Source organism: Ictalurus punctatus, chromosome 7 (assembly GCF_001660625.3).
Source record: "Ictalurus punctatus breed USDA103 chromosome 7, Coco_2.0, whole genome shotgun sequence".
Classification (NCBI taxonomy): Eukaryota; Metazoa; Chordata; class Actinopteri; order Siluriformes; family Ictaluridae; genus Ictalurus; species Ictalurus punctatus.
The window spans coordinates 6102316-6242499 of NC_030422.2; the positions used below are offsets into that span (position 1 = coordinate 6102316).

The 140184-nt window shown below is 40.7% G+C and overlaps 9 protein-coding genes across 20 annotated transcripts; 5 read left to right on the plus strand and 4 right to left on the minus strand.

Annotated features, from left to right (window-relative positions):
* Positions 1 to 1004: 1004 nt before the first annotated feature.
* Positions 1005 to 10966, minus strand: stard3nl (STARD3 N-terminal like). The gene is made up of 8 exons (XM_017473161.3): positions 10716 to 10966; positions 4983 to 5263; positions 4616 to 4693; positions 4140 to 4217; positions 3797 to 3850; positions 3325 to 3442; positions 3111 to 3209; positions 1005 to 2129 (listed from the first exon to the last, which is right to left on the minus strand). Exons 2-8 carry the CDS (start codon positions 5181 to 5183, stop codon positions 2077 to 2079), a joined length of 681 nt encoding a protein of 226 aa, XP_017328650.1. The 5' UTR covers positions 5184 to 5263; positions 10716 to 10966; the 3' UTR covers positions 1005 to 2076.
* Positions 10967 to 13195: 2229 nt separating this feature from the next.
* Positions 13196 to 18218, minus strand: epdr1 (ependymin related 1). The gene is made up of 3 exons (XM_017471157.3): positions 17840 to 18218; positions 15364 to 15572; positions 13196 to 14947 (listed from the first exon to the last, which is right to left on the minus strand). The coding sequence occupies exons 1-3, from the start codon at positions 18073 to 18075 to the stop codon at positions 14757 to 14759; spliced, it is 636 nt and encodes a 211-aa protein (XP_017326646.1). The 5' UTR covers positions 18076 to 18218; the 3' UTR covers positions 13196 to 14756.
* Positions 18219 to 20188: 1970 nt separating this feature from the next.
* Positions 20189 to 28332, plus strand: nol7 (nucleolar protein 7). The gene is made up of 8 exons (XM_017472324.3): positions 20189 to 20386; positions 21430 to 21490; positions 21607 to 21662; positions 21779 to 21801; positions 21916 to 21973; positions 24161 to 24282; positions 25109 to 25186; positions 26223 to 28332. Exons 1-8 carry the CDS (start codon positions 20223 to 20225, stop codon positions 26294 to 26296), a joined length of 636 nt encoding a protein of 211 aa, XP_017327813.1. The 5' UTR covers positions 20189 to 20222; the 3' UTR covers positions 26297 to 28332.
* ranbp9 (RAN binding protein 9) lies at positions 27678 to 48283 on the minus strand. 2 transcript variants are annotated; one of them, XM_017472323.3, is made up of 14 exons: positions 47636 to 48283; positions 42115 to 42226; positions 41938 to 41990; positions 38111 to 38278; positions 35674 to 35696; positions 34865 to 35049; positions 33177 to 33289; positions 31655 to 31763; positions 31413 to 31567; positions 31137 to 31278; positions 30592 to 30713; positions 30293 to 30441; positions 29984 to 30095; positions 27678 to 28971 (listed from the first exon to the last, which is right to left on the minus strand). In XM_017472323.3, exons 1-14 carry the CDS (start codon positions 47850 to 47852, stop codon positions 28841 to 28843), a joined length of 1791 nt encoding a protein of 596 aa, XP_017327812.1. In that variant the 5' UTR covers positions 47853 to 48283; the 3' UTR covers positions 27678 to 28840. The 2 variants fall into 2 exon arrangements, with proteins under 2 accessions (XP_017327812.1, XP_017327811.1); XM_017472322.3 differs by having other exon boundaries at positions 30293 to 30444; positions 47636 to 48282.
* Positions 48284 to 52716: 4433 nt separating this feature from the next.
* On the minus strand, positions 52717 to 53491 carry rnf182 (ring finger protein 182). Its single transcript, XM_017471504.3, has one exon. It carries the CDS (start codon positions 53489 to 53491, stop codon positions 52763 to 52765), a length of 729 nt encoding a protein of 242 aa, XP_017326993.1. The 3' UTR covers positions 52717 to 52762.
* A 2789-nt stretch (positions 53492 to 56280) lies between these two features.
* Positions 56281 to 69498, plus strand: retreg1 (reticulophagy regulator 1). 3 transcript variants are annotated; one of them, XM_017471000.3, is made up of 9 exons: positions 56281 to 56476; positions 57408 to 57514; positions 57968 to 57998; positions 66597 to 66723; positions 66936 to 67020; positions 67455 to 67577; positions 67693 to 67763; positions 67849 to 67972; positions 68759 to 69498. In XM_017471000.3, the coding sequence occupies exons 1-9, from the start codon at positions 56328 to 56330 to the stop codon at positions 69190 to 69192; spliced, it is 1251 nt and encodes a 416-aa protein (XP_017326489.1). In that variant the 5' UTR covers positions 56281 to 56327; the 3' UTR covers positions 69193 to 69498. The 3 variants fall into 3 exon arrangements, with proteins under 3 accessions (XP_017326489.1, XP_017326492.1, XP_017326491.1); XM_017471003.3 differs by lacking the exon at positions 57408 to 57514 and having other exon boundaries at positions 56362 to 56476; XM_017471002.3 differs by lacking the exons at positions 56281 to 56476; positions 57408 to 57514; positions 57968 to 57998 and adding an exon at positions 62408 to 62608.
* A 9379-nt stretch (positions 69499 to 78877) lies between these two features.
* and2 (actinodin2) lies at positions 78878 to 83411 on the plus strand. Its single transcript, XM_017471458.2, has 5 exons — positions 78878 to 78993; positions 80108 to 80181; positions 80757 to 80801; positions 81016 to 81161; positions 81279 to 83411. The coding sequence occupies exons 2-5, from the start codon at positions 80118 to 80120 to the stop codon at positions 82434 to 82436; spliced, it is 1413 nt and encodes a 470-aa protein (XP_017326947.1). The 5' UTR covers positions 78878 to 78993; positions 80108 to 80117; the 3' UTR covers positions 82437 to 83411.
* A 1820-nt stretch (positions 83412 to 85231) lies between these two features.
* lrrcc1 (leucine rich repeat and coiled-coil centrosomal protein 1) lies at positions 85232 to 100138 on the plus strand. 9 transcript variants are annotated; one of them, XM_017472824.3, is made up of 20 exons: positions 85232 to 85282; positions 86784 to 86864; positions 87055 to 87260; positions 87356 to 87421; positions 87524 to 87691; positions 88484 to 88653; positions 89321 to 89521; positions 89600 to 89787; positions 90984 to 91149; positions 91253 to 91401; positions 91942 to 92146; positions 92511 to 92650; positions 92995 to 93196; positions 93804 to 93989; positions 95200 to 95374; positions 95603 to 95766; positions 95864 to 96072; positions 96993 to 97130; positions 97221 to 97356; positions 98664 to 100138. In XM_017472824.3, the coding sequence occupies exons 2-20, from the start codon at positions 86821 to 86823 to the stop codon at positions 98772 to 98774; spliced, it is 3024 nt and encodes a 1007-aa protein (XP_017328313.1). In that variant the 5' UTR covers positions 85232 to 85282; positions 86784 to 86820; the 3' UTR covers positions 98775 to 100138. The 9 variants fall into 9 exon arrangements, with proteins under 9 accessions (XP_017328313.1, XP_017328316.1, XP_017328308.1 ...); XM_017472827.2 differs by having other exon boundaries at positions 85264 to 85282; positions 86807 to 86864; XM_017472819.3 differs by lacking the exon at positions 85232 to 85282 and adding an exon at positions 85320 to 85909.
* A 523-nt stretch (positions 100139 to 100661) lies between these two features.
* e2f5 (E2F transcription factor 5) lies at positions 100662 to 105987 on the plus strand. The gene is made up of 9 exons (XM_017472817.3): positions 100662 to 100719; positions 100810 to 100978; positions 101757 to 101866; positions 102022 to 102183; positions 103300 to 103408; positions 103811 to 104087; positions 104441 to 104617; positions 104724 to 104762; positions 105048 to 105987. Exons 2-9 carry the CDS (start codon positions 100838 to 100840, stop codon positions 105155 to 105157), a joined length of 1125 nt encoding a protein of 374 aa, XP_017328306.1. The 5' UTR covers positions 100662 to 100719; positions 100810 to 100837; the 3' UTR covers positions 105158 to 105987.
* The last annotated feature ends 34197 nt before the right edge of the window (positions 105988 to 140184 follow it).

Below are 140184 nucleotides of genomic sequence, written 5' to 3' on the forward strand. Positions count from 1 at the left end.
TTTCCCCCCCATACACTGCAACTGAGAGTGTTTACTGGAAATAAAACACCTGCAGCATCTTCACCACATTTTGCTGAGCTAATAAGTTATTAGCTGCTGTAGGACGCGAGTGTGTGTGTGAGAGAGAATATTTATTGGTGCAATGTTTTCACACAGCAGGCTTCAAATACAGCTCAAAGTGCAAATATCTATGATGCCTTGCCCACACCCCTGTCCACCATTTGAATCTTGAGAGAGAGATATAGATCGATCTCTCTCTCTCTCTCTCTCTCTCTCTCTCTCTCTCTCTCTCTCTCTCTCTCTCTCTATATATATATATATATATATATATATATATATATATATATATATATATATATATATATATATATATATATATATATATATATATATATATATATATATATATATATATATATATATATAGAGAGAGAGAGAGAGAGAGAGAGAGAGAGAGAGATCGATCTATATCTCTCTCTCTCTCTCTCTCTCTCTCTCTCTCTCTCTCTCTCTATATATATATATATATATATATATATATATATATATATATATATATATATATATATATATATATATATATATATAGAGAGAGAGAGAGAGAGAGAGAGAGAGAGAGAGAGAGAGATCGATCTATATCTCTCTCTCTCTCTCTCTCTCTATATATATATATATATATATATATATATATATATATATATATATATATATATATATATATATATAGAGAGAGAGAGAGAGAGAGAGAGAGAGAGAGAGAGAGAGAGAGAGATATAGATCGATCTCTCTCTCTCTCTCTCTCTCTCTATATATATATATATATATATATATATATATATATATATATATATATATATATATATATATATATATATAATTTAATTAGTTAGTTAAGTTTGTGTGTGGCTTTGTAGCTACCCAAGAAGAATATTCCATGAATATACTGGGCTCATTATATTATTAAAGATTTTTTCTTAAAACAAAGAACATGACTCAAAGTAATCTGAAATAAAACAGAAACTTTAATTAAAACAAATGATTTTACATTTACCATGAAATAAAATTGAATGACAAAAAATGATTTTTCAAATCTCAAAGGCTGAGACACAACACCCCCACCCCACATACCCTTGCCTAAAGTATTAACTCAAAAATCAAACAAGTAAAAAGTCTCTCGTGAATGAAAGCACACATGGTATACGCTAATGTCTACTGACAGACAACATGCATATATTACTGTGAACAAATGAGCGTTCTACACAAGTGTAGTAAACAGTTTATGATCATGCAGGATCAAGTGAGCCCTTTATGATGCATGTTATACTGCGGGTAAGCAAACGGTCCCAATCATGTTACAAGTAAAACATAACTGCCCATCATATGTGAAGGTCTATTTTATCCATTTTATATACAAGGACTGAGAGCAAACATGTTAAAATGTTGATTGAATAAAACGGTATAAAGAATCATGTAAATAAACGTGAATAATCTGTGGTTGTGCAACTGTAACTCAAATGAACGGGCATCTACATGTTTTGGATTTATGACTGATCTAAATATAATACAGACAGAAAAAGCATCAGCGGCCCTTGTTACGCAAGACACCTATTGGAGCCATTTGCTACTGTGAAGCCATAAACAATATCAAATATCAAAGTGCAGCACATGTCGAAAAGCCAAAGTGAACAGTCGTTCATTTTTAACCTTGATACTTGTTCATGAGCAAATCAAAAAACAACTTTGTGTCTGGTATAGTATTAATACAATATTAAAATAGCGGAACATGATTCCGATTGGTTTGTTTTATGCACCTGGATTACAGCTGAAGGTCCTGGAGTGAGAATAAGAATCAGGCTGATGAACATAATGTTGGCACTGGTGGAACTAGAGTGGCTTTCAAAATCATTTGGATGATGAATCACAAACTAAAATGCAGCTCAAGGCAGGGTCACACACGCCAAGACCTTAGTGCTGGCACAGTACTGATTACTCCTGAGCAACCCAGAGACACTCACACAAACCCTTTACATAAAGCTATATTGGATATTCCAATATATGTGCACCTTGGAACACCTGCTAGACGATGGGTTTCTCAAGGTCATGCTTGTCATCAAGATCTTCTTCAGAATCTGCAACATCCAAACAGATTTATGTGATTAATATTGTCCCTGTGTTTTTTTTTTCTTCCCCCAATCGCTTTCAGACATCTTATTCTGAATTGAGAATTTTGTAATGCACCTTTTGTGTTTACGCCACAGTGCTGCTAAATTCTTGAACGTGATTGGTCAGAAGCAGGATTGTTATGGCGTCACAGTTAAATGAGGTGATCGATTGGTTACCCACTGACGTTTTCAAAATACAGATTTAACTGCGTTTACCCAATGATACTCATTTCAGTGCTCCTCATCCCTTTTATGTCTGTCTGCAAAAAAATCACAAACCCCCTCCCTCTGGATTCCCTTAAATCATACAGTACAGTAGCCATTGTTGATATGTAAAGCTTTCTATTAACATTCATGGAAGAAGGCTTTGTAACACTCTTAGTATAATCAAGACATATAAAATATAATGCATAACAGTGATAACAGAAAATAACCAACTTGTTTTGTAGATGTTTCACAACATTAAATGTAACTATGAATCATTAAAAAGCACTATGTGCTGTTCATTAATAAATTTAAATATTAAAGTCAGCAAGTTGCTGTGGAATAAGAGGAATGTACAGTTACTGGAAAAAATAAACCGTTTCCTATAACAGCACACCATATCATGTTTTTATTCCTTACTTAATAACATATACTGAGGTTGATACACACTGACAACGCTGAGGTTTTATTCTGAAGAATCACTTGGTTTCATTTGGTTTCATTTGGTGAAGTGTATCTGAATAAATGATGGTGCACCTGGGCTCATGCGGTATTATTTTCCAAGAAACGGTTGCTGTGGTTCAACAGTCACTCAATAATACCATGTGTACGTGCTCACAAATAACATTATCTTAAAGCCTTCAATGGCACTGTCTAATTCTTATATAACAACCGCAGAATGTCTGCCTTATTATAGGTTTACCATAATCACATTGCTCTTTCTGGTAGGTAATGATCTCTTACCTGCGACAGACTCCGGTGGTGAGTAAAACTGTCCGTCTGAGAGAGGGCCTGGCAGCAAGAGAGGAGCTCTGTCTGAGACACTCTGTATTGTTAGATACCCTGTCGCATAAATGTGAAATTGTTAGTGTGTTTTGTCGAAGAAAGGAAAAAATAAAATCAATCAACAAAATATAAGAAGAACACTGTTTAACAAAATTAACAACAGTAGTCTCACTGTTTTCGGCAATGGCTTCCTGTGGCAGAACTTTGAAGTCTAGGAGCCACGTCTCTAGCCACACCAGTATAAATGAGGTGATGGGTAGCAGGTAACCGAATGCCCCCTGAGACAGCAGCTGGACAAGGACAAGGAGTATTAACAGCCTGCGTTTAAGACGTGTATGCTTGGTTTTACAGTTTGTGATGCACTTCATATTTCAACCAGTCATAGCCATTACACAGACTGTCAAAATCTACAGCTGACTATTAAGCAAAGAGCAAACAAATGTGACAAATGAGGGAGTGACTGAGTGACCCACTGACATCCTGTATAATATATGTACTGGATGGTGTTATAAATGCTTTTTCAGATATTACTGTGCAAGACATTTTAGTGTGAGCAGTGTTGTGCGATAGCTTTAGGTTTACACCGTGCTGCTCTTAACTTTATAAGGAGAGTATGGTTTATCCAGTGAAAAGAGAAAATATACCTTTGATATAATAACTTTTGCAATTAAGAAACCACTGGTGATTGCCGTTGTTATCTGTAAGGATAGATAAATAAATAAATAAATAAATAAATAAGGCAAAGGTTCATGAAAAGCACTGTTTTAAATGACAGGTCTATTGTCTGCAATTCATTAGTTATTTTGTTTTGTATTATATCCTGAATAAATCTTCAGGTTTCAGATTCATTACATGAGTGCTGAAAATCTTGTGACTCTTATTACAAAACTTTTAAGCTGTGCAGAAACATGAAAAAAGACTGACACAGACCACTAATACCCCCTGGTGTCAATAAGTGGAAAATAAGCCCTGTGGAAATGGACGTACCGCAATGGCCCACCAGTGGCGCAGTCTACATACTGCATAGGCCAGGATCAAGGCTGCAAATCGGAACACAGCCAATAACTAAAGACGGAGAACAGAGACAACGTTTTTGTAAAGCAATATACAATATATAAAGTATACACTGTGTGTGATTGTTCCCTTAAAGGAATAATTTTTAAAAAATAAAAATTTTGCAATCTAAATTATTAACTAGTTATTGAAGTTTGATTGTCTTATAAAAACAATAAGATAGGGAGCATGCAAGAGGATACTGATCACTAGCTGTCTCAAATGTCAAAAAGCACTTGATATAATCTTAATAGGGATTAGCCTATTAGCAAATTCTGTCTAAACCAGTTTCACTCTAAATATGCCAACACGTACAAAGAGAAAATATGAAATTTCAATACTGCATCACAAAGTAAATATAGATGCAATTCAGATGAAAAAAAGAAGAAGAAAAACTGGTTAAGACTTACAAAAATGTCAAAAAAGGAGTTGTGGTAGTCATATTGTAAAATCTCCTTTTTCAGCTGTTCCTCTATTCCTCCATTGACCTGAAGCACAGAACACAAAGAGGAAAATACACACGTTAATGCAAAGTAATATAAAGACGCTGTTATTTATGTTGTTTTACAATACAATACTAAAATACACAGCGTGTACAATTCTCTGACATAACAGGCTTTAAAGTTTTCATCTCAGATTTTTCTAAACAGTAATGAAGCACCTAATTGGTGCAGCGCTATCTATATAAACTCATCAAGAAGCCCTTTGTTAATGAATTTTAGTCTTATGGTGGCTCTGGCCCTGCATTAGGCTTTGATGTGAAACATGCAAACCTACATTTAACTCAATGATCCAGAGCAGAGTGATGAAGAGAAGGTCGAAGGTCACAAACAGACAGAAGGTCCTTCGGAGGTCAGAGATGCACTTCTTTTCCACACCTTCATAGGAATCGATTCGGGCAGATACAGGGGTGGAGTTGATGGACCCCACACCCCTTGCTGTGGCTCTCGAGTCCATGCTGCTGCACTGACTGGCCATGACCTGTCACTCACACCAGGCCACACCCACTTTCTCTCACCAGCCAAGAAAGCTGCACCCAACAGCCATGTCTGGTCAAGCTAAACCACAAAGCAACACAAAGCAAAAACATTTCACACCACTGCAGCTGGCCTGTTTCAGGAAATAGCCAGGAGCATATGCAACTCTTCCTGAGTTAGAGGCAAGACATGCATGATAGAGGACGTCTTGCTTGCTGTTGTATTTTTTAGTTTAAAAAATAAATAAATAAAAATAAAAAATTAGCAAAAGGGCCCAGTTTACATGAATATAAACACATAAATATAATCTAATTACAGTTACATAAATACACTGGCTCTGACCTTTAATGAACACTGGCTTTAAGTTGGAACACTGAAAAATGTGACTGAATAGTAGTATGGTATAGGTAAATCATTTCTATTTACGAGTTCTTATCATTATGTGATATTTCATCAAAGCCTCAATGACATCCCTAAATAATGGTACTGACTTCACTTATATTAAAGACTGCAGAGAGGCTGATACTGGCTCATCTCTAACCCCTGGTCAAAACTGCACAAGACCTGGTTCAGTTTGCATGAGAGGATCAAACTAGACTGGATGACCTGCTTAGCACAGACTCTGCTTATATGGGGAAAAACAAACAAGACTGTAAGAATGAAGTTTCTTTCCACTTCTCTAGTGTATTTAATACCACAAAGCCTGAATGTTTCGGGGAAAGACACATCTATGATGAATGCACATCCATATTCTGGATACTGAACAATGAACAATGCTGGCTCCCTTCCTGTTTCCCTGTACACCTCAGACTGCATAACGCGGAAAACACATCATCTGCAGAAATACTCTCATCACATGGGCTGTGGTGGGATCCATCAGGCATATGCATGAGGAAAAATACAGGGCCTTGATGAATACCTTTGCTGTACGGTGCAAAGTGAATCCCATCTAAACTCAATATCTGTAAAACAATAGAGATGATTGTGGATTTCAGGAACCTCATAACCAACTGCCAATCAGTGAAATGGAAATGAGCATGACAAACATCTCAAACTTAAACATACCAGCATCAGCCAGACTCACAGAGTGATTGGAGCTGCAGTAGTCAGGAAGTAACTTAATTCATAACAGTTTTACACAACTAGTATAGCTTGGTGTTTTGTTTTATTTTATTATTGTAATAGGTATATATTGTAAGGAAATTGTAAGTATAAAGTCAAGTTTGATTATTTGCATTAGTTTATTTATAGCTATTTAGCTGTCAGTACTTTCTTTAGTGAAATTGAACTAGTTAGCTGGACAGTACTAATTTTGTTAACCTGGTTTTGTTTTTTGATCATTTATGTTGAAAGACTGACAAGTAGAGGCCAGACCAATTGATGAAACAGATATATACACTGCTGTGAAAAAGTATTTGTCCCATCCTAATTTCTTCCATTTTTGTGTAGATCTCATACTAAACTGTTTCAGAAATTAAAACAAAATCTAAGATAAAACAAAGGCAACCTGAGTAAATGCAAAATACAGTTTTTAAATGATAATGTTATTTATTGAAGCAAAAAGTTCTCCATTACCAACTGGGCCTGTGTGAAAATGTATTTGCCCCCGTAGTTAATAAATCTATGAAAGTGCATTGATAACGGGGTTCAGCTGGATTAGACACAACCAGGCCTGATTACTACAAACCCTGTTCAATCACATCTATACTTAAAGAGAACTTTTTCAACAGCATGAAGTTGGTTAAAAGATCTTACCCATTAACACACTATGGCAAAATTGAAAGAAATTCCAGAAATGATGATGAAGAAGGTGATTGAAATACATCAGTCTGGGAAGGGTTACAAAGCTATTTCAAAGACTCTGGGACTCCAAACAACCACAGCGAGAGTCATTATCTCCAAATGGAAAAACTCGGCACAATAGTGAACCTCCCGAGAAGTGGCTGACCTTGCAAAATTCCTCCAAGAGCACAGCAACTACTCATCCAGGAAGTCACAAAAGAACCAAGGACAACATCAAAAGGAACTACAGACCTCTCTTGCATCAATAAAGGTCACTGTTCATGACTCCACTATCAGAAAGACACTGGGCAAAAATGGCATCCATGGAAGAGTGGTGAGGAGAAAACCACTGCTAACCCAGAACATCATTAAGGCTCATCTGAATTTTGCCAGAACACACCCTGATGATCCTCAAACCTTTTGGGAGAATGTTCTGTGGATTGACGAGTCGAAAGTGGAACTGTGTGGAAGACAGGAGTCCTGTTACATCTGACGTAAACCAAACACTGAATTCCACAAAAAGAAATTATACCTACGCTCAAGCATGGTGGTGGAAGTGTGATGTGGGGATGCTTTGCTGCTTCAGGGCCTGGACAACTTGCAATAATTGAGAGAAACATAAATTCTGCTCTCTACCAGAAAATCCACAAGGAGAATATCTAATCTTCAGTCCGTAAATTGAGACCCATGTAAACTGGATTATGCAGCAAGACAATGACTACCTTTACATGGACAGCAGTAATCTAATTATTGACCTTATTCTGAATAAGACAATACTGTGATTAAGGCGTTTACATGAGTCGCTTTTAGAATATTCCTTTCATGTTCCCGTTTTACATGTAATTGAACATAGTTCAATTAACAGCACACGTCATTACATCACCGCGCCACGCCGTCCAATGTTCCCCCCAGATTTTCACGTATCGACATACAGTTCGTCTTTGTTATGGTACCGTATACAGTTTTGAGTTTTTTATTTTACATTTTTACGAACGCTTCAACTGTGGTTAATTATTTGTCATGCTATACATGCTAATAGACTGCTTGAAGCCGTGGGCCGCGTCCGAAACTGCATACTTACCTACTATATAGTACCCGAGATACATGTATTTCGCCTACTATAGGCCTATAGTAGGTAAGTATGCGGTTTGGGATGCAGCCTGCTCTCTTGTTTGCCGTAAAATGGTTGAGCGCTGCCGTGCGTGATCGTGTCCTGTCGCAAAATGCGGTGAAAACTCCCACACGACGTTAATAGTGTGATTAAGGTGAGTACATGTCTGTAACGCACATCGATAATGTGACTAAAACAAGAATACTCCACACGTCTTAATTCCATTTGTGTTTACTTCGAGTGTGACCTTAATCGGATTAAGGTAATTAAAAATTGCTGTTTACATCCTAGTTTCTTAATCAGAGTATTGACTTAATTGGGTTAATATTGGATTAGTGTTATCCATGTAAACGTACTGAATGATCCAAAGCATAGGAGTAAGTCCTAGTCCTAGAAGTCAGTGAAAGACTGATCTCCAGTTATAAGAAGCATTTGTTTGCAGTTATTGCTGCTAAAGGTGGCAAACAGATTTTAAGGGGGCAATTAGTTATTCACATGGGTGATAATTGTTTGATAATTATTTTTTTGCTATAATGAAAAATAAAATAAAAAATGTAGTGTGTGTTTATGTAGGTTGCCTTTGTTTTATGTTGTATTTTGTTTGAAGATCAAAAACTATTTAGTATGAGATGTACACAAAAACAGAAGAAATCAAGAGAATACTTTTTCACTGTAGATACACTGTAGAGCCAAAGGTCTGTGGACACCTGACTATCACACAAATACATGGTTCTTCCCCAAGATGTTGCCACAAAGATGTAAGCACACAACTGTCACACAATAGGATGTTTTTGTATGCTGTAACATTACAATTTCCCTTGTACCAAGGGGCCCAGACCTGTTCAATCATGACAATTCCCCTGAGCACAAAGCAAATTCCATAAAGACATGGTTTACTGAGGTTGATGCAGAAGAACTCAAGTGGCCTGCACAGAGCCTTGACTTCAACCCCACTGAACACTGAGATGAATCAGAATGCTGACTGGCCCCAGGCCTCCTCACCCGACATCAGTGCCTGACCTCAAATCCCCACAGCCATGCTCCAAAATCTAGTGGAAAGCCTTCCCAGAAGAGTGGAGGATATTAGAACAACAAAAGGGGACCAAATCTGGAATGGGATGTTCAAAACTTCCCATTCCAGGGATGGTCTGGTGTCTGCAAACCTTTGGCCATATAGTGTATATACACTTCAATAACAGACACCTAAAAAGCCCAATTCATGACATTTCAATTTAGTGAAATTATCCTTGGGATCGACCGGCTTCCCATCAAGGGTGTTTTTCCGCTTCACATCCAAGGTTACTGGGATTGACTCCAGTTCCACCTCAATCCTGACCAGGATAAAGCGTTTACTAAAGATGAACACAAGAATGAATCTGGGACATTTGTAAATAACATCCACCTGCATAAAGTAACTTACTTGAAATACCTCAAACCCAGATAATTTATACACAAATAATTCACACACATGAGCATTTAATTATTTGAGAAATAATTTGTAATTTGGTAAACTGCCTATAAACTCTGTAACATATGCCAAACTTCTGTTTCTTATTGGAATCCTGTAGTACTTCCTCGGCCATTTCAGTGGTCTGTTTGCACCATTTAATGCAATCCTCTTTAAAAAGCTGACCACACAAAAGCCAAAAGAATCAGATAAGATTGACTAATCCTTAAAAAGCACAACACTTCCTTCATCAGCCAGAGAGCTGAGAGAAGTATGATCTGTGATGTAAATAATTTACATACAGCTCAGACCTAGAGGAATGCAAGGCTGCACTTCCTCGCCATAAAACGAGCACAGCAAGAACATCAGCATGGAAGAACTAAAACCAGTCTGCTTGCATGACACAAAGTGAAGTGACACATTCTATACTGTTGGCCGACTATTTAGTACGTTACAAGAAACTGTTCAGAAGATGTAATGGTTTCTTTGCAAAGTTGCAGAAGATTCTTTTAAACCTATACTTTCATGTGTGATCTTGTCAAGTTGTCACACCTATCAAGGCGTCCCACCAAGGGGTTCTGCGCATGCGCACTTCATATTTACAAAACCGTGGATTCGTATTTTAATGCTGGAGGCATTTTCTAAGCACAAGACACTACTATAAAAATGCGCAACCTATATGTTCATGGAGGAAGCATTTTTTCTGACAAGTTAACAGTAATAAAGCAGCCAGTGTTATATTTATTAGCAGACACTAGGGGAGTTTTATAAGATTAGACAATTACCAAAACTGACAGTTTTGTAATGAGGGGTAAATTGAGCTCAGAGTCAATTGTATCAGTGTACAACAAGTAAATAAATAAACAGTGTTTTCAGTTCTTCTGCTTTTGGTGCATTTGAAGCGTAATGCATGTCGTCAATAACAAATATGTTCTCAGAAGCATATATTATATATTCACTGACTAGCATGCAAACTCGGATGAAGAGTTTGCTTTAGCTGAGTGATCTGTTTGTGAAGAGCGTAACTAATTCACATCACTACAAATACAGCTAATTAAGCTTGGGGGAGAGAAAAAAAACAACATGCAAAATAACGAGCCAAGTCTGGCAGGAGTTCATCTATTTGCTATCTCGCTAATCCTCGCCATATCGGTATGTGTTTTGTATTGATACGAGCTGCGATGTTTACTTACCTTACAATTCTGAGAAACTCTTAAACTAGCTCAGACTCCGGACTTCTTCCAGATAAACTGGCTAGTGAACGACTTAGCGTTAACGCTAATATAATAATGCTAACATAATAATGTTCATATTATTGCAAGTGGACGCTGGGCCGTGAGTCACGCCGTCTGCTCGCAGATGCGCTTTTATGCTGATCTCAGGTCAGTTCTTAAGTCTTTAATACAATGACTAAACGCAGGTTTCAGCTACAAACCACCGTTCCGCAGTCAGCACGAAATTGAAACTTCTTTCGTGCGCGTCGATAACGTGACATGACCGGAACTTACGTAAACGTATTTTGAAATGGGAATTGTGGGACGTGTAGTTCCTTGTCCCTGGCGGTCTTATTTATTCGCATGGAGTACATTTTTGAAGTTTAGTTATTTAACCTATTAGGGATAATTACCCTTAAGAACATAAATATAAGTTACTTTCTAGTTTTAAGTCGGTTGGGTTAAACAGGGTTTGTACAGACGCTTCCTAAAGAACTCCCAGGACTATTCAAGGACATTTTTTATTTGTTTTCAATGACTACACAAGATATACATTCAAACATATTCTTTATTTCTTAATAATAATAATAATAATAATAATAATAAATATAGCTGCAAGCTATATAGATTATAGGCACCATGAGCAGCAAAGGAGCTTTGTGACATGTTTTTGGTTGTCCAATGTTTTTGAGTCTAATGAACAATGTATAAGGAGTTTGAAAATGTAAACTTTAAATCATAAAATAACTAAAAATAGCTGCTACTTAAAATTTTCGTCCAGTATTTGGCGCTGTTCTTAAACTGCTCAGGTAGCATCTGGGCATGATTGTTATCATGCATGGCTTTCAAGTATTAGAAGCCAAAAAAAGTCATTTTTGCCATCTCCTGACCAGTAGGGGGCAGTGTTCCAAAACGATGCATATAACCTCAGGGCCTAATGGTGATTACCAAGCGTTGTGACCATCCCTGAGATACAGCCTCAAGTTTAATTTTGCACGTTCTTCAAATTCTATAATAATAATAATAATAAAAACACAACCAATTTTATTTTATGGTTAAGTTTAGCAAGCGGAATTTTCCTACATTCATCTATTATGTATTTCTTCAGTTTCGCAACTGTACAGGGCCTTCATAATGTGCCACACGTTCTCATGCTAGCATCCTCAATCTCTGTTTACACAACCTTGAGCTTGTAATCCGGGCAGAATGTGGTTTGGCATTGTCCTGCTCTGGATGGCAGAATATGTTGCTCCAAAATGTGAACATATCTTTCTGAATTAGTGCTGCCCTCACAGATGTGCAAGTTACCCATGCCATGTGCACTGGCACGCCCCCATACCATGACAGACGCTGGCTTTTGGACCTGATGCTGATAACAGTTTGGTTGGTCCTTTTCCTCTTTGGCCCGGAGAACACAACGGCTGTTTTGTCCAAAAAGTACTTGAAATGTCGACTCGTCAAACCACAAAACACGATTCCACTGTGCTACTGACCATCTCAGATGAGACCGAACCCAGAGAAATCGGTGGAGCTTCTGGACAGTGTTGATGTACGGCTTCTGCTTTGCATAGTAAAGCCGTAACTTGCATCTGTGGATGCAGCAGTGAATGGTGTTGACTGACAATGGTTTAGCGAAGGATTCCCGAGCCCATGTCAGGATCTCCATTATAGACTCATGACTGTTTTTAAGACAGTGCTGTCTGAGGGATCAGAGATCACGCTTTCAGAAGTGGTTTTTGGCCTTGCCCTTTACACACCGAGATTTGACCAGATTCCTTGAATCTTTTAATTATATCGTGCACTGTAGACGGTGAAATGGCAAAAATCCTACTGATTTGTCTTTGAGGAATTTTCTTCTCAAAGTGTTGGATTATTCTCTGAAGCATTTGTTGGCAGATTGGCGAGCCTCGACCTATCCTTGCTCTTGAAGGACTAGGCCTTTTTTAGAGGCCTTATATACTATGATTATACGATTGCCTCACCTGTTTCACTTCACCTTCTTATTTCAACTTGTTACATGGCTATTTGTCCCAAATTGCCCCGTCTCAACTTTTTCGCAAAAAAAACCAACGTTTTCCTTCAAAAAACTCTGCAATAGATTAAGTAAAACACCAACTACCTTGTCTTTATATGTTGGTTGTTTTTTTTTTGCATAAATACAACTCAAAGTACATTTAAAATCACTCCTCTTTGATTTTATCAGCATTTTCCATATTGTCCCAACTTTCTCAGAATTGGAGCTGTACTTTGAATTTCAAGGAAGATCATTCGAAACAATTTAAATACAGATATTTAGTTTTAGAAAGTAATATATTTCTATTCTTTTAATTCAGTGGTGTTTGACTTCAATTGTTCATTATTCAATCAATGGCTTTTAACATTCATATCTTTATGCCTCTTTTTTGTTTCCATAATTATGCTGCATATTTTCATTTAAAGGAAAATATACAGAATGTATAATTCCTTTGGTAACAGTGTTTTATTATTGTCTTGTGTCATGGATTTATAGCATGGATTAATCACCATTAAAGCAGCCATATTACATAAGTTACATGAACCAAAGCAAATCAGTAATAGGTTTCAGTTGAACAAATTCTCAAAAAAAAAATATAGATTTAAGAGAACCATTTGCATCACATGTATTAGGTTTAATGCACATGATTAATTTTGTGCAACTCATAAAATACAGTCCAGGCCATAAGTATTTGGACAGAGCAAAATCCTGCCTCTTTACATAATTAAAATTGATTTTAAATGAACCAATCAGGATGTGATTGAAGTGAAGACTTAAAACTTTAATTCAAGAGGTTTCACAGAAATATTGCATTAACCTTTTAAATCACTGGTAACACTCAAGAACAGAAAGGCCAGATTAGACTTTGGTAGAAAACATCTAAAAAAGCCTGCCCAGTTCTGCAACAAGATTCTTTAGATGGATGACCAAGAATACCTTGTAGCAGAATGATGGGAAGAGAAGGAAAGGAAGGGCTCATGATCCAAAGCATACCACGTCATCTGTTAAACATGGCAGGAGGAAGTGTTATGGCATGGGACTATACGGCTGCCAACTGAACTGGGTCACTGGTGTTTATTGAGGATGTGACTGCTGATAGAAATAGGAGGATGAATTCTGAAGCGTAAAGAGCTATAGGTTCTGCTCAGATTCAGTCAAATGCACTTCACAGTACAGATGAATAATGAATGTTCTTAAATGGCCACGTCAGTCACCTGACCTCGAACCAATTGAGCATACTTTTCTGAAAACCGAAGGCCGAAAAACACAAACAAGCAGCAACTGAAGGCAACTGAAGTAAAGGCCTGGCAAAGCCTCTTAAGGGAAGAAACTCAGCATTTGGTTATGTAAATGGGTTCCAGACTTCACACAGTCACTGACTGCAAAGGATTTGCATCCAAGTATTAAAAATAATCATTATATTTATAATTATGTTCGTTTGTCCAATTACTTTTGGGCCTGTGATAATGGAGGGATAAAAAATTGCTGTAATTCCTAAATGGTTAATGCAGTATTTTTTGTTAAACCCCTTGAATTAAAGCTGAAAATCTACACTTCAATCACATCTTGATTGCCTCATTTGAAATCCATTGTGGTGGTGTACAGAGGCAAAATTATGAAAATCGTATCACTGTCCAAATACTTATGAACTTGGCTGTATATGTAAGTTGAGATAACAATTAGAACAAATGTTGGGGCACAATGCAGAAATAAGCTTAGGTTACTTTACATGTTTTTCATTTTGTTTAGAATGAATTCCTGTTTAAATCTGAGGCATATTAATCAAATTCAATAAAAGGTGGGGAACTACAAATGACATGTACCATATTACTGAATCTTAAATATGAGGTCCTTGGTCCATAAAGGTACAGTTGTGCATTCCTGGTAGTTAAGCCTACACTTCATTCAACAGCAGTTATCCACCTTAAATAAAACCTATTGTGTATGTTAAGCCATTCTTCCATCTGTGCAGATTGCAGAAAAGTGATAGACTAAGAATAAAAGGTTCAGCAGTCAGAGTCCATATGTTCAGGCAGAGCCGACATGCAGGTGCTGGGTGGGATGAACACTTCAGGGTCACTGATGCCTAGTTCCAGGTCAAAGAAGCGAGTGGTGGTGGTCACGCTGCTGTTCTTGGTGTATGTCTCATGCACGGGGTAGCAGTCTTTCAAGGTGTAAACTCCCACCCAGGTTTCATCTGTGAGGTAATCACAAATGTATGCATTAGTAGTAATACTTTATTCCTTGTGTGAGCTATTCCTTGTGTGAGCTATTATATGTGTGAGATATTCCTTGTGTGACCCTTCTGTGTCAATATCAGTCGGCACCAAAAAAACGATTAATGCACCAGTGGCACTCAGAAGAAAGACGTTATCCTTTAACAAGTTGGCTACTGCTGCCAACAAGCCTAGTCCTTTTGTTACTAATGTGTATTCTTCAAGGTAAAGCCTCCTTAAATTATACATCAATCAGAAAGAAGGCTCTTGAAGAAAAACCATTTCAGACATTTGACCTTGCTGTGACTTTGACCCTGTTTGGATCAATTCCAAAATCTAATCAAATGGATGAAAAAAACATAAAAATAAGAAATACCTTTCAGTACGCTAGACTAACCTTTGCGAGCTTGCTTTCGATCAGACCACTCTTGAACCTCAATCATATCTCCGGGCCCACCAATGAAATACTGATCCTCATATGTGGAGTTCATTGGGATGTCATACGGGTCCCAGGCATCAGTCAAATTAAGCTTAGCACATGCCTTGGTGACTTGTTCAATCTGGAAATACACGCCACTCGTAAACAAGTAGATGTATTCGAAGAACCTATGGAAAGAGTGACAATGTTAGGCATATCATTCAGGAACAGGCTTATGTTAACTACAAGTTCTGTACGGACAGACGTACTGTACTGGGTGTCCCAAAAGTCTGAATATTCAGGGGGAATTAACACGTTTTACCAAAATGTCATACAAAATTTTTAATACTTAGTTTATATATTTCTTTCAAATAGCCTTTAAGAAGGAATTTGACAAAAGAAGAAATCATTCTCGTGGCAGGATCGGGAAGCTGTCGTAAGGTTGCGATGGACTTTAACAGGAAACATGGCGAGCACATCACACGCGACACTCTCGCCAAACTTATTAACAAATTCGAAAAGACTGGAAGCGGACATCCACGAACACCCACTAACGAAGGCACAATCGACATGATGCTGGAAAACATAACGGACTATGTATGGAGACTTTTGGGTCATCCTGTAGTGTCTATTTTGGTACAGTTATGACGGTTATTATGGAGAAGATTCAGGTAGAAAAGCAATCGCACGTGAGGAAAATGTGAACTACAGTAGACAGACAGTATTGCTTTTCATTTGTGATGTAGGGACAACATGCCACACTGAAAAGCAAAACATTCACTGCATTGCAGTTATGTCACTATATGTCTTCTGTGAAAAATAAAAAAAACAATGCTGACTTCATGGCTGAAGTAAATGTAATTCACAATTGCACTGCAGTTCAATTTTTTTTTTGCAGTGGTGCCAGACTGAAATACAATCCTTGTTCAATTACAGTCCTAAGCCGTACCCAAGGGTGTGGTCGTAACGAGAGAAGGGGAGAACATCCTGAAAGCATCATTTTCGGTCAGCGTTACCGTCCACATCAAGGAACGTCCTTTATAGTTTATTACTTGTTTCTGCATTCTTACTACATTGACACCTACATTTTTTCACAATAATTACTACAACATAATAAGTGTTAATGTGACTAAAAATACTTACAGCTCTTAGCAGGGCCTTGGAGTTATGCTATTAAAAGGAATCCTACTTCACCTTCTAATTAAGAAAATAGCCTTAATTTACACAGTTAATGTTATTGCACTTGCTGTGTCTGTAAGTCATTTAGAACATTTATCCTGATAAATGATAGCCTCCTTTAATACCTGACTACATCTTCAACACGCACCACAGCTCGGATCCTCCCTGTCATCCTGCTTCATACACGCAGCTAAGAGTCTAACACACTATTCACATTCACGCTCACAAACAGCTCAGATGATCAGATGTAAAGAGTTAACGTGGAAGTATTTTGATTAGCCTTCTACTGCATAAATTATTTCATTTACATAAAAAATGTGGATTTTTATTACTTGAATTAGTTTATGTAATTTTTTTTTAAAATTATTATTAAATTTTTTAAGGGGGGGGTGTAGTTGGTAAATATGCAATGGTGGAAAGTATAGTCATATAGTATATATAGCTAGTCAAACAGTATAGCTTATAGTGAAAAATGTATGAGATGACACTTTTTTTAAATTAAAGTTAAAGCCCCCCTTTTTCCAGTAACAGGAAAATAGTTTTGTTTTATTGCCATAAAATATATAAATTGCTGCCATATGTCAACACCATGCAGTAAAGAACTAAGTTAGACTGTAGCTCTAACGGCATTACTTATATCTACAAAACTATATATAATTTTTAAAAAAATTATTAATTAAAAAAACACCTCATATATGCGAGTCGAATCTCAAGCTTCGGTTCATCTAAAAGAGCCGAGTCAAAGAGCCGACTCGTTCTCGAATGACCCATTACAAAATAGTTGTGTATTATTGCCTATCAGAAAATACATGAATTGTTGCCATATGTCAACATTATGCAGTAAAGGTTTAAGTTGGATTGTAGCTCCAACTGTATTACTTATATCTACAAATATATATATATATATATATATATATATATATATATATATATATATATATATATATAATTAAGAAATTACTATTAAAAAAACCGCCTCATATATGCGAGTCGAATCTCAAGGTTCGGTTCATCTAAAAGAGCCGAGTCAAAGAGCCGACTCGTTCCAAATTAAATTACGCCTCTTCTAGCCTTCGTTTTATGGATAACCTTCTGATTAACTGACATTTCAAAGATTATACATTATATCCGGTTTATATTATACATCGCAAACTAGGCAACTATTAGAAGAATTGTGCTATTACATTTTTATTACAGTTGATGAGATTATTAATATATAACGTAAACAATACGCTTAAAGTTCTAACGATAAAAAAGGTGAAATTCGGCTACGTACTTCTTGCACGGTGTATGTCCTGTCTTCTGCTCTAACACTCTCACGCGTTGGTTTTGTGCATCATAGGACACAGCGGCGCGTGTGTTTCTCCCGGTGCTGTGGTCGTACACGACGGTCCGGCCCTCCCACTGTAACGGGGCGACACACGGTTCCTCCGGGCGCGCGAGCGAGCTTGCCCTTACCGCCCACACACACACTACAAACACATGCACTAAACTAGTCTGCATTCTGCTCATGCAAAGCAAAACCGAGCAATAAAATGTCTGATATTATAGACTACAGGGCGAGTCGGACAGCGTCTGCGCAGGTGCAGGACAGGCGCGAGCGCTCTAACGGCCCAAGACCAACAACAGGCGCTCACTCCCGAGCAGCGCGTGCTAGAGGAAAAGCGACATCTGATTGGTCAAATAAAATGCATTCATCACGAGATACCCCATAACAGCATTATTTATTTATTTATTTATTTTTAAAAAAAAAAATTTGGGCGACACATAATCGCTGAATCACAGCAGGCATATATTGAGCATATAATGTCCAAGGTGAATAAAGACTACAGGGAAAGAAAATTAAAAGTTAAAAGATAAATAAATAAATAAATGAAAAATCAAGCAAATAAATAAATCCATCCCTCCATCCATTTTCTGTTCTGCTTATCCCACACAGGGCCGCAGGGAGCCTGGAACCGATCACAGGGAACTCTGGGCACAAGGAACACCCTGGACCGGGCACAAGTGTACACATCGCAGTGTATCATCGCAGGGCACAAGTGTACACATATTCATACACTATGGACAATTTAGAAGTGCCATTCAGCCTACAGTGCATGTCTTGGGACTGGGGGAGGAAACTGGAGTACCTGGAGAAAATCCCTGAAGCACAGGGAGAACTTGCAAACATCACATGCACACAGAGGGCAGAAGTAGGATTCGGACCCCCAACCCCGAAGGTGTGAGGTAAAAGTGTTAACCACTAAGCCACTGTGCTCCCACAAACAAATAGATAGACAGACAGACAGACAGACCGAGTAAATATAAAATGCCTACACACCCCTGTTAAAATAGCTTCTTTTTTTTTGTGACCAAGATAAACAATGTCAGATCTTTTTCAACAATTAATGTGATACAGCACTGAAAAATCTGGGAAACGTTTTAGGGGAAAAAAAACTTAATTAAAGACCATTTTACCTTTTGCTTGTAAAACAGCACCCAGGCTTTTTGGGGGTTGATAGAAGAGGTCATGCTGGCAAAAGAGAAGGTCAGTCCAGACTTCCCTATCCCCAGCCACAGAATCCAGCTCCTCCTGGGGGATCTATAGACATTCCCAGATCAACTGTGAGATCTAATCTCTCCAGATGGTCTTGGGTCTGCCTTGGTGTCTCTGTCCAGTGCTCTTCATCCTGCCTGTCTCACCAGCAACCCTGCAGAGGAGCCTCATTTCCACTGCCTATACTATACTGTAAATAAATATTTTTTTTAAACACATGGTGGTGCAGTGGGTGCCGTTGCCATCTCACAACTCTGGGGTTCCCGTTCCAATACTGTTCTGTGCTTATTCTCCCCATGTCCATATGGGTTTCCCTTTGGTTCGCCGGTCTCCTCCCACCTCCCCAAAAGACACCAGTAGCTGGATTGGCTGTGCTAAATTGCCCTTAGTTGTAAATGTTTATGAACAGTGTATGAAAGTTGTAACTATAGATGAATGAATGGATGAATGAAAGACATTGCATATAAACCATCAGCAAGCACATATTTGTATCTCTATTTAACAATAAATCTCTATCTATCTATCCATCCATCCATCCACAACCAGAATCCATCCATCTATCTATTTTATGTACTGCGTATCCTACACATGGTAACAGGAGAGCCTGTAGCCTATCCTAGGGTACTCTGGGCATGAGGTGGGGTAGAATCTGGATGGGGTGGGTTGTGTGTGGGGGGTGGGGGGGTCATTGCAGGGAACAATCGCAAACACATTCATACAATACGGACAGTTTGGTTAATGACAATCAGCCTACAACACATATCTTTGGACTAGGGGAAGAAACCGGAGTACCTGGAGGGAACACCTGAAGCAAATGGAAGTCACCATGGCCCCCTGCTACAACCAGAATGTTGTAGCTATTGTTTTATTGTAATAAATATGAAACTTTTATGTTTAATAATTACACCAATTTTTAATAATAAGCAAATAAATATATTGTTTTCAGAGTTGTATATACGTTGCATACTATACCTGCACACAAAAATAATTTCGCATTGCACTTTGTTTACAAGTTAAATCGAAATCCCACTCCACACCGCTAGGGGGCGACGTTTTGTGCTCCACCTGCTCCGGCGTGTTGTAGTTTGTTCGTCTTTAATTAAAAGTTGTCGACTATAATATGGCGAAACTTCAACGTGTGGTCTCAGAGTCCGAATCAGAAAAAGAGTTAATAGAGAAAATGTCTGATTTGAGCGACGATGAAGGACCGGAGGAAGTCACATTTGACGACTCGAAAGTAGTCGCGTTAAAGAGCGTTAAAGACGCGCGGGATGCAGTTAAAAGGTACTCAAGTCTGGGGCTGTTAGCCTTCCCGCTAGCACGTTAGCCTGGGTTAAATCTCAAATCAGTCCTGAAGGGTAATATAGTGCACTATTCAGCACATGGAAACTGCTAAATGTAGGAAGTAGGGATGATAGATTTCAGGTCTACTGTGCAACGTTAGTGTGTTAGTTTAAGAAGTAAACCATCAGGCGTTTATGTTTAATGTACATGTGTGTGCGTTTTGGTTTAAGCTTTAACGAGATATATATTTATTGTTTTTAAATTCTATACTAATAAATTTAAATTCACGCGACATATAATTACCGGAGTAAGTTGTTTACCTGCAGTTATCGTATCTTAGATTTACTTATCTATATAAAACATGGTCTGGGAGTCGAGTCCAAAAACAGAGTCGACTCGCCGTTTCCTTAGAAACGAGTGTCGACTCCCAAACTGTAAAGCATCAGAACGACAGATTATTAATACCATGTGTTTCTGAACCGGGGTTCCGTGGCCCCCTAGTGGTCTTTGGCGTAATTGCAGGGGTCCGTGGGAAAGTTTTTAAAAATGTTATATATATATATATATATATATATATATATATATATATATATATATATATATATATATATATATATAGTGTGTGTATGTATGTATGTATGTATATGTACATATATGTGTGTGTATAAATATTATGTATATTAAATGTATCAAAATATATTCAAATATATGTCCATCAAATGTACGGACAATTTGCGATGCGTTTTAAAATCGAGAAAAGCGTATTGATGCTAGACACTTTTTCTACTCAGTTGTTCAGAAAAGTGTTGTAGGTTTGGTCATGGGGATTATGTACAACTGGCATTTCGCAATCTAGCTGCAGATTTCTTTCTTTCTTTTTCTTTTAATGCTGTGGTCAGTTCTGTTGTTTACCTCAGTCATAGAGCCACTTTCCTGTATCAGAGTGTCATTGGTATTACATGCCAGTTACATGAAGTATTATTAATATCTACACGATGAACATGTTTCAGCTGTTTTAGTAATCAGACTAAATGTTTTATCAGGGGGAAAGAGCTGGTGAAGGAGAAGAGGCGAAAAAGACAGCTGCTTTTCCTAGAACAAAAGGTAAGCAACGCTAGTGGTTTAAACAGTTTTTTTTTTTTTTTTTTTGTAATGATTTAATGTTTTTTTTTTTTTGTGATAAGTTCTGATTATTAATATAATGTCTTAACGCTTTGAAGAAAAGCAGACTTTTACCAGAAGCTCTTTTGGAAGAATTTGACACAGTGGCCCAGACGTAAGTGATGTTTTTTTATTTATTTATAATAACTATAGACACACACGTATTCCTTTATTTATGTATTTATACTCCCGTTAATCATTGGGGTTTCCTGTTGTTTTTGTTTCTTCTAGACCACCAAAGTTGTCAGATAAAGGTGATATTTCAACATTTTTCTAGTAGTTTCCCAACTCTGATCAGATCGTGCGTTATAGACTGTAATTTGGTCGTAAGTTTACTTTGACTTATTGGAGGCGGTTATCTTCTGCAGGTGAGCAGCAGCACGAGGAGAAGGACAAAAAAAAGAAGAAGAAGAAAGTGTCTAAAAGGTAGGCTGGAAGCTCTTGAGTACGATTTGAACTAGAATTTCATTCGCAGCTTGGGGGAAAAAAAAAAAAGGCGCACGAACTCTCAGCCAACTTCGTCTACAAATGTACGTAGTTTGTTATCGTTGGTGTAGCTCGCAAATGATTATTTATGTTTGCGATTTTGACCTTTATTTGATGTTCTGTATAAGGTTTGTTTGAGTCTAATAACTTGTGTGTTTTGATTTTTAAAAATCCACTACAGTCAGGGGAAAAAAGTATTTGATCCCCTGCTGATTTTGTACGTTTGCCCACTGACAAAGAAATGATCATTCTATAATTTTAATGGTAGATTTATTTGAACAGTGAGAGACAGAATAACAACAAGAAAATACAGAAAAACGCATGTCAAAAATGTTATAAATTGATTTGCATTTTAATGAGGGAAATATGTATTTGACCCCTCTGCAAAACATGACTTGTAGTTGGCCACCAGGTTTGCACACATCTCAGGAGGGATTTTGTCCCACTCCTATTTGCAGATCTTCTCCAAGTCATTAAGGTTTCGAGGCTGACGTTTGGCAACTCGAACCTTCAGCTCCCTCCACAGATTTTGTATGGGATTAAGGTCTGGAGACTGGCTAGGCCACTCCAGGACCTTAATGTGCTTCTTCGTGAGCCACTCCTTTGTTGCTTTGGCCGTGTGTTTTGGGTCATTGTCATGCTGGAATACCCATCCACGACCCATTTTCAATGCCCTGTCTGAGGGAAGGAGGTTCTCACCCAAGATTTGACGGTACATGGCCCCGTCCATCGTCCCTTTGATGCGGTGAAGTTGTCCTGTCCCCTTAGCAGAAAAACACCCCCAAAGCATAATGTTTCCATCTCCATGTTTGCCGGTTGGGATGGTGTTCTTGGGGTCATAGGCAGCATTCCTCCTCCTCCAAACACGGCGAGTTGAGTTGATGCCAAAGAGCTCCATTTTGATCTCATCTGACCACAACACTTTCACCCAGTTGTCCTCTGAATCATTCAGATGTTCATTGGCAAACTTCAGACGGGCATGTATATGTGCTTTCTTGAGCAGGGGGACCTTGTGGGCGCTGCAGGTTTTCAGTCCTTCACGGTGTAGTGTTTTACCAATTGTTTTCTTGGTGACTATGCTCCCAGCTGCCTTGAGATCATTGACAAGGTCCTCCCGTGTAGTTCTGGGCTGATTCCTCACTGTTCTCATGATCACTGCAACTCCACGAGGTGAGATCTTGCATGGAGCCCCAGGCCGAGGGAGATTGACAGTTCTTTTGTGTTTCTTCCATTTGCGAATAATCGCACCAACTGTTGTCACCTTCTCACCAAGCTGCTTGGCACTGGTCTTGTAGCCCATTCCAGACTTGTAGGTCTACAATCTTGTCCCTGACATCCTTGGAGAGCTCTGTGGTCTTGGCCATGGTGGAGAGTTTGGAATCTGATTGATTACTTCTGTGGACAGGTGTCTTTTATACAGGTAACAAGCTGAGATTAGGAGCACTCCCTTTAAGAGTGTGCTCCTAATCTCAGCTCGTTACCTGTATAAAAGACACCTGGGAGCCAGAAATCTTTCTGATTTGAGAGGGCGTCAAATACTTATTTCCCTCATTAAAATGCAAATCAATTTATAACATTTTTGACATGTTTATCGGGATTTTCTTGTTGTTATTCTGTCTCACTGTTCAAATAAATCTACCATTAAAATTATAGACTGATCATTTCTGTCAGTGGGCAAACGTACAAAATGAGCAGGGGATCAAATACTTCTTTCCCTCACTGTATCTAGCTTACAATCCTGCTTGATGTACCATGACAGAAATGCTAACAAATTTATGACGTATAATGTAATAAGGTGACGTTTTACAACACGAGTATGTAGTCATGTCTCCGGAAGCTGAGTCGTCGGTGTCCCAGCGTGTACTGAGCCGAGGTTTCACGACTTGGGGCGCTAGAGAGCTGATCGAGACGCACTCCATGACATAAACAGCATTGCAACATGAAGCACATCGTGTCAGTAGTCCGTTGTCTTAAAGTACTGATTCACAGCACAAATAATAATCGAACCCCGCCGCCATAGAGCTTTGTTCAATCAACGTACCCTTTATCACTTGTTTCTGAAATGAACAAACACCATTATTTTCTGCACAAGGAGCAAGGGGAAGATCTCATCACGGCTTGCTTTAGTTTGCAGGACAGCTGCAAGGTGGTGCGGGTGAAGGACCGGTCTGCCAATACCTCAATGCAGAAATCAGCCATGGCTTTCATCCAAGCACGTCTGTATGGCCCAGGAAGCCGGAGAACAACCAGTAAGGAAACGCAACAAGACAGTGTATACGTGTTTTTAAAAAGAAAACTAGACCCCAAGACACATTAAATAGGTTTATATTGAAATTTTTTATTTTATTTATTTATTTTTAAATCAAAAGTCGACTCTATCATTACAGTCATTCTTGGATGCCATTGAAGATGACTTTTTAAATATAAAGCTTAATACTGAAGTTGTTTAGGATGGTCTTTTCCATTAATGTGTATTATTGTTTACTCAACGTTTACTGACATTAAGAGGTGACAACTTCCTGTGTGCGGCTTTATGTATGTATTTTTCGCAGTTCTGATCTAGTCGTACCCAAAACATTTAGGATATCTCTCATTTCTTTTGCGTTTGTCGCCTAAAATAATAAAATTCAACATTTACTGTCCAGTAAAGTGCATACCCACTTCACATACTTGATCCTGAGCGATAAGATCATTAAACACAGGGAATATAGTGAATGATATTTTGAGCAGAGATGTTCTACATTGCTCTTAGCTCTTTCTAGTTTTAGCAATAAGTACAAATAAGAACCGTAAGTACTGAGAGCAGAGGACGTATACGTTAAACTAAACGTGCTCTGTGGTTCGTCTGAGGAATTTACTAGAGCATTTGGACTGCAGCAGTAAAGCAGCGTGGCTTATTTACAGTTCGTTATGTTGCTGTTATGAGGTCGGAATTTGTAGGAAACCGACCGGTCATGGGGCAGTTGTATTTGCTTGTGTGAATGTAAGCTCCGGGGTTGTTTTATACCAACAAACAAGAGGCTTTACTGTTGCTGGTGAAGAGGAGTTCTCCTGACCGTTGAGTGTCTCTTTCAGACGCTGAACTTCTCTCTCTAGAGAAGAAACGCGGACTCAATCAAGGAGCTGCAGTGCAGTTTGCGAGTAAGAATTGGGGTGAGTTTGAGCTCTGAATGTTCATCTCTGGCAAATTATAGGTACAAATCGAGCAAAGGTTTTTTCTCAAACATACTCACCGTCCACTTTAATAGGAACACTTGTACATCTGTGTGATTCTCCATCACCAAATGGGCTGGTTTGAGTATTTCAGAAACTGCTGATCTGGGATTTTCACACACACACACAAGTCTCTAGAGTTTACACAGAAAAGTGTGGAAAAACACAAAATGAGTGAGCGATGGTTCTGTGGGTGGAAACGAATTGCTAATAAGCGAGGTCAGAGGAAAATGTCCAGATTGGATTGAGCTGCGAGGAAGGATATACAGTATTAACTCTTATAATCACTCTTTACAATCATGGTGAGTAGGAAAGCATCTCAACAGGTTCACCCTTTCAACTGGACAAATAATCACCTGGGCTTTTTCCTGTCTTCATCCGTCCAGTTTGGGTGAGTCTGTGCTTGTGCGGTCTCAGATCCAGGGGAACCCGATGTGGTGTTCTGCTGTTGTAGCCCATCCACCTCAACGTTTGATGTGTTGTGCATGCTGAGATGCTTTTCTTCTCACCACGGATGAAAAGAGTGATTTGAGTTACTATGGCCGACCTGTCTGGTCATTCTCTTCTGATCTCTCTCAACAAGGTGTTTCAACCCACAGACCCTCTGCTCACCATTCTGTGTAAACTCCAGAGACTCGTGTGAGAGTGTGTGTACATCACACCGGAGCGCAACAGTTTCTGACAAACTCAAATCATGCCACAATTAAAGTAATAGATGTTCGATGTGAACCTCACCAGACGCTCTTGACCTGTATCTGGATGATTTTTTTTTTTTTTTGCACTGTGCTGCTGCCACATGATTGCGTGATTTAAATAACCTCACACATGTACAGGTACTCCTAATAAAGTGGATAGTGTGTGTAGGACCACATACTTAACAGTAATGGTAAAAGGCTATGCAACATTAGCACTCTGAAACACTTACGTTTCATAATATGAAAGCACGTCTTAATTCAGCGTTAAACTGTCCTTACAGGAGCAGACGAGAAGGCCAAGGCGGAAAAGTACAACAAGAGGTTTATTCAGAAACAGAAGTTAATCTCCAGCTGAGACGTTTTCCGAGGACGTGTTTGCACGCGACAGCAGAACGAAGACTTCCTGCTCGGATTTCAGCTGTAGACCAAAAGTCACACCGCTGTATTGATTTGTGACTGGAAGCAGCTCAGCTCAGTGCTAAATTAACTATTAAGCATCGAATCCACAAATCTGGGACAAATTGTTTCTGTAAGCATTTTATGAAGTATTCTCAAAGTTAGGCTTTAAAGGTGGGGCAAACCATGAACAAATTGCATATTTACATTTAACACATGATCAATAACGTCCAAGATTTACTTTGTATTGAAAATGAGCTGAAGTTGAAATGGCTTTTATCCACATGTTGGTATATGTAATATCACTTTGGTTAATGGTTTCCTCCATTACCCATAATGCCGTTTGACCGCCTGAAAAACATTCTGTGCCAGTGGGAATTAGCCCTTGCTTCAAGTAAAGAGAGCGATGCAGCGGCGCTTTTAATTTAATCTGAAAATTCTGCTCAAACAGATCAGGTTCTGAAGCGTCGGTTTTTGTGTTAATCCCACCGTTTACACCGTTGGGCTTACCTCGGTAATGTTTAACTAGCTGAGCAGAGTCTCTGCCAAAATTCAACGCATCTGCATTTTCAGGACTTTCCAGTTTGTCGTCTCCACTATTTTTACTTTAGAAAAATGGTGAAGGGGAAAAGAATCTCTTGCTCTTTTATTTCTGCGAAAGCTGAACAGCGAAAGCTGAACGTTATCAATTTACATTATAGAACTGTTTTTTTTCTCTCGTTAATTACCATTAAACCCGATTAGGAATGTCGTCCTATGACGCAAGCCCAGCTGCCCAAGTACAAAAATCGCTATAAACACGTCAAACATTTCAGTTGTGAACATATTTCGTATTTAAATGCTTCTTTAGAGTTCAGTTTCAGGACTTTTTTTTTCTTTTTCCTTTAAAGACATGTGAATATGTAAAGGAAAGGTCTTTACATTCTTCTGGGTTTTTTTTATAGCAAGTCAAGGTCAGGTCAAATGCTTTCTGTCTGAGGCTGAATGTACAGTTTTTTTTGTTTGTTTTTTTCTTCCTCCTTATAAAAAATAAAACTAACCCCAAAGCAACGTTTCTACAAAAGTGCCATGATGAATATCGTGAGACGACTGGATCGATTAGGTTTGAACAGCTGTGTCAGTCACAGTTTTAATATGCGTAGTCTGTAATGGTATTTACAACATGGGGTCTTGATGTCCAGTGGAGACGTTACCGTAGTAACTGTGCTGTTACACAATTTTCCACTACAGCTGACGACGACGTATGCGTCCACGTTAAAAATCGTCCAGAGATGTGCATCGGATTACTACAAGCACGACTACCTTCTATAAGCTGGAAGAACACAGTCTGTACACGCATCTTGTCCACCTGGGTATTTGTATTTTATTACTGAAAATGATAAGACAGTGCTGTTGACAATACTGTATCATTCTCCTTGCTTTTGTAACGTAGTGATGGTCATAAGGGCTGGCTGGTGAAACACAGGAGAAAACCAGGAACAGGCTTTCCTCTTCTCAGCCAGGGCTTGTATATATCAAGCAATATAGAATAACAGTTCGGACAGATTTTTACCTTTTTATGTTTTTGTTACTATGCACAAGGGAGGTTTATTCAAAACTCAGGGATGATCGATATATACAAGCCTAGGCGCATTTCAGAGAGCTGCACTGTACAGAAACGTGAGAGTGGTGAGCGTCAGCCTGGGTGAGAACAGTTCGGAGACGGACTCAGGACAGCCGTAGACATCCACGAGGTTACAAGTCCAAGTGTCCAAACGTTTGCATCAAACCTGCTGTGCAGATCTGGCAGAGGGAGGGCACGCTTGCACAAAGAAGGGCTTAAACTCAAAATACAGCTCACACTAACTCTCTATACTAAATACCACCACTAAAGGAGGAGTCCAGCTTCGTTGGACTGCTTTTTAATTTTTTTTTTCTTCTTCTTTAGATAACTAAAATATTCCACTCTGCATGTTAATATAGCTTTCAAAAAAAAGGGGGGGGGGGGGGGGGGGGGGTTGTAACAAATACACAAGCAGACACCTTAAAAACAGCAGGGTGGGGGGCCTTCGTGCTCACTTTAGCCAGCTTTCAATCGAGAACAAATATAATCTTATATGCAAGTTTAATTATAACATTAATTAGAATCAGAATAAATTCGTCTCATGCCTCAAACTAGAAAACGAACAATCGGAGCCTGAAACACACACACACACACACACACACACACACACACACCCCTCCCTCTCCCAAATTAAAAAGAAAATCAAAAAAGGTGTAATGGTTCAGGAATTTGTTTGGCTTGAGGGATCCTTCTAAATGTGTCTTTAGATTCAGGATGGCCTGTGTGAAAAGGATCCAGTCTCTTGGAGACTCTCGCGAGAGTCAAGATTTGGAATGGGTCCGGCTTATGAGGCGCTCCAGGTCATGATTAGAGACAGGCCGGATGTTCGAGAGGCCTGGTTGAGTCGGGGTGATGCAGAACGTGCTGCATGACCATTTTAAAGGGACACTTCTCTAAGGGCTAGTGCAGATAATCGTCCACGGAGGCGAAAGCGCACGAGCCGATGCCTGTACGGGCCATAAGTGCCAGGCACTGAGTCGCCTGACCCACGGCCTGAGCCAGAGGGGGCTGCTTGGGCAGGTTATGAGTCTCTGCAACACATACATTCAGGAGACAGACATCAGACCAGTGAAACTCTTCATTGCATATAGTATGTTACCATGTGTTTTTTTTTTGTTTGTTTGTTTGTTTGTTTTTAAATGAGTATAAATTACACTACAGAGGCTGCCAACTAATAATTTACTCAAATTATCCTACTGGTGCAAGGAGGACACTGCCTGGACATCGGTATAGTCGGCCACAGTGGTTTCCTGCATTCTGCGTTTATGCTCCAGGCAGATGACTCATAATTTATTCTCAGTTTTCCAGGAGATATGTACTGCTGACAAACTGGACCAAGAAGGCTATTTCGAATCCAATCGTTGAGGCACATCTTAAGTGGAAAAAGCCTTCAAGGTTGCTCGCTCTGGAGTGCCTTTCAGTGTTGGTTTTCCATCATGCACAGACCTTAGTCTTGTGCTTTGGCTCCAGATTAAACTACTCACCGAGCTCAGGGTATACCAATACAAAGGGTAATGAATAATTAAGCATCTATTTACTTAACTTGGGCAGGGATCCCAGGCTTTTTGAAAATTGGTAGACTCTCAAAATCAAGGCCAGGTTTTACATTATTTGAAATTATTTCATTTTATAATCGTTATGTTTATTAACTGGATGAGCTGTAAACATCTTTAAAAACTTAGAGAATCTAAGGGTATATGCATGTACATAGTCTAAAAAACTAGTGACACTCCAATGTCTATAGGTACTCACCTTTCAATGTAAAAGTGGATAGACATAATGCTAGGATGCAGAAGCTTTCCCTTTGCCAGTCCCTCCCACATATTTATTGAAACCCACTTTTCCCCACTTGAAATGGTCTTTGCAAGATAACTTATTTTACTGCAGTTGACCTGTGTACGTGGCTCATCTAGTAGCGGGAACATTATACATTTTTGTAAGAGTACCATAGTAGGCTGGATTTCTGTGCAGTATTTCTCACTTAGTTCATTTCTAAATTCTAAAAAGCCACTTAAAAAAAAAAAAAAATTCATGCTGTCTTACCTAATATTGCACTGTTGAGTGTGGAGCAGACCGGCTCTCTCTGGATGGAGTCCAGCTGGTAGCCCACGGGACTGCTCCAAGGATCTGAGTACGCCAACAAACTAAAAGCATCCTGCATGCGCAGACACAAAGTAAGAGCAATGAGGGTAATCCACAAAACCCAAACCAGCAGAGAATTCAATTCATTTAATGCTTTTAATTTGGACTGGAATACCGTTTTGTGACTTTAAAACCAAGCAAAGTTGTACTTAATTGTTGCACTAATCATGCTTTACATTTAGAATTCTAATACGTAGCTGGTGCTGCTACCTTGAGCATCTTCTTGTTGGTGGAGTTTTTGCCACGTTCACGGCGAAGGTGTTCGCTCATGCTTTGCAGCTCTCGGCCAAAATGGATCATCCTCTCGATGGCGGCCTGGCTGCCCCCGCAGAGCTGCCTCTTAGACTGAGCCGACTCTACTTCTGTGTGCAAGGCAACGACGTGAGGAACCAAAGATAGTCATGGAGTTTGTCCCTTAATTTCACTTTATGATTTCGTTTCCTTATGCTTGCAGTGGATCGGTCTGAAAAAAAAAATGTTACTACAGAAATGATTATTAGTGGTCTCACCCATCTCTGCCTCGCAGTCCTCGATGTCTGGTGCGTGTGTGGCGCTCCCATTCAAGAAGCCGTTTGAGGAGGACTCGGACACTCCGTTAGAGATGTGATCCACCTCCATATCTACATCACTGCTGCATTAAGCCAAGCATTTACAACACAGGAGGTCTTATTAATGCTTATGTTCTATCTATGTTCTAATATAATATAGATCATGGGATATCGTGGCAATGTAATACCGCGTTTAGACGATAATATCGTTATATCACACAAGCCTCGAGTAAACAAAACAGCACTACACACTGAACACATACTGTAACGTGTTAAACGGTGATATACACCTATACGAGGATCCCCAAACATGTAAAGAGGTTCCCTCAATATCGATTACATTGCTAATAATTGAGATATTTTATATTTAAGAGATCAATTTTACAAGTGCAAAATGAAAAGGGTTCACAAAACTTTCAAAAAGTTGTCATTTTTATAGTTATGCTTCAAAGGTAAACGATTAGAAGAGTATCCGTTCGACTGGGTGTGGCATTATTGATGAATACCTTATGCTGGACTGCTGTGTGTGGCTGCCGTTCAGAACCCCCAGCTCACCACTGCCCGTGGGTACGGGGCACGGTTTGTGGCTATGTGCTGAGGAGTGAGCTTTACTGGATGAAACTCCATTACAGCAGTTACTATCAAAACCTGGAGATGGAGAACATCATAAAAGACATTTAGCCAAATCGTAGGAGGATACGTATTCAGTGCGTCATTGCAAACTTCAAGCATAGTCATGCTGGGAATACGAGAATGTTACAAAGGCTTTGAGTAATACGGACCTGATGGGTAGGCCTGAGAGCCAGTGGCTTTGTGGGTGGGGCTACTGAAAAGGCGGGGAGAACCAGGGTAGCTATCCTGGGACTTAGGGCTGCGTCCACCGAGACAGCGTACCTCACTGTCAGTGCCATTCACCATTTCAATGAACTGTCTCACTCTATGTGCAGAAAAAAAAAAAAAAGTAGGAGTCATGCTTATTCATTCATACTACATTAACCCAACAGTGTTATTTGGCAACACTTACTTTAACATGAATAATAGGTCGGGGTTCCTTTCGAGCAGACTGGGGTAAAGTTGCTGAGTGGTCTCTATGGCTTCCCCCATTCGGCCGGACAGAACCAGCTTCTGGATTTCTGAGAGAATACAGGTGCGTTGGTAAAGAACATACATAGCTAGCCCAAGAAAAGTAAGAAAACGCTCCAGGGTACTGCCCAGTCCTATCTTTCAAAATGTCCAGAAATCTCTGAATTCACAGAGACAATATTTCACGTGTGACTCAAAATGATGTACACAGTCCCTTCCCAAAGTATTGGAACGACAAGGCTAAATCTTTTGATTTTTTTCCGATATGTCGAAGACAACTGGGTTCGAAAAGATGAAGAAAACAGAATTTCAGCTTTCATTGTCCTAATATTTACATCTAGAGGTGCTAAACAACTTAGAACCTGGCATCTTTTATTTAAACCCACCCATGTTTCCAAGTGATCAAAAATATTGTAATATTGTGACCGACAGGTGTTTCTTGTTGCCCAGGTGTATCCTGTTAGATAGATTGTTTAAATGATGAATAGCTTTGACCGGTGTTTCTCTTGTGCAGACTGCATTTGTTGTTACAAACAATAAACCAGAGAGCTGTCTATGGGAGAAAAGCAAGCCCTTTTGAAGCTGAGAAAAGAAGGGAAATTTTTTTTTTTTTTTTTTTTTTTTTTTAAATCATCGATTAGCACCATTGCACAAAACATTGGCCACAGCCAATACAACAATCTGGAATGTCCTGAAAAAGAAAGAGACCACTGGTGTACTGGCAACCAGACCCCGAACAGGTCAGCCAAGGAAAACAACAGCAGCTGATGACAAACACTGTGAGATCACCAACCTCCACAGGGCAGGGCTGAAGGTATCACAATCCACCATTTGAAGAAGACTTCAAGAGCAGAAATAGGAGAAGCCATACCACAAGATGGAGACTACTAATCAGCAGTAAGAACATCATCAAGCGGCAAGACAATGACCCAAAACACACTGCCAACACAACAAAGGACTTCATCAGGGAGGAAATAAGTCAAAGGTTTTAGACTGACCGAGTCAATCACCAGACCTTAACCCAGCTGAGCATGTGTTTCACCTCCTGAAGACGAGAAACCCCTCAAAACAAACAACAACTGAAAGCTGCTGCGGTACAAGCCTGTTAAAGCACCATAAAAAATAAATAAATAAATAAACCCATGCAACAGTTTGGTGATGTCAGACGGTCTCCGGCTTGATGCAAGGGATATACGACCAAATATTAAGTGCTAGTCACGTTAATATTGTCCGTTCCAATACTTTTGCTCACCGACAAATTGGGTGGTCTACCACCATGTTCTTAGCTGTTGAACACTATGAGGAAATTAAAGCTAAAATTCTGATGATTCATTTTTTGATCTCAAACAAATGTCTTTGGCGTATAGTAAAAACCAAAAGAACAGGCCTCGCTGTTCCGATCGTTTCAGAAGGACTGGATAAGTGACTGGTATTTTTGATCATACTGATGTGTGCAGACTCACTCTGTCGGTTTTTGATTGAAGCGAGCTCCTCGTGCACGGCCTGGTCAGTGGACTTGGCAAAGGCTTCAGCCGTGGCACAGTAACTATGATGGACCAAGTAGGAGGCCACCATCCTGTCAACACAGAGAAGAGCTCAACATCCACGTCAATGCAAAACTGCAACCCAAGTACCCTGTGCTACTATAATCATTATTCCATTACTGGTGTTGATTAGACTTTTCCCTTTTTCCGTTCTTACGCATTTATAATCATGAATTATACAAAAAAAAGTCACATTAACGATAAGATTTACTTTCTAAATCTGTTTTATTATTATTTGTCTTGGATTAGGTTGAGTGTCTGCTGTACAAGTCCCTGTCTATAAGCTGTTACTATAGAAACAGCAACATATTAGAACAAGTGCATTAATATTAATGTTCGTGTTCGAGCCGGAACTACCTGAACCACTGTTATAGGGAAAACCTTCAGAGGTATAATATACTTTCAAATACAGTTTTTCATCAGAAGATGCTTTTCCATTAGGTTTCCCCAAGAGGTGGTGGCGGAGGAATTTTGTTACCATAGCAACAACACAAACAACCCAAGCTGCAAACATGACTGCCATTAAAAATATGATCTGTAAGAAAATCAATATCAGTTATCTGTGGAAAAGACAACCCCTTGGAAGTAAGTGAATATACTGCTACTACAAGTTACCAAAACCACCTTTCAGCGACCGCACGTTCTATATATATATATATATATATATATATATATATATATATATATATATATATATATATATATATATATATATATATATATATATATATATATATATATTAACAAATCAATCAAAGCATGCATGTGCCGTTTTGTCCCAAAAAGTGTGCGACAAAAGATGTTGTCACAGTCTGATATGAAGAACTTAAAAGAACCAGGACTGCTCTTTAAAAGTATCGCCATATCAGCACAAATTCTGACACGGTCTTGATGGAAAAGGGGTGTGGGGTAACATGAAACAGATCAATAAACAAGGGACTGGTTCTCAGAATGACCTCACGTGGGCTCACGTATGATTTTTTACCAACCATTATTATTATGCTTGTTCTCATGTTAGTTACGATTCAAAAAGTTCATAACGAAGCACAGGTGTGACTTGACCTTGCTTGCGCTGGTACCATTTGCTAGCATTCATTTTTGTCAAGCAAGCTTCAGTGCCCTTGTAGGCATGAACTCCAAGTACTTATCAAAATTGAATGCAACAGCCAAGATGAGATGTCCATCATACTTTCATACATCAGCTGACTTCAATACGCTGCACTGCGACCCACAAGCCCAGTCCAACCATTAGATACAGCGGGGAACAAAGTGCCTATTATTGTGGGCACTCTCTTACTCAGAGACCTCATTAACTATGTTTAAACAACAACAAAAAAAACAACAGTGAAACAGACTTTCCCTCTTTTACACATTGATTTGTTAACATCAAACGAATCTATTCATTTTCAAAAAGTTGTAAACCTATAATTTAGCCCAACATATTATTATTATTATTATTATTATTATTATTATTATTATTATTATTATTATTATTATTATTATTATTATAATAATAACAATAATAATTTTTAAAAACTGGTCTTTAAATGGAGGTCTTGAAGTTTGAAAAGCCCTGAAATAATACTAATCATAATGGGGACACTCACTTCTGAATCATGGCCTGCCACTCGCCCTCTCGCTCGCCAATGGGACAACGCTCAATCTGAGCCTGGATCTTGGTTCTCCACTCACGCATGTAGTCCTCTATGTCAAATACAAATGGATGCTGCCCAAAATTAGCATCCACCACCTCTCCCGGTGTCTGAAGACCCACTGTCGGATACAGGTTGGGCTGGAGAAAGACAACATTTTATTATCAAATACTGCAAGGGCCTTTATTTTATCAGCACTAGTGTATGGTGAAATGCTTTTATCTTGAGTGTCAGTGTTCATAATGTCTCTACATTAAGCAGTTTCATGGAAATAAAATGGTAAACGTTTCTCTCAACTAGATGTAAATGGAAATAGGGAGAAAGTACTAAAAGGGAGCAACAATGTTTCATGATCCAATAAAAATAAAGGTCAGAGCTGGAAAACCAAAGGACATTCAGAAAAACATGAATGCTGGAGTTATGCCAACTTTGTTTTCTCCTGAATGGTTGATTGTTTTAGACCCAAACAGACATTTGTTGTGTTGTCTAGTAAAATGTAAAACACCATGCAGTCCAAGCATTTTAGCAAAGTCTTGAAAGACATACAAATATATACCCAAAAAAAAAAAAAAACCTGTTAAGAATGGAAAAGTCCGTGTCACGATACGAGTAACATGATCTAGCAAAATCAGCCACTGTTCTTCATGGCAAGATTAAGGATGCAAAATATAAATCTAATATAAAAAGAGTTTTGATCATGAAAAAAAAACAAAAAAAAAACAACAATAATAAATCATTTGAATAATAATAAAAAAAATACTTACTGGTAAATCTGTAAAAGCTATACCTAGAAAGAGAGAAAAAAAATAATATTAATATAAAAAGGTCATTCATGTCATTAACATTTCATACACAAGGTATACACCATGGCATGACATCCCAAAATGTTTTATTCCTTTCATTCAACAGCATCTATCACTTTAAAGTTCATTAGACAGGTTAGTTCCTGTTGTCACTTCCTGCGCACACCTACTAACAGTCGTTCCTTCACCTTTATTTTTACCTCTCCTTTGAAGAAGTTAATAAGATGGGGAAAAAAAATTTATTTTCACCAAGAAACCACAAAGCGTAAACTCCTTTGTTCTGAAGAGCTTCCTGGAACATTTTTAACCTCTGTCAGTTACAAAGCGCTGACAACGAAGCCTCCTTTGATAAACGTTACACAAACATCTCCCTACACAAAGCTTCACCATATCAGTGATAGGTTGTTCTTGTTTTTTTATCTGTTTTTTTTTTTTTTATTATTAGACGTGGACTTGTATGGCAGACATTCCACATAATCTAAGTGATTTAGCGGTTACCATAGAAACGAGAATGTATTTGGACCGGTGCATTAATATAGAACAGCGATGGTACAACTGTCAAAGCCATACTGTTAAGTAAGCTATAATCGACGGCTAGGTGAGTGTTATGTAATTTTTCATGCACGACGTGGAGGAAAAGAACCACCCGACACGGAGCGCGTTAAAATCCTGTAACACGCACCTAGTCGTGGATTATCCTGCTTATACCGTGGTCACTTGTCAGCGTTGACAAGCTAAAGCGGTCGTCGATGTTTGTGAAAAATTTGACTGAAAAGACAATAACGGTTAATTTGTTAAATTGCTGCTTTGAGACAATGTCGATTGTAAAAAGCGCTATACAAATAAAATTGAATGGAGTTAGTTATTTTATATAGTTAGATCTAGAATTCTGCCCGCTCTAAATCATACACAGATAAAGTAGTGTGATAAGATTACAGGTTTCTTTTTAATCCATTATAATAAATAGTTATGAGAGAGAGAGAGAGAGAGAGAGAGAGAGAGAGAGAGAGAGAGAGAGAGAGAGAGAGAGAGAGAGAGATTGTGTGTGTGAATTACCTGCATCTGTGCCGAGTCTCTACTAATAATGAAGCTGTGAGTTTAACTACCATATGTTACCATGGTTACAGTTGTTTATAGGCAGCGTATTCATTTAGAACTGTGATTAAACTGACTGGAACTACCTGTGGTGTATACAGTTTTAATGCACACCTTCCAGCCAATCAGAATCGAGTATTCAGACAGACCATGGTATAACGAAAATTTATAAACACATTCGGACACATCCAATTCGAGAATTCTGTATCACTGCAGTATAAATGTTTTCTCAGTGGTTAAGGCTCCGAGTTACTTCTTATATCAGCTGGATGAGCGTTGTGATGACGTCAGATGAGGCGACTTGGTCCAAATCTTGACCCAAATGGAAATAAATAAATAAATAAATAAATAAATAAATAAATAAAAATAATCGCAAGCTCCTCTGAATATTGCGGCGTTTGCTTGAATTTGTGTCAATTTCTGCGATCGCAAAATCCTGGAGGGAATGTTAAAAATGCATAAAACGCCTCATAATTTTACAAGAATAAAAGTTATACTTTGAGAAATTTACAGGGCTAGAAAGTAGACCCATGTGCATAGAATTGTTTCTCGATAATCAGAAATACAATAACATTCATGTGGAGCGTCCGGGGCATGGTCTCTTCTATAGGACCGTGTCTGGTCAGGACGCAGCTAATGAAATGTCCGTCGAGTGTTATGGAAAATACCGTCGTGGTGCGACTTCATATTTATATGAACTTCCTCATAAACATTATAAAAACGGCTTGCCATTTTCAAATGTAAAAAAAAAAATTAAACAATTCCACTTTAAAAAGTCTCATCTTAAAAAAAAAAAAAAAAAAAAAAAAAAAAAAAAAAAAAAGTGAGAGGTAATTCTGTTTCTGATGTACAGTATGCTTTTTGGGAATATTGAGTCTCCTCGCTGGATGGAACACTATACCAGGATGTACTGATGGATGATTACAAGATTCTGAACGATAAGGTGATAAACTTCTTAAAAAGGTATAGAAATGTAAAAATAAATAAATAAATAGATAAATAAATAAATATTTTATATATATATATATATATATATATATATATATATATATATATATATATATATATATATATATATATATATATATATATATATATATATATTTTTTTTTTTTAAACCCCTTGAAGAAATTCAACACTATTTTCCAAATAATTATGGAATTCTACATAAAATGCTGACATAAAGCGAAATAGAAAGGTGTCACAGAGTCGGTATACAATACAGGAAGAAAGAGGATGTGCGATCAAGCATGGGTCTGTTTAAAGTGAACATCACATCATGTACATGGCTGATGTTCTGTACCTAGACTGTGGCCGTTCTTTGTGTAGAAGCAGGTGTTGTTGATGAGGTTGACGCAGCAGCCAATTACGTCGCCGGTGGTAAACGTCGGCCCGTACGGCTGCCCTGTGCCTGAGGAGCAGAAACTGTGTCCGTCGTCTCCGTGATAGCCGTACGAGTGCTTGTCCCAGCCTGTGAGGGTAAGACACAGCAATCAGAGAGAGCACATGGTGCGTGAACGCATACGTGGACAGTGTGCACCTCTTTTGCTGGCCGGCGTTTCGACGAAAATGAACCCGGACTTTGAATTGTCTGTGCCATCACTTCTAGCTAGGGTTCTTTCTAATTCTGTTCTTTTAAATAGTAAAGAGAATTATGGGATTGCATCAGTAAAGCAGGATAACCGATGCTGCCTTTAATTCTGGAACAATAATGTTAATAATAATAATAATAATAATAATAATAATAATAATAATAATAATAATAATAATAATAATAATAATAATAACAACAACAACAACAACAACAACAACAACAACAACAACAACAACAACAACAACAACAACAACAACAAGCAGTCCTTATTGTAAATTCAGAATGCTCTGGAGCGTGCATATGATGGCACAAAATGTCTTCGATCGTCACTCTCCTCCCACTGGAACGTCTGGGTAGAGCTGATATTTGACGTGTTCACGATAACAGTATCGTGTGACGCGTACCCGCTTATCAAAACATGCCTACCAGAGAGTGTGCTTTACATTCTTATCTCTCAGACAAGCCACAGAAGAACCACCCTGCCTGCTGGATTTACCCTGGGTGTCACCACACTACACTGACTTCACATACAAAGAGAACACTATTGTCACTTCAAAGCAAAAGGATGAGATTTCCTTTAGGACACGCCCTTACAGACGCAATGCAGTCAGCTGAACAGCATAAGGACACTCGCTCACTGTTTGTGTTTACAAACGCCGAGACAAACGTGTAGCTGAAATGGTGGTCAAAGCACTGAGCACCACAGGTGTCCATTTAAATGTTAAAAAAAAAAAAAGCTGATGTTTCCCCAAGAAGTCGAATTTCCATAAAAATTTGAATTCTTAAAAACCTCACACCAAAAGGACAGACATTAACAGCGGATGAAGGTTGGAGTATTTCACACGTTTTCGCACGTTCAATTTGCTCATTCAGACTGTACGCAATACATTTGTATTCCCACGCATTGGTGCATTTTGAAGCGGTTTTTCAGCCTGAAGAACTTCCAAATTGATTGATCTATATCTCAGAAGAAGCTGTGGCACATTATGCTTGAAATGTAAATAACTCAAAAGGCATAAATGGAGGCCCTTATCCTGGAACAGTGATTAAAAAATAATGATATTCTCATTGACTGCATCCACGAGCTTAATATACTTCATGCTTGCTGACAGGATCTGTGTGACTGACTGCATCTGTCACACATCGCAACGCTGACATCCGTCTCTGTTTTACCGGGGGAAGTGCAGTGAAACTGCAGACCTTTGCAGGAAACATACGAATAGATGTGTAAGAGTAAACGTAATGCTTTCACATGAAGTGTGAAGACTTCAATTGAAGAGTCTGCCTTGGTGTTATTTTTGAAATCAGGATGTTGTTTATCATCCTCTACTGGGGTACTAAAGCTACTGTTAGCCACCATTATGTTTAGCAGCATAGAGCTAACATTGCAACGACTAATCAACAAAAAAAAAGCCAGCAACGCATTTCATCATCAATTAGTTGGTCTATGTTTAAAGCATGGTATGGCATGTACTATCCCGCTGCGTTTAGAACGAATACACATTTGAAAAGGGGCGGAGCTTTATGAAATTTACAACAGAGACAACGGTATGACCAAAGTCCTCCAAAACATGGAAACACTTCACATTATAATTCAGTGTTGGCCTCATGACATAACTAGTAAGGGACGTGAAGGATAATTAGACTCATAAGGATTCAAATTTCTTTCATTTAGCTTTTGTATGGCAAAATAAGTGTTTAGTGTTTCAGTTAGCCAGACAGTTGGTGAATATTTGACCTTTATTTTGAATTCGACTGCTGGGAACTGAATATGTCAGCACTTGAAATTCAGACATGAACCGCTCCCAGTGATTTATACCGTTCGTCCATCGCTCCCCACGAGATCAAAATTGAAGTTTTGTGGCTTTTATATGAATATTTTAGCCTTAAGGTTATCTATAAGCTAGTGTGCTCCAAAAGAATTGACATTTAGAAGATCTATGCATTAAATATTTACAGTCTCTCTACCACCAATACGGATCCAACAACGCACTGAATGTCACATTTTCTGTCCAATCATATGCTCTCTAGAATCTAAAGGGTCTCGCCTCCTACAGTTACCTCCTGTCTGTGAGGTAAGTTAAACACTACTGGCTATTTTACAAGGGGGAGGAGCCACCCGATATGTCCCACCCTGACTTCCTGTTTCAGTGGACATTACGTCAATACATCGAATAACGCTACGCATTTCAAGGCGCTTCACAGGGACTTTAAACACGGTTGCAAAAATGTTTCTGAACAGAATAACCTGGCATTAGTTTTGGAAACAAGTGGCCAACAAAAATACTCAATAGTATTCTCATGTGATGACAAACTGTGATAAATGCCAGTAATATTGCATTGTAATTAGTGACCTCTTATTTTAATTTAAGCCGAGTTAAGGAGATCTGTAGTAGATCGAAATGCTAGATTTTATATATATATTTTTTTTGGGGGGGGGGGGGGGGGGTATATTATGTTTCTAAAATGATCTAATTAACCCTTTAATCAGAAAAATAATCAATAGATTAATTGATTATTGTTAGTTAACACTTCCCTTGTCTGTCACAAATCAGTATCCGTCATTGAACCACCTAGACTAAGCTCACCCCGCGTCCCCTGGACTAGACTAAGCTCACCCCGCGTCCCCTGGACTAGACTAAGCTCACCCCGCGTCCCCTGGACTAGACTAAGCTCACCCCGCGTCCCCTGGACTAGACTAAGCTTACCTGAGTCCCCTGGACTAATCACCACCATAAGTACTGCATAAGGACTCACCACATTATCAACCGGCACACCTGCAATACTTTGCTCTTTCTCGATCAGGCGATGGAATCAGTAAATAAATGACATTTATTCCTTTAGGCTATGGCTTACTGGAGTTTTACTGTGGATCTGCGACACCAGTCTCGTATGAATGAAGAAATTTGCTATTCAAATTCTAACAGCTAATGCACTTGTGAAAATTGATAGTCATAAAACATTTTTTAACTCAAGCCTGCACAGGATTACTAGTTTTTAATAATGTAAAGGCTGAATCAAGCAATTAGATGTAATCGAATGTAGAAACACTCTACTGGGAATCTAGTAATCAGTTAAAACAGATCACAATTCTGTGCAATTCCATAAAGTGCATATAGTCAAACTCCAATGTAACGCAATCCTGTGAAAGATGGAGTTCACAGAACTAAGATTGTGTTTTCTTAGCAGGCTAGTTAATCAAAATGTGATGAACCTGCAAGTTGAACCATTTCAATAAATTGGGGGGGGGGGGGGGGGGGGGTGTTTGACCATAATTCGTAGAATGAGACGTCCTCAAGCGGGCTACATTTAAAATAAAGATGATGAAACTGATTAAGCAACGTTTCTTAGTTCCTCAACGTTACACTCAATAAGAGGGATCAGCAGGGATTAATCTTTCCATCAACCTTTTTTCACATAAACACACATCTGGCACTTTACATTCTTGTCTTGACAGACAGTCGAAAACTGTTTCAGACAGACACCGACAACTGTCTCATTCAATCTGATCAAATATCCTAATTGTCTGTTTTTACCTGGAAGTCTGTTCATGTTGACCCCCTGGGCAGAAAGACCAATCCCCATGTACCTGAAACGAGAGAAAAAGAGAGAGAGAGAGAGAATGATGTACATGTTTTGAATTTATATAAACCATCTGGATTGCACTAAATAATATATGCTTATTCTAAAATCATGTTGATCAGCTTACTTACCCATCTCGTCCTTTACTGATGATTTTCACCTCAAAGTAATAGACCCCACAGGCAGCTGGAATAGGATGAGTCGCACGAACAGATGCCGCATCCTTAGGTGTCTTTCCATGACCTAAAAACCAGACAAAGATACCATCAAAGCCAAGGTGAATGGATTCTAAAGCATTTCGATTTAAAATCAACAAAAGGGATCTCAATATATAAGTAACACAAGAGAGGACTTGTGTGTCATGTTAATATTCCCATCATTACAAAAATTCGGACATAAAAAAATTATTTTGACATACAACAAATGATCAATCACTTTACAAATAATGTTAACGGTGATAATTAGAAAGTGGTTAAATGTGTGGGCCATGTGGACAATATATAACCAAATGGTAATATATAAGGCTTATAACAAAAATGTACTGTTATGCAGTCACCTAAAAATCCACCAACCACCTGAATTTACGCAATTGCCACTGCCAACCAGCAGTTCCTGACTGTACAGTTCATAATACTTCCGAGACTTCCTGTATGCTCCTTAAACCTGAAATGGTATTTTTAGGCTAATGGTTCTGGATGATTAAGTCATTTCTTGTGCTTATTTAAAATAAAAATTATATTATTGCAAATGATATTTTATAAATACAGGGTGTCCCAAAAGTCTACATAAATAGGAGAAAATAACACTTTTGAGCAAAATGGGTCATCCTTACTTTATATTAAATAAATTTTTTTCCAGAAAGACTTTAAGAACGCCTTTGACCAAAAAAAAAAAAAAAAAAAAAAAAAAAAAGTAGTGAAATTATTCTCATGGCTGGATCGGGAAGCGGTCATAAGGTTGCGATGGATTTTTACAGGAAACATGGCAAGCACGTCACACACATTTATGTATTTAAATAAATAAATAGTTTGTGGTTCCATGACCAAAAGATGACTTGTTGCTATAAGAAATGTTGTTATAATTATTATTTTGCATCCTGATAAACTCTGAAATCCTACTCTGTGTGTCTTCAGACAATCTTCCTTCATGTAATGTGTTTTGAGATGCAAATGCCTAAACAGAGGAGGTTCCAAAGCTACAATTTTTATGCCAATACTAATTCACCCCTGTCATCTTGTAGATCCTAACTAGCAGAGTCTCTGCTGTAACGGTCATACTGCCAAATTGCCTTTTAGAACTTCGGGATTGTGAAAAATGTGCTTTATTGTTTAACCTTTTGATCGTTTGTTAAAAAAAAAAAAAAAAAATACTCTACTCTACTCTCTTGGATATCAAACAATTGCAAACACAGGTTTATCCAAAAAAATAAATAAATAAATAAAAGATCTTTGTTAAATGTGTGTGCAACAATTATTGACACCCCTATGAACTCATATGAGAAAAACATATTCCCATTGATATTTTACATTTTTTAGTACACCTGGGTGACTAGGAACAGGAAATTGTTCGACCACGACTTCCTGTTTCACAGGTGTATAAATATGAGGGAACACACAGGCCAAATTCCCTTAGTCATTCATCACAATGGGTAAGACCAAGGAATATAGCTGTGATGTGCGGCAAAAGGTTGTTGAGCTTCACAAAATGGGAAGTGGATATAAGAAAATAGTACAAGCATTGAAAATGCCCATTTCCACCATCAGGGCAATAATTAAGAAGTTCCAGTCAACTGGAAATGTTATGAATCGACCTGGAATTGGACGTGTGTCTAGATCGCCTCAACGCACTGAAGAAGATGGTTCGAGTGTACAAAAAAATCTCCAAGGATCACAGCTGGAGAATTGCAGAAGTTAGTTGTGTCTTGGGGTCAGAATGTCTCCAAAACTACAATCTGAAGTCACCTACATCACCACAAGTTGTCTGGAAGGGTTTCAGGAAAAAAGCTTCTACTCTCATCCAAAAACAAACTCGAGCGTCTTCAGTGTGCCAGACACTACTGGAACTTCAAATGGGATCGGGTTCTATGGTCAGATGAAACCAAAAACCTTTTTGGTAATAAACACCAGAGGTGGTTTTGGTGCACACAGAGGGGTAGCCATATGGAAATGTACCTCATGTCCACGGTTAAATATGGTGGTGGCTCTTTAATGTTTTGGGGCTGTTTTTCGGCCAGAGGACCTGGACATTTTGTTAGGATACATGGCATCATGGACTCCATCAAATATCAACAGATATTAAATGAAAACCTGACTGTCTCTGCCAGAAAACTTCAAATGGGCCATGGTTGGATCTTCCAGCAGGACAATGATCCAAAACATACATCAAAATCAACACAAAAATGGTTTACTGACCACAAAATCAAGGTCCTGCCATGACCATCCCAGTCCCCTGACCTGAACCCCATAGAAAACCTGTGTGGTGAACTGAAGAGGAGACTCCACCAGTGTGGACCTTGAAATTTGAAGGATTTGGAGAGATTCTGTATGGAGGAATGGTCTCAGATCCCTCACCATGTATTCGCCAACCTCATCAGGCATTATAGGAGAAGACTCAGAGCTCTTATCTTGGCAAAGGGAGGTAGCACAAAGTATTGACTAAAAGGGTGCCAATAATTGTTGCACACCTATATTTATCAGAGATGTTTTTAGAAAAAACTTTTTTTTTTTCCCTTTGCAATTTGATATCCATGAGAGAAGAGTATTTTTGTGAATTGTTTGAACAAAATATCAAAAAGGTTAAACAATAAAGACAAATTTTCACAGCCTTGCTCATATTTTTTACCAAGGGTGCCAATATTAGTGGAGGGCACTGTAACATCACTAGAAAATGCTCATTGAGAAAAGAAGCTCTTGTTCTTTTGTTTTTTTAGGAACTAGCAGTGAAACCTCTGTTATCCCTTAAGTTTGGGATTACTGAATATTTTCCTATTATACACCATTGTAACTGAACTAGCACTGTCCTTCTGTGACATCACCACATCATAGGTTCGCAGGAATTACTAAAATACAACACCAACCAACAAATTAGCACTATAATCACTCATCACATCTCAAACATTGTAATAGAAGGATATTTAATGTGTTCCAGGGTGGACTTTTCCTATAATATCAATATTACAAAAACACTGGACAAGCAGTAAACAAAAGGAAACTAAGAACAGTCTAATCACCTTATCTATATTCCTTCTATGGTCACAGTGAACTGGAATTTCCACTTTGAGTAAACAAAAAAGGTTCTCAATCCAACTAAAATGCAAACAAAAATCCTCAATGGACTTTGTGGTACAATTTGCATTTTAGGTTGACCAGAGAAAAACCTGGGGATATGGGCTGGTTTGAATATTTCAGAAACTGCTGATCTGGGTTTTTCACACAACCGCCTCAAAGTCGCTAGAGTTTGCGTCGTTAGAATGGTGTGAAAAACAAAAAACAATGAGTAAGCGACAGTTCTGTGGGTGGAATCACCTTGTTGATGAGTGAGGTCAGAGGAAAATGGCCAGATTAGTTCGAGCCAGGAAGGATATAGTAACTCATCTAATCACTCTTTACAACCCTGAGGAGCAGAAAAGCATCTCAGCATGCACAAAACATAGAACCTGAAGACCGCATCAGGTTCCACTCATGTCAGCCAGGAACAGGAATCTGAGGCCATCATGACTCACTGGTTTAGGAGAGTCTGTTCTTATGATAGCCTCAGATTCCTGTTCTTGGCTGACAGGAGTGAAACCTGATGTGGTCTTCTGCTCTTGTAGCCCATCCACCTCAAGGTTTGATGTGTTGTGCACACAGAGATGCTTTTCTGCTCACCACGGTTGTAAAGAGTGATTATTTGAGTTACTATATCCTTCCTGTCAGTCCAAACCAGTCTGGTCATTCTCCTCTGACCTCTCTCATCAACAAGGTGTTTCAGACTGCAGACCATCCACACACAAGATGTTTTTGTCTTCCACACCACTCTGTGTAAACTCTAGAGACTGTTGTGCGTGAAAATTCCAGGAGATCAAACAGCAGTTGATAAAATACTCAAACCGGCCCATCTGGTACCAACAACCATGCCACAGTTAAAGTCACAGAGATCACATTTCCCCCCATTATGATGTTTAATGTGAACGTTAACTTAAGCTCGTGACCTGTATCCGAATGATTTTATGCATTGTGTCGCTACCACATGATTGGCTGAATGGATAACTGCATAAATAAGCTGGTGTACAGGTATTCCTATAAAGTGAGTGTATATACTCGCTATTTTATATATATATATATATATATATATATATATATATATATATATATATATATATATATATATATATATACATACACACACATACACACACACACACACACACACTATATTTAATCTCTACCGGCCAGTAGCGACTGTTTGTACTTTTTTAAAATCTAGCTTTCAGTGGTGAGTAAAATGGCAGCAGAACATCAGACACTTCTGCAGGACTAGCCGAATTTGTGAGAAATTGTTTAACTAATTAGCTTGTGTAAACTAAACATCTGACGCAAGATATCCATCAGCACCATGTTTACTACTGCTTCTTAACGGCTACACAGGAAATAAGCAGCATTCGCGAGAAGGCCTTACTGAGCTAACGCGATTAGCCCACAGGCTTCAGTTAGCTACCTACAGCATATCCGGCATGATTCTTATGATATTAACCGTTAGCAGGATCTGACAATTTAATTTGTTAACACGAGTAACTATAATGGATGACTATTGCTCTTTATCCAATTAAAAAAAAAGTGTACAATGTTATTGGTCTTGGCTCGCAAACAAACTACAAAAGAGGTTAGCTAAAAATACACATCTATCCACTTCCGGATTTCAGTCAAGAAACTCTGACGCCATTTTCTCCTACCAGTTTTGCGGAAGCTCCTGCGTCCCGATTGGCTGAGAGAATACCCTCATCGACGGTTCACTGAAATAATATAGATGGGTCCATCCAATGAGCAGCCAAATCCTAGCGAATTAGGCGGGGTTTACCTGAATACCGGTGTTAAAAAAGTACCGTAGACCGCTATCTTGCTAGTTAGTGCTTTAAAAAAAATAAAAAATAAAAAAAAAATAAAAAAATAAAACTTGGGCTGTCGAGATTACCCACCGTCGTAGTAATCAAATCATTTTCACATCAACTGATTAAATGACCAGGATACAGAATGTAGCTTGTAACAATACGACTACGAAAAATTATATTTGCCTAAACAGTTGGAGATATCTTATCCATTTTTAAGCTAGCTAGGTAATTTGACAAGGCTGTCAAACATGTACAGGCAGCATTATCCTGTTACCTGGGTAAAAATTCTGAATAGCTAATTGTAATAGCTGCTGAATATCGACGCTTGGTAGATAATAAGTAGTAAAGCTATTTATTTATTTAGCAATACTAGCCCACAACTGCTAACATATTTTATATATATATATATATATATATATATATATATATATATATATATATATATATATATATATATATATATATATATATACACACACACACACATACACACTACCCAACTGGCTACTTATACAGTATAGCCACTTGGTTAGCCAGCTAGCTTTGTTGTTGATAAGGCTGGTTACCTTTATAATGCACCCGCAGGTTGTTCTGTGACAGGCCGATGTAGCTGAATTTGTCCTTTGGGCTCCAGGATCTGGGCAGCGGAGTTTCTTGTTCGTTCACGGCCGGGTAAAGGCGCCTGAGCCGCTGGTTGAGCTCTTTTTCCTGCTCGTTTAGAGCCAAGTCTCCGTGAACAACAACCGACATCAGAAAGCCGCAGCCCGATGACGGTCCGGACATTGCGATCGGATTCCTCCCTTTAATACTCGCAGCTAACCAGCTACTTTTAGCTGGACAGCTCTCTGGAAGACTCCAGCGATAAACTCTATCTGCTGTCACCGACCACAGAACACGAACTATTTCTGTTTGTTCGGTTTTGGGGGAAAATAATAATTTGGCTTAGCGAGCTCGCTAGCTTCAGAGAGCACGGCGCTAACAGCGCTCCTGGCTGACTAGGCTAGCGAAGCGGAGAAGCTCCTCGCTGTTGAGACAAAGTCGACGCACGAAGGTGACGAAACAAAGCCAAAAAACCATGAATCCAACTCTCTAGGACGACATGCAGTGAATTGAGGAATATAATTCAGAGACATCGACAGAGCTCTCAGTCCGATCTTTTGTTTGTTGTTGGTGAGAAATGCAGCGATCTAATTGGCTGAGGCGGAGTCCAGTCACACTTCTCCAGGAGTTGATGCATGCCCAGACACACACAGCCTATCAATATCATGTCCTCTGTGCTCCTTGTGTAACCGCACGGGTTTACACGGAAATACAAAGCAAATCACTTATTTGAGGACCGTCTTTGTTCATTTATCTCAATCACGATAAACAAAATCGGACGAATCTATTTGATGGTAATATCACTACATATGTTGCCTACTGTGTATATAACTACAACAGTGCATGTGTGATAGGATTATCATGAATCTTGCACAACTGATAAACACCTTTTGCCCCAAATACCCTGATGCATTTTACTCCAAATACCCAAATACACTTTACCCTGTTTATAAAACGACAGGGACCCTGGCCACTGTAGGGCCACTGCTGACCAGATATCATTAGTGCGGTGAACCATTCTCAGCATGCCAGCAACAGAGATAGGGCATTTTAATGTGTATTGAGCTGATATTTTCAGTTAATTAGCTGTTTAAAGCTTATAAAGCATGGTTATTCAACTAAAAACAAAATAAAACAAAACAAAACAAACAAACAAAAAAAACAGGTAAGGTCCAGTTACGTCCAGTTCCTTGCTTACTAAGGACCAAATTATCAAAGACAATTTGATTCTTTTCTCTTTTTCTGGCCACTTATGATTCTGAACACTGAATAGACATCGGTCATGAAGAAAATAAATGGATACTTCTATATCCAATCATCTTTAATTATCCTGTTTCATCAGTGATTTTTCTTTGTCCAAGCTGCGCCATGTGTTTGCCTGTTAAACCAGAGATGGTAAATAAAAAAGCAAAGAAAATCTGTGAAAACCTCTCTTATTACCTAATGTTTCTACCCTTGTAGCTAGTCTCTGGTCCCATCAGCTGCTTTCAGCTAAATAATTTACATAAATGTATTTGACTGCATAAGTCACAACAGTGAATATGTTAGAGAAGCCACAATGGTTCATGTTTAAAAAGCACGGGTCGCTGAATTACAGCCTGTTGGTTTTTTTTTTCCCCCTCTGTATGTTTATGTCATATGTTATGTTACAGTAGTGTGTTCTGATGAAATAATTTGCTGAGTCCCCATTTGGACCATGGTCCACCAGTAACAGCTAACACTGACGATGTTTAATAAAAAAAGAGGCGCAACCAGGCCACTATTATTATACATACACTTAAGATCCTCAAACAAACGGGTCTTATGAGAGTATACACACAACATAGTTTGAAGAAAATGTGATGTCCTTATATGAAGACAGTGCCATCTCATAATACATACATCAATTAACTCATTTATCTTTAATCACTGCTTTATCCTGTTAAAGGATTTGGTGGATTTTGGACCTATCCCTGAAACAGTGGAGTCAAGTCAAGAATACACCCTGAAAGGCCAGCACATATGGTCCCCTTCAAAAGTATTGGAACGGGAAGGCCAATTCATTTGTTTCTGCTATACAGTGAAGACATTTGGGTTTGAGATCAAAAGAATACCAGACGATAGATCATAATTTCAACTTTCATGTCCTGATATTTACGTCTAGATGTACTAAACAACTTAGGACATGGCACCTTTTGTTTGAGCACTCCCATTTTTCAAGTGATCAAAAATATTAGAACATGTGACTGATAGGTGTTTCTTTTGCCCAGTTGTGCTATGTTGAATTGGTTGTTTAAACAATTAATAACTCTGAATGGGTTTGAGCCCTGGGTTTTGCCTGTAGAGGCTGCATTTGTTGGTTAAATGGTTAAACTAAAATAAAGACCACAGAGCTGTCTTTGGTAGAAAAGCAAGCCATTTTTGTCATGGATATACCGAAATACGCATTTGGACTACGATTCCCATCAGCCACTGCACCTCATATGATCATATCAAATGACTGTCTGCACCTGTATATAAGTCAAATTTTTCACGGCACACATTGTCTTGCATTTGTCTTTCTTTGCCACTTTATGTGTGCTTGTTTTCTTTAGACTTGTACTTTGCCACGAGTTCAGCAGTTCTTGTTTTGTGTTTGCTTTGAATTTTATTAAACTTTAAAAACTTCAGACTGCATTTGCATCTGCTTTTGCAGATAAGCTGAGAAAAGAGGGAAAATCGATCAGATCAGAGCCATTGCACAAGCATTGGACATATCCAATACCACAATTTGGAATGTCCTGAAAAAGAAAGAAACAACCGGTACACAGTATTAACAACCAGTCATCGAACACATTGTCTAAGGAAAACAAGAGGAGTTGCTGACAGAAACACTGTGAGACCTGTGAAGAAAAACCCAACCGTTCAACAGAGGATGCCAATTCTGCTGCCATCTATCTGCCCCTGACCCATCTAGACAAAAAGGACAATTACATAAGGGTGCTGTTCATATACACTTCAGTTCAGCATTCAACACAATCATCCCACAGAAACACAAGAAAGCTGAGCCTGCTGGGTTTAAACACCTCCCACTACAACTGCATCCTGGACTTTCTGACTTGGAGACCCCTGTCCGTCAGGATCAGCAACTAACCCAGTAAGACTCGGTGCTACTGCACACTGCACTTTACATAACTGCATCAGTTACTTTATACTATGGAACTTGTTTTTGCTGCCAGTATTGCTGCTATACTTATGCCTCTACATTATACAATAGCTTACAGTTTGCAGTCCATGTTCTGTGTATCTATTGTCCTGTGTATTTATTGTTTTGTTCTGTGTGATTATTGTTTTGCATTCGTCTCACACTGTTGTCTATTTGCACATTATGCAGTCTTGCGTACTGTTCCATGTTGCACCATGGTCCTGAAGAAACGTCATTTCTTTCCAATGTATGTAGAAGAATCACAATAAAACCCACTTGACTTGACTTGAATTCGTAAAGAAATACAGAGATGAGCCATAAAAGTTCTGGAACTAAGATTAACTGTTACCAAAGTAATGGAAATGCCAAAGTGTGTAGAAAGAAAGGATATGGTCCTGATCCAAAACATACAAGCTCATCAGTCAAGCATACTGGAGGTAGTGTCATGGCTTGGGCTTGCATGGCTGCTTCTGGAATGGGCTCACTAATATTTATTGATGATGTAACTCATGATGGTAGCAACAGAATGAATTCAGACATCTACAGAAACAATCTGTCTGCCATTTTACAGAGAAATGCATCCAACCTAATTGGGAGGAACTTAATCATGCAGCATGATTAAGACAATGACCCAAGACACATTGCCAACACAACAAAGGTTTCAGACTGACCAAGTCAATCATCAGACCTTAACCTAATTGAGCATGCATTTTCACCTCCTGAAGAGGAGACTGAAGAGAGAATGCCCCCCCACACACACACACACAGACACACACACTCACACTCAAAACAAACAACAACTGAAATAAGATGGATTACAAGCCTGCAAAAGCATCATAAAAGAACAGTGCAACAGTTTGGTGATGTCAGTGGGTCACCAGCTTGATGCAGTTATTGTAAGCAAGGGATATGCAACCAAATATTAAGTGTTATTTACTTTAATTTACTTTAAGACTATCTGTTCTATCTATTGTCTCATATCCATCTTTTGATTTCAAACCCAAATGTCTTCTGAGTATAGCAAAAAACAAAATAGTTGGCCTTGCTGTTCATTCAGAGGCAACTGTTTGTCTATCAAGGATAGGCAGGGTAGCTGAACTGAGGTAATTTCAGTGTGATTAAAGTGTGTGGCTTGTAGGCCTAAATGAAATCAAACTGTCTCACATGTTTCCATATTTTATATTTCTTTTACAAGAGTGTTTATACTAAATAAAGTTTATAAACTGGTAATTGGCATAGGCGATGTCTTTTATATGAACTTTTTATGAATGTGTTATCATAAAGTGCACATATAGTCAAATCAATTATTAGTCAACTGTTGAAGTTAATAGTTCTTCTTTGTGTAGCTAAGAAAAAAGTGCATAGTATAAATAGATTTTCCCTATGGCAACAAAATTGGCAAATAGAATGGTGAATTGGGTTGGCACAGCACACCCTGAAGTGTTACTTATACCACAGCAAACTGACAACAATTACAGTTTTTAATTAATTAATTAATTACATGCTGCACTTTTAAACACTTAAGTCAGTTTTTTATTAGTCTTAGAATATGAAGTATCTGCTATACAAGCTGTGTATGAGCTATTCCTGTAGAAATGATAATGTATTAGGATGAGCGCATATACAATAATACTTTAATTTTAATTACAGCCAGAACTACCAGGTCTGTAAAATAATTTATGAACAACCGTTAAAAATGTAATCAACACCTTCAGATTTGAGAATCCATCAATAACTGCGGTATAAATATACATACATTCTAGAGATTAAACTGATAGTTAGAAATTATAATCTGAAATAAAACTCTATTTTCTATGACTAAAGTAGTTTTGTTTTCAAAAACCTGGTTTTTCTCAGTCCAAAACCTGTCGGTCCATTGTCACATCCACCGAGCGCTGCAATCACTTAGGCGACATCCCTGTATTGATCCTTAAGGTGGCACACAGTTGCAAAACTCATAGCACAGACACCGACACACCCCATACACCATGATCATGAGTAGACTGACAGGCACTAGGCTGATCAGCAGAACTCCCAGAGTGGTCTTCTGCATGATGAGTAAGTAGACACCTGTAGGCAGAGAGCTGAAGTACAACAGCCCCAGGACCCACAACAGAATTCGGGCTGATGCCTGGCACAGCAGCGTGGTACAGTTCCACACTGTGCAGCGTCGCGTCACTGAGGCCATGGAGTCCAGGCTGGAGGAGCGGTGATCTGCTGAAATTGCACTGTCCTGTAGTGACTCCATAATGGTGATGACCACATAGTTGGAGCATATAGATGAAGGCGATTCCGATGCTGAGTAACCCACCAGAGAGTTTAGACGTCCGGGACTGAGCAAAATCTCACCCTGGCTCCCCTTTAAATTCAGATATTGGTTTTGGATGGACAGCACAGTCACTAAATTGTAGTCATCCGGTAGACTGCCGCCAGATTCTCCAGGAAGACCAGTAACATAGCGGCAGAAAGGGCAGACCACCGAGTTTGGGGGTGACTCACCCAGATTGAGGAGTTTTGCCAGGCATTTGGAGCACAAACGATGGCAGCACTCGAGCACTTTGGGTCGCCGACTGGACAGATTATAAGCACAATAGCAGATCTTACACTCCAGCTCCTCGGTGGTCAAACCTTCCACCACTTCCTCTGGTAGTTGACCCATGATCTCTTGCTGGTCTCAGCGCTCTTGCATGGGCTTATCATAATAGAAGAAGAGGCTTGGGAACATGGTCTCAAGGTAGTCACTATGTTACAGCTGGATGCCAGACAGGCAGTCTGCGCCAAAACTTTTACCAATTCAGGGTCACATGCAAAACTGGGAGTTTTTTCATACTGGAGTTTGATGTAGGGAGAGTTTCATGCTCTGTACGGAAGGCTGGGGAGAGAGGCTGTCACAGAAAGGATAACTGTTTACACAGCACTAGAGAACAAATGCAGCAGCAACAAAGCAGGTCCTGTAAAACCAGGCCTGGAAAATTCTAGCCAGGCCTTTTGTTGCCTGTGCAATTCAGTCCAATTAGTTTCTTCACGCCCCATTCTGGCACACTGTTAATACTGATGTGATGTGCTTTGTTTCTTCCTTCCTTCCTTCCTTCCTCCTTAACACTTTTAAAAATCCCCATATGTTTTTTCATTTTAAAATATCTCATGGAACTGCCTAAATGTTTGCATAATAATGACATAGAGTATAACTGAGAAATATATTTTTATTTGGAGTAGAGCAGGATTCTGCACTAAAACTGCCCTGGATATTCAGCCAATTCATTAGTGTCTAATTTTTGCTCAGAGAAAAAAAAGGGTTATGCCTCTCTTGTTCTGTCTTCTGTGCTGACACCTTTTATTTAGGATCTATCATGCGTGATGGTTTTATATTCTGGCGGTAAGCATGAAAGATTATGAAAACTCTCTTCAAATAAACAAGGGCCATTGGCTAAAAAACTATTTCATATTTCAGTATTAGCTACAGCAGTTCACTCTCTCTGCTCTCTGTCTCTCTCTCTCTCATATATATATATATATATATATATATATATATATATATATATATATATATATATATATATGTGTGTGTGTGTGTGTGTGTGTGTGTGTGTGTGTGTGTGTGTGTGTGTGTGTGTGTGTGTACACGCAAACACACACACGTAAATACAGTGGGAAAATAAGTATTATTTCAGTAAATATATATCCTATGAGGTTATTCACATGAAATTTTCACCAGATTTTGGTATTAACTCAGATGTCCACACATATAAAGAAATCCAAGCATTAAAGTCCATGAATGAAGTTCTGTGTAATAAAGAGTAATGACACAGGAAAAAAATATTGAACACGCTAACTGAAGTGTATTTAATACTTAGTGGAGAAGCCTTTGTTTGTAATGACGGCTTCAAGACACTTCCTGTATGAAGACATTAATGGTCCGCAGTATTCAGGTGTGATTTTTGGCCCGTTCTTCTAAACATATTGTCTTTAAATCTTGTTCAATTGGATTCGAGTCAGCTGATTGACTGGGCCATTCTAACACCTTGATTTTTTTTCTTTCTGAAACCAGTTGAGAGTTTCCTTTGCTGTGTGCTTTGGATCGTTGTCTTGCTGGAAGGTCCACCCACGTCTCATCTTCATCATCCTGGTGGATGGCAGCAGAATCTTCTCAAGAATCCCCCGGTAAAGGGATCCATTCATCATCCCTTCAATTATATGAAGTCTGCCAGTACCATGTGATGAAAAACAGCCTCACACCATGATGCTTCCACCTCCAAACTTCACTGTTGGTATAGTGTTTTTAGGATGATGTGCAGTGCCATTTCTTCTCCAAACATGGTGTGTAGTATGACAGCCAAAAAGTTCAATTTTGCTCTCGTCTGACCAGAATACACTCTCGCAGTATTTCATAGGCTTGTCCAAATGAGTTGTAGCAAACTGTAAACGAGCTTCGACATGCCTTTTCTTTAGTAATGGAGTCTTGCAGGGTGAGCGTGAGCAGTGGAGTGCATTGCCTATTGTTTTCTCTGTGACGATGGCACTTGCTGCCTCCAAGTGTTTCTGGAGCTCTTTCCGAGTGGTCCTTGGCTCTTGGTCTACTCTTCCGACTATTCTTCTGACTCCCTGGTCAGAAATCTTGCAAGGATCTCCTGTGCATGGCCGGTTGATGACCGAGTGATGTTGCTTCCACTTGCGGATAACGGCCCAAATAGTGCTTACTTCAGGATTCAGAATCCATTGAACACCAATTCAATAAGGTTGTGAAGGTCTTGGGAGAGCTCTTTGCTTTTACCCATCATGAGATGTTTCTTGTGTGACACCTTGGTAACGAAAAGCCTTTTTATAGACCATCAATTTACTAACCCAGCTGATATTAATTTCCACAGATAGGAGGTATAATTACTGACGGATTTCAGCTGGTTCCTTGCCTTACCTTGCCTTAGACAACTGCTTTTTCTTAGCGTGTTCAATACTTTTCCCCCGTGTCATTCTTCTTCATTGCACATAACTTTATTTATGGACTTTAATGTTGTGAATTCTTTATATTTCCAGATTTCTTGAGTTAATACTGATGTCTGGTGAAAATTTCATGTGAATAGCCTCATTGGAAATATATTTACAGAAACAAATGTATGTACTGTACATGGTGTCCTGCAATGGAATGGCACCCCTTCCAGGGTGTATTATGAACATGCCATCCTTTTTGACACACGTTTGGTGTTCATGTGTATGAGGTAACATTTTTAATTTGAAAGGATTACATTTAAAAGTTTTTAATGTAAGAGCGCGTACAAGGAGTAGAGGCTGAATAACAGTCATAATTACGCCTGATACTATTTGCTGAGGAACATAATCAACGGCAGGTAGAGCCTGCTGGACGACTAGGAGTGGGATCCCAGGAGCAAGCGTGACAGTCTCCGAATGACGTCAGCGGCAGAACAACAACAAAGCCGCGAGCAGCTGTCGCTGAGTGCACGCGCTCGCTGGGAGGAGCGCGAGCTCAGTCAGGGAGCGCGATGGCGGAGAGAGAGAAGCAGGAGGCTACAGGAACCCGGCGGCCCTCATCAATCACCCCGCCGCCGGCATGCTGCCGAAAAACGCTGATGAACTGGAAAAGGCCGGTGAAGACTTGCGCCACCTTTGCAGCGACGAACGTCGTTTTCTGGTGAGAGCCGTGACGCAGCTGTTTTTTTTTTTTGTTTGTTTTTTTTAATATAAAATACAAATAAAATTCTCCCACGTGAGACTTAAATGTCTATATGTCTGGCTTTTGCGCAAAAAAATAAATAAATTACAAAGTATGTGTGAAATACTGATTTCACGTGCATGCTTACTAATACTTCATATTTATGTGTGTGTCTAGTCTTATAGATCTATGCGTTAACCCTACATTTAGGCCTGTCTGTGGCTGCAGTCTTCCCAAGTCATGCTACAGGGCTTGAACAGAACCTGCTAAGTTTAGATAATGCATTCATGTCATATTTAGATGTCATGCATTTCCATTGAAAAGCGATTTTTTTTTACTCTAGGAAGCAGAGCTGTCATGAATGATTGATCACGTGACTTGTAGAATAATTCCCCCCCCATTGCATCTTCTTTATGGTGTTTGTACTTAAAATAAGTGTAGATCAGAGGAAGCTTTCTATAATTCATATATATATATATATATATATATATATATATATATATATATATATATATATATATATATATAAAATTAATATTTCATATTCAAAAGGAGCTTCAATTGAATATGTTTAATGAAACAAACCTGGTGAGTGGTTCCCCATTTGGATTTATACAAATACCTTGCACAGGCCATTTCTCCATGTAAGTAAGCTGTGGCCTGGATTTAAAAACGCTGGAGATTATTCACTTCGGCCAAGTCCTGAGTAGAACAGGGCAAACGAGCACAAAGTATATCCAACATTTCATACCTTAAAGGGGTTTAGACCTTTCAGCTAGAATGTGCATTATTTTAAAAGCAGTGACATGCATTAAATGCGTTAAATTTTGGTTTCACTTGGAGCGTTGTCTCCACCTAAGGAGTAAACTAGGGAAAAAAAAAACGGTGTTTGTTTTTCCCCTATATTCAGGTTTGTGTCCTTTAGTCCATTCCGAGTGGTTTGTCTTCTCTGCTTGTGTCTGCTTCTATTGCTGCTGGTACAGTTGCTGAGGGACATGGCACTTTCCAAGTCAAGAGGTGTGGATCACCATTTAATACAGTCACTGTATGTCACTGATAGAGAATACTTTAATGTCTAACGTGTAATAATTAGCCTACATATATAAATATGCATCAGTGCCGCCATATAAGATAAGGGCAGCATTATTGCCTGACCAACACGCTATAAGTAAGACGCCTCAGAGCAATTAGTGCATTTAGTACTATTATATGATTACAATATGACTAAGGTATGATCCATCCATGATGCATCCAGTTAAAAGTGCTAACCTCATCTTTGGATGGAAAGGCTAACCTGAATAACCATTAGTTTATTATGGATTGAATGCAAGCACTGTGCGATGATGACAAAATATTCAGTGCTTCTGTATTCATTATATTTATTTAAGAAATTTCATTTGTGTACATACTGATGACATGGTATTGACAGACTGTACCTAACTTTTTTCTTTTTTATCCATTCCCTATTAGGATCCAGTTTATGGCGAAGTATGACAGGCAGGTATGTTTAAAGTTTCATGCAGTACTGTAAAATTAGCGATGTTTTCGTTTCCACTGCATTACCTTTCCGGTTTTTCTGGTCTATGTTTGACATATGCAACTAAATGACTAACCAGTAGATGGCACTTCATCACCTCATAATGCATTGTTGGTAATATGCAGCAAGCCATAAGGTCAGTCATGTGAACTAATGACATTATACATATAAGTGTGATGGTGCTGTTATGGCTGCTGGGTTTATTTCCAGTAAGATCCTTGGAAAACACCTGATAACCGCACAACCGAACATCACAGTTTTCTGTATATCATGATATCTGCATGAATACCTTTCAAAGAAATGATGCACTGATGCTCTGATGCTTCAGTTTTATTAATTCTATATAATCACATGTAAAAATGGTATAAAGCAAAGATGGTTCTTTCTTTAATATAACATCAAATAAAGAAGACAAAATTCACAGTCTATGCTGCAGTGCCACTATTTGTATCTGTTTAGTGCTACAAATATACATACCTGAATCTTGATTTTAAATCCCAGATTGGGGTGACATAAATGAAAATCCTAAAAGAAAGGTCTTTCTTTATTCATTAATTTCCTCAACATTTGCTACATCATTTAAGTTCATAATTGGTGTAAACCAGGGATGTGTGCAGGACTGTTTTTTTTTTTTTTTTACCCTACTTTTGCAGTTATTTGTTTGTTTGTTAGGTCTAAAAGGACACACAACTTAATTAGGATATTTGATTAAAAGGAGGCTTGATGAATTTATCCAATGCTGATAATGGTCAGCCTTCAGTTCCTCATTATGTATGATCCTGTTGCCTGGGCCTTCACTCTGACCACTCTTGCCCTGTAATTGTTTATGAATTCACAATAAAAACAAGCCCAATAGTACCATTGTACAACAGTCAGAGGGATGCCAGTGCACTAATCCTCAGCACAGTGTTTATTTGGGACAGGCCTTGTTAAAGCTGAGCCTTCACTACAGCTGCTGTGTTGCTTCACCCTTCCTGCTGTATTTGCAGGTCACTGTTGATCTCAGTCAGGCCCTAAATGTTGTCATCACTCCAAATAGTTGTCTTCTTCCCTCCCAAAACCCAGTACCCCTAATTGCATCCTACACGCGTGATTGCTCACAAGTTCAAAACAAGAATTTGTTTTTGATAGGTTACCATGGTATTTTTAAAGCATCCACATATTATTATGTCTGTGATTTCTCATGACACACACGTATAACTGTATACATATAATAACATACATGTTTTCTTTTGGCCAACATCATCCATCTTAAATGTTAATTTGAAAGTAAGAGGGAAAAAAAAGTTAAAATGACTGGTCCTTATAGAAAAGTGAAAGTACAATCTCCTTCAATTCTACATTTTTATTTATCAGGTCCTAAATAACAATTGTGTGGTTCGCACCAACTTTTATAAACAAATCTATAACCTCCGGCCTACAAAAAACACAGCAGATTTCAATATGTATTAATTTCCCCCCGAAAAGTAAACCGACATTTATAAACCAGGTGGGAAAACATAAGTACATTTCCTATTTCCACAATCTTTAAGAGAATAATTATCAGCCAGGTGTTACAAATGAAACGCTCAAGATTCTTCAGGAAGTGTGACTACCTGTGACTATAAAAGCTGAACGTTTGGCAGTTTGGTGTTGAGGAACACTCGGGTGTGTGTATACATCATGCCAGTACGAAAGGATATCAGCCAGGACCTCAGAGAAGCAATTGTTGCTGTTCATCAATCTGGGAAGGGTTATAAGGCCATCTCCAAATAATTTGAAATTTGCCATTCTACAGCGAGAAGGATTGTTCACAAATGGACAATCGTCAAGACAGTTGCCAGTCCTCACAGGAGTGGGCATCCCAGAAAAAGACAGAACAAGTATGGCTTTAATGGAAGGATGGCTAGGAAAAGACCCTTCTTTCCAAAAAGAATATGGCTGCATGAGTTACGTTTGCAAAACTGCATCTGAACAAACCATAAAAGTTCTGGAACAATATCCTTAGGACTGATGAGACCAGGTTGAAGATGTTTGGTCAAAAAAAAAATTCTATATTGCAGAAACACTGATACAGGTGTTGATACAGATGTGGGGGCACTGTGGCTTCGTGATTAGCATGTTCACATTGCACCTCCTGGGTTGGGGGTGTGAATCCTGCTTCTGTCCTGTGTGCACGGAGTTTGCATGTTCTCTCCGTGCTTTGGGGTTTCCTCCGGGGACTCCTCCCCCAGTCCAGAGACATGCTTTGTAGGTTGACTGGCATATCCAGATTATATGTAGCGTGGAACCGTGTGTGAGATTGTGCCCTGTGATGGGTTGGGACCCCGTCCAGGGTGTTCCCCGCCTTGTGCACAGAGTTCCCTGCGATAGGCTCCAGGTTCCTCTGCAACGCTGTGAAGGACAAGTGGTCTGGAAAATGGGTGGTTGGATGGACGGACTGATGATACAGGTGTGTAGGTGGATTCAGGAGTCCTGGAGATGCTCAGGGTCCTGGAGGTCTGGCTGGAATAAAAGCAGAATAGACAGCAGCCAAATAAAAAAAAAACATAGACAAAAGATGATTGAGACAACTACATAATACTTGCACCAACCTAATCTGCATACTTCTTTGAAGAAGGTACCACATTGGATAAAAGATCATCAAAAAAAGTGACAAAAGCGAGACAGAGATTGAAAAGTGAGATGATTATGAATAGGCTTAGTCCACACTAAGTAAAAAAGCTGAAAAGGGTTAAGCTATTTTACAATTATGACATTTTCTTATTAGAAGACAGATGATCACTATTATATTACTATTATAATAATATCTAATGTAGCTTATTACACGGTCTTAAGCCAGTATAGTTAGCTAGCTATAAAAAGCTTACGAAAATTCGTCCATTTCATAACCTTATTCAGCAGATATTGTAACTTATAACAGTATAAGGCCATTTAGGTAGTAAGTATCTCAAATTATTTGACTTACATTGAATGTGATCCGGCTGGCTTTTTAACTGCTATAACGAGCATCCCCCTCTGTTGGCCAACATCACAACACAATAACATTTGACACAATAACCGGAAACCTCTGCTGCAAGGGTTTTGAATACACAGCAAAAATTAGGGACATTTCTGGGGACAGCTCAAACCGTGGACATCCGGTAACCCAATTATAAATTTAAACAAAGGTGATTTGAGTCTTTAGCACAAGATTGCATTTTTTTTTATTTACACTCACGCAAGGTTTTGTAAGGGTTAGTGTAATTAAATATTATATCTATCTACCTCATAAAGATTCATATTAAGTATTTCTTATTTTAACTAAGTTTTACAGTTGCACTGGTATAAAATAAAAACAAAATGGTCTGGTTCAATGGAACATCCTCATGTCTAATGAACTTTTCATTTTGGTACAGTGATGGAAATCACTGGAAAACTCACCATTTTCAAAGTTATTATATTTATATATTTATATTTTATGTGACTGGAAAGTTTAGGTATTGAAAGCTCTATGTATAAAAAAAAAACAATCATAGACAAATATTTTTGTAAACAATGTTCATGAGGTACATTTGCACGGGGGGGATCTGTGGAATGTGCAATTTTATAATTAAAGCTACAAAACATTTGAGAATCACTGTATGAGAATATAAGAAGTCTGACACCCTGTTATCAGAAACATTCATTCAGTACTAATAGTGTTTTTTTTGTTCTAGAAACAGTAGTGTTGTGAAATTTGAGACCTGTATTTACCCTGCTGTCTCTCAGCATGTGGCATGTGTGATGGTTCGGATGACGCTGCCATTTCTTTGCTTTAAGGACTGCTTGCACTACGCTACTAACCTTACTGCAGCTGCCCACCAATTCCACCAATCAGAAACAAGAATACTATTTAGTAAGGGGTGTGCCAGTATAACATAGGTCTTGATTTGTGGTAGGCTGAACGAGCAGTGTGTAATAGCTAAAAACTGCTTGCTCATGATCACTGGAGTCATCAGATTGATATGGGTAGCTTATATCACGTTGGTTAAAATAATGAAGGTGGTTCTTTTGCTTTATGATCCGGTCATCTATTCCATGGCATGACTCATTGTAGATTTTTTTGGAGATGGAACATATAAAATGGATATTTATTCTCCTGTGCTATTGTAGTAACTATGTATCCCTTTAAAATGCAAACTAAAATAACTCATGTAATTTATAGGAATGGTGTAATACTCTAAATATAATATGTGACACACATAAGCAACACAACACATAAAGTGGCATGTGATACATTTTTCTCATACATCTTATATGGGGTCCATGTTAGGTGTGTGTACGTTGCATGATAACCAGCACGTCTTCCTCTGGCTCATGGTTACGGAATGTTGTGTGGCTGTGGTATTTTTAGATCAGCCTGGAAGACATAGTGGAGCTGGGGTCTTGCACCACATAAACAGTGGCAGCTGTGGCTTGCAGTGGCATGTAAAGTATCCTAGCGGGTCATAGAGCCCTGAACATTGAACTTAGTTTGTGTTCGTACTCAAAGATTGGAGCTCAGAACATTTTCTACGCAACTTGATGGTCAAAGTCTGAGAGATGGTGGAGGAAAATCTTGGATCAGGGTTAAGGTAAAAAAAAAAAAAAAAAGCTGTCATTGGTTTATGGGGAAAAGGGTGTACAAATATAATTAAGGAGGAACGAGAAAGGTAAATATGAGGGGTGAAGTTGGTCAAGTCAAATGTATGTGGAAGATCAAGAACTTATTAGTTTTTTTTTTTTTTTTTTAATAACAGCATGGCTCTGACAGTAGTGCACACAGGTTTGTGCCACAGGATGTGCCACTTAATCTAAGTAATCTAACAATGTATACTTAATTGTTTCTATAGTAACTTACTCACAAGTCTTAACTGTTTTAATTCTATTTCAAATGACAACACGTTTTTTTATTAGCCCTTTGTACTTTGTACTTTATTACATTCTTCACATCTTATAGAAAGCTTCAACATATCAACAAGAGACCATGCTTTCTCCATGACATACCTGTCATGGAATGACTGGCAGTCGAGATTAGTTTAGTTTAGAGTTTAGTTACCACGAATTTTTCAAGTCCCATGAAGCCAGGAGGCTTCACTGCCATTCTTCACATTGGTCAGCTGTTGCTTTCAGGCTATTTTTGCCTCTTGTCACTAGGCTTGTTAGATTCTCAGACGTGTTGCTTTCAATGTTGATGTAAAGATTAGTATAGGAGACAAAACAAACTGCTGCTTGTATTTTAGTCTCGTGGGTCAACGGTTGTCAGATTTAAGCAGGCTAAATTGAAAGTTCTAATGGAGATGGTTTAACGTGGAACGGTTGAAGTGGTTTGTGTGATGTGTATATATATTTTGCAGTGTGTTGATTATAAATCAGCACGTGGCAGAAGAGGACAGCCGGCTTTCTCCAACTGCCATTTCCTTGTACTGAAACATGACGCCCGCTAACGCTTTTACAAGCCGCTTTGGATCATGTGGGAATCACACCTCAATGAACCTTGGCCACCCACCCAGCCTGCCTTGTGTTGGGCAAGCCATCTTCTCTGCCACCAGAGCTAATGTTGTGTTGCTTTAGCCTCCCTGTAGATGGTGAAATGCTAATATGAGCCACATTGCGTCACGGTCACACATGGCATTTCACCCCATGTGATCAATTTCCTAGAAAATTGCGTCCATTTGATGTTCCTGCATGGAACGCGATAGGTGACAGGTGGGTGACCTTTTGTGGAAGTGTCTCATAACACCACATGTGAGAGAATGCGTTTGCATGGGCTAGTGTTATCATTAGTGCTTCTGGAGGGCAGTCGTTGCGATATCTTTGTTGAGGCTGAGTCACAGCATGATAAAGGACATGATTTCCCCTAATAGATATTGTGCTCCTGCCAAGGAATCCTGTGATGAGCGAGAGGAAAGTGAAGCATTCAGTGCATACATCTCTATTTCAGCGCACAGAATGCACACATTTCCTTGTGTGTTCTTTTTTTTTGTGAAAAACTTCACCAAGGCCTCTACAATCCTCATTTTGGCACACATTGAAGGCTTCATCTCAGCATTTTTATAACCACTTATTATTATATTCCTCTGAAACCATAGCTACTAGGCATCATGAACTACACTAAAACTTATAGATAATGGTATGTAGTTAGAAGGGTAAGGAATATCTCAACTTGCCAAAGGGTTCTGGGAGCTGAAGGGGTTAAAAACATGTATAGTTTAAAATATCACACTGTCATAGCATAGCAGCAGGGATGGATTGTTAAATCCTAAGCCCTCTTTCCCACCTTACTATGTATTGCTACATTACACATCCGTTATGAGTTTTTACTGGTCTTGGTGATGTGCAAAAGGTGATCTTATTTTAAATAATTGGCTTCTTTCTTGCTTTTCACTTCACAAAATAATCCACCAGAAAGTGCATCTCCAGCTCAATGGCAGGCAGTAACAGCATGGTGAATCAGATACTAGAATTTGACAATGATACACGTACCTCCTCCAGAGTGTTCTTGACTTGGCTAGATGTTGTGAAGGGGTTTTTCTTCAACCAGTAAAGAATTTTGTGATCATCCACTTTAGTCGTCTGTGGTTTTCCGAGCCTTTCGGTGTTGCTGAGCTCGCCAGTGCATTCCTTCTTTTTAAGAATGTACCATATAGTTGATTTGGCCACTCCTAAAGTTTTTGCCATCTCTCTGATAGGTCTGTTTTGTTTGTTTCCAGCCTAATGATGGTTAATGAGTTCCCATCAACAGCTACCAAATGCAAATCGATTGGATTGGAATCAACTCCAGACCTTTTATCTGCTTAATTTGTCATGTAAATGATAATGAGGGAACCGGCCACACCTGGCTATGAAACTGCTTATCAGTCAATTGTCCAATTACTTTTGAGCCTGCGAAAATGGAAGAAATCTGTAAAAAAAAAAAAAAAAAAAAAAGGCTATAATTAAAAGTTGATGTCATATTTTTGTCAAACCTCTTGAATTAAAGCTGAAAGTCTACACTTCAATCACACCTTGATGGCTTCATTTCGAATCCATTGTGGTGGTATACAGAGGCAAAATGACGAAAATTGTGCCACTGTCCAAATACTTATGGACCTGACTGTTTATACCTACATCAGCCACTTTATTAAGTACACCATACTAATATTAGCCAGGCATGATTGCATCACATATTTGGTCAGATTCATGGTGCAAATCTCATGTTCTACCACAGCCCAAAAGGTGTTCTGTTCTGAGATCTGGTGAGTGGAGAGGCCATTGAAGTTCACTGAACTCATTGTAATGTTCATGGAACCAGATGAGAGGACTTGTGCTTTGTAGCCTTTAGAAGATTGGAAAACATCACCTGGTCTTTTTCCAATCTTAAAATGCCTAGTTTTATTGAGCCTGTTTCTAGTGTCGCCTCAGATTGTTGTTCTTGACTGACAGGAGAGAAACCTGATGTAGTCTTCTGTTGTTGTAGCAGAAGGTTAGACATGCATTCTGAGATGCTTTTCTGCTCATCACAGTTATAAAGCATGGTTATTTGAGTTACAGTACACTTCATATCAACTGGAACCAGTCTGGCCATTCTCCTGTGTGACCACTCACATCAGCAAGTGGTTTCCACCCACAGAACTGCCACACACTTATTATTATTATTATTATTTTTATTATTATTATTATTATTTTTTTTTTTTTGCACCATCTGTATAAACTCTAGAGACTGTTGTGGAGTCTAGGAGATCAATAGTTTGTTAACTACACAAACCAGCCTGTTGGCACCAACAACCATGCCATTATCAAAGTCCCTGACGTCACATTTTTCCCCATTCTGATAACGCAGATAGATAGTAGTAGTAGTAGATAGTAATAAATGTAGAGGTATCAAAATAACTTAATCTGTTGTGTAAGCGAAGTGCTCTTGAAGATGTAAGAGGTGAAATCACTTGATGGTGGAATGACATGTGATTTCTACACACACACACACACACACACACACACACACACACACCCACACACACACACACACACACACACACACACACACACACACACACACACACTCTATAATATACTCACAAGGAAAGTTTAAAGTTCATTTGTTGCCCCCAGTAGTGTCTCAAAGGTAGATAGAAAACATCATATTGTCAGGAAAGGGTTATGTCCATCTTATATGTGAAGCCCTAAATCTTTCAACCAGAGACATGCATCATAGCATGTTTTAAAGAGACATATTAATGATCAGTATTAGCAAGGAAGGAATTCCATGAATCCAGTTAATGAGGAGCTACTGTGAAGGTAGTTAAACTACAGCAACCGTGCCTTATAGAGAAAAGAAGTTGAATGAAAAAGAACAAGAAACTACTTCTTATTAAGTAGTGCGATTTTATTAAAAAAAAAAAAAAAAAAAGAAAAGGCCTCCAAATACAGATATGTATACTTGCAGCTTCTGAGAATGTTAAGTGAGTCACTAATTCAATTATACTGCTGTAAGTTGTGAATTAGCGTGACACTAATGACCTGTACTGTTTTGGGACCAGGTTTGCTTGTTGCTCTGTTTTTGGAATGAGACTATTAATTCATGCACCGTTTTTTCTGATGCAGCTGGGAGCTAGTGGACTCGGGTCAGGAGAGCAGGTCTGGAGCCGAAGCTCAGCTTACAGACTGCTGGCTGAGCATCAAGCTGTTCCTTGAGGAGACGTCTTCTTTCAAACAGCAGAATCCGGGGAAGGTGATGGCATATGGCTAATATTGACCGTTTCATATAATGATAATGATTAATGAGTCTTTATTGATCACATATACATATGCACAGTGAAATTCTTTTCTTCATATACTTGTTCCAGCATGTTAGGAAAATGGGGACAGAGCGCAGGGTCAGCCATGTTTATGCTATGCAGTAGTTATATAGTATTTGAATCGTGCATTTGTTTCTGGTTGCAGTTTTGTCTTCTGGTATGCAGCTTGTGTTTTTTCCTGGCCATACTGGGCAAGTACATTCCAGGAGTTGTTGTTTCATATATTATAGGTAAGTGCATCAGATTTACTCACTGATTATTGGAGTATACTGCAGATCAGTGGTCATCAACCCTGTTCCTGGAGATCTATCTTCCTGAAGACTTTAACTCCAACCGTAATCATGCCCAGCTGACCTGTCTAATCATTTCCTTAAGACGTTCTTGATCAACTAAAACAGGTGTGTTAGATTTTGGTTGGAGATCAAACCTGCAGGAAGGTAGATCTCAAGGAAGAGAATTGGTGACTACTGCTGTAGACGGTTGATTGAGCTATGTGATGTATTGCAAAAACCTTCTGGTAGTGATGAAGTTGAGCATCATATTTGAATAGCAATTTTACAGATAAGACATGGCTGACGTCGGAAACGTACCATGACAACACGGTTTCTCCAGGTCCTTGCAGACTGTTATGTGCATTAATGTGCTGTTCATCTATTTGCCTCAGTGCTAGGCATTTTCCTGTGGCCTATAGTGTCGTCACATGAGTTTGGGATGTGGCTGGAACCAATTCTGCAGAAAGTGAACTTTGGAGTGGGGCACTTCCTGCAAAAGATTAAAGAGAATCATGGTAATCATGTTTGTTTTATCTGATTAACCACAACATGGACAACAGATTTATCTTAATTCATAGTAACAGATGACTGCAAATGATAATTGCAATTACTTGTCTTTCTTTAACCCAGAAAAGAGATTGCTCCAAGCAGAGGCTGAGAAAGAAAGCATTGAAGCCGATCTGTCCTCGATGTTCCCTAAGGTGGGCAGACTTTTATTTACTTTCCTTTTTGGCAACCTTTTGAATATGAATTGAGAGGGGAACTAATGCGGACGCTTTGTTTTAGCTGGACTCCATGGTGTGTCGGGAGCTATCTGTATCAGACACCGAAGTCTCTGAAGTAACGTGGACCGATAACGGCACCTTTAACTTATCAGAAGGACACACACCTCAGACAGAGAACTCAGAGGGTGAGCTTGTCTGTCCTTTCAGTCTGTTATATCAATTTATATCGAGTTGCGCCTTGATTGTGTGTTCACACCTTTTCACACACACGGCACCACGCCAACATGCTGTTACAGTTAAATAAAATTCCTTGCTTACAAAGGTCTGGATAAGCAACTAACATGACTGAACGGTGTCCGTTGTTGTCTTTTCATTCTTATCCATTATTGTTTAGTTTCTTGCTGTAAATAAGATCTTTTTCGGTCCACTAAAATACTTTGCTAGGTCACTCATGTGGACTATGATCTATCAAGACAGATGGTAGAATTAATATTAGTGGCAAGTGGACAGGGTGAGCGATGTGGAAAAAGTTGAGTTTAACTACATGTAAATGGTGGTACACTTGTTTTTCCCACACTGTGAAACAACCCATGTTTTTGGTTCCAGATACTTGTTCCTAGTCGCAGAACCAGCCAGTGAAATTCGCCATGCTGCCTAATTACTGGAAGTATCCAGCACTGAACAAAATCAGTTTTTTATAAGCAGTTTCCGTTTGTTTTTGTTTTTATTTATTTACAGGGAACTGTTTGATTTGTGGAAATGCATCTATTTTTAGTGTATTTAAAAATACATTTATTTTTAGATTTATGGTCAAATAGGTGGTTTTGTCTAAAACAAAAGAATGTCCACTTGCGCTAATCCCAGACCGAAGTGTGAATGCGGGGTGAGACCTATAGGGCATGGCAGAACTGGTACTTGATGAACTCGATCTTGCACTTGTAAAGGAAATTTTCTGCTTTCCTCTTATTTAGATTTAGATCGTCGCAGCGAGGAGGAGGTGTTCTCCGGTGGCCTAACTGAATTTCCTTCCCTGGATAATGGCGTAGGGACTAACGGGGATGATGAGGACTTGAGTATCGGCCTTCCCACCGCGTCTATCTCCCAGCACAGAGAAGCTCGAGGGACTGGTGTGGGGGATGAGGCTGCAGTGACTCAAGCTTTGGGACTTCTACAGAGGACGGCCGAGAATGCCATCACAGCCGCAGTCACTGCTGCCATACAAGAGCGGCTGGAGTCAGCGATTGCTGAGAATACAGACAGCGAGGCTGAGGACTTTGAGCTGCTGGACCAGTCTGAGCTTGAACATCTGGAGGGCGAGCTGGGTCTGGAGAAAGCAAGTGGTGAGCCTCAGTCCAAAGATGCCAAAAATGCTGGCTTTTTCTCCAAACTGCTTGGGCACCAGTAATGACATAATGTTTGCAATGGGGCAGAAGCGTGAATAGAAAACAGTCCTAGAGACTGGGGAAGGTCCAGATTAATGGCGGTATTCCATCATTGTTGTTTTTTTTTTTTATTAAATGTTAATGTTTCAATTAAACCACCTTGCAGTAAATTCCAAATACATAGAGGAAGGATGCTTCCTGTACAGTGACGTACAAAGGTGGGAATGAGGGTTCGATATTTTCGGTTTCTTTGATATCTTCTTCATTTACCCAACTTAAAGTGGTTTCAGACCTGGTCCCCATTTTAAAATAAATTCTATAAAAACTTTTGTCATTTATCATTTGTTGTCATTTGTGATCTAAAACATTTGTTTGTGCTTTTTTTGTTTTTGAGAAATTATAATGGCTATATTTCAATGTAAAACTTCGCCCAAGAGTGACGTTGCGATACATTAAACCCCAGTCAACTCAAACCAAATCAGTATCTAAACAGATTAGTGTCAAATGTTTGTACTATACAAACCGTTTTTGCTTGATTTTGTTTATATATTACACATTCAATTCACAGTGACATCACTCTCAGACCTAATACTATAATATCTCAAAAACCAAAACACCAACATAAATAATTTTTCACGGCATAAACCAGTTCAACCTGAGAAATGATTTCATTTCTTTTTATATGGGGTGCCAAGTTAACAGAGGATAGATTCAGTTATTAGAGGGCGATTCTCTTTATGTAGCTGCCAAACGAACTTGTTATTAAAGTTAGTGAGTGATGTGCAGATCATCTCCTCTCAGCGCCTTCTTTCCTGATAATATACACGGCCAAAGAGACAAGGCCTCTCACAAAATCAGTAGGGGTTCCACATGAATAACTATAATGTAACCAAAAAATTTTATTCATCTGTAACTCAAGCAGATAGTTATGTTGCCTATTTTGTTTTTTTTAGGCTTTGTATTTTTTTTTTTATTTTTTTTTTTTTTATTAAGCATCGTTTTGGACCTGGATGTCTCAATACAAGACTTTGCATGAATAACCCTTTTATTTGTATTTGCACCTTATTTATAGAGCCATGCGACTAGGCATCAGAGCACGCTGACAATGAGCTGAACTCATTTGAGTTAAAAAAAAAAAAAAAAAAACTATTTGCCCACATCTATCTATCTACCTATCTATCTATCTATCTATCTATCTATCTCTCTATCTATCTCTCTATCTATCTACAGTGTGTGTATGTATGTGTGTGTGTGTATGTGTGTGTGTGTATGTATGTGTGTGTGTGTGTGTGTATATATATATATATATATATATATATATATATATTAGTAACACCTGCACATTCATGCAGTTATCTAACCAGCCAGTCATGTGGCAGCATCTGCATGATTTTTTTGTGCACTGCACTGCTGTCACATGATTAGCTGATTAGACAACTGCATGAATGTGTAGGTGTGTTCCTGCTACATCTTCTGTTCCAGTTTTATTTCGACAATTATGGACAATTTAAAAAAAAATGATTTGGTTGCATTTTGTTCCAAATAGAAATGACATTTGGGCCTATTTGTCTTCTCTTTATATCCACCGCACGGAGGGTTCTATAGGTCATTATTCTGTAAGGGTACTTTATGTCTATCTAACACCACTTTCTAAATGTACTATGTACTATGAAATAATGTAAGCAACCTAAACTCTTCTAGTAACTCAATGACTCTATGGGCTTTTCTAATGTGATTATTATGAACATTATCCAAAAAAATGATTTGTTTCAATGTCAGTGTGATTCCAAATGCATAAGAATGTACTATTTATTCCTTTCTTCTCTCCTGATAGATTACTTCACATACATATGATTGCCTTATATGCTTGTGTGAATTGTGTGTCAGAATGAAAGAACATAAACATATAGTTGTATGTAAATAATCTTAAAAATGTGATTAAAATATGAAGATTTAAAGTCAGCTGTGTCTTGCTTGTGCTCTGGGTATGTTTGCAGGATACAACCAAACTGAAAGATTATGAAAACGGAGCAGCTTAAAAAAAATAAAAATGAATGAATGAATTTGTTTTTTAATCTAATTCACTAAGGAGATGTTTTCCTAACTTGCTCTTCTGCTGTTTGGCAGACAGGGGGCAATATAAGCTTCTGGGTGCAACTGACTTACAACTGTACGCTGTATCTACTTTACTAAACTTGATTCCCCCCCCCCCCCCCCCCCCCCCCCCCCCTTATTATTCATATATCTTAGTAACTGAGATGTCATTCTGTTAAGACATAATGCATGGGCAGTGAAACATTGATGTTAAATTATTAACATGATTGGCACAGTGATGCAGCTTCACAGGTCAAGGTCTCTGGTTTCCTCTCAGCTCACAGAAACGTGCTTGTAGGTGGGTTCACTATGCCTTGGGTGTGAATGTGTGCCCTGCGATGTACTGATGTCCAATCCAGGGCACATTCGAACCGTACAGTCAATATGCATGGGATTGGCCTGTGTTCGCCATGATGCTAAGTGGATAAAGCGGTTACTGATGAATGAATTTAGACTACACCTGATTGTAGAGACAATCCATTCTTGTATGACTATATTCCTCAATCATATGTTCATGAACACTGAAACACTGACTTGTTAATTAAAGTTGATGACCTATTTGCAAAATATTGTGTACTTTAGAGTGTATACACTCTCAGAAATAACATGTTTTAATTGGAATCACCAAGGGTACATCTCTTTACATAATTTTTTTTACCTTTAGTATGTATTGTTAAAGTATTATTTAGTATGTATTATTATTATTCCTATTAAAGTGCATGTGGTATAGTTTCAGTTAACTTTTAGAGTAGTGGTTATTGAGGTCCGATTATGTATCTAGTTGGAATGGTTTCCTGGTTATCTATTATCTCATGAGCTTGAAAGCAATGTTTTTTTTTGTTTGTTTGTTTTTTTTTGTCTGTTAAACTAAATGACCAATAAAAACAATGTTTAGGTTACTCGATAGTATACAACTTTAAACAACCAATATCAATATATGTGATTAACAACTTATTTTATTATTATTATTATTATTATTATTATTATTTATTTTATTTATTTATTTATTTATTTTACAATAGAAGTTTTCCTTTCCTTAGTTTATCTTTGGCTACTGTGTAGCATATCAGTGAGTGTCAGAGCCACACAACACACTGAATCAATTATTGAGGCTTGAGGAGGCTCTTAGGAAAACCTGCTGCCATTGCTGATCCTCTAAACTCCAAACTGTTGCTTCAGACACAGTAGGAGTTGCTTTTACTGGGCCCGAAACCATCACATCTCTTTGCTAAATGAGATTTGCAATGTGGTGCGGTAACTGGCCTAAGGCCAAAACTGCAGCAACAACACACCATATGCCACACAGATTCAACACAGGCCTGCTCAGATTGCGATTCCAGATTTCTGAGTTTAGTGTGTAAAACGGCAGACAGAGACACACACGTATGATTAAACCATCAATAAGGCAGATTGTTGCATATTTAATCTTGAATATGTTGATAGAACGTAGTTATCCTATCTGTGAAATTCTACACAATTCCTCAAAGTTAATTTTTTTTTAAAGAGTTAATGGGTCCTCATTGAATGCTTATCTGAAAATCTCACTGCAAAAATTGGCATTTGAGCAAGTGAAACTACACCAATCGGCCATAACGTTAAAACCACCTGCCTAATATTGTGTAGATCCCCATTGTACCACCAAAACAACTCTGACCCATCAAGGCATGGACTCCACAAGACGAAGGTGTGCTGTGGTATCTGGCACCAAGACGTTAGCAGCAGATCATTTAAGTCCTGTAAATTGTGACGTGGGGCTTCCATGGATTGGACTTGTTTGTCCCACAGAAGCTCGATTGGATTGAGTTCTGGGGAATTTAGAGGTCAAGTATACACCTTGAACTCTTTGTCATGTTCCTCAAACCATTCCTGAACAATTGTTGCAGTGTGGCAGTGCACATTATTCTGCTAAAAGAGGCCACTGCTATTAGGGAAAACCGTTGCCATGATGGAGTGTACTTGGACTGCAACAATGTTTAGGTAGGTGGTACGTATCAAAGTAACATCCACATGAATGCCAAGACCCAAGGTTTCCCAGTAGAACACTACCCAGAGCATCACACTTCCTCCACCAGCTTGCCTTCTTCCCAAAGTGCATCCTGGTGCCATCTCTTCCCCGGGTAAGCGATGCACACGCACCCTGCCGTCCACATGATGTAAAAGAAAATGTGATTCATCAGACCAGGCCACCTTCTTCCATTGGTCCACAGTCCAGTTCTGATGCTCACGTGCCCACTGTAGGCACTTTTGGCAGTGAGCAAATGTCAGCATGGGCACTCTGACTAGTCTGTGGTTACGTAGCCCCATACGCAGCAAGCTTCAATGCACTGTGTGTTCTACAGTCATGCCACGGTCAAGTTATATGGGGAGAGAGAGAAAGAAAGAGAAAGAAAGATAGATAGATAGATTATTAGGTATGATCTTGTCCTATCAGGGTCTAAAGGGGTGCATAGTTGGTTATAAGTCTAGAACTGGACCCCACATCTTATGGACTAAAACCTGTGCTTGTCTCAGTGAATAGAGCCCATGCACTGGCTTGCTGGCCATGCAAGCAATTCGTAACAGAATGCCTACTTCACAGGCCTGGGGGTAGTGTGGTGCCACAGGGGAACCTAGAATTGAATGTGTTCCATCAAGCCCCAGAGCTTGTCTTGTCAGTTCTCATAAGTTGCCACTTGCTGGGCCACCCAGAGAACACTGTCTTTATTAGCTATTGTTTGTCAACCATCAGGGCGACATGAGATTATGCGACTCTTTCTGCCTTTCACAAAATCCCCCTAGGTGGGTTCACCCATGACCTGCCTCTCTGAGAACAACTCATCTGCTGGCAGCCCACTGGGACAGGATGCCCAGGCAAAAAAAAAAAAAAAAAAAACCTGGCTTCATCACTTGTGTTACTATTTTCCTCCTCTATGTCTGATTTCCTCTTCCCGCTCTGTAGAAGATACAACAACTATTGCACAGACTTCTAGACCTGGGTTCATACTGCTGCTTTCATCAGTTGCTGAAACACCCTCCCTGTGTAAATTGACCATGCTGGGTGGATGGCGAATCTGGTTACCTCATTGGACACATGATTACTAAAAAACTCACAAATACTCAAGAAAGATATCAAATCCTTAAAATAATCCTTTTTACCATATCTTGAAAATTGATATCTCTATCCAAATTTGACCACTGAAACATATGTTTTGATTTTTATTCTTCTATTTTTTTTACACATCCTATTTTCATACTTTATTTCTCTTTTATTATGCTAGTATTATTTTGCTAGTAGTAGAAGTAGTAGTAGTAGTGGTAGTAGTAGTAGTAGTAGTAGTAGTAGTAGTAGTAATAGTAGTGGTAGTAGTAGTAGTAGTGGTAGTATTGGTGGTAGTAATAGTGGTAGTGGTAGTAGTAGTAGTAGTGGTAGTGGTATTAGTAGTAGTACTGGTAGTAGTAGTGGTGGTAGTAGTAGTAGTAGTAGTAGTGGTAGTGGTAGTAGTAGTAGTAGTACTGGTAGTAGTAGTAGTAGTGGAGGTAGGGGTAGTAGTAGTGGTAGTAGTAGTGGTAGTAGTAGTAGTAGTGGTAGTAGTAGTGGTAGTAGTAGTGGTGGTAGTAGTGGTAGTAGTGGTAGTAGTAGTAGTAGTGGTAGTGGTAGTAGTAGTAGTAGTGGTAGTAGTAGTAGTAGTGGTAGTAGTAGTAGTGGTAGTGGTAGTAGTAGCGGTAGTATTGGTGGTAGTAGTGGAGGTAGTAGTAGTGGTAGTAGTAGTGGTGGTAGTATTGGTGGTAGTAGTAGTGGTAGTAGTATTAGTAGTAGTACTGGTAGTAGTAGTGGTGGTACTGGTAGTAGTAATGGTAGTAGAAGTGGTGGTAGTAGTAGTAGTAGTAGTAGTGGAGGTAGTGGTAGTAGTAGCAGTGGTAGTAGTAGTGGTAGTAGTAGTAGTGGTAGTAGTAGTAGTAGTAATAGTAGTGGTAATGGTAGTGGTAGTAGTAGTAGTAGTGGTAGTAGTAGTGGTAGTAGTAGTAGTAGTGGTGGTAGTAGTAGTGGTGGTAATGGTAGTAGTAGTGGTAGTGGTAGTAGTAGTGGTGGTAGTGGTAGTAGTAGTAGTAGTGGTAGTAGTAGTGGTGGTAGTGGTAGTGGTAGTAGTAGTGGTAGTGGTAGTAGTGGTGGTAATGGTAGTGGTAGTAGTAGTAGTAGTGGTGGTAGTGGTAGTAGTAGTAGTAGTAGTTTCTCTGTACTTTTCATTCCTTTGTATTTTTCATTTCAATCCTTGTATTGTTCATTCCTTTCATTTTTCATCATTGGGAGAAAAGGAATAATGATGACTCTTATAATGATGATGACTAAATAACAAGAGGAGTTATGCTGAATCCATCTGGGAAAAAGTATACTGTTTTGTAGTCAATGGAATGTGTGTTTTTTTAAGGGGCTATGGCATTACAGACCAGTTTTTATGGAGTTATTACCTCCAACCTTACAAATTAAAAACAGACATGCCACAAACATATTGCAAGGGAGTCCACAGAAGCCAAGTTATATTACTTGGAGCATTTTTGACCCACTGCTCCTGCCTCAGACTTTACACAGGAATCCATCAGTATTTTAAAGACTCTTTTCAGAAATCTTCTAGGACACAACAATAAGAGTTTGGTTTCACAGAATATTCACCTGAGATAAAAAAAATAATAATAATAATAAGTGCCATAGTGACCTGTATTGAGTGCATGTCTTTGTAATGAGACATAATGAGTTCTTAACTTATTGAATAAAATTTTCCTACTGTTTTATACGTTCTGGTGTTTTACCACCAAGGCAATGGCATTTTTAATTGGCATTTCTATTAAAATGACCAATAGCACTGGATATTGTAGACTGGCTGAATTGGCTCAAATAATTCATATCTGCTCATATCTCAACTCAGAGATTACTTTTCCTGACACAGCTAAAAATATAACCACGAATCTGAACACTCACTCGCTGTCTACTGATCTAAGTGTAAAATTGTAGAATAGGTGAAATTATATTCAAGAAGATTAATAAAGATTAACAAACAAATAAACTCAAAATCTTTTATTTGTCATTTGCACAGCTGACACATGCATAACTGCATATTGAAATTCTTATAGTAGCTCCACTGACAAATACTGCACATAACAGATAACATCTACTAAACGAAATATACAAATGTAAATGTAATATTACGTATCAAAGAATGTATAAATAAAGAATTCCACTGGATGTGCACTTACTTCATTGCTACTAGTATAGTTACATCACACAAACCTAGCTTGACTTAATAAACAGTCGGACTCTTGTGTAGTTTTGTAGGCTAAGCTAGTTGTTATAAGTTACATTTATAAATTCAGGGAGACACTGAAAGAAAGTTGTCCATGTTTATTTGAAGAATGGTAGATTCTTAAGGTTGGTACGTTGATTAATTTTATCCTTGTGAGAATTAATGTTGGTGTGGGTTTGTCTCCCCAGTGTGGTGGGGTGCTGATGTGGGGGCACGAGTTAGTTCCCGACAGCAGAATCCCCCCTCACATTTCAAAAACAGCTGCTGCGGCCCTGTCTACCAACTTTCATTTGCGTTTGTTTCCGTGTTGTACTTTAAACAGTTCTATATTTTTTCATAACTGCATCTATGAAAAAATATTTAGCGTAGGCATTTCATGGTAGATGGTAATATTTCTTTAGACAAATCGAACAACATGTTCAGCAGCCAAGAGATGAATGATGCAGAAATGTTTTATTAGTCTTCAAGTCTTCTTTGGTTCCAGATGTTTCACAGCTCTGAGAATCTTTGGCATTTCATTTTGTGAGTTGTGTTATAATTATAAGTCTACATTATCTATCTGCACTTGACTGCTTCCAGGCTGGATTGTAGGTTTGCATTCAGGACAAAACACCTGTTTTCTGCACATTTTTAAACGTAATTATATACAGGATTGCAGAGCAGCTGATCCAACTGGCAACAGATGATGACAGATGATGAATGTTCAGCAAAATACTATGTAAAGAGTCCTCCCACAAGATAGAAAAATGAGTTACTACTGCTCTAAACAAGCATCTCCACGTGTCTTCTAGGTCTACAGTGTCACATTTTAATGTTTAACTTCTTGTCTTGTGAAGTATTCCTATGTGATATACAGTATGTTGATTAAAAAAAAAAGATTTGTAGGTAGACTGAAATAAGACACTGTATTGCAGGCTGTATATCAGTAACAGTGAACTGCCTATAAAAAGCAATGAAAGCTCAAACTTCGTACAGCATATGCATTAGTTTGCTTTTGTCAATTTTTACATAAAGCAACATTTGGTTTGCTGTAAGAGATTATTATTTAATTTGGAAAAAAAAAAAAACGTGTGATGGTGCAGCATGTAGTGTGTATACTCCTGGGCGAAAAAAAAGGGGTCAAGCCCAAAATGGAAAAATATTAAGATTTTAATGGTCTCAACAACAAATCATAGGCCATAAAATTAGCAAGAATGAAACACATGCACTCCTGAGACCTCCTGTGCCACTATTTACTTGTTTAGTAACAGGGAAACTCATTTACTATATATATCCTTCTTGTATGAAAAGGTAAAATCATGATAATTTAAATTTTTGGAGTCAATAGGAAATCAATAGGAAAAGCTAAGTTACCTATACTATTGTAATCCCATACTAAGTTGCTTCATCTATTTGTTTAATTCTTGCTAATTTCACAACCAATAATTTGTTGTTTAGACCACTAAAAGCTTAATATTTTGCCATTTTGGGACTGGCCCGTTTATTTATTTATTTTCTCAAGAGTGTAGTTCCCGGATCGATCCTGAGCTTCTCTTTCTTTCTGTGTGGAGTTTCTCATGTTCTCCCCAAGTCCATATGAGTTTTCTTTGTGTTCTTCTGTTTTCTTCCACTTCTTTATATCCTTCTATTGTATGGATACTTCAAGCTAAAAAAAATGTAATAGATACAGATAAAACAAGAAACACACAATCTTAACTATGAGCTATTATGCAACAAAATGTGATAGCGTTAAAAAATACTTCAATGGCATAAAATGATACCCAAAAAGAAGTACAACAAGGAACCGCCTCCATGGGACAAGTCGTGAAACCCACAAAATAAATGGTTTACATGTTGTATTTAACGGCTTGTATCTTCATACAGTGCTGTTGACTCAGTGTAACATAAATTCATGTGAATGATTACCTAATCACAACTAACATACTGCTTTTGCTACAATAATAGTTAACTAGTACTTTTGAAATTAACTTATCTATCATTTTTGTGAAGTTCCAACATACAGAAGTGGTCCAGATTGTCACACAAGGCAAGGCACTCCTGGAAGAAGGACTGGGCTTATAATAATCTACACAAAGAAGATTTGACCATGTAATATATCTTTATTAGAGCCCCAATTCATGAGTTTAGAGAGTAACAACACGTGGCATGTCTAAACAACAGCCAATTCATCAAAGTGGACTTTCTTCTATTATTTTTATGTACCTTCAGCATTGCCAGGTAATGTTACAGCACCTGGATTGGTTGCTGAGTTTGTTTTGTGGACCAATCCCACTGAGGATTGAAGCAACCCCCTACCATATGCCATGCCTTTCTGATTTTTAATGATCATGGACCTCCTTAAAAATCTTGCTCATCACTGCCCACAGGGTCTTCAGGGGAGAAGAGAGCTTGGGTATAGAGTTAATTACATTCCCCTTTGCCTGCAAGGAGCTTAGACCACTTGGGCTGAATCAGGTAAGAATGCAGTCCATGCACCACAACTTTTAGGCACAAGCATTGAATGCATTCTTTAAGAAATCTGTATTACATCTATGATTGAATTACAAATTCAATTTCAATACAGCTGTTTGCACAGATAGAGAGTAAAGATATTTTTTTATTAGTTTTGCAAATCAATTTTGCAGTTAGCTATTTCTTCCATTTGCATTCAACATCCAATTGTGACACTCTTTTGAAGAACGTTCCGTGATATTCCTTGTCATATTATTGTATAAACTCGTGCTAATGCATTTTCAGTTGTACTCACTACAAATATTGCCAAACCCTTAGATAATCTAGACACCTAGATGTTCAGTCAGTTATTTTACACTATAATATAGAGATGTATATTCTCCTTCAATAATATTCAATAATATTCTTCATAGTACTTCTGGAATTTATTGTTGTTTTTGAAAATATCAAACAAATTATATCTTTGAATAATCTTGGAAACTCGACTGGCCCCTCTAAATGTCTTAAATTGGTACATATTTAACTTAAATACATAATATTGTTTATGGTGCACCACAGGACTATGTACTTGGAGCATACTTTTCTTGTTGTATATCAACAACAAATTATGGTCAAATTATTGCTAAACTTCCATAGTCAAATATCTCTAGTGGGTGTTCATATCAAATCTTTAAATCAGCCACCAATTTGTCCTACTAGTATTGTACATTAAATAATTTTTTGTATTTGATGTAAAAATAGAAACTCTTCCTACTGGTAGTGAGGAAAATTAGAGCAAGGTTAGAAAATTGTAATGAGTTAATAAACCTCAACTTCCACGTTGATACTGTTGCTTATTTCACTAGGCTATATGATTAAATATGTAAATATGTACTTTTGTCATGCTCTCTAAATCCAGGCACATATTCTTAAAATTGTTTGCATTTTCAGAAATCTAATCTATAGTAAGTAAAATTTTGCTCCTTTCACATTTAAAATTTTTTTTTATTTGAAACTTTTCACATCGTCATAATAACCTTGCAGAAATTATCTATGGCGTTCAAGCACTTAGTCCGGATTATAGACATCTTCTTTTCTGTATTCTTCACTTCATGGACTCTAAATGGTTCATTCTTAGGAGCTGAAAAATGGCCCGAATCAAGTTGTCCTTGCTGTTTTCTGGTATTGTGCTTGCAATCATCTTAATGCCAGGTAAGGACAAACCTCATAGTAATGTATCTTTCTTTACTGATATTATTCAACACTTCATACTTAGTCTATGTATTCAAAAATGCTGTTCGTTATCATATAATATGCTATTCATGTGTAGTACTGAATATGCATTTCTTTACTGTACTGAAACAATAGACCCCAGAAGTCTTCTAATGATCAGCTGACTATGCTTTTCCCCCAAGCCATAAAGATCTGAAGGGACCAACTGGGGGGTGCAGATGTATGGTACACTTAATGTCATAATGTTAACTGTACAGACCATTTTGTCCCCCTTCATCTTCTTTTACAACAGCGCGGCAATTAACGTTGCAGCCTTCAGGCACACAGCCCGTGCGCCTTTGTAGTTTAACGGGTGCCCTTGTAGGGAGCCACACTTGCAGTAATCCCCTTCTAACAGTGCTGTGTAGGGGAATAGAACATTAATCTGTAGGCGCAGGTTCACAAACAGGGAAAGTTCTTGCTCGTAATTGCTTATTAGTGGATCAGCATTTTCCCTCCTTTGAGACATGGCACATCTGGTTCCTAACAGATCCATTTTGTTTTTTGATTGGCAGATTTTCTTGGGGCTGGTCCAGTAGGACATACAGAAAAGGAAGAAGGTGAGTGGCTGTTTTAAACCTCAATGTGGACTCATTAGTGACTGATCAATATTAGTCAATATTGATCGATTCATATCTCCTTATCTAGAAATATTTTAGACACAGGATCATGTTTTATCCCTAAACATCATGGATGCCGTCACTGCCGTCATATTTGCATTTGATGCCAATGCGATGAATCAGTTAATGAATGATATCTTTGTGGGTTCAATAGCTGAGTTTGCTGAAGAGAAGCCAGCCAGCTTGTTAGCCCTGAAGAAACTGACACGCAATAAGAGGAATGCTGTTGCTCATTACAAACGCTTGCCTGAATTCTGGGCCTGGTACAAGTACTATATGGACACCCATAACCAGGAGGGAGTGAGTAATCTCATCCAATACATAAATCAGCTGATAGTGCTGATGTTTTAAGATTGTTGTCAGGCACAAATCATTCTCAATCTTAAGAGCCATTCACCTCTGTGTTCACATCTACAGATTGAGAGTTTGGACCAGCTGTACTTGATCTACCTGCAGAATAAGCATCGAGTTGAGGGGGACAATACCTACAAACATTACCTCACCCATCTGAGTGAGGTCTACAAGGCCTGTGCTAAATCAGATGACCCTGACTGCATTCCAGAGTACACAAGCAAGCCCACAGCTAAGGTTGTTATGCCAGCTGCCATGAAGCAAGGTCCAGTGAATGTGTGTAATCCATATCTTGATCCCTACTGTATAATTTCTGTTGGTCCTCAAGCAGCACCTGAGGAGCCTCCTCCTGCTCCTGTTGCAGTTAAATCTCCCAGTCCCTTTCTGCTCCCCACACCCATAAAAACCCCATCTGGACACCATTACTATGCCTCAGCATTGGAACCTTTTCTCTCAAGTGAAAAGAGAGCTGAGCTGCTCCGGATCTGCAGCCCATCTGATGTAGAGTGCTTGCAGTATCACTTACGTGCTGCTTATGGTTATAGACCTGCTCTTACCCCAGTGCCTTCCAATACCTATCTAGGATGTGACCCTACTAAAGACCCTTACTGCAGGCCCACAATGGTAGCCAAGACTCCATCAAGTCTGTATCATGTATACCCTCACTGTAACCCGGCTGTTGACCCTCTCTGCGTCAGTAATATAGCCCCAGCTGCCCAAAGTGCAGAGAAGGCTCCTAAGGAACAGTACTGCAACCCTCTGTTTGAAAAGGATTGCAACCCACTCACTGCCAACAGGCTGGTCACACTTAAGACTCCTGTGCTGCAGTATGTGCCACAAGGCCAGATGACTCCCTACCACCTAGCTGCCCTAATGAAACCATTCCCGATTAGCCAACAAGCGAAATCCAGTGCTTCTGGTACCACACCAGAATGCCATCCATATGATCCCAGCTGTAGCAGATTTTCCCCTCTGGCTTCCACTGCGGCAGTCAAGAACATGCAGGGTGGCATCATCTTACCCCACCCTGACTGTGATCCTGAGATTGACTATAATTGCCGTCTGCGCCGTGCAGAACCCAAAGACAACAGAAAGACAGCTGAGGAACCCAAGGATGAGCTGGAAAGTGGTGATGACGCCAGCAACGCCAATGTAGCGCCGCAGTACCAGGTCCCACGATTCGAGGATTTCCTGAGGGGATACCTGGGTCACTATAAGAAATAAGAGGACATGCCATTATCTGAAAAGCTTTAAACACTCAACCCAGTTGTAGTGTTTTAAAAAAAAAAGGAACTCACAAACATGCTAAAGTGTTCAGGTCAACATAGACCTCCTGGTAATGAAGCCAGAATTCACACTTCAGAATAGTTCAGAACAGGTGAAACAAGTGTTTTATAGGGATCATTTCAGATCAATACTTTCTGAATTTACAATACACCAACTATGTTTAAATTGTGAATGATATTTCATTACATCCCTTTGAAAATACAAACAATTTCAATATCACTTACTGCATAAATAACATTTTTAAAATCAAAATAGTGTGGCTGCTGATGAAAATGATTTCAGTTTTGTATTAATGACTTTGTATTAATGTATTTTATGACTATACTCATGTCATGAAGTTAGCTTTACTGGAGTGTCTTGCAAATGTATCTTAATATACATGCCACTGTCTCAGTCCTCCAACAACAACACACCATTCTTCTAGTCATTTAGTTTCATTAGCGTTCTTGCTAATCTTGTCTCTTATATACTGAAAGATCACCTGAATGAATAAATTAGCACATATAACATTTTAAGATACTAAGAATTATTAGTTGTTATAAATATGATATTATATTATGATTTGGCTGTAGGCATGAGGCCTCAACATTTATATCTAGTACTCGATTTGTATGTATGTAACCTTTAGGTATGTCTTTTTAAATGTAGTGCTCAGATAATTATTCCTACTCATTTTCTTTAAACATATCTTTGTTTATGCTTATGAATACATACTTTTTTGTTCATAATTATAAGTATAATGTTAAAAGACATCTGTGCATGTGTGTATATTTTAAGTGGATATATATAATGTGCTTCTACACATTAGAAGTATATTAAATAGCCAAAACAAAGGTGTCTCGATATTTATTTCTCCTAATGGTATCACAAATGCCCAGAAGCCTGCTCTTTAATAAACATTATTTTCAAATATTCTCAGTTTGGGTTCAATATTCAGTTCAACATTCCTGATGTCATGATTCAGTTACAGTTATACATAAGTTGTGTCCATGTTATGAACGATCAGAATCTTTCTAAAATTAGGATAATGTGTCCTTGCAGAAAGTCCTCTTCACCTTTACAACTGCCACAATATGTTGTATAATTGTTGTAATGTAAATTTTCATCTGAACAGGACTTCCTAAAATGTGGTGACATAGTTTCAGCCTTGTCCAAAGTGTTCTTCAGTCTTAAAAGTGTCACAGTAGGTTGCATAAATGCTTAATTTTCCTGTATGAAGCATCAGTCTGCCAAGTGTTGGAGGGATAAACCATCCTGGGCCACCGAAAAAGTGTGAAAGAACAAGAATTCATAAGATATACGGTGGTGCCTGAAACCTTTTCTGTGAACTCTTTAGAATATTCTATTTTTCTGCATAAATATGACCTAAAACATCATCATATTCTCAAACAAGTCCCAAAAGTAGACAAAGAGAACCCAATTAAACAAATGAGACAAAACTGGTATACTTGGTAATTCATTTATTGAGGAAAATGATTACATTTTACATATATGTGAGCGGCAAAAGTATGTAAACCTTTCATATGACCCCATTGAGCAGCAATAACTGCAACTAAACATTTCCAGTAACTGCTGAAGGCTCTCCATTTGGCCTTCTTACAACAGAATGGTGAGTTTCAAATTGTTTGGAGGCGGCCTTATAACCCTTCCCAGATTGATGAGCAGCAACAATTGCATGCTCATCACATGCATGCTCAGACACACACCTGAGTGCTCCAGAACACCAATCTGCTTTTCTGCTTTTATAGAAGTAGTCACACTTCTTGGTGATTAACTAATCTTGTGCATTTCATTAGTAACACCTGGCTGCTAAATTCTCTCTTAATGACTGTGGAAGTAGGAAGGGTATACTTATCACTCTGTTACTACTTAACAGTCAGTATTTTTTATTGTTGTAATAAAGTTCAGCAATATTTAACTTTGAGTGTTATGTTTTCATTCAGTATAATTAAAAAAAACTATTGCTTTATTAATTGGTTATTGGCAGGTACTGTTATTAGTTATGAAGAAAACACTGGTGTACTGAACAACAGACACCGAATGGGACAGCCACGGAAAACAACAGCAGCTGATGGCAGATACATACAGAATGTGATCACGATTTAAAACATACAAGTTCATCAGTGAAACATGCTGGAGGTAGTGTCTTGGCTTGGGCTTGCATGGCGTCTTCTCTAACAGGCTCAATAATGTTTATTGATGATGTAACACACAATGGTAGCAGCAGAATTAGTTCAGCAATCTACAGAAACATTTTACCTTCCAATTTACAGTGAAATGCATCAAATCTAATTGGGAGGTACTTCATCATGCAGCAGTGACCCAAAAACAGTCCCTCCAGGATTTTACGTTCGCAGAAATTAAAGCAAAAACAAAGAACTCTGCAATTTTTACAGGAGCCTTCAATTTTTCGAAATTAACACAGATTTTCAGCAAATCTGGGCCAAGACGCGTCATGTGACGTCATCACAATGCACATTCAAACAAGCAACAACTGAAAGAAGCTGTGATACAAGCCTGGAAAAGCATCACAAAAAAGGAAACCGATGATTTGGTAATGTCAGAAGTCATGTTTCAATCCATTAAAAAGAATAAACAGTAGTATAAACTAGTTATGGTAGTGGGCATTTTCTTTTCGACACACGATGACAGCGGTAGACCAATCACAACAGACTGGGACTTCTGACCAATCACAGCAGAGTACGCTCTCTGTAAGGAGGAGCTTAGAATGAATCCTTTAGAACGGATCATTTAAGGAGTCGTTCGTCCCACTGGGAGAAATGGTAATAGTACTATTTAAATTATGAGCACATTAAAGTGTTTTTTGACCTTGGATGCATGTAAATCTATTCTATGCGACCTTTAAAACAAAATTAGACATGTTTCCCAACCCATAAAAGCCGCGCTTTAAATGTGCAGAACCGGAAGTGACGTCTACTACAGCCCGGAGCGGGTGGTTCAATTTTTAAAGTAACATGGCGATATGTGTGTAGCTCTCGGCGAAGTGTTAAATGAAGTTAGTTACAGCATGGTAGGTTTAATTAAACCTATTCACAATTATTTATTTGTTAATATTAGCACAATGGTATTTAATATACCAATGTCATATTATTAATGCAACTCGCGCGGTTATTAAAGTAGCTAACTGGATAGTTATGGCTAAGCTAAGCTAAGCTAAGCTAGCTGCATTCGCAGTTAAAGCTGTCTGAACATTTACAGCAGTAAAGATATCTGTGTAGCTACAGTGACGAGGTTCTGCACATAGACACTTTTACGAACACGAAGACTAACCATAATTCTTAAAAACGGATCCATATGTATTATAAATGTATAAAATGAATGGCTAGTTATCTAGCTAACAGGAAACGCTGCACAGCCCAGCAGTGCCATGGGAACGTCTCACCATGGAGGTAATAAACAAATATTTTACCACTGCTGTTTTCTCAGTATGGCTTTATTGAACTAAATCAGTCTGCTTATCAGCCTTCAAAGGGACTCGATTAATTACAATAATAAATTATGTATGTATATGTGTATATATATATATATATATATATATGTGTATATGTATGTATGTATATATATATGTATATATATATGTATATATATATATATATGTATATGTATATATATATGTGTGTGTGTGTGTGTATATGTATGTGTACATATATATTACACACAATACACTGCCAGTCAAAAGTTTGGAGACATTTGACTAAATCTTTTGCTCTGAAGGTGTATGATTAAATGTTTGAAATCGGTGTTGTAAACAAAAATATAACTGTGTCAACATGTTCATTTCTTTCCTTAGAAAACTAACATTTTAATTACAAAAAAAAAAAAATTTAAATGGACAACTCGGAGCGCAATATTCTGAAAAGCAGCCGATAAGTGTCCAGTATAGGTGTGAACTCCTTTAAAACTGTTTAAAAAACGTCTCAGGGAAATTCTAGGCAAAAAGCGTGTCTACGTTGAAGATGCTAAAATACTAAGTTATTTTGGATTTTTTTTTTATTACAACATAATTCCCATAGTTCCATTTGTGTTATTCCATAGTTTAGATGACATTATTATTATTATTCTAAAATGTGGAAAACAAAAAAATTAACTAAATAATGAGTGTCTAAACTTTTGTTCTAAACTTATATACACACACATTTCATTAGCTAATGAAACCTAACCATGCATATATTTATAACTGTGTGAAATATTTATTTATTTATTTATGGTCAGTCAGAAACTGATGGTTGGTTGTCTCTTTACGCATGTCATCATTTCATCAAGTTGTCAGTGGTTATTTCAAGCAGGTGATGAGCCGGTCATGGCCGATGGAGAGCTGAGTTTGATCGATAAAAACATTTCAAGGTAATTTCATGTTAACTTCATTAATTTCACTATTATTACCTGTATTTGTACTTTCTCTTCTCTCCTGATTATTGCATGGCAGTTATAATTTCCAACATCCCTTACTTCTAAATGCATTTTAATGTTAGTTAAAAAAATGTCTTTACCAAAGTAAAAATTTTCTCCATTGCAAATTTTTTCTATTCTATAGTTTATTAGAGGTTCCACTGAAGACCTCTATCACGTCTTTAAACCTGCACTGTAATCGACTGTCAAAGATCGAAGGGTTGACAACAGCATGGCACATACGACATCTGGACCTTTCGTCAAATCACATCACTCGTATCGAGGGCCTTGGTGCGCTTTCTCAATTGCGTACCTTAAACCTGTCTTGCAACAGCATCACTAAGGTGGAAGGTAAAGTCCAGAAAGAGTCAATGCCTATAAGTCTTTATATGCCAGATACATTAAAGTATAATGTCATGTCTCATGCCTGGATTTATTTTGTTTAGGTCTTAATGGACTTGTAAACCTTACAAGGCTTAACTTGGCTTATAATCAAATAAACGACCTCACTGGTAAGGTAACAGGTCACGTTGTGTTTTATGATGTTTCACGTTTGACATAGTGTTGTTATGTGAAACATCAGAGGTTTGACGCACACTACTGTGTCCCCTTAGGTCTCTTATATCTGCATGGGACTGAATACAAATTGAAACACCTCCAGATTCATAGCAATCGACTGGACAGCATGAACCATCTGCTGCAATGCATGGTGGGTTTGCACAACCTGAGAGATCTCACTCTCAGTATGGATGATGCCGCTAATCCTGTCTGCCATCTACCAGGTTTGCAAATCAACTTTTCTCTTATCATTAGTAAAATTCATCAAACACCACCAGGGTAACTGAAGGCTTGTGCAACATTCCCAACCTCATCTTCTCACACTTCTGGTCTTTAGTCCTATTGAGATGGGAAAATAAATCCAGATAGTTAGAAATAGACCGTTTTCAGACTGGCTAGTGTGTTGGATCCTGATAACATGTTGGGAGAGGTGAGTGACTCAACTGGCTCATCGTCTCATCATCTAAGATCAGCTGTATCATCTGAGATTACACAAGGAGCAACTGAAACATAAAAGTGAGGGTACTACTGCCCTTTAACAAGAAAGATTTTAATAATGCACCAGTGGCACATCAGTCAAAACACTCAGTCAAAAGCTTTTACATCTTTAATTAAAAAAAAAAAGATTAAAAGCCATCTCCTTTTTTGTAGCTTCTAAATCCTCACTGCTTTGTGCGCCATATGTTTTTATTTTGATATGCCTTCCGTGATCGTTCATATGTAAAAATGTTCTGTGAAATAATGTTTGTTTATTATTTATGGAAGCAGTCCCATGTGTCAGGTCTTTTATAATAGTCAGTAAGATTTGGAAAATATTCACACCACTTTGTTTTTGATTGCATTGAGCTGTTTTATTCCTTACGTATTACAGGTATGCACGTACACTTAAACATATATACCCACAAAACAACGGCACAAGTGCTCATACACATACACTCAGACTCGGGCTTTGTAGTGCAACTTGTATGTCTGTTACTTTACTTTATCCTGTGTTACGCATGTTATTTCTTACGTAGGCTACAGGGAGATGGTGCTGCAGCCCTTGCAACAGATCTCTACTCTGGATGGAGAAGATAGGTCGGGAAAACCCACTCCGTCACGGGATGAGAGCCCAATGGACATCCCAGGCCTGGAGGACTTTCTGGAGTTTCTAATTTCAACAGACACTAGTGTCGACGTCGAGCCGGTGAACATTTTCTTCCTTTTAAGTACAGTCCCATCTGAAATTATATTGCTTTTGCTGTTCGCCGAACACTTTTGGGTTTGAGATCAGAAGATGGAAATGAGATGACAGATCAAAATTTCAGCTCTCAAAAGAAAAGCAAGACAAAAGAAAAATGTGACGGTTTTTGCAAGGAAGGGATATGCAGCCGATATTAACTGTTATGTACTTGAATTTATTTTCAGATGATCTGTTCCATTACTTTTGCTCACCTAAAAAGTGGGTGGTCTGCCACAAAAGGTGCCATGTTATAAGTTGTTTAATGCCTCTAGATGTATATATCACGTAAAGAAAGCTGAAATGCTGATCTGACGTCTCATATTCATATTTTGAGCTCAAACCCAAATGTCTTCAGCGTATATAACGAAAACAATCGTATCGGCCTTGCCGTACTTTCAGAGGGGACTGTATATCTCCAAGGACCTTCTTTAATATTTAGGTTTGGGGTGTGGTGACAGTTGTAAGCAGTATCTTTAAAATATTCAATTAGTTTCTTTAACCAGATAAATAAATACTATGAGATTCTGATAACTGTGACAGTGGTATGTAAGCTCTTACTTAGGGTATCGTTACACTTTTAGTTTAAGTGTACACTTGTGAGGATAGCTCATTAAGTTTCTTTTTGCCGAAGGTCCAGTCAGACGCTCCTCTCCCCACTCCCCGGATTGACGAGGTTCTGACACAGTTTCGGCATCGCAGTAGAGTTTTAAACCCACCTGCTGAGTCATCAGCGCAGGAGTGCTCAATTAGAGACGATTCAGCCAAAGGCAACCAGATAAATGAGCTCCGTATTAAAAAGTTGGAGCAGCAGGTGTCCCAACTCTTCCAGAAGGTACAAGGAATCCTATATAAAGTGTTCGTTTAAATGTTGTGAGTTCTTTCTTTTTGCATTAAGTTATGCTTGTCCCAGGCTCCGGTGGCTGATGGCCCTAATGCGAGCTCTGCATTGCAGTCCGTGGTACGCAAAGCAAAAAGGGACACGGATCTCACATCAGAGAGTGAATATGACAGTGCAAAAGAGAATCTGCAGCACTCAAGAGTCCGCCGACCCAAAATCGCAACAGAGAAGAAGCTGGTAAAAGGCAAACGCTCTGACAGGTGATCAGCATTTACAGTGTTGCTAGAATTGTAGGTTTTATTCCAAAGTTAAGGTTTTTTAAAATTGTATTTTAGTGAAAGGAAAAGCAAACCATTGTGCACTTCGATGAACTTCTGCTTTATGAATAATCTGAAAAGCACATGACAAGATGACAAAAGTTGGCGAGCTATACATAGACACATATGCAACATATTCCTGCTATGGTGCAATTCATTAGAAAAATCATAATTTGTGGTACAGAAATTTTTTTTCTCAGTTTGATCAGTTTTCATATGTGCGCGTGCATTTCCAATTCACACTGAAACCCCAAGTTTAAGATGTTACTAGTTCTACTGTCAATGGGCCTCATTTATCAAGCTGGGGGCGAACAGATTTATCTGTAAATCGTTTGTACAAGCATGCACGCCAGTAATTTTGTATTCGGGAAAAAAACCCATTTGTATCCTACTCGTGCTCCTGAGTGTGTATAAATTTACTCATGAGAAGACAAACTAACGTAAACCTCAACATGATCGACCTTACTAATGCTCTTGTGGTTGAATGGGCAAATTGACCCCCCCACCAATGGGCGACTACTCTGGAATTGGATGTTCAGAAAGCATTTAACGCTGTGACGGTCAGACCTCCAAAAAGTTTTGGTCTTATAGTGTAAAATTGTAAAGGATTACTGCAAATTATACTGTCCAGGTTAAATTGCTAATTTTTTAAAATGAAGTTTACAGCATTCAGCAGACGCTTTTATCCAGAGCGACTTATAGAAGTGCTTTGGAGTCCATATCAGAAACACATCATGCTGGTACACTAGGTCAGGGACTAAGAGAACCATCGAGAATATTTTGTGAAAATTGTTTTCTATTATTGGCATATATTAATAATAATTTATATTATATTGGCATAGAAGGGAGTCAAAATAACCTCCATTTCTGTCTTTCAGCCTTTACCCTGATCACTTATTTTGTGCTGTTAGCTGTCTGTGCACTTGAAGTTTTATGGCCATCACTTGGTGTAAATGATCCGTATCGGGAATGCGCTTTAACGTCATGGGTGATCAATATACGCATACAAGTACAAAGAAAATCAATATAATTATCGGCACGGCTGTGGTTTGGCCGTAATCACGAATGTTTGTTTTTTTGTGGCTTGTTTTTTTTCATTATGACACGTTTGTTTGAAATGATGTCTGTATTCACTGCAGTGAAGCAAGCACACAAAAGCACAGGAGTTTAAAGCTCACTGCTGGCGCTGGGCAGAAGGCAGCAGTCCAAACTGTGAGGCTGACAGAAACAGCAAAGAAAGGCCTCAGAGCACGCCAGGCCACTCCAGACAAAAACTCCAGTGACACACAACAGGAGACCTACAGGGTATGCAGACTGGTGTGGGCAATTCACAGGGTTCTTTAGAGATTCCAGAATTGTAAATGGACTTTTGAAATGAAAAGCTGCGATTTGGGGGGTGTGTGTGTAGGTGATAGTGGAGGAGCGGGATCAGGAGCGGGAACGGCGCTGGAAGGCAGAGCATGCTGTGAAGAAGCTTACAGAGCAGGTGAAGGGGCTGGAAACACGGGCCACAGAGGAGAAAGAACTCCAGAGCCTGGCCTTGCACACAACCGATAGGTGAGGAGTATAAGCAATTTTCCGATTAACCAACAGACAAATAGAAAACCAAACCTTGTTTTTTTTCGTCTTTTTATGAGTTCATTAAAGTTCATCGATGTTTACAGGTTACTGTCCACCACCAGGTCAGCTATTCTGCGACACTTTTGTAATTTTTCAGTAATTTAATTTAACAGATTAAATAGAACAGGTCTTACATGGATGCGTTAGTTCCTGTGATGATGTGTTAACAGGAACATGTCTGCAGGAGTCCATCCATCAAAACGTAACCTCCACCCCCACAGCACTCTCCTGCTAATGAGTTAGAATGAGATCCTTGTCTAAATCCAGAATGATAACCAGATGTTTTCGCACATGCTTACTTTATATGAGCTTTATTTACTCTGAGTATAATAGTCAGGGACCTGACTGAAACATGCTCTTCTGCTTTCAGAAGTCCTAAACAGCTGTATAGCGTCGGCTCGAACTAAGCATAACAAGGAAGATTTTGATCTAACAAATGTTATTTACCGTCATAAGCACTGCCTTGATTGCATTCAGGCTGAAGGAGTTATTGCTGAAGGAGCGCTCTGAGCGGACGGCACTGCAGACTCGAGTGGAGGAGCTGGAGGAACGATGTGCAAATGCAGCACAACAGCTGGAGCAGCAGCGCAGCCATGAGGCACAATACAAGGGTGCACTGCACAGTTTGCAGGAGAGCGTCTCTCAACAAGAGGCCCTCAGGGCCAGTCAGCAGGTGGAGGAGGTAATATTTCTCCAGAAGTTATACAAAGCAGTTTCTGTCTGGCGAAATTTTGATTCTACTATGTGGTTTTTGATTTAACCAAACCACCATGGAGTGGTGACCGAACACGTCCTTGAAGCGTCAGAGTAACCCAAAAGATTTGGTTCCGTCAGCTATTACTGTATTTTCTCTTCATCACTGTGCCAAAATGTCAACCGTAGGCAAGGTTAGGGTGTTTTTCTCCAACTGCCTAAGATGCAGAAGATGTGCGAGTTCTTTTCCAGAGCATCGTATGTTTATTACTCAGCCACTGCCACAGAATAATGATTAGATGTTTAGAAGTCACGAGTTCTTCAAAGTATATGAACTCAGTTCCTCTGTTCAGATGAAGAGAAAGCAGGAGCTGGAGAACAAATGCGCTGTTCTAAAGAGAGAGGTGGAAATACTCAGAGCATCTGTGCGGCAGCATAAAGATAAGCTACAGCACCTACAAGAACTGCTGACCTCCAGAGAGGAAGCGCACAGGTGTGTATTCCATCCACTTGTTTCCAAACTATTGCTAGTAGTATTTCTACTGTGCACATTTTAAAAAGCATGGCCAAATCAGTGCGACTAGGCCTGTTGGTCGACACAGACTATTTAGACTTTTTCTTTAACTTTTTTCAGGCCTAAGATCTGAATGAATGCGTTGCCTTACTTATTTCTGATTTAACTAGATTTTCATTTCCTCAGCTGTGTATATGCTGAACCAGTGTAGTTTTGCACATTGTTTTATTACCACTATGTGTAGGCCTGTGTGTTTAACTCTTGTATTGTCGGTGTCATCAATATAACAATAAAGTTGGCTTGACTTTAACCATGTGGTTCAGGAAGGAGCTGGCTTCACGGCTCATTCCAGGTGGCGCCGAGTTTCGTGAAGCTGTGGAGAAGGAAGTGAGGGCTGTGGAGCAGAGACACACTCTGAGACACCGTGAGATGGAACAGAAACTGGTCGAAGCCCGGCACCAATATGCCACCCTGGAGGATGAGTTCCGCATGGCTCTCACCATCGAAGCCAATCGCTTCTCTGAGGTAGGGTCTAGGGTAGGCGGTTATAGGATTATTTCAACTTGTAATTAACCTCTAATGATAATATTGATTGTACCCATGGCAATGCTAAAGGATGTTTTGACAGACTTTGGTTACTTGATAGTGGATTGGTCAAATTGTTTTCAAAGTAGGGCTGATTAAACAGCACCTAGATGAATAAGTATTCTCTTTATTTCATTGTGTAATTCTAAATGAGCATTTTTGTGCAGTATCACTCAAGTGCACTTCTTTTTTTTTTTTTTGGTTAGTCATAGTCCCTGTTTGCTTGTTCTTAAGGATGGGGTGAATATCTGAAAATATGATCTGAAATATTATCTGACATGACAGTTAAGACAGTATCCAATGTAAGCATAGAACAGTTGACAGTGTCCTCATTAAAGAGCCCAATGGTGGCTCTCTAGCATTCCTGGGATTTAAAATATTCCATTACCATCTTTTGGAGTTTAACCACAAGCTGCTATTATTCCACACATAGTTCAGTTAACTACAGTACCCGTCAAACATATTGATAAACCGAAGCATGTCATTTAGTCTGTAATGTGTGTGTGTGTGCGTGTGTTTGTTTGTGTGATCCTTTGCATGGGATCAGGTGAAAGAGGGCTTTGAGCAGGTGTCTGCCGAGCTTGCCGAGGTGAAGATAGCTTTGACTGCGTCTCAGCAGAGAGGGAAGCAGTCAGACTCTCTGGTGCAGGAGCTCACAGCTATGGTGAAGGAGCAGAAAACACGCATAGCCGATCTCATCAAAGCCAAACGCGATGCTGTAACAGAATTAAAGGTAAAGAGCTATGTACTTTATTTCACCAGTTTATAACACAATACGACTGCTTTTAGAACGGCCAGAATCTACACACCTTTTACTTTTACTTTTCATAGATAAAAAAGCAAAATCTGCAAAATTCTCTGATAAGGGGACCTGCCATTTTAAAAATAAAACTGTTTTGGTTACCTGCTCCTTGCAAGAGAGTTTAGATTAAGGACAATATGGAGCAGAAGATTTCAGAGGACTCTTGAGAAAAATATTGTCGGAGTTTATAATACTAGAAAGGACAATAGAATTTTATAGAACTATTATCAGGCTAATAGTTTATAAAAATGGAAGAATGACAGCCTTGACCACAGTTACATTGACTACATTTACATGCACATAAATATTCTGATATCAATCTGAGTTTGGCAATATTCTGATTAGTATCGGGTCATGTAATCCGATTGCCCAATTCAGGTTAAGACAATTTTCCGGTTAATACAAGATTCCCCAAAGTCTGATTGACACCCCTGGAACATGCCTGTTTTAATTGGAAATTTGTATTATGTAAACAGCTTATTCAGAAACTCCACTGAAAGGAGATCTATGCACATGCTCACTCCACACAGAGTTGTGGGTGCTAACAGATGCTTAGCTGTAGGCTAGGTATTTAGGGATGACAACTCGGGCATACTTACAGCAACCACGTATACAGGAATAATCCGATGCATGTACGCTTATAAACATCATATTTGGACTATGGCTGCAACCCGAATATAGACCTTAAATGTGCATGTACACGTAGTTATTGAAATGTTGTAGCATAATCTGATCAAGAAAGTTAGAGCCATCTCAAGATATTCAAGCAAAGAGGATGCACCTGAGTTCAATTTGGAAGCCCTAAAATGCAAGGGTCTAAATACTGATCCAAATGAAAGAGAAGTTTTAGATTTTTAATAAATTTGCTAAATTTTCTAATAACCTGTTTTTGCTTTGTCATTATGGATTATTGAGTGTAGAGGCCAACCCACAATTTTTGTTTCTAATATATGATAACTAGCAAAGGAAAGTTACTTTTATTTAAAGACAGAAATTCTCAAAGTAATAGAGAAACCAACTTTGGAAAAATTGTTACTGAAATTTGCTGGAGTTTCTCTTTAAGAGACCCATCATGAGGTAGAGAAAGGGAACTAATAAAACTCAGAACTGGATTAGAGAAAAATGTGGTTGTGTGCTTTAGGCACGAGTACGGACTCTAGAGGCAGGAGCAGAGGAGGACAGGCGTCTAAATGTGCAACTGGAACTTCTGAAGAAGGACAAATCCAAGCTGATCTCGCAGCTCACTGCACAGGAGACTGTTATAGAAGGACTCCGAGCGGAGAGAAGGCTCTGGGGACAGGAGCTCGCCCAGCAAGGTACCAAGCACACTCACTACCGATCTTAGAATTGCTTTTAACATAGTTTACTCTCTATATTTAATATGTCTTGTGAACTTAGGTTTGATATAGGTATTTGGCAGATTCTATTGTCAAAGAAATGCATAATCCTATACAAGCAAATAGTTGAGCTCATGGCAGTAAAGAGTTTTGCTCTATGGCCCATCAAGTCAAAACAAGTTCTACAGTGTAGGATTTTTGCTTTAGGAGCGTCTCTTGCTCAGGATCGAGGTCGCTTGGAGGCCAAAATTGAGGTCCTGACTACTGAGCTGGAGTCCCAGAAGAAACAGAATCAGAGAGACAACGACTCACTAAAGATCAAAACGAAGATAGTGGATGATCAAACCGAGACAATCCGGAAGCTAAAAGAGGTGAATATACACTTCTAGCCATTAAGAAGTTCAATATTACCTGTCTTTGTTCTGCCCTGTCTTCAGAAACTGAATCAGCTTGTTGTTACCATATTAGGCAGTGCAGGAAAGGGATGAGCAGCTACGTGCTCTGCGTGAGGAGAACCTGCAGGTTCAGAGAAAGTTCCAGAAGGAAATGGAGGGTGAGATGGCCTCAGCAACAGAGCTCCGAGATGCCATGGACAGACTCCGCCTCAGAAAAGATGAGCTCAAGCAACAGCTCCTTGACAAGGAGGCAGAGATGGAGGAGCTCAAAGACGCCTACAGGTACTCACATGGTCTAGTATTCTAACATCATATTACCTAGTGTATCATGTGTTCTATAGGTAACTGAGACAACAGGTAGTCTTTTTTTAATAAATATACACAGCCAGAACCTTATGCCAATTGTGAAGCATGCAAAGTCCAGTTGGCGTAGTACTAGAACATTATGTTTGGTGTGACTGAAACCAAGGACACCTGACTTTGTCACTTGTCTTATAGGGCTGCAATTTGGTCGTTATAATCATGCCTGTAGGTAAACCAAGTTGTGTTTACTTTAAAGGCAGCATATTTCACCACATTGACAGGTTACCGACTTTTGTTGTGTTGTGAGCAGCCCACAGTAGGAATGAACCCAAGTAAACCCTCTACTTACATTTTTAAATTAACTTGCCCTTTCAAATTATAATAGAGGACAAGAGTCATACAAGTGTTCCACTTGAATCAAGGTCTGAGAAAAGATCCTTCAAAAGTCTTGAATTGTGCTTTCAAATAAATGTTTTTCAATTAACAATGCAACTATATATAATTTTCCTCAGAAAAGTTAAAGGCAAAAATGCCAACATCCTCATCTCGGTCAAAGTGCCATTATTTTATTTGAATGAACAATAAAATGTGCGCTTTCCCGTATCACATAGCATTTGCCATGTTGTACTAGCCATGCCCGTGTTGTATGAATAGCTAAGATCCTCCTATTGCTCTGAAAGACCTGAAAGCACAGAGCTTTAATAAAGTTTATTTTGGATGGCTCTGAGCAAACAATATATAGCAAGCCCTTAAGTGGAACTTAAGTCAACTTTCCCTGTTTTGTTTCATGAATAACCAGAGATGTTATTTTTCAACTTTGGTTAGCTTCACCTATCGGTTCCAGTGGCCATACTATAACAGTAGAACTAACAGCAACTGCTTTCTTCAAACCATGTCAGTGCCTCGAGTCGTAAATGGCAGGATAAAGCGGACTTGCTGACCAAACTGGAGTGCCAGGTGAAGCGTATGAAGGAGGGATTCGATGCTAAAGAGAAAGCATTACTGGAAGAGAGGGATAAAACCACTCGAGCACACAAGTAAGAGCAAAGAGATGAGTGACAGTTACACTCAAGTCAGTATCACCTTTGTCCTGTACTGACATCTTGGTATCAATTGTTTTTGTTTAGGGCAGCGGTCGAAAAACTTCACTGTGTGGACGACGCTTTCCGTAGACAGCTGGAGTCCTTGCAGGCTTCTCATCAGGCTGAGTTGCTCCGATTGGCTAATGACAAACAGAAACAAATAGAACAGGCCAATCAGAGGGTATTACAAACAAGACACGTTTCTCAACTAGAGAATGATCACTTTTTAATTTCCCATAATAAAATTATTGTTGAGGTTCTTCAGTGTGTTTCAGTATATGGCAACATTAGGTAGATGTTAGGATTTATTTATTGCACTTTCACGTACCCTTCTGTGTTTTGTCTTTTCTTCTTGGTGCAGTTTGCGTAAGCATGTGAGAACACAGCACTCTCTCTATGACTGTCCAAGAGGTTGCCTCTGTGAAGTACCAGATAAACTCTAGTGCAGTTTGAGTGCTGTAGAAAGCAGTTCAGCCCTGCCGGAAATATTTATTTATTTATTTATTTATTTATTTGACACGAACTACCTGTTAGGACAGAGAAGAAGCCTTTATTTGTCACGTATACATTATAGCACAGGGAAATTCTTTTCTTCGTGTATTCTAGCTTGTTGTTTTTTTTTTTTTTTTTTTTTTTTTTTTTTTAGGAAGTTTGGGTCAGGGTGCAGGGTCAGCCATGATATGGCACCCCTGTAGCAGAGAGGGTTAAGGGCCTTGCTTAAGGGCCCAACAGTGGCAGCTTTTCGGTGCTGGGGCTTGAACCCCTGACCTTCAAGCTCAGTGTTGGATCTACAGTGACCCTGACCAGGATAAATCTGTTACTTACGATGAATGAATGAATTAATATATTTAGTCTCTGCACCATGTTTTCCATGATCGGGTGATTTACTTGATTTTTACACACAATTGGCAAAGATTTATTTAGCTTTCTGACCAACGAATGAAATAGTTTTACTAGTATGTTTTCAGCATGCATGTATCAAAGGCATGTATCGATTTCCCTATTTGCTCCTCGGCAAAAGTTTTGTTGGCTTTTTGGTTTATTTATATATGCACAGTGTTAAACCAAATAGCAGTTAAACGAAAAGTATACATTTTGCTGTGCTTCAGACTCAGCAAACAGACTAATCGGTGTGAAATTGGCCTAGTCAACAAGTGGCCGAGTCAGAGTAGGCGTGCCGATCTGGAGCAGTATGAAACTAATCCTGATGCACTCAAAACCTCAAGATAATCATGAAATGGGAAGTCCATGTTTATTTATTTAATTTTTTAAATAAACATATTCAGGACCTGTGTGATCTTACTGTGCAGTGAGAAGACAGGGAATAGTGTTGTTCTAGATTGTTCATTTACAGTTAAGTTCAGTTTAAATTTTCAATAAATTATTTAATTATTATAGTTTGTACACTCGGATCTGATCAACTAATAGCTAAGCATTTACAGCCTTCTTGTTAAATGTAGTATGACCCCCTGATGTGTTTTTCCACAGGTACACCAGGTGGAGGATGAGATGAGGCAGCTGCTGGAGGAAACCGAGAGCAACAAAATGGCAATGGAGGAGAAAATGAGACGCCTCACCAATGTGCTTAAAGACTTCTAACCACATAGTTCTGTTTTTAAAATAACATCATAAAATATATATATATAAGGACCCCCTCTTGTGTGTTTGATATCTGAGGTTCACTCTGTTTGAAAAAGGGTACTAAGCGGTACTTTTCCTCGGCATTGGGGTGTACTCACGAGAACAGCTTTTTTACCTTTGTGTATCTTTATAGCTTTGCTCTAAAAACTCATTCTTATCTATTTATATACAAGCCCAATTTCAAAAAAGTTGGGACGCTGTGTAAAATGTAAATAAAAACAGAATGTAATGATTTGCAAATCTCTTAAACCCGTATGTTATTCACAATAGAACATAGAAAACATTCCATAGGCACTAATGCACCCCATACAATCAGAGATGCAGGCTTTTGAACTGAGCACTGATAAAAAGCCAGATGGTCCCTCTCCTCTTTAGTCTAGAGGGCGCGGCGTTCGTAGTTTCCAAAAAGAATTTCAAATTTTGATTGGTCTGACCACAGAACAGTTTTCCACTTTGGCTCAGTCCATTTTAAATGAGCTTTGGCCCAGAGAAGACTGCGGCGTTTCTGAATCAGGTTCACATACGGCTTCTTCTTTGCGTGATAGAGCTTTAACCAGCGTTTGTGGATGGCATGGTGAACTGTGTTCATAGACAATGAGTTCTGGAGGTGTTTCTGAGCCCATGCAATGATTTCCATTACAGAATCATGCCTGTTTTTAAGGCCGTGCCGCCTGAGAGCCCGAAGATCACAAGGCATGCAATATTGATTTTCACCCTTGCCCCTTGCGCACAGAGATTTCTCCAGATTTTCGGGATCTTTTGATGATATTATGTACTGTAGATGATGAGATATTCATAGTCGTCACAATTTTGCATTGAACATTATTCTGAAATCGTTCCACAAGTTGTAGATGCAGTTTTTCACAGATTGGTGAACCTCTGCCCAACTTTACTTCAGAAAGACCCTGCCTCTCTAAGATACTCTTTTTATACCCAATCATCTTACTGACCTGTTCCCAATTAACCTCCAGCTGTTTCTTTTTACTAACACTTACTTTTCCAGACTTTTGTTGCCCCCATCCCAACTGATTTAGACATGCTGTGGCCATGAAATTCAAAATGACCTTATTTATTTCTTAAAACGGTGCATTTCCTCAGTTGAAACATTTGATATGTTTTCTATGTTCTGGTGTGAATAACATATGGGTTTATAATATTTGCAAATCATTGCATTCTGTATTTATTTACATGTCACACAGCGTCCCAACTATTTTGGAACTGGGGTTGTACATCAAATCATTTTAAAGGTACACTATATTCATGTTTCCATATTAAATGCTCCAAAGATTCACCCTTGATTGAGGGTACCACCCGAGCCACAAGGGAAATTTCTTCAGTTCTATTTTTTTGTTCTGTCTGAGTCGTTTTCTTTGCACATATTGCTAGTTTTCAGTTCTGCAAATTGTTTTAAAAACTACAGCTTAACTTGCAGCAATAGTGTTTTGACTGAGCTTACATCCAAAACTTAGAGAACTTATAGAATTTTAACAATATTTATGTTAAAATATTTGAACAATATCGTGTTATGCTGATGTTCAGCTCTCCAAGTGACTCCTTATCATGGACGCCTAAAGGGTTAGGTGTATTGTTTTGTGTCCCCACCTCAGGTCCTCTTTTAGAGGGATATTTTTTTAATGTATATATTTATTCATGTTTCATGTAGTTTTAGTAATACAGGTATAATGTCTATATTATTTAAAGTACACTCTGGTAAACTTTAAAAATGTAATAAATGTGTTTAAAATGACGTTATGTTTCGTTCTTTTCGTGAAAGAGCAACCGATGAAACCTGCTGCTGGTTGCTGAGGTAACCATACACTGACGTCATTTCCGTTCATTTAAAAAAATCCAGCTCTGGTGTTTCTCTGAGGTAAAATGGGGGTAAAAAAAAAAAATCATGAATGTGAGTTTCCCCGTTTTCAAAGGTGTAGTCTAACGAGATGTGTTTCCTCTGAGTGAAGATTGACTGGTGTGTGTGTTTGTTTGTTTTGAGAACGGACCGCGTTGTGTAGTATGGTACTATGGCTGAGTCGAGCAACTCGAGCCTTTCGCACACGGTTCCGAACGGGTCCAGTCGCCACGAGAAGAGTTTGGGACTCCTCGCTATCAAATTCGTCACATTGCTTCAAGAGACCAAAGACGGCATCCTCGATTTAAAAGTGGTAAATGTATTTATTTATTTATTTATTTTTAAAAAAGTTTTTCTTCTTGTGTTGCTCGGGAGTGAGGTAACTGGTGAGGCTGTGAGTGAATGAATGAATGAACAGCCTGAGGTGAGGTGAAGGAGTCTTGTCAGTAGTAGCTTGAGACGCACACACACACACATACATAAAAACAGCGTCATTAAAACCACTTATTATTTCTTTATGTTTTAGAGTGTCACTTACTTATAGATATCAAATATAATGCTAGACCTCTCCTGTGTCTCTCATACTTGAGTGAAAGCTTTTAAAGCACTGTTGTGATTTGCTAAGTGCTTAATATAGTATATTGTATTTCTCACCATAATGTTATTTTAATCTATATTTTAAATTATTTATTCATTTTCACATGATTCATTTTCATGTGAAATGTTATTTTAATCTGAAGGTTTTTTGACCTTTAGGTCACTTTAGAGTAGATTAGTGCAAACTATCTACACACTTGTTAATGGAATTGTGCATGATGCAACACCAGTAAAACGCAGGTGTGTGTGTGTTTTTGCGTTAAAAATGTAGTTACACCAGCAAGAACCATCATTTTAAGGTATAAAAGTCCTCAGAGTCATAAGAAAGTATTTCCTGGTGTGTCCCCGTTCCTGTCCCTTCCTCCTGCTTTTGTCTTCGATTACCTCTAAACCTAATCACTAATCCCACAGTAATGTTCACACCAGGGGCTCTTGTTCTGCCAGCTGCATCTGTTAGTGAAATGTGAACCGGTTTCTGTGCTCCTGCTCTCCAGGCTGCGGAGAGCCTGGCCGTCAGACAGAAGAGAAGGATTTACGACATCACGAACGTCCTCGAAGGGATCGGGCTCATTGAGAAAAAGACGAAAAACACCATCCGATGGACGTGAGTGGGGAGAAAAACGCCAACCGTTCTATAACTTCATTGTTGTTATATGATGTGTTTGAAAAGACAATGGAAGAAACACTGTATTTTTATTTTTTATTTTTGTTTTTAAAAAAACAACAGCTTTGTGGTTTGTTTGTTTTTGTGTGTGTTAGGGGAGAGAGTTCAGGCTGCCAGCCCCAGGAGATCCTAGAGCACGTGGAACTTCTGAAAGCTCAGATATCTGAGCTGGAGAGGCAAGAAAGGGAGCTGGATATGCAGAAAGCATGTCTGCAACAAAGCGTCAAACACCTACAGGAAGACCCCAACAGCAGCAGATATCCTTTTGAGTTATTTCCCCCCCCCCCCCCCCTTCTTCTTGCATTTAGAAACAGCAACGTTTACACAAACACGTTAAGGTTTTTCCGCATGTTCAGCAAAGTGTAGAAAAGTATGGAAGCCCAGATAATGTTTTGGATGAATATTCTGCTATCAAAGTAGTAACGACTCGTGATACTTAAAACTGAATTTCAATTTCCTTTTTTTTTTTTGCACTACGTACTCTATATGACACATATGATATTTCCCCTGTTTTGGAAAAAAGGTCCCCCCCCAAACATTAATCTAAAACGACTTACAAGTAGGGCAAATAAAAAATAATCTCAGCATATAGCTAGGTAAAACAGCCAACTTGTTGCAGTTGCTACCTAACATGGGTGTTCCTTTCAGAACTAATGCAAGATATGTAGTTGAGATAAATATGGACTCTCCAGTGCAGTACCTAGGGGTACAAATTACACAAGTATACAGTCCAGGAATGTTGATGCAAATGATGCGAGAAACCAAATATTGCACAATATGTAACCTGAGGTCATCAAGAATGAATTTATAATAGAACATTAGGATGGGTGCACGTTGTTATCACGTTCGCCTCACACCTCCAGGGTTGGGGGTTCGATTCCCACCATGGCCCTGTGTGTGCGTACTTTGCATGTTCTCGCTGTCCTCATTTGCAGATTAAAGGTCTCGCCTGCTCTCTCTCTCTCTCTCGCGCGCTCTCATTAACTCAGGATCACAGCTGTTGATTTTGTCTAGGCTAAATCTTTTTTTTTTTTACACTAGTGCAAGTGTGGAATTTCTCTGTAAGAGGCCTGAAAACCATAGAAGTCCATTGTAATCTCTGCACCACCGTTTTTTAAAAGTGCAGATAATTATAGGCGCTGAACAGTGACTGTTATGAAGAGAGTCCAGTTTTTCCAGTCTCCTACCAGGTTTTTTTTTTTTTTTTGGCACCTTGCCCCAGTAGCAGTTCTCTTTCCTTGGATCTAGATTTAGTTTTAAAGATATAATGGTTTGTTTGTTTATTTATTTATTTATTTATTTTTTACCAGAATCAAGGTTTGATTTTGACGAATAGAAAGGCTTCCCTTTCTATATTCCTTTACTTTGCATACATATAATTATGTGACTCATGAGGACATATGTGACGTGTTCAGCGGAGACACCCTCCTGGCAGTAATGGCACCTGCAGGGACGCAGCTGGAAGTCCCCGTGCCAGATGTGGTATGTATGTGTAACGTTGCGTTTCAATAGTTACTTACTGTAGGTCGGTAGTATTGAACTGAGCCTGTGTGATCGAATATGGTGTCCAAAACAAAAAACTACAACAAGACTGGCAGTGAAACTTGAGATGTAATTCGAGGCTTTTGGATGTACCAGACAACAGACCAAGATTAATTGCTTAAAGGTTTCTCTCACTAAAACAGAGAATCATAGAAAATGACACCCACTAGTACGTTTACTACTACCACAGTAGTTAATAAATATGTGAAATATACAGTCTGAACTCTTCTCTCTTAGTCAGGGAAGATAAGCGGACCCTGTGGATCAGGCAGTTAGTTAGAAAACACGTTTTAACTGGTTCATCTTTTACACTTTGTATTCAGTTTATATGTATTATTTCAGTCTCAGAAAGGCCAGAAGAGATACCAGGTGAACCTGCGGAGCCACTCGACTCCTATCCATGTGCTGCTGATCAACAGAGAGGCTTGTGGCTCCACTCCCGTCGTCTTCTCTGTACCTCCCCTGGATGATATTTGTACCATGCCTACTCCACCCAGCACTCCTGCCAGCCTGCAGAAATACCCCATCTCTTCCTGTGATTTGGAGCACACCCAGCTCAAGAACCCCGTGCCTGGGCACCAGCTCACTCCCTTGTCCACTCCACCTGATGTTCATATGGGTATAGTCAACTCATTGATACACAGATGTATAGGCTATTTACAGATCTCAAGGTTTTATAACCATTTCTACACAGAGTTCTCAAATCTGATTGGTCAGAAAGTGTGTTATTTTTGTGTGACGGCACGACTCGGACCGTAGTCGCATCTGTAACGTGAACAAACGTTAGGTTTACAGTAACGCGCTCGTTTATTATAACGTTATTGTTTCGATCGTAACCGCTAATACTCTGGATAATCTAAGACTGATGATGAACATGTTTTAAAGACGTGTTCAAGCACGACCAGGAAAAACAAACCAACTGTTTTCAGACTTTTTATTCATTCGTTGTGTTTACAACTTTCTGCTTTGCAGAGTGCCACTCTGAATCCCCTGGCAGTCAGTGCTTGTTGATGCGAGAGCCAGTTGTCGAAGCAGAGATTTCAGCACAGCCAGAAGGTGATCTGGGAGGACAGGATATGCAGTCCATGCTGGATGTGGGAAATCTGCTCCGACTCAACACTGTGGACCAAATGAAGGAGGAGAGAGAGGGTAAGGAGGAGCAATATGTTCGTCCTGACTGGTGTGTAGTCTTACATAATCTCAATTTTTTGTTGTTGTTGTTCGACTTACAAATTGCATTTATGTCTTTTTAAAGGCGTCGCTGATCTCATAGATGAGCTCATGTCATCTGATGGTGAGTTCCGTTCCATACGTTTGAATCGGAGCGTTTGTGTGATCTGTTGTGTTTTTATTCAAAGCTCCATGGTGCTCAAATTAGTAGTTCTGATCACGTGTCCATTTTATGAATTGAAATGGGAATGAAAGAGAGATTATTTGTTTACTTAAGGACTGAAGGAATTGCATAAAACCTTAGAGGAGGCTCACCTGAATCCCTGCCAGTAATTCCTCACAACGGTCATGGACGAGTCTCTTTGTTTGCACAGTTGCTCCTGCACTAATTTTGTTTTCGTTTCTGCAGTCTTCCCCCTGTTGCGCCTCTCGCCCAACCACGGTGTGGATTACAATTTCAACCTGGATGACAACGAGGGAGTGTGTGACCTGTTTGATGTTCAGATTCTGAATTATTAAGAAAAGCCTCATTCTTCCGTGAACTTTGGCACAACTGTCTTTCCTTCCATGGTAACACTCCAGAGGATTGCCACTAATTAAACAGCAACAACCGCTCTCACAACACTCACTCTGTGCTCTCCACACACTGCACCTTGACCTGAACTCGTATCAATATTCAAGTCTCTCCTTATCGCAATGCTTCCCCCTTCTGTTTTCCCAATCTGACATCATAAACACCCAGAGTATGAATCATACTGGAAACTTTTATACCATTATTAGCCAGGGGTATAATTCATCACCCCACATTGATGTCTGTTTAATGTAAATTGAGAGATTGAATCACTTTTGAATTTTGTCTTTTTCTGTTTTTACACTGTGTAGTTACTGGAGCATGTGCGTTAAGATCCCGATTCGGTTTGTTTTTTTCGCCTTTACCACGGAGATCTGGAACGATGGGGGACTTTTGCACTCGTCTGCTTCTATTGTTTTTGATTAATGTTTGTAAGAATAATTACAGTGCTGCCTTCTTTCGATTTTGGAAGTTTACTACTGCATCTTTTTTTTTGAAAGCTATTTAAAAGGTTTTCTCTGTTAAAAAAATAATAATAATAATAATAATTTGCTTAGATAGTTCTTATACATAATTGATCATTTCAAGTACTCTTAAGAGAATGTTATGCGTTTAAGCTGCCTTTAATAATCTGAAGGTCTAATGGACCAAACACATGTGCCTTTAATAGCACTAATCAATAGCACTGGTGATGATTTTTTTTTTATTATTGGTTGGTTTGCACATTTTTGTTATATAATACATTTTTAAAAAAAAATAAAACGATTGCATTTAAAAAAAAAAACAAAACAACAAAACAACTCATTGTACATATTGTAAACTTTTATTTCTGTTTTTTGGGCAGTTTGCCACTCAGATGAGCATTAATCTCTGAGCATCAAGATCCCTCAGATCTTTATACAGGCAATCAAATCATAGGTTTCATTGTTAATGTAGTAACCATCTGACTTGAGTCAGTTTAAATGAGTAACGGTCACAGCTATCTAGACATTTTCAGACCACATTCCAGAAAGTGAATTAATTTCTGTGTGTGTGTGAGAGAGAGAGAGCGAGAGAGACAGACAGACAGACCGACCGACCGACCTACACACCTACCTACCTACACACACACCTACACACACACACACCTACAAACCTACCTACACACCTACCTGCCTACCTACACACCTACCTTCCTTTGCACCTACCTACCTACACAACTACCTGCACACCTACCTACCCACCTACACACCTACCTACCTACACACACACCTACCCACCTAACTACCTACCTACATACCTACCTACACACCTACCTACCTACTGCTGGCTCAAATTTAGCCTGTTACCCAAAAACACTTAAAATTCAACATAGAAGCAAATACTCACATCTATCTCCGAACCCAGTTGGAGATAGAAAAAAGACACCAGCCGTGAGTGAGAAGAAGCAAGGGTCCAGATTTATTGGTTCTGTTCCACCACACGAGAACCACACCGATGAGAATTCTCAGAAGTGATCTGACACCCGGAGCTCAAGCTCCAGTATTTATACAGTATTTACACAGTAGATAACCAATATATTTCAGAAAGACTATGATATCAATACCAATAGGGTTATAAAAAGAGCTCATCTACATTACCATTATGTTCTGGAAAAAGGCCTTTCCAATTTATCATTATGTTTTGAAAAAGGCCTTCCAATTTACCATTAGGTTCTGAAAAATGGCTTTCCAAGTTACCACAATGTTTTGAAAAGGGCTTTCCAAGTTACCATTAGGTTCAAAAGTGGAGAGACAAAACAATTTGGAGTGACTTTGGTCTCACTATTATCTTGCGGCGGGGGGGGGGGAGCTTGACTCAGCTACCCTTATAAATGGCTCCTCATGGTTTTTTCTTAAAATTAAGGCCTTCCTTGTGAGACAAGAATCTTCACCATCTGAATTATGAGTAAGTTACATTTTTCTGTATTTCTAGTTTATAATTTATTTTCATATTTGCTCTATATCTCTTTTATATATAGTTATACTGTTTGCAAAATGGTTTATTGTACTTCCTACTTCATAATATCATTATATTACCCTTCTACTATCCTACATATCCTACTACTCTTTATTTTTATAAAGAGTATATATAAAGAGTATGTATTTTATTATTATTAGATATTACCCTTATAATATCTTAATACTCCTTTTTATTATTCTTTTAAAGTTATAATGTTGTGTGTGTATGAGAGAGGGAGAGACAGAGAAAGTGTGTGTGTGTTTTATGTCTACATGCCCGCCCTTTACTGTACGAGAGTGTGTGTGTGTTTGCACTCCTCAGCTCTTATACTTCTTTTTGACTTTTTGACTAATAAACCATAGTGTGTTACTCTTAAAGTGTGAATCCAATTCGTCAATATCCGCCTAATACCGCTTTTGTGTGTCTAGGTGCCCGTCGTCATTTTTCCTTCTCTCCTTTACTGGAGGGGCGGGATTTGAATCTGAGCATTCTTTCCTCTTCTCACCTGTCAGTCTGCCCTACTCTCAGTGGTCTCCTTATTTCACCTTTGCTGACTATCCCATGTCCCCAGGACACACCACATTTTCTTCCCCCTACCGCTCTCCTCAAGATTACACACCCACCAGTCCTGTGAATTATCAATAAAATTACATATTACTCATACTAGGTCTCCCTCATGTTTATTTCATGTCAGTTTTATCCACAACACTACCTACACACCTAACTAACTACACACCTACCTACCTACACACCTAACTACCTACCTACCTACACACCTACCTACACACCTTCACACCTACCTGCCTACCTACACACATACACACCTACCTACCTACCTACACACACACCTACACACCTAACTACCTACACACCTTACCTCCTGCACACCTAACGACCTGCACACCTAACTACCTACCTACACACACACACCTACCTAGCCACTTACACACCTAGCTACACACCTAACTAGCTACACACCTGCACACCTAACTACCCACACACCTACCTACCTACACACATACCTACACACCTACCTACCTGCACACACACCTACCAACCCACCTACACATCTACCTACCCACCTACCTACCTACCTACCTACCTACACACGTACCTACCTACACACACACGTACACACCTACCTATCTACACACACACCTACCTACACACGTACACACCTACCTACACACCTACCTACCTACACGTCTAACTAACTACACACCTACACACCTACCTACCTACACGCCTAACTAACTACACACCTACACACCTACCTGCCTACACACCTACCTACCTACCTACACACACCTAAACACCTAACTACCTACACACACACCTACACATCTACCTACCTACACACATACCTACACACCTACCTACCTACACACGTACACACATACCTACCTACGTACACACACCCCTACACATCTACCTACCTACACACACACCTACACATCTACCTACCTACACACATACCTACACACCGACCTACCTACACATGTACCTACCTATACACACACCTACACACGTACCTACCTACCTACACACCTACCTACCTACCTACACACATACCTACACAACTACCTACCTACACACCTACAAATCTACACGCCTACCTACCTACACACTGACCTACTTACATACACACCTACACACCGACCTACTTACATACACACCTACACACCTACCTACCTACAGACCTACCTACATACCTATACAACTACCTACATACACACCTATCTACCTACAGAACTACCTACATACCTAAACACCTACCTCCCTACACACCTAGACACCTCCCTACACACCTACCCACCTACACACCTACCTACCTACCTACACACCCACACATACCTACACACCTACCTACCTACCTACGCACCTTCACTATTACCTGCTTACTTACACACATACACACCTATCTACCTGCACACCTACCTACATACACACCTACCTACCTACAGAACTACCTACATACCTAAATACCTACCTACAATACACAGCTACACACCTACCTCCCTACACACCTAGACACCTCCCTACACACCTACCTACCTACACACCTACCTACCTACACACCCACACCTACCTACACACCTATCTACCTACACACCTACCTACACACCTTCACTCCTACCTGCTTACTTACACACATACACACCTATCTACCTACACACCTACCTACATACACACCTACCTACCTACAGAACTACCTACATACCTAAACACCTACCTACATGCACAGCTACACACCTACCAACCTACCTACACACCTACCTACACACCCACACCTACCTACACACCTACCTACCTACACACATACCTACACACCTACCTACACACCTACACACCTACCTACCTACCTACCGACCTACACACCTACCTACCTATGCACCTACCTTCCTACACACACACCTACACATCTACACTCACACCTACACACCTACCTACCTACGTACCTACACACCTACACACCTTCCTACGTACCTACCTACCTACACACCTACCTACCTATCTACAGACCTACCTACACACACACCTACCTACCTACCTACATACTTTCGTAACCACCTACCTACCTATCTACAGACCTACCTACACACACACCTACCTACCTACCTACATACTTTCGTAACCACCTACCTACCTACACAACTACATACGTACCTACACACCTACCCACCTACCTACATACCTATTGAACTAGCCACATACCCACACAGCTACACACATACCTTCACACCAACACATAGACACACACCTACACACCTACCTACACACCTACATATCTACACACCTACCTACACACCTAGCTACCTACACAAAAACCTACCTACACACACAGACATATATTCACCTATCAACCTACCAACACCTACACACCTACCAACACCCACCTACACATCTACACACCTAAACACCTACCTACACACCTTCCAACACACCTACAGACCTACCTACGTACACACCTACACATCTATCTACACACCTACCAACATACCTACACACCTATCTACACACCTACCAACATACCTACACACCTACCTTCACACACACCTACCTACCTACTTAAACAGACACCAACACATAAACCTACCTACACACCTACCTACCTTCACACCTACCTACCTACACAAAAACCTACCTACACACTTACACACCTACCAACACACCTACACACAAACCTAGACACCTACCCACCTACCTACCTACCTACATACCTACCTACACACCTGAACACCTACCTACAAACCTACCTGACTACACACCTACCCACCTACACAAAAACCTACCTACTCACACACCTAGACACACGCACACCTACCCACCTACCTACACACCAGAACACCTACCTACACACCAGCACACCTACACACCTACCTACCTACACACCAAAACACCTATCTACATACCTACCTACACACCTACATACCTACCTACCTGCACACCTAAACACCTACCTACCTACTCACCTACCTTCCTACACACAGACCTACACACCTACACACACACCTACCTACCTACCTACAGACCAACCTACACAACTTTCTACCTATCTACACACCTACCTACGTACACACCTACATACCTACCTACCTACCTACACACCTAACACACTTACACACCTACCCACACACCTACACACACACCTTGACACCTAACTACCCACCTACCTACCTACACACCTATCTACATAACCACTCACCTAAACACCTACCTACACACCTACACACCACCCTACCTACACACCTACCTACCTCCCGACCTACACACCTACCTACCTATCTACCGACCTACCTACACACACACCTACCTACCTTCATACACACCTACACACCTACCTACACAACCACCTATCTACAGACACCTTCACACCTACCTACCTACACACCCACACAAACCTACCTACCTACACAACCACCTATCTACAGACACCTTCACACCTACCTACCTACACACTTACCTACCGACACACCTACCTACCTACCTAGCTAGACACATACCTACCTACACTCCTACCTACCTACACACTTAGACACCTACCTACAAACCTTCCTACCTACCTACCTACACAAACACACCTTCCTACCTACCAGCTACACACCTACCTACCTACACACCTACACATGTACCTACCTACACCTACACGCCTACCTACCTACACACCTACCTACCTACAAACACACCTACCTACACAAACACCTACACATTCACCTTCCTACCAAGCTACACACCTACCTACCTACCTACACACATATCTATCTATCTACCTACCTACACACCTACCAACCTACACACTTACCTACCTACCTACACACCTACCTACCTACACACCTACCTACACAACTACCTACCTACGTTCACACCTACCTACGTTCACACCTACCTACCTACACTCCTACACCTACCTACACAACTACACACCTATCTACCTACCTACACAACTAACTACCTACACACATACCTAAACACACGTACCTACCTCCCCACCTACCTACACACCCACTTTCCTACCTATACATCTGCACACCTACCTACCTATACACCTAAACACCAACCTACTGACACACCTACCTACCTACAGACCTACACCCCTACACAAACACAGCTACTTACACACCTACACAAGAACCTACACACCTACCTACACACTTAACTACGTTCACACCTACCTACACACCTCCCTACCTACCTACACACCTACCTACCTACACAACTACTTACCTACCTACACACCTACCTACCTACCTACCTACAGTCCTACCTACCTACAAACCTACACACCTCCCTACACATCTACTCACCTACCTACCTACACAGCTACCTACCTACACACACACCTACACAGCTACCTACCTACACACACACCTACACACCTACCTACCTTCAGACCTACCTACCTACACATCTATACCTACCTACCTACAGACCTACACACCTACCTACACACCTACCTACCTACACACATACAAACACACACACCTACACTCCTACCTACCTACACACTTACACACCCACCTACACACCTACCTACACTCCTACAGACCTACACACCTACCTACCTACACAACTACTTACCTACCTACACACCTACCTACCTACACACCTACCTACCTACCTACACTCCTACCTACCTACAAACCTACACACCTCCCTACACATCTACTCACCTACCTACCTACACAGCTACCTACCTACACACACACCTACACAGATACCTACCTACACACACACCTACCTACCTTCAGACCTACCTACCTACACATCTATACCTACCTACCTACAGACCTACACACCTACCTACACACCTACCTACCTACACACATACAAACACACACACCTACACTCCTACCTACCTACACACTTACACACCCACCTACACACCTACCTACACTCCTACAGACCTACACACCTACCTACCTACACACACACCTACCTACATACAAACCTACACACCGACCTACCTACACAGCTACCTACACACCTACCTATCTTCCTATACACCTACTTAACTACACACTTACCTACCTACCTACACACCTACCTTCCTACAAACCTACCTTCCTTCACACCTCACACCTACCTACCTACCCACAAACCTACAGACCTACATACACGACTACCTACCTACCTACACACATTCCTACACACCTACCTACCTACACATCTACCTAACAACCTACACATCTTCCTACATACCTCAACACCTACCTACACACCTACCTATCTACACACCTACTCAATTACCTACACACCTTCCTACACAACTACCTACACACCTTCCATCACACCTACCTACCTACACACCTATACACCTACCTACAAACCTACACACCTACCTACCTACACACCTTCACACACACCTACCTATCTACCAAGCTGCACACCTACCTACCTACCTACACACCTAAATACCTACACAACTACAAACCTACCTACACACCTACCCACCAACACACCTACACACACACCTACCTATCTACCAAGCTACACACCTACCTGCCTACCTAGACACCTACCTACACACCTACATTCCTACCTACGCACCTTCACACTTACCTACACAACTACAAACCTAATTACCTACACACTACACACCTACCTACCTACACACCTACCTAAACTCCTACCTACAGTGAGGGAAAAAAGTATTTGATCCCCTGCTGATTTTGTCCGTTTGCCCACTGACAAAGAAATGATCCGTCTATAATTTTAATGGTAGATTTATTTGAACAGTGAGAGACAGAATAACAACAAAAAAATCCAGAAAAACACGTCAAAAATGTTATAAATTGATTTGAATTTTAATGAGGGAAATAAGTATTTGACCCCTCTGCAAAACATGACTTAGTACTTGGTTTATAAACCCTTGTTGGCAATCACAGAGGTCAGACGTTTCTTGTAGTTGGCCACCAGGTTTGCACACATCTCAGGAGGGATTTTGTCCCACTCCTCTTTGCAGATCTTCTCCAAGTCATTAAGGTTTCGAGGCTGACGTTTGGCAACTCGAACCTTCAGCTCCCTCCACAGATTTTCTATGGGATTTAGGTCTGGAGACTGCCTAGGTCACTCCAGGACCTTAATGTGCTTCTTCTTGAGCCACTCCTTTGTTGCCTTGGCCGTGTGTTTTGGGTCATTGTCATGCTGGAATACCCATCCACGACCCATTTTCAATGCCCTGTCTGAGGGAAGGAGGTTTTCACCCAAGATTTGACGGTACATGGCCCCGTCCATCGTCCCTTTGATGCGGTGAAGTTGTCCTGTCCCCTTAGCAGAAAAAAAACCCCAAAGCATAATGTTTCCACCTCCATGTTTGACGGTGGGGATGGTGTCCTTGGGGTCATAGGCAACATTCCTCCTCCAAACACGGTGAGTTGAGTTGATGCCAAAGAGCTCCATTTTGGTCTCATCTGACCAAAACACTTTCACCCAGTTGTCCTCTGAATCATTCAGATGTTCATTGGCAAACTTCAGACCGGCATGTATATGTGCTTTCTTGAGCAGCGGACCTTGCGCGCGCTGCAGGATTTCAGTCCTTCACGGCGTAGTGTGTTACCAATTGTTTTCTTGGTGACTATGGTCCCAGCTGCCTTGAGATCATTGACAACATCCTCCCGTGTAGTTCTGGGCTGATTCCTCACTGTTCTCATGATCAATGCAACTCCACGAGGTGAGATCTTGCTTGGAGCCCCAGGCCGAGGGAGATTGACAGTTCTTTTGTGCTTCTTCCATTTGCGAATAATCGCACCAACTGTTGTCCCCTTCTCACCAAGCTGCTTGGCAATGGTCTTGTAGCCCATTCCAGACTTGTGTAGGTCTACAGTCTTGTCCCTGACATCCTTGGAGAGCTCTGTGGTCTTGGCCATGGTGGAGAGTTTGGAATCTGATTGATTGATTGCTTCTGTGGACAGGTGTCTTTTATACCGGTAACAAACTGATATTAGGAGCACTCCCTTTAAAAGTGTGCTCCTAATCTCAGCTCGTTACCTGTATAAAAGACACCTGGGAGCCAGAAATCTTTCTGATTGAGAGGGGGTCAAATACTTTTTTCCCTCATTAAAATGCAAATTAATTGATAAAATTTTTGACATGCGTTTTTCTGGATTTTTTTTTTGTTATTCTGTCTCTCAGTGTTCAAATACAACTACCATTAAAATTATAGACTGATCATTTCTTTGTCAGTGGGCAAACGTACAAAATCAGCAGGGGATCAAATACTTTTTTCCCTCACTGTACCTACCTACCTATCTCCTCACCTACCTACCTACAAACCTACACACCTACCTACCTACACACCTACCTACCTACCTACACACCTACTTACCTACCTACACACCTACCTACTTACCTACCTACACACCTATTTACCTACCTACACACCTACTTACCTACACACGTACACACCTACCTACCTACCTACCTACACAACTACCTACCTAGACACCTACCTACCCACCAAACTACACACCTACACCTACCTACACACCTAACTACACACCTACACCTACCTACACACCTGTCCACCTACGTACACACCTACCTACCTACACACCTATCCACCTACGTACACACATACCTACCTACACACCTACACACCTACCTTCCTACACAACTACCAATACACAGACCTACACAACTACCTAACTACACACCTACATACCTAGTTACACATCCACACACCTACCTAACTACACACCGACCTACCTACCCACCTACATACCTACCTACACACACACCTACCTACACACACACCTACCTACCTACACACCTACCTACACAGCTACCCACCTACACACCTACCTACCTATAGAACTACACACCTACCTACACACCCACCTACCTACACACACCTACACACCTACCTACCTACACACCTACCTACACAGCTACCTACCTATACACCCACCTACCTACCTACTTACCTACCCACCTACATACCTACCTACACACCTACACACACACCTACACACATACCTATCTACACATCTACCTACACACCTACCTACCTACACACCTAACTACACACTTAGCTACCCAACTACACACTTAGCTACCCAACTACACACCTACCTACCTACACACCTACCCATGTACACACCTACACACCTACCTACACACCTACACACCTACCTACCTGCACACCTAACTACACACCTACCTACACACCTTCCTTCCTACACACCCACCTAAACACCTACCTACACACTTACACACCTGTCTACACTCCTACACACCTACCTACACACGGACCTACCTACACAACTATCTTCCCACTTACCCACCTCCCTACCTACACATCTACCTATCTACCTACACACCTGCCTACCTACCTATCTACCTACACACCTACCTATACACCTACACACCTACCAACACACACACACACCTACCTACACACCTACCTAATCAACTACACACCTACACATCTACCTACATACCTGCACACCTACCTGCACACCTACCTACACACCTACCTACCAGCACACCTACCTACACACATACCTACACATGTACCTAACTACACACCTATCTACCTACCAACCTACCTACACACCTACCTGCACACCTACACACCTAGCTACACACCTACCTACCTACACACCTACACAACTACCTACACACCTACCTACCTACACACCTAGCTACCCACCTACACACCCACCTACCTACACACACACCTACACACCTACCAACCTACACACCTACCTACACACTGATACGCCTACCTACCTATGTACAAACGTGCCTACCTACCTACGTACAAACGTACCTACCTACACACCTAACTACAAACCTAGCTACCCACCTACACACCTGCACACCTACCTTCATACCTACCTACCAGCACACCTACCTACACACCTAACTACACACCTAGCTACACACCTACTTACCTACACACCTACCTACAAACCTACACACCGGCCAACACACCTACCTACCTATAGAACTACACACCTTCCTACACACCCACCTACCTACACACACACACACCTACACACCTACCTACACACCTACCTACCTACACAACAACCTACCTACCTACATACCTACACACACACCTACACCCCTACCTTCCTACACACCTACCTTCACACCTACCTACACACCTTACTACACACCTAGCTACCCACCTACACACCTACCTGCCTACACACCTACCTACCTACACACCTACCTACACACCTACCTGCCTACACACCTACCTACCTACACACCTACCTACACACCTACCTACCTACACACCTACCTACACACTTACACACCTACAGACCTACCTACACAACTACACACCCACCTACCTACACACTTACCAACCTACACAGCTACCTACACACCTACACACCTACCTACCTACCTACACACCTACCTAATTACACACCTACACACGTACACACCTACCCACCTACACACCTACCTACCTATAGAACTACACACCTACCTACACACCCACCTACCTACACACACACCTACACACCTACCTACACAGCTACCTACCTATACACCCACCTACCTACCTACATACCTACCCACCTACATACCTACCTATACACCTACACACACACCTACACACATACCTATCTACACATCTACCTACACACCTACCTACCTACACACCTAACTACAGACTTAGCTACCCAACTACACACCTACCTACCTACACACCTACACACCTACCTACCTACAGAACTACACACCTGCCTACACACCTACCTACACACCTACAGACCTACCTACCTACAGAACTACACACCTGCCTACACACCTACCTACACACCTACACACCTACAGACCTACCTACACAAGTACATACCCACCTACCTACACACTTACCAACCTACACAGCTTCCTACACACCTACACACCTACCTACCTACCTACACACCTACCTAACTACACACCTAGCTACCCACCTACACACCTACCTACCTACACACCTACCTACACAACTACACACCCACCTACCTACAAACACACCTACACACCTACCTACCTACGTACACACCTACCTACCTAAACACCTACACACCTAACTACACACCTAGCTACAGAGCTACCTACCTATAAAACTTCACACCTACCTGCACACCCACCTACCTACACACACACCTACCTACCTACACCCCTACCTTCACACCTACCTACCTACACACCTTACTACACACCTAGTTAACCACCTACACACCTACCTACCTACACACCTACCTACCTACAGAACTACACACCTACCTACACACCCACCTACCTACCTACCTACCTACCTACACACCTACCTACCTACAGAACTACACACCTACCTACACACCCACCTACCTACCTACCTACCTACCTACCTACCTACACATTTACACACCTACCTACCTTCACACCTGCACACATACTGACACAACCACCTACCTACACAATCACCAACACACCTACCTACCTACACACATACCTACACAACTAGCTACCTACCTACACACCTACCTAACTACACACCTACACACCTACCTACTTACACACCTACACACACACACCTACCTACACAACTACCTACATACCTACACACCTACTTACCTACACACCTACCTACACACCTACACACCTACCTACCTCACACCTACACACCTACCTACACACCTACATACCTCACACATACACACCTACCTACACAATTCCCTACACACCTACCTACCTACACACCTACACACCTACCTACCTACACACCTCCTCACATACATACACTCCTACCTACCTACACACCTACCTACCTACACAACTACCTAAACACCTACACAACTACCTACCTACCTCCACACCTACACACCTACCTACCTACCTACACACCTACCTACCGAACTACAAGCCTACCTACCTACACCCTTACCTACCTGCCTACCTACACACATACCAACACACCTACACACCTACCTACACACCTACCTACCTACATACCTACCTACACACCTACCCACATACACACCTACCTACCTACCTACATACCTACCTACACACCTACCCACATACACACCTACACACCTACCTACCTACCTACCTACACACCTACACCTACCTGCACACCTACCTGCACACCTTCCTACACACCTACACACACCTACACACCTACCTACACATGTACTCCCCTACCTACACACCTACCTATATACACCTACACTGCACCCTACCTACATACACACCTACACAGCACCCTACCTACACACCTACCTATCTACACACCTACCTACCTACCTACACACCTACACAACTACCTACACACCTACCTACACATCTACACAACTACTTACACACCTACTTAACTACATACCTACCTACACTTCTCCCAACACACCTACACCTACCTACACACCTAACTACACACCAACCTGCACACCTACCTACCTACACACCTACCTACACACCTACCTACCTACACACCTACACACCTACCTACCTTCACACCTACACACCTACCTACACACCTACCTACACACCTACCTACCTACACAACTACCTAAACACCTACACACCTACCTACCTACCTACACACCTACCTACCTTCACACCTACACACCTACCTACCCACCTACATACCTACCTACCTACACACCTACCTGCCTACCTACACACCTACCTACACACCCACCTACCTACAACTCCCTACACACCTACCAACCTACCTACCTACATACCTACAACTCCCTACACACCTACCAACCTACCTACCTACCTAACTACCTACCTTCACACATACCTACCTACATACAACTACCTTTTCACCTACCTACCTACAGACCTACACCTACCTACACACCTACCTACACACCTACCTTCATACACACCTACACACCTACCTTCCTACACACCTACCCACCTACACCTACCTACTCACCAACTTACACACCTACACCTACCAACACATTTACACAACTACCTACACACCTACACACATACCCAACTACACACCTACCTACACTTCTACCAACACACCTACACCTACCTACACATCTACATACCTAACTACACACCTACCTGCACACCTACCTTCCTACACACCTACCTACACACCTACCTACCTACACCTACCTACACACCTACACACCTAGCTAGCCACCAACACACCTACCTACCTACAGACCGACACACCTACCTACACACCTACCTACCTACGTACCTACCTACACACCTACACAACTACTTACCTACCTACGCACCTACACACCTACAGACCTACCTACACACCCACCTACCTACACACCTACCTACCTACACACCTAACTACACAACTAGCTACCCACCTACACACCTACCTACCTATACACCTAACTAAACACCTACCTACCTACACACCTACCTACACACCTCCCTACCTACACACCTACCTACCAACACACCTATCTAGCCTACTACACACCTACACATCTACCTACCTACCTACCTACACATCTACCTACCTACCTACACACCTACTGCTCTACACATACACACCTACTTATGTGCACACCTACCTACATACCTACACACCTACCTGCACACCTACCTACACACCTACCTACCAGCACACCTACCTACACACCTACCTAACTACTGTTGGCTCAAGTTTATCCTATTACCCAAAAACATTTAAAATTCAACTTAGAAGCCAATACTCACATCTACCTCTGAGCCCAGTTGGAGATAGAAAAAATACACCAGCCATGAGTGAGAAGAAGCAAGGGTCCAGCTTTATTGTTCCATTCCACCACACGAGATCCACACCGATGAGAATTCTCAGAAGTGATCCCAATACCCTGAGCTTAAGCTCCAGTATTTATACTGTATTTACACACTAAATAACCCATATGTTTCAAGAAGACTATGATCTCACTACCAATAGGGTTAAAAAAGAGCTCATTTACCTTACTCTTATGTTCCAAAAAAGGCCTATTTCACTTACACATAGAATTGAAACCAGGGGTTTTAATTTACACATAAAATCAGAACCCAGGCATTTCTAATAACCCAGAAAATAAAAACCCTGAGTTTCTAGTTACTCAGAGGATCAGAAACCATAATTTTCAGTTACCTTAGGGCATCAGAAACCATAATTCTCAGTTACCTTAGGGCCTCAGAAACCATAATTCTCAGTTACCTTAGGGCCTCAGAAACTTCACTTTTCAATTACCCAGAGGATAGAACATGACGTGGACAAGACTAAACAACCTAGAGGGACCTTGGTCTTATCGCTATCTTGAGGGGGGGCAGTTTGACCAGCCACCCTTATAACTGGCTCTCTTCATGGTTCTCTTGAAATTAAGGCCTTCCTTGCGAGACGAGAATCTTCACCATCTGAATCATGAGTAAGTTATATTTTTCCTGTATTTCTAGTTTATAATTTATTTTCATATTTGCACTATATTTCTTATTTTATATATATTTATACTACTTGAAAAGCGGTTTACTGTACTTCCAACTTCTTAATATCATTACAGTTCTACTGTCCTGCATATCCTACTATTCTGTTTTTTTATAGAGTTTCTCTATTACTATAAGATATTATTGAAGTTATTTATGTGTGTGTATGAGAAAGAGAGAGTGTGTGTGTATGTTGTGTCTACTTGCCCGCCCTTGACTGTACGAGTGTGTGTGTGTGTGTGTGTGTGTGTGTGTGTGTGTGTGTATTAGCCCTCCTCAGTTCAGCTCGTATACCTCTTTTTGACTTTTTTGACTATTACTGCTCTTAAAGATCTTTAAAGTGTAATTCCAATCTGTCAATGTCCGCCTAATCCTGCTTCTATGTGTCTAGGTGCCCGTTTTTTCTTCTTCTCCCTTTTGCTGGATGCTAGGTCTCCCTTATGTTTATTTTATGACATTTTTTATCCACAACACTACACACCTATCTACCTACCTACACTCCTACACACCTACCTACCCACCTACACACCTACACACCTACCAACCTTCCTACACACCTACCTGCACACCTACACACCTAGCTACACACCTACCTACGTACACACCTACACAACTACCTACACACCTACCTACCTACACACCTAACTACACACCTAGATACCCACCTACACACCCACCTACCTACACACACACCTACACACCTACCAACCTACACACCTACCTACACACCTACATGCCTAGCTACCTACGTACAAATGAACCTACCTACACACCTAACTACACACCTAGCTACACACCTGCACACCTACCTACATACCTACCTACCAGCACACCTACCTACACACCTACACACCTAACTACACACCTAGCTACACACCTACCTACCTACACACCTACACACCTAACTACACACCTAGCTACACACCTACCTACCTACACACCTACCTACAAACCTACACAGCTACCGACACATCTACTTACCTATAGAACTACACACCTACCTACACACCCACCTACCTACACACACACACCTACCTACAAACCTACACACCTACCGACACATCTACTTACCTATAGAACAACACACCTACCTACACACCCACCTACCTACACACACACACACACCACACCTACCTTCCTACACATCTACCTACACACCTACCTACCTACATAACAATCTACCTACCTACATACCTACACACACACCTACACACCTACCTACCTACACACCTACCTACACACCTTACTACACACCTAGCTACCTACCTACACACCTACCTACATACAGAACTACACACCTACCTACACACCTACAGACCTACCTACACAACTACACACCCACCAACCTACACAGCTACCTACACAACTACCTACCTACCTAAACACCTACCTAACTACACACCTAGCTACCCACCTACACACCTACCTACCTACACACCTACCTACACAACTACACACCCACCTACCTACAAACACACCTACACACCTACCTACCTACCTACGTACACACCTACCTACCTAAACACCTACACACCTAACTACACACCTAGCTACAGACCGACCTACATACACACCTACCTACACACAAACCTACCTACACTCCTACACACCTACCTACACACCTACCTACCTATAAAACTACACACCTACCTGCACACCCACCTACCTACACACACACCTACACACCTACCTTTCTACACACCTACCTACACACCTACCTACCTACACACCGACCTACCTACCTACACACCTACCTACCTACCTACACACACACCTACACACCTACCTACCTACACCCCTACCTTCACACCTACCTACCTACACACCTTACTACACACCTACCTACCTACACACCTACCTACCTACAGAACTACACACCTACCTACACACCCACCTACCTACCTACCTACCTACCTACCTACACATTTACACACCTACCTACCTACACACCTGCACACATACCGCCACAACCACCTACCTACACAATCACCAACACACCTACCTACCTACACACATACCTACACAACTAGCTACCTACCTACACACCTACCTAACTACACACCTACCTACCTACACACTTACACACCTACCTACACACCTACACACACACCTACCTACACAACTACCTACATACCTACACACCTACCTACACACCTACACACCTACCTACCTCACACCTACACACCTACATACCTCACACATACACACCTACCTACACAATTCCCTACACACCTACCTACCTTCACACCTACACACTTACCTACCTACACACCTCCTCACATACGTACACTCCTACCTACCTACACACCTACCTACCTACACAACTACCTACCTACCTCCACACCTACACACCTACCTACCTACCTACACACCTACCTACTGAACTACAAACCTACCTACCTACAAACTTACCTACACACCTACCTGCCTACCTACACACCTACCCACCTACACACATACCAACACACCCACCTTCCTACACACACACCTACACACCTACCTACACACCTACCTACCCACACACCTACCTACACACCTACCTACATACACACCTACACACCTACCTACCTACCTACACACCTACACACCTACACCTACCTACACACCTTCCTACACACACCTACACACGTACCTGTCTACACACCTACCTACACATGTACTCACCTACCTACATACACACCTACACAGCAACCTACCTACACACCTACCTATGTACACACCTACCTACCTACCTACACACCTACACACCTACCTACACACCTACCTACACATCTACACAACTACCTACACACCGACCAACACATCTACACAACTACCTACACACCTACCTAACTACATACATACCTACACTTCTCCCAACACACCTACACCTACCTACACACCTCACTACACACCAACCTGCACACCTACCTACCTACACACCTACCTACACACCTACCTACCTACACACCTACACACCTACCTACCTACACACCTACCTACCGATCTACACACCTACCTACACACCTACCTACCTACACAACTACCTAAACACCTACACACCTACCTACCCACCTACATACCTACCTACCTACACACCTACCTGCCTACCTACACACCTACCTACACACCCACCTACCTACAACTCCCTACACACCTACCAAGCTACCTACCTACATACCCACCTAACTACCTACCAACACATCTACCTACACTCCTAAAACTGCATACACACCTACCTACGTACACAACTACACCTACCTACACACCTTCACACCTACCTACCTACCTACCTACGCACCTACCTACTCACACACCTACACAACTAACTACCTACACACTGGCCTACCTACACATCTACCTACCTACACACCAACCTACACACCTAACTACACACCTACACACCTACCTACACACCTACCTACCTACACACCTACCTACACACCTACCTACACACCTAGCTACCCACCTACACACCTACCTAGCTACCCACCTACACACCTACCGACCTAAACACCTACACACCTACCTACACACTTACCCACCTCCACACCTACACATCTACCTACCGACCTACAAAACTACCTACCTACACACCTACCTACACACATACCTGCCTACCTTCACACCGACCAACACACCCACCTACCTACACACACACCTACACACCTACCTTCACCCCTACCTACCTACACACCTACCTACCCCTACACACCTACCTACACAACTACCTACACACCTACAGACCTACCTACACAACTGCACACCCACCTACCTACACACTTACCAACCTACACAGCTACCTACACAACTACCTACCTACCTAAACACCTACCTAACTACACACCTAGCTACCCACCTACACACCTACCTACCTACACACCTAACTACACACCCACCTACCTACAAACACACCTACACACCTACCTACCTACCTACGTACACACCTACCTACCTAAACACCTACACACCTAACTACACACCTAGCTACAGACCGACCTACATACACACCTACCTACACACAAACCTGCCTACACTCCTACACACCTACCTACACACCTACCTACCTATAAAACTACACACCTACCTGCACACCCACCTACCTACACACACACCTACACACCTACCTACACACCTACCTACCTATAAAACTACACACCTACCTGCACACCCACCTACCTACACAGACACCTACACACCTACCTACACACCGACCTACCTACACACCGACCTACCTACCTACACACCTACCTACCTACCTACACACACACCTACACACCTACCTACCTACACCCCTACCTTCACACCTACCTACCTACACACCTACCTACCTACACACCTACCTACCTACAGAACTACACACCCACCTACCTACCTACCTACCTACCTACACATTTACCCACCTACCTACCTACACACCTGCACACATACCGCCACAACCACCTACCTACACATGTACTCACCTACCTACATACACACCTACACAGCAACCTACCTACACACCTACCTATGTACACACCTACCTACCTACCTACACACCTACACACCTACCTACTCACCTACCTACACATCTACACAACTACCTACACACCGACCAACACATCTACACAACTACCTACACACCTACCTAACTACATACATACCTACACTTCTCCCAACACACCTATACCTACCTACACACCTAACTACACACCAACCTGCACACCTACCTACCTGCACACCTACCTACCTACACACCTACCTACACACCTACCTACCTACACACCTAAACACCTACCTACCTTCACACCTACACACGTACCTACCTACACACCTGCCTACCGACCTACACACCTACCTACACACCTACCTACCTACACAACTACCTAAACACCTACACACCTACCTACCTACCTACACACCTACCTATCTTCACACCTACACACCTACCTACCCACCTACATACCTACCTACCTACACACCTACCTACACACCCACCTACCTACAACTCCCTACACATCTACACACCTAACTACACAACTAACTACACACCTACACACGTACCTACACACCTACCTACCTACACACCTACCTACACACCTACACCTACCTACACACCTAGCTACACACCTACCTACCCACCTACACACCTATCTAGCTACCCACCTACACGCCTACCTACCTAAACACCTACATACCTACCTATCTAGCTACCCACCTACACGCCTACCTACCTAAACACCTACATACCTACCTATCTACATACACACCTAACTACCTACCTACACACCTATCTACCTACACAACTACACCTATCTACACACCTACACACCTCCCTAAACACCTACCTACCTACAGACCTACCTACCTACACACCTAGCTACCCACCTACACACCTACCTAGCTACCCACCTACACACCTACCTACACACTTACCTATCTTCACACCTACACACCTACCTGCCTACCTTCACACCGACCAACACACCCACCTACCTACACACACACCAACACACCTACCTTCACCCCTACCTACCTACACACCTACCTACACACCTACCTACCTACACACCTACACACACCTACACACCTACCTATCTACACCGCTACCTACACACCTAGCTACCCACCTACACACCTGCCTACACATGTACACAACTACTTACACACCTGCCTACATACACACCTGCACACCTACCTGCCTACACACCTACCTACTACCTACACACCTAAACACCTACCTACCTACACACCTACCTACACATCTGCACAACTACCTACACACCTACCTACCTCCACACCTACCTATACACCTACCTACCTACACACCTACCTACACACCTAGCTAGCCACCAACACACCTAGCAACCTACAGACATACACACCTACCTACACACCTAACTAACTACACACCGACACACCTACCTACACAACTACCTACCTACACACTTACCTACCTTCACACCTACACACCTACCTACCTACACACCTACACACCTACCTTCCTAGACTACTACACACCTACATACAAAACTACCTACACACCTTTCTACCTACACACATACACACCTAACTACACACCTAGCTACCCACCTACACACCTACCTACCTACCTAAACACCTACACACCGACCTACACACCTACCGACCTATACACCTAACTACACACCTACCTACCTACACACCTGCACACATACCGCCACAACCACCTACCTACACATGTACTCACCTACCTACATACACACCTACACAGCAACCTACCTACACACCTACCTATGTACACACCTACCTACCTACCTACACACCTACACACCTACCTACACATCTACACAACTACCTACACACCGACCAACACATCTACACAACTACCTACACACCTACCTAACTACATACATACCTACACTTCTCCCAACACACCTACACCTACCTACACACCTAACTACACACCAACCTGCACACCTACCTACCTACACACCTAACTACACACCTACCTACCTACACACCCACACACCTACCTACCTTCACACCTACACACCTACCTACCTACACACCTACACACCTACCTACACATCTACACAACTACCTACACACCGACCAACACATCTACACAACTACCTACACACCTACCTAACTACATACATACCTACACTTCTCCCAACACACCTACACCTACCTACACACCTAACTACACACCAACCTGCACACCTACCTACCTACACACCTAACTACACACCTACCTACCTACACACCCACACACCTACCTACCTTCACACCTACACACCTACCTACCTACACACCTACCTACCGACCTACACACCTACCTACACACCTACCTACCTACACAACTACCTAAACACCTACACACCTACCTACCTACCTACACACCTACCTATCTTCACACCTACACACCTACCTACCCACCTACATACCTACCTACCTACACACCTACCTACACACCCACCTACCTACAACTCCCTACACATCTACACACCTAACTACAGAATTAACTACACACCTACACACGTACCTACACACGTACCTACCTACACACCTACCTACACACCTACACCTACCTACACACCTAGCTACACACCTAGCTACCCACCTACACACCTATCTAGCTACCCACCTACACGCCTACCTACCTAAACACCTACATACCTACCTACCTACACACCTAGCTACCCACCTACACACCTACCTAGCTACCCACCTACACACCTACCGACCTAAACACCTACACACCTACCTACACACTTACCCATCTTCACACCTACACACCTACCTACACACCTACCTGCCTACCTTCACACCGACCAACACACCCACCTACCTACACCCACACCTACCTTCACCCCTACCTACCTACACACCTACCTACACACCTACCTACCTACACACACACACACCTATCTACACACCTACACACACCTACACACCTACCTATCTACACCGCTACCTACACACCTAGCTACCCACCTACACACCTGCCTACACATGTACACACCTACCTACACACCTGCCTACATACACACCGGCACACCTACATGCCTACACCCCTACCTACTACCTACACACCTAAACACCTACCTACCTACACACCTACCTACACACCTAGCTAGCCACCAACACACCTAGCAACCTACAGACATACACACCTACCTACACACCTAACTGACTACACACCGACACACCTACCTACACAACTACCTACCTACACACTTACCTACCTTCACACCTACACTCCTACCTACCTACACACCTAAACACCTACCTTCCTAGACTACTACACACCTACATACGCAACTACCTACACACCTTTCTACCTACGCACATACACACCTAACTACACACCTAGCTACCCACCTACACACCTACCTACCTACCTAAACACCTACACACCGACCTACACACCTACCGACCTATACACCTAACTACACACCTACCTACCTACACACCTGCACACATACCGCCACAACCACCTACCTACACATGTACTCACCTACCTACATACACACCTACACAGCAACCTACCTACACACCTACCTATGTACACACCTACCTACCTACCTACACACCTACACACCTACCTACACATCTACACAACTACCTACACACCGACCAACACATCTACACAACTACCTACACACCTACCTAACTACATACATACCTACACTTCTCCCAACACACCTACACCTACCTACACACCTAACTACACACCAACCTGCACACCTACCTACCTACACACCTAACTACACACCTACCTACCTACACACCCACACACCTACCTACCTTCACACCTACACACCTACCTACCTACACACCTACACACCTACCTACACATCTACACAACTACCTACACACCGACCAACACATCTACACAACTACCTACACACCTACCTAACTACATACATACCTACACTTCTCCCAACACACCTACACCTACCTACACACCTAACTACACACCAACCTGCACACCTACCTACCTACACACCTAACTACACACCTACCTACCTACACACCCACACACCTACCTACCTTCACACCTACACACCTACCTACCTACACACCTACCTACCGACCTACACACCTACCTACACACCTACCTACCTACACAACTACCTAAACACCTACACACCTACCTACCTACCTACACACCTACCTATCGTCACACCTACACACCTACCTACCCACCTACATAACTACCTACCTACACACCTACCTACACACCCACCTACCTACAACTCCCTACACATCTACACACCTAACTACAGAATTAACTACACACCTACACACGTACCTTCACACGTACCTACCTACACACCTACCTACACACCTACACCTACCTACACACCTAGCTACACACCTAGCTACCCACCTACACACCTATCTAGCTACCCACCTACACGCCTACCTACCTAAACACCTACATACCTACCTACCTACACACCTAGCTACCCACCTACACACCTACCTAGCTACCCACCTACACACCTACCGACCTAAACACCTACACACCTACCTACACACTTACCCATCTTCACACCTACACACCTACCTACACACCTACCTGCCTACCTTCACACCGACCAACACACCCACCTACCTACACCCACACCTACCTTCACCCCTACCTACCTACACACCTACCTACACACCTACCTACCTACACACACACACACCTATCTACACACCTACACACACCTACACACCTACCTATCTACACCGCTACCTACACACCTAGCTACCCACCTACACACCTGCCTACACATGTACACACCTACCTACACACCTGCCTACATACACACCGGCACACCTACATGCCTACACCCCTACCTACTACCTACACACCTAAACACCTACCTACCTACACACCTACCTACACACCTAGCTAGCCACCAACACACCTAGCAACCTACAGACATACACACCTACCTACACACCTAACTAACTACACACCGACACACCTACCTACACAACTACCTACCTACACACTTACCTACCTTCACACCTACACTCCTACCTACCTACACACCTACACACCTACCTTCCTAGACTACTACACACCTACATACGCAACTACCTACACACCTTTCTACCTACGCACATACACACCTAACTACACACCTAGCTACCCACCTACACACCTACCTACCTACCTAAACACCTACACACCGACCTACACACCTACCGACCTATACACCTAACTACACACCTAACTAACTACACACCTAACTATCTACACACATACCTACACACCTACACATCTACCTCCACACCTAAAACTACCTACACACCTACACAACTACCTACCTACACACTGGCCTACCTACACAACTACACCCCTTCCCTACACAACTACCTACACACCTAGCTACACACCTAGCTACCCACCTACACAACTACCTGCCTACACACTGGCCTACCTACACAACTACACACCTACCTACATACCTACCTACCTACATACTCACCTACCTACACATCTACACACCTCCCTACACCCCAACCTACCTACAGACCTACCTACCTACACACCTACCTACGTACCTACACACCTACATACCAACACACCTTCCTACCTACCTACACACCTACCTACCTACACACCTACCTACTACAGACCTACCTACCAACACACCTACATAACAACACAACTACACCTACCTACACACCTACCAACCTAAACACCTACAAACCTACCGACCTACCTACACACCTACTTACATACACACCTACCTACCTACCTACACACCTACCTAACTACACACCTACCTACACACCTAGACAATTAACTACACACCTACCTACACACCTAACTACATACCTAGCTACCAACCTACACACCTACCTACAGACCTACCTACCTACCTACACACCTACCTACCTCCACACCGACACACCTACCGACATACCTAGCTACCCACCTACACACCTACCTACACACTTACCTAACGACACAGCTACCTACAATTCTACCAACACACCTACACCTACCTACACACCTACACACCGAACTACACATCTACCTGCACACCTACCTCCACACCGACACACCTACCGACATACCTAGCTACCCACCTACACACCTACCTACACATGGACACACCTACCTACACACCTACCTAACGACACAGCTACCTACAATTCTACCAACACACCTACACCTACCTACACACCTACACACCGAACTACACATCTACCTGCACACCTACCTACCTACACACCAACCTACATACACACCTACCTACACACCTAGCTAGCCACCAACACACCTACCTACCTACCTACAGACCTACTCACCTACCTACACACCTACACACCGACACACCGACCTACACACCTACCTACCTACCTACCTACACACCTCCCTACACCCCTACCTACCTACAGACCTACCTACCTACACACCTACCTAGCTACCTACATACCTACATACCAACACACCTACCTACCAACAAATCTACCTACACACCTACCTACACACCTACCTACCTACCTACACACCTACTTACCTACACACCTACCTACATACACACCTACCTACCTACACACCTACCTACCTACCTACACACCTACCTAACTACACACCTTCCTACACACCTACACACTTAACTACACACCTACCTGCACACCTACCTACCTACACACCTAACTACACACCTAGCTACCCACCTACACACCTACCTACACACCTACCTACCTTCACACCTACACACGTACCTACACACCTACCTAGCTACCTACATACCTACATACCAACACACCTACCTACCTACCTACACACCTACCTACCTACACACCTACCTACCTACCTACACACCTACCTAACTACACACCTTCCTACACACCTACACACTTAACTACACACCTACCTGCACACCTACCTACCTACACACCTAACTACACACCTAGCTACCCACCTACACACGTACCTACACACCTACCTACCTTCACACCTACCTACCTACCTACACAACTACCTACTTCCACACCGACACACCTACCTGCACACCTACCTACCTACCTACCTACCTAGACACCTACCTACCTACCTTCACACCTACCTACCTACACACCAACCTACACACCTACCGACCTACCTACACACCTACGCACTTATCTACACACCTACGCACTTATCTACACACCTACACACCTACCTACACACACCTACACACCTACCTATCTACACACCTACCTACACACCTAGCTACCCACCTACACACCTACCTACACAGCTACACACCGAACTACTCATCTACCTGGACACCTACCTACCTACACACCAACCTACATACACATCTACCTACACACCTAGCTAGCCACCAACACACCTACCTACCTACAGACCTACACACCTACCGACACACCTACCTACACACCTACCTACCTACCTACACACACACCTACCAACACACTCACCTACCTACTCAGCTACCTACACACCTACCTACCTACCTTCCTACACACCTATCTACACACCTACCTACACACCTTCCTACCTACCTACACAACTACCTACCTACACACCAACCTACCTACACACACCTACACACCTACCTACCTACCTACCTACCTACCTACACACCTAGCTACCTACCTACACACCTACCTACCTACACACACACCTACACACCTACCTACCTACACACACACCTACCTACCTACACACCTACCTACACACATAGCCACCCAGCACACCTACCTACACACCTACCTACCTACACACCTACACCTACCTACCCACCTACATACCTAGCTACACACCTACACACCTACCTACCAAAAAACCTACACACCTACCTACAGACATACCTACCTCTACACCTACACACATACCTACCGACCTACAAACCTACCTACCTACACACCTACCTACACACCCACCTACCTACACACACACCTACACACCTACCTTCACCCCTACCTACCTACACACCTACCTACATACACACCTACACAATTACCTACCTACACGTCTCCACACCTACCTGCACACTTACCTACCTTCACACCTACATACCTACCTACACACCTACCTACCTACACACCTAACTACACATCTACCTACATACACACCTACACACCTAATTACCTAGACACCGACACACCTTCCTGCCTACACAACTACCTACCTACACACCTACCGACCTACCTACACACCTACGCACTTATCTACACACCTACACACCTACCTACACACACCTACACACCTACCTATCTACACACCTACCTACACACCTTGCTACCCACCTACACACCTACCTACACAGCTACACACCGAACTACACATCTACCTGCACACCTACCTACCTACACACCAACCTACATACACACCTACCTACACACCTAGCTAGCCACCAACACACCTACCTACCTACCTACAGACCTACTCACCTACATCACCTACCTACATACCTTCACACACCTACACTAGTCTACACACCTACCTACCTTCTCACCTACACACCTACCTACCTACCTCCACACACACCTACCTACCTACACACCTACCTACACACGTAGCTACCCACCACACACCCAACTACCTACACACCTACCTACACACCTATCTACGTACACACCTACCTACCTACTCACCTACACCTACCTACACACCTACCTACCTAACTACACACCTAGCTAGACACCTACCTACCTAAACACCTACACACCGTCCTACACACCTACCTACCTACACACCGACCTTCACCTACATACACACCTGCACACCTACCTACCTTCACAACTACACACCTACCTACACAGCCACCTAACTACACACACACCTACACGCCTACCTGCCTACACAACTACCTACCTATACCCCTACCTACACACACTTACCTACACACCTACCTACCAACCTATACACCATCCTACCTACACACCTACCTACCTACACACCTACCTACCTCACACCTACACAGCTACCTACAAACCTACACCTACCTACACACCTACCTACCTACACACCTACCTACCAACCTACACATCTACCTACCTACCAACCTACACATCTACCTACCTACACACCTACCTACCTACACCTACCTACATACCTACACAACTACTACCTACACACCAACCTACCTACACAACTACCAACACACCTACCTGACTACACACCTACCTAACTACAAACCTACACACATACCTACCTACACAACAACACAACTACCTACACACCTTCAGACCCACCTACCTACCTACACAACTACACAACTACCTACACACCTTCAGACCTACCTACCTACACACCTACCTTCCTACCTACACACCTACCTACCTATACACCTACCTATACACCTAAACACCTACCTACACACCCACCTACCTTCACACCTACACCTACCTACACACCTACCTAACTACACACCTACACACCTACCTGCACACCTACCCACAAACCTACCTGCCTACACACCTACACACCTGCAGACCTACCTACCTACACACCTACCTAACTACACATCTACCGACCTACCTACACACCTACCTACCTATAGACATACCTACCTAAAAACCTATACACCATCCTACCTACACACCTACCTACCTACACACCTACCTACCTCACACCTACACACCTACCTACAAACCTACACCTACCTACACACCTACCTACCTACACACTTAGACAACTACCTACACACCTACCTACCTACACACCTACCTACCAACCTACACATCTACCTACTAACACACCTACCTACATACCTACACAACTACACCTACCTACACACCAACCTACCTACACAACTACCAACACACCTACCTGACTACACACCTTCCTAACTACAGACCTACACACATACCTGCCTACACAACAACACAACTACCTACACACCTTCAGACCCACCTACCTATCTACACAACTACACAACTACCTACACACCTTCAGACCTACCTACCTACACACCTACCTTCCTACCTACACACCTACCTACCTATACACCTACCTATACACCTAAACACCTACCTACACACCCACCTACCTTCACACCTACACCTACCTACACACCTACCTAACTACACACCTACCTGCACACCTACTCACAAACCTACCTGCCTACACACCTACACACCTGCAGACCTACCTACCTACACACCTACCTAACTACACATCTACCGACCTACCTACACACCTACCTACCTATAGACATACCTACCTAAAAACCTATACACCATCCTACCTACACACCTACCTACCTACACACCTACCTACCTCACACCTACACACCTACCTACAAACCTACACCTACCTACACACCTACCTACCCACACACTTAGACAACTACCTACACACCTACCTACCTACACACCTACCTACCAACCTACACATCTACCTACTAACACACCTACCTACATACCTACACAACTACACCTACCTACACACCAACCTACCTACACAACTACCAACACACCTACCTGACTACACACCTTCCTAACTACAGACCTACACACATACCTACCTACACAACAACACAACTACCTACACACCTTCAGACCCACCTACCTATCTACACAACTACACAACTACCTACACACCTTCAGACCTACCTACCTACACACCTACCTTCCTACCTACACACCTACCTACCTATACACCTACCTATACACCTAAACACCTACCTACACACCCACCTACCTTCACACCTACACCTACCTACACACCTACCTACCTACACACCTACCTACCAACCTACACATCTACCTACCTACCAACCTACACATCTACCTACCTACACACCTACCTACCTACACCTACCTACATACCTACACAACTACTACCTACACACCAACCTACCTACACAACTACCAACACACCTACCTGACTACACACCTACCTAACTACAAACCTACACACATACCTACCTACACAACAACACAACTACCTACACACCTTCAGACCCACCTACCTACCTACACAACTACACAACTACCTACACACCTTCAGACCTACCTACCTACACACCTACCTTCCTACCTACACACCTACCTACCTATACACCTACCTATACACCTAAACACCTACCTACACACCCACCTACCTTCACACCTACACCTACCTACACACCTACCTAACTACACACCTACACACCTACCTGCACACCTACCCACAAACCTACCTGCCTACACACCTACACACCTGCAGACCTACCTACCTACACACCTACCTAACTACACATCTACCGACCTACCTACACACCTACCTACCTATAGACATACCTACCTAAAAACCTATACACCATCCTACCTACACACCTACCTACCTACACACCTACCTACCTCACACCTACACACCTACCTACAAACCTACACCTACCTACACACCTACCTACCTACACACTTAGACAACTACCTACACACCTACCTACCTACACACCTACCTACCAACCTACACATCTACCTACTAACACACCTACCTACATACCTACACAACTACACCTACCTACACACCAACCTACCTACACAACTACCAACACACCTACCTGACTACACACCTTCCTAACTACAGACCTACACACATACCTACCTACACAACAACACAACTACCTACACACCTTCAGACCCACCTACCTATCTACACAACTACACAACTACCTACACACCTTCAGACCTACCTACCTACACACCTACCTTCCTACCTACACACCTACCTACCTATACACCTACCTATACACCTAAACACCTACCTACACACCCACCTACCTTCACACCTACACCTACCTACACACCTACCTAACTACACACCTACCTGCACACCTACTCACAAACCTACCTGCCTACACACCTACACACCTGCAGACCTACCTACCTACACACCTACCTAACTACACATCTACCGACCTACCTACACACCTACCTACCTATAGACATACCTACCTAAAAACCTATACACCATCCTACCTACACACCTACCTACCTACACACCTACCTACCTCACACCTACACACCTACCTACAAACCTACACCTACCTACACACCTACCTACCCACACACTTAGACAACTACCTACACACCTACCTACCTACACACCTACCTACCAACCTACACATCTACCTACTAACACACCTACCTACATACCTACACAACTACACCTACCTACACACCAACCTACCTACACAACTACCAACACACCTACCTGACTACACACCTTCCTAACTACAGACCTACACACATACCTACCTACACAACAACACAACTACCTACACACCTTCAGACCCACCTACCTATCTACACAACTACACAACTACCTACACACCTTCAGACCTACCTACCTACACACCTACCTTCCTACCTACACACCTACCTACCTATACACCTACCTATACACCTAAACACCTACCTACACACCCACCTACCTTCACACCTACACCTACCTACACACCTACCTAACTACACACCTACACACCTACCTGCACACCTACTCACAAACCTACCTGCCTACACACCTACACGCACACCTACTCACAAACCTACCTGCCTACACACCTACACACCTGCAGACCTACCTACCTACACACCTACCTAACTACACATCTACCGACCTACCTACACACCTACCTACCTATAGACATACCTACCTAAAAACCTATACACCATCCTACCTACACACCTACCTACCTACACACCTACCTACCTCACACCTACACACCTACCTACAAACCTACACCTACCTACACACCTACCTACCTACACACTTAGACAACTACCTACACACCTACCTACCTACACACCTACCTACCAACCTACACATCTACCTACCTACACACCTACCTACCTACACCTACCTACATACCTACACAACTACACCTACCTACACACCAACCTACCTAACACACCTACCTGACTACACACCTACCTAACTACAGACCTACACACATACCTACCTACACAACTAACACAACTACCTACACACCTTCAGACCCACCTACCTACACAACTACACAACTACCTACACACCTTCAGACCTACCTACCTACACACCTACCTTCCTACCTACACACCTACCTACCTATACACCTACCTATACACCTAACCTACTACACACCCACCTACCTTCACACCTACACCTACCTACACACCTACCTAACTACACACCTACACACCTACCTGCACACCTACCCACAAACCTACCTACCTACACCTACACACCTGCAGACCTACCTACCTACACACCTACCTAACTACACATCTACCGACCTACCTACACACCTACCTACCTATACACATACCTACCTAAAAACCTACACACCTACCTACCCACCTACCTACCTACACACTTACACAACTACCTACAATCCTACCTACCTACCTACACATCTACCTACCTGCACCTACCTCCCTACACACCTATCTACACAACTACACCTACCTACACACCAACCGAACTACACAGCTACACACCTACCTACACACCTACCTACCTACACACTACACACCTACCTACCTACACACCTATGTACCTACCTTCACACCTACCTACCTACCTACACACCTACCTACACAACTACACCTACCTACACACCAACCTAAATACACACCTACCTACCTACACTACCTACCTACACACCTACCTACATATCTACCTACCTACACAACTACACACCTACCTACATACCTACACATCTACCTACCTACCTATTCACCTACCTTCCTACCGGCCTACACACCTACCTACCTATTCACCTACCTTCCTACCGACCTACACACCTACCTACCTAGACGCCTACGTACCTACCTACAAACCTACCTAACTTACAGACCTACCTACCTACCTACACACCTGCCTACCTAAAATCCTACACACCTTCCTTCCTACCTACACACCTACCTACACACCTTCCTACCTACACACCTACCTACCTTCACACCTACACACCTACCTACCTACACACCTTCACACCTACACACATACCCACACACCTACACACCTACCTACACCTACCTACCTACACACCTTCACACCTACACACGTACCCACACACCTACCTACACACCTACCTACCTACAAACCTACACAACTACCTACACACATACCTACCTACCTACACACCTACCTACACACCTACCTACATACACTGAGGGAAAAAAGTATTTGATCCCCTGCTGATTTTGTACATTTGCCCACTGACAAAGATATGATCATTCTATAATTTTAATGGTAGATTTTTTTGAACAGTGAGAGACAGAATAACAACAAGAAAATCCAGAAAAACGCATGTCAAAAATGTTATAAATTGATTTGCATTTTAATGAGGGAAATAAGTATTTGACCCCTCTGCAAAACATGACTTAGTACTTGGTGGAAAAACCCTTGTTGGCAATCACAGAGGTCAGACGTTTCTTGTAGTTGGCCACCAGGTTTGCACACATCTCAGGAGGGATTTTGTCCCATTCCTCTTAGCAGATCTTCTCCAAGTCATTAAGGTTTTGAGACTGACGTTTGGCAACTTGAACCTTCAGCTCCCTCCACAGATTTTCTATGGGATTAAGGTCTGGAGACTGGCTAGGCCACTCCAGGACCTTAATGTGCTTCTTCTTGAGCCACTCCCTTGTTGCCTTGGCCGTGTTTTTTGGGTCATTGTCATGCTGGAATACCCATCCACGACCCATTTTCAATGCCCTGGCTGAGGGAAGGAGGTTCTCACCC

What these genes read in the sequence shown, in the direction of transcription:
- e2f5 (XM_017472817.3), top strand. Translation starts at nt 100,838, where the DNA reads ATGGCTGAGTCGAGCAACTCGAGCCTTTCGCACACGGTTCCGAACGGG. An exon ending in GCATCCTCGATTTAAAAGTG is followed by an intron (nt 100,979 to 101,756) that starts GTAAATGTATTT and finishes CCTGCTCTCCAG; the next exon opens with GCTGCGGAGAGCCTGGCCGT. An exon ending in AAGTCCCCGTGCCAGATGTG is followed by an intron (nt 103,409 to 103,810) that starts GTATGTATGTGT and finishes GTATTATTTCAG; the next exon opens with TCTCAGAAAGGCCAGAAGAG.
- nol7 (XM_017472324.3), top strand. Translation starts at nt 20,223, where the DNA reads ATGGCGAAACTTCAACGTGTGGTCTCAGAGTCCGAATCAGAAAAAGAG. An exon ending in GCGCGGGATGCAGTTAAAAG is followed by an intron (nt 20,387 to 21,429) that starts GTACTCAAGTCT and finishes ATGTTTTATCAG; the next exon opens with GGGGAAAGAGCTGGTGAAGG. An exon ending in ACCAAAGTTGTCAGATAAAG is followed by an intron (nt 21,802 to 21,915) that starts GTGATATTTCAA and finishes TATCTTCTGCAG; the next exon opens with GTGAGCAGCAGCACGAGGAG.
- rnf182 (XM_017471504.3), bottom strand. Translation starts at nt 53,491, where the DNA reads ATGGGTCAACTACCAGAGGAAGTGGTGGAAGGTTTGACCACCGAGGAG.
- retreg1 (XM_017471000.3), top strand. Translation starts at nt 56,328, where the DNA reads ATGGCGGAGAGAGAGAAGCAGGAGGCTACAGGAACCCGGCGGCCCTCA. An exon ending in AACAGCAGAATCCGGGGAAG is followed by an intron (nt 66,724 to 66,935) that starts GTGATGGCATAT and finishes TTCTGGTTGCAG; the next exon opens with TTTTGTCTTCTGGTATGCAG. An exon ending in TGTTGTTTCATATATTATAG is followed by an intron (nt 67,021 to 67,454) that starts GTAAGTGCATCA and finishes TATTTGCCTCAG; the next exon opens with TGCTAGGCATTTTCCTGTGG.
- stard3nl (XM_017473161.3), bottom strand. Translation starts at nt 5,183, where the DNA reads ATGGCCAGTCAGTGCAGCAGCATGGACTCGAGAGCCACAGCAAGGGGT. An exon ending in CAAAAGTTATTATATCAAAG is followed by an intron (nt 3,443 to 3,796) that starts GTATATTTTCTC and finishes GTCCTTGTCCAG; the next exon opens with CTGCTGTCTCAGGGGGCATT. An exon ending in ACCACCGGAGTCTGTCGCAG is followed by an intron (nt 2,130 to 3,110) that starts GTAAGAGATCAT and finishes TGGATGTTGCAG; the next exon opens with ATTCTGAAGAAGATCTTGAT.
- ranbp9 (XM_017472322.3), bottom strand. Translation starts at nt 47,852, where the DNA reads ATGTCCGGACCGTCATCGGGCTGCGGCTTTCTGATGTCGGTTGTTGTT. An exon ending in AAAGAACGGCCACAGTCTAG is followed by an intron (nt 35,697 to 38,110) that starts GTACAGAACATC and finishes CTCTCTTTCTAG; the next exon opens with GTATAGCTTTTACAGATTTA. An exon ending in TGGCAGGCCATGATTCAGAA is followed by an intron (nt 33,290 to 34,864) that starts GTGAGTGTCCCC and finishes CTGTGTTGACAG; the next exon opens with GATGGTGGCCTCCTACTTGG.
- lrrcc1 (XM_017472819.3), top strand. Translation starts at nt 85,839, where the DNA reads ATGGCTAGTTATCTAGCTAACAGGAAACGCTGCACAGCCCAGCAGTGC. An exon ending in TGTCCCAACTCTTCCAGAAG is followed by an intron (nt 89,522 to 89,599) that starts GTACAAGGAATC and finishes TGCTTGTCCCAG; the next exon opens with GCTCCGGTGGCTGATGGCCC. An exon ending in CACAACAGGAGACCTACAGG is followed by an intron (nt 91,150 to 91,252) that starts GTATGCAGACTG and finishes GTGTGTGTGTAG; the next exon opens with GTGATAGTGGAGGAGCGGGA.
- and2 (XM_017471458.2), top strand. Translation starts at nt 80,118, where the DNA reads ATGGCCCGAATCAAGTTGTCCTTGCTGTTTTCTGGTATTGTGCTTGCA. An exon ending in TGCAATCATCTTAATGCCAG is followed by an intron (nt 80,182 to 80,756) that starts GTAAGGACAAAC and finishes TTTGATTGGCAG; the next exon opens with ATTTTCTTGGGGCTGGTCCA. An exon ending in ACACCCATAACCAGGAGGGA is followed by an intron (nt 81,162 to 81,278) that starts GTGAGTAATCTC and finishes TCACATCTACAG; the next exon opens with ATTGAGAGTTTGGACCAGCT.
- epdr1 (XM_017471157.3), bottom strand. Translation starts at nt 18,075, where the DNA reads ATGAGCAGAATGCAGACTAGTTTAGTGCATGTGTTTGTAGTGTGTGTG. An exon ending in GGACATACACCGTGCAAGAA is followed by an intron (nt 15,573 to 17,839) that starts GTACGTAGCCGA and finishes CTCTTTCCATAG; the next exon opens with GTTCTTCGAATACATCTACT. An exon ending in TCGAAAGCAAGCTCGCAAAG is followed by an intron (nt 14,948 to 15,363) that starts GTTAGTCTAGCG and finishes ATTACCTCACAG; the next exon opens with ATGAAACCTGGGTGGGAGTT.